This window comes from Rhinopithecus roxellana, chromosome 6 (assembly GCF_007565055.1).
Source record: "Rhinopithecus roxellana isolate Shanxi Qingling chromosome 6, ASM756505v1, whole genome shotgun sequence".
In the NCBI taxonomy this organism is placed as follows: domain Eukaryota; kingdom Metazoa; phylum Chordata; class Mammalia; order Primates; family Cercopithecidae; genus Rhinopithecus; species Rhinopithecus roxellana.
The window spans coordinates 133,230,548-133,374,726 of record NC_044554.1 but is presented as its reverse complement, the minus strand read 5'-3'; the positions used below and the strand labels follow the sequence as shown (position 1 = coordinate 133,374,726).

General features: G+C 36.5%; 1 protein-coding gene across 12 annotated transcripts; it reads left to right on the top strand.

The window, feature by feature from the left end:
- The first annotated feature begins 33,317 nt into the window (after nt 1–33,317).
- Nucleotides 33,318–137,472, top strand: MPP6 (membrane palmitoylated protein 6). Of its 12 annotated transcripts, none has more exons than XM_030933112.1 (14): nt 33,430–33,651; nt 34,158–34,341; nt 82,916–83,034; nt 96,423–96,575; nt 101,608–101,760; nt 102,466–102,693; nt 113,803–113,844; nt 115,407–115,538; nt 117,418–117,517; nt 117,848–117,916; nt 120,310–120,471; nt 128,652–128,854; nt 129,914–130,042; nt 137,028–137,472. In XM_030933112.1, the coding sequence occupies exons 3-14, from the start codon at nt 82,918–82,920 to the stop codon at nt 137,202–137,204; spliced, it is 1,665 nt and encodes a 554-aa protein (XP_030788972.1). In that variant the 5' UTR covers nt 33,430–33,651; nt 34,158–34,341; nt 82,916–82,917; the 3' UTR covers nt 137,205–137,472. The 12 variants fall into 12 exon arrangements, with proteins under 12 accessions (XP_030788974.1, XP_030788972.1, XP_030788968.1 ...); XM_030933108.1 differs by having other exon boundaries at nt 33,975–34,341; nt 82,913–83,034; XM_030933116.1 differs by having other exon boundaries at nt 33,509–33,651; nt 82,913–83,034.
- Nucleotides 137,473–144,179: the final 6,707 nt, after the last annotated feature.

The following is a 144,179-nucleotide window of genomic DNA, read 5'->3' as shown; positions in this document are numbered from 1 at the left end:
ATGCTCTGGTTGAAAACCACTATTCTCATATATAAGAGCTACTTCAGCACTATGTTCTTTGTAGCCAAAGGGAAATCTTAAAAAAGAGAAAGATAAGCCTTGGGTACAGTTAATTTGCACACTAGAAAATTTATTTTCTGGCCGGGCACGGTGGCTCACACCTGTAATCCCAGCACTTTGGGAGGCCAACGTGGGTTGATTACGAGGTCAGGAGTTCAAGACCAGCCTGGCCACGTTGGTGAAACCCTGTCTCTACTAAAAATACAAAAAAAAAAAAAAAATTAGCCGGGCACGGTGGTGGGTGCCTGTAGTCCCAGCTACTTGGGAGGCTGAGGCAGGAGAATTGCTCGAACCCAGGAGGTGGAGTTGCAGTGAGCCGAGACCGCGCCACTGCACTCCAGCCTGGCAACAGAGCTAGACTCTGTCTCAAAAAAAAAAAGAAAGAAAGAAAGAAAATCTATTTTCTAACTCTACATCCCCAATTTCAAAGCTGGTGTTTGCAGCCCTAGGTCCAGTGGTTTTTTTCACTTTGCTCACCAGTTGATAATGAACAAAGTGCTCAGGTGAACACAGTATAGGTGGTACAAATTGTTTGAAACAAAAAAAAACTATATTTTTAACAATACGTGTGGAAGAATTTGACTTAACCATTGAATAACACTGTGTAGATGTAAGCCCTGTTCAAACAGCTCCCGTTCTGTAGGAGAATGCGTGAAAAGACAGACCTTGGGAGCTTCTGTACAAACAACTAAGTATACAGAGGGTCTTTCTGAAATATTTGCCTGGGATTTCAGAATATTTTCTCATCATATTTCAGCATACGCTGCTGTGTTGTATAACGTGTTGTGACCCAGGTGATATTTTGGGATACTAATGCTGATATGAAATCCTATAAGTAGCACCAATTAGGCACAGAATTATTTTGAAACAGATGCCCTACATATCGTTCTGCTAGCAAAACCAGTCCTTTGGTAACAGAGATATTTTAAAATAAAATCAGTCAGGGTAAGAATTAATGTGTGGATACATTCATTTTTGCAACCAGTCTTTATTAAGAAATGACTGCACATCAGGCTCTCTTGTTGTTGTCAGAGACACACTAGGTAAAGGCAAAGATTTAATGGCTAGGGCTATGAACATGACAGGCTCATTGTCTAATGGGAGAGACAAAAGAGTAAATGGATAAATAGGTGAAGTAAGTACTATGATAGGCCACGCACAAGGCACTGTAGGAGCTGATAGAGAAAGCACCTAACTCGGCATGGAGACCAGTGGCGCTTCCCATAAAAAGTGAAGGATTTGTTTGTTATCAGTCAAGTGAAGAAGGTGGAGAAGTTGTGTGCCAAACAGAAAGACTAACAGAAACCTGATTCAGGTAAGAATGAAGAAGAGACCAGGTGTATCCAAGTAGGAAGGAAATGAGGCTGGGTGGGCTGGAGGGGCCAAGAGATAATGATAATGCCTTTTATGACATTCTCAAAATGTTTAAGTGCATCCTGAAGGTGACGGGCACCACTCTGGATTTCATGCAGGGCTGTAACATGACTGAATTTGCATTTCTGGAAGAGCTGACCTCTATATGGAGGATGGACTGGGCCCAGGCAAATCCTGAGGCAGGAAGGCTGTTAGGAGAGTGAGGCTCAAGTAGCGCAGAAGATATTCATCAAAGCAGGAATGGAGAGGAGAGGACCAAAAGTTTCAGCAAGCTCTCACCTCCTCAGTGCTGGTCTGTAGAAGCAACAGAGAGGAATGAGTTCCTTTTCAGAGACCTTTATTTTTTGGGAAAAGAACGGGGTGGGTAAGTGCTTCACTGGCAGGACTCTGTGTCCCATAAAAAGAACCATTTAGATACGGACAAGCCACTGACACAGACCTTCAGAGCCTTCCTCTCCTGAAAACAGAAGAAAGGCAGAAAGAATTAACCTACTTGAATTCTGGAGGAAGGAAATACAACTTCCTAAATGTCTTATATAATTACTTTTATTATAGAGAAAAATACATTTACTCCCCCTGTAAGAAAAGATGTTGTTTGGAACACATATTAATTAAAAAGGAACTATCATATTGTACTTTACAAAGTCAATCTGTCTACTATTGTCAAATAATGCCCTTAGTATCTCTGAGGAAAATCACCAATATAGCTATGCATGTAAACCACATGTCTTTTTTCTCTCTTAGGCCTAGTCTGTAGACATCACTCAGTGTAGCAAATAATAAGTAATCTATTTTATACATTTGTGCTGAAGAAAAACTGCTGGATTCAATTATATTTCAAGTGGCAGAGCAATAACCCATAAACACGGAAAGTAGCAAGATGTTCAAACTAGGTACTTAAACAGTTTTGGGGCATGTATTTATTGTGGATGTCAAGGTGCTTTTCTGCTATAATAAGAATTTTTAGGTGTATCATATTGCTGACTTGGCACCTGTTTGTAATTTTAAGCAAAGACTTATTCTTCACCCATTCCAGACCTAACAAATGGGCTAATTTTAAAATGATGGGAAGCAGAGATAGAATGTGATAAACTTACTTATATAAATATAGCCCTGAAAGATTCAAGAATTTACAGTTGATTTGTCCAGAAACCACTAGACCTATACTAACCATTGCCTACATCATTTAAAATGGAATGCACTCTAGATCAAACCTGGACTGGCAGAACTGCTCCAATTGTTTCTATTTTCAAGTTATCTAGGCTGATCTAAAGTTTAAATACATTTTGAAGCTTAATTAAATGAAACACTTAAATTATACAAGCATTTAATACTTAGTTGGAAATTGAAAAACAGATACCATGAAATCCCTAGGTAAAAAGAAAAATCCAGCAACATCTGCTAGTTCCATTTCTCTATCACATGGGATGGATGTGTTTATAAAGACTCAAATCTTTAAATAACCAAATGCCTCTGAAATGATTAAAAAAAAAAAAAGAAAAAGAAAACCTGGGGGGCGGAGCAAGATGGCCGAATAGGAGCAGCTCCAGTCTCCAACTCCCAGCGCGAGCGACACAGAAGACCAGTGATTTCTGCATTTTCAACTGAGGTACTGGGGTCATCTCACTAGGGAGTGCCGGACAATCGGTGCTGGTCAGCTGCTGCAGCCTGACCAGCGAGAGCTGAAGCAGGGCGAGGCTTCGCCTCACCTGGAAGAGCAAGGGGGAAGGGGATCCGTTTTCCTAGCCAGGGGAACTGAGACACACAACACCTGGAAAATCGGGTAACTCCCACCCCAATACTGCGCTGTAAGCATACAGGCACACCAGGAGAATATATCCCAATCCTGGCCGGGAGGGTCCCACGCCCACGAAGCCTCCCTCACTGCTAACACAGCAGTCTGCCGCGATCTATCCGCAAGGCAGCAGCGAGGCTGGGGGAGGGGCGCCCGCCATTGCTGAGGCTTAAGTAGGTAAACAAAGCCGCTGGGAAGCTCGAACTGGGTGGAGCTCACAGCAGCTCAAGGAAGCCTGCCTGTCTCTGTAGTCTCCACCTCTGGGGACAGCGCATAGCTGAAGACCAACAGGGGAAGTAGCGGGAGCCGGTGCAGACGCGAACGACTCTGTCTGACAGCTTTGGGGAGAGCCGTGGATCTCCCAACGCGGAGGTTGAGATCTGAGAACGGACAGACTGCCTGCTCAGGTGTGTCCCTGACCCCTGAGTAGCCTAGCTGGGAGAAATCGCCCACTAGGGGCAGTCTGACACCCCACACCTCACAGGGTGGAGTACACCCCTGAGAGGAAACTTCCAAAGGAAGAATCAGACAGGTACACTCGCTGTTCAGCAATATTCTATCTTCGGCAACCTCTGCTGCTGATACCCAGGCAAACAGGGTCTGAAGTGGACCTCAAGCAATCTCCAACAGACAAACAGACAGTCCTTCTTACTGTCAGAAGGAAAACTATCAAACAGGAAGGACACCTATACCAAAACCCCATCAGTACGTCACCACCATCAAAGACCAGAGACAGATAAAACCACAAAGATGGGGAAGAAGCAGGGCAGAAAAGCTGGAAATTCAAAAAATAAGAGCGCATCTCCCCCTGCGAAGGAGCGCAGCCCATCGCCAGCAACGGATCAAAGCTGGTCAGAGAATGACTTGGACGAGAGGAGAGAAGAAGGCTTCAGTCCATCAAACTTATCAGAGCTAAAGGAGGAATTACGTACCCAGCGCAAAGAAACTAAAAATCTTGAAAAAAGAGTGGAAGAATTGACAGCTAGACTAATTAATGCAGAGAAGATCATAAACGAAATGACAGAGATGAAAACCATGACACGAGAAATACGTGACAAATGCACAAGCTTCAGTAACCGACTCGATCAACTGGAAGAAAGAGTATCAGCGATTGAAGATCAAATGAATGAAATGAAGCGAGAAGAGAAACCAAAAGAAAAAAGAAGAAAAAGAAATGAGCAAAGCCTGCAAGAAGTATGGGATTACGTAAAAAGACCAAATCTACGTCTGATTGGGGTGCCTGAAAGTGAGGGCGAAAATGGAACCAAGTTGGAAAACACTCTTCAGGATATCATCCAGGAGAACTTCCCCAACCTAGTAGGGCAGGACAACATTCAAATTCAGGAAATACAGAGAACGCCACAAAGATACTCCTCCAGAAGAGCAACTCCAAGACACATCATTGCCAGATTCACCAAAGTTGAAATGAAGGAAAAAATCTTAAGGGCAGCCAGAGAGAAAGGTCGGGTAACCCACAAAGGGAAGCCCATCAGACTAACAGCAGATCTCTCGGCAGAAACTCTACAAGCCAGAAGAGAGTGGGGGCCAATATTCAACGTTCTTAAAGAAAAGAATTTTAAACCCAGAATTTCATATCCAGCCAAACTAAGTTTCATAAGTGAAGGAGAAATAAAATCCTTTACAGATAAGCAAATGCTTAGAGATTTTGTCACCACCAGGCCTGCCTTACAAGAGACCCTGAAGGAAGCCCTGAACATGGAAAGGAACAACCGGTACCAGCCATCACAAAAACATGCCAAAATGTAAAGACCATCGAGGCTAGGAAGAAACTGCATTGACTAACGAGCAAAATAACCAGTTAATATCATAATGGCAGGATCAAGTTCACACATAACAATATTAACCTTAAATGTTAATGGACTAAATGCTCCAATTAAAAGACACAGACTGGCAAACTGGATAAAGAGTCAAGACCCATCAGTCTGCTGTATTCAGGAGACCCATCTCACATGCAGAGACATACATAGGCTCAAAATAAAGGGATGGAGGAAGATCTACCAAGCAAATGGAGAACAAAAAAAAGCAGGGGTTGCAATCCTTGTCTCTGATAAAACAGACTTTAAACCATCAAAGATCAAAAGAGACAAAGAAGGCCATTACATAATGGTAAAGGGATCAATTCAACAGGAAGAGCTAACTCTCCTAAATATATATGCACCCAATACAGGAGCACCCAGATTCATAAAGCAAGTCCTTAGAGACTTACAAAGAGACTTAGACTCCCATACAATAATAATGGGAGACTTCAACACTCCGCTATCAACATTAGACAGATCAACGAGACAGAAAGTTAACAAGGATATCCAGGAATTGAACTCATCTCTGCACCAAGCGGACCTAATAGACATCTATAGAACTCTCCACCCCAAATCAACAGAATATACATTCTTCTCAGCACCACATCGCACTTATTCCAAAATTGACCACATAATTGGAAGTAAAGCACTCCTCAGCAAATGTAAAAGAACAGAAATTATAACAAACTGTCTCTCAGACCACAGTGCAATCAAACTAGAACTCAGGACTAAGAAACTCAATCAAAACCGCTCAACTACATGGAAACTGAACAACCTGCTCCTGAATGACTACTGGGTACATAACGAAATGAAAGCGGAAATAAAGATGTTCTTTGAAACCAATGAGAACAAAGATACAACATACCAGAATCTCTGGGACACATTTAAAGCAGTGTGTAGAGGGAAATTTATAGCACTAAATGCCCACAAGAGAAAGCAGGAAAGATCTAAAATTGACACTCTAACATCACAATTAAAAGAACTAGAGAGGCAAGAGCAAACACATTCAAAAGCTAGCAGAAGGCAAGAAATAACTAAGATCAGAGCCGAACTGAAGGAGATAGAGACACAAAAAACCCTCCAAAAAATCAATGAATCCAGGAGTTGGTTTTTTGAAAAGATCAACAAAATTGACAGACCGCTAGCAAGGCTAATAAAGAAGAAAAGAGAGAGGAATCAAATAGATGCAATAAAAAATGATAAAGGGGATATCACCACTGACCCCACAGAAATACAAACTACCATCAGAGAATACTATAAACGCCTCTATGCAAATCAACTAGAAAATCTAGAAGAAATGGATAAATTCCTGGACACTTACACTCTCCCAAGGCTAAACCAGGAAGAAGTTGAATCCCTGAATAGACCAATAGCAGGCTCTGAAATTGAGGCAACAATTAATAGCCTACCCACCAAAAAAAGTCCAGGACCAGATGGATTCACAGCTGAATTCTACCAGAGGTACAAGGAGGAGCTGGTACCATTCCTTCTGAAACTATTCCAATCAATAGAAAAAGAGGGAATCCTCCCTAACTCATTTTATGAGGCCAACATCATCCTGATACCAAAGCCTGGCAGAGACACATCAAAAAAAGAGAATTTTAGACCAATATCCCTGATGAACATTGATGCAAAAATTCTCAATAAAATACTGGCAAACCGGATTCAGCAGCACATCAAAAAGCTTATCCACCATGATCAAGTGGGCTTCATCCCTGGGATGCAAGGCTGGTTCAACATTCGCAAATCAATAAACATAATCCAGCATATAAACAGAACCAAAGACAAGAACCACATGATTGTCTCAATAGATGCAGAAAAGGCTTTTGACAAAATTCAACAGCCCTTCATGCTAAAAACGCTCAATAAATTCGGTATTGATGGAACGTACCTCAAAATAATAAGAGCTATTTATGACAAACCCACAGCTAATATCATACTGAATGGGCAAAAACTGGAAAAATTCCCTTTGAAAACTGGCACAAGACAGGGATGCCCTCTCTCACCACTCCTATTCAACATAGTGTTGGAAGTTCTGGCTAGGGCAATCAGGCAAGAGAAAGAAATCAAGGGTATTCAGTTAGGAAAGGAAGAAGTCAAATTGTCCCTGTTTGCAGATGACATGATTGTATATTTAGAAAACCCCATCGTCTCAGCCCAAAATCTCCTTAAGCTGATAAGCAACTTCAGCAAAGTCTCAGGATACAAAATTAATGTGCAAAAATCACAAGCATTCTTATACACCAGTAACAGACAAGCAGAGAGCCAAATCAGGAATGAACTTCCATTCACAATTGCTTCAAAGAGAATAAAATACCTAGGAATCCAGCTTACAAGGGATGTAAAGGACCTCTTCAAGGAGAACTACAAACCACTGCTCAGTGAAATCAAAGAGGACACAAACAAATGGAAGAACATACCATGCTCATGGATAGGAAGAATCAATATCGTGAAAATGGCCATACTCCCTAAGGTTATTTATAGATTCAATGCCATCCCCATCAAGCTACCAATGAGTTTCTTCACAGAATTGGAAAAAACTGCTTTAAAGTTCATATGGAACCAAAAAAGGGCCCGCATTGCCAAGACAATCCTAAGTCAAAAGGACAAAGCTGGAGGCGTCACGCTACCTGACTTCAAACTATACTACAAGGCTACAGTCACCAAAACAGCATGGTACTGGTACCAAAACAGAGATATAGATCAATGGAACAGAACAGAGTCCTCAGAAATAATACCACACATCTACAGCCATCTGATCTTTGACACACCTGAGAGAAACAAGAAATGGGGAAAGGATTCCCTATTTAATAAATGGTGCTGGGAAAATTGGCTAGCCATAAGTAGAAAGCTGAAACTGGATCCTTTCCTTACCCCTTATACGAAGATTAATTCAAGATGGATTAGAGACTTAAATGTTAGACCTAATACCATAAAAACCCTAGAAGAAAATCTAGGTAGTACCATTCAGGACATAGGCATGGGCAAGGACTTCATGTCTAAAACACCAAAAGCAACGGCAGCAAAAGCAGACATTGACAAATGGGATCTAATTAAACTAAAGAGCTTTTGCACAGCAAAAGAAACTACCATCAGAGTGAACAGGCAACCTACAGAATGGGAGAAAATTTTTGCAACCTACTCATCTGACAAAGGGCTAATATCCAGAATCTACAAAGAACTCAAACAAATATACGAGAAAAAAACAAACAACCCCATCAAAAAGTGGGGAAAGGATATGAACAGACATTTCTCAAAAGAAGATATTCATACAGCCAACAGACACATGAAAAAATGCTCATCATCACTCGCCATCAGAGAAATGCAAATCAAAACCACAATGAGATACCATCTCACACCAGTTAGAATGGCAATCATTAAGAAGTCAGGAAACAACAGGTGTTGGAGAGGATGTGGAGAAATAGGAACACTTTTACACTGTTGGTGGGATTGTAAACTAGTTCAACCATTATGGAAAACAGTATGGCAATTCCTCAAGGATCTAGAACTAGATGTACCTTATGACCCAGCCATCCCACTACTGGGTATATACCCAAAGGATTATAAATTATTCTACTACAAAGACACATGCACACGTATGTTTATTGCGGCACTATTCACAATAGCAAAGACTTGGAATCAACCCAAATGTCCATCTGTGACAGACTGGATTAAGAAAATGTGGCACATATACACCATGGAATACTATGCAGCCATAAAAAAGGATGAGTTTGCGTCCTTTGTAGGGACATGGATGCAGCTGGAAACCATCATTCTTAGCAAACTATCACAAGAACAGAAAACCAAACACCGCATGTTCTCACTCATAGGTGGGAACTGAACAATGAGATCACTTGGACTCGGGAAGGGGAACATCACGCACTGGGGCCTATCATGGGGAGGGGGGAGGGGGGAGGAGGGAGGGCTTGCATTGGGGAGTTATACAAGATATAAATGATGAATTGATGGGTGCTGACGAGTTGATGGGTGCAGCACACCAACATGGCATAAGTATACATATGTAACAAACCTGCACGTTATGCACATGTACCCTAGAACTTAAAGTATAATAAAAAAAAAAAAAAAAAAAAAAAAAAAAAGAAAAAGAGTGAAACTCCATCTCAAAAAAAAAAAAAAAAAAAAAAAAAAAAAAAAAAAAAAAAAAAGAAAACCTTTTTGCTCACTAGTGCTGGTCGAAGGAAAGGCCTGGAGATCCTTACAGAGCTGTTCCCCGGGGATGTTTTAGAAGGCATCAGGATGAGACAGCACCCACCACAGGTGTCTGATCATCACTTCTTGAAACTTAGAAACTCTGGAAAAGGTAGGAAAGAACCTAACTCCTGGTCAAGGCTGTGCCAGAAATCAAAGAGTGCTTACAATTTTGGTATGGATTTTACAGTGATCCACTTATGGAGGTTTTCTACCTGACATTTAGCAGTACTTTTTTATAGTGGTGAAAAGGGAAAGTGATTTAATAAGTTACGGGGCAATTACAGGACAGTGCCATACACATACTCAATAACCATTGCTTTAATGAGTTAATAAACAATCAGCAAGAGCACCACTTCTTACAAAATAAAGCATGAGAAACAATTTGAAAACTGTAAGAAGCTTTGGCATCTATCTTGGCATCTTGTGGCACCACACACATCCAATTTTAGAGATGCATAAACCAAGACCCGGGGAGGTTAAATAATTTGCCCAATATCCTGCAGTTAGTAGTGAGAACTAGACATGCAACACAAAGGAGAGGAAATTATTCATTTATTTACTCACTCCCTAGTGAATCAGCTGACTTCTTTATGTGTAATAGGACCTCCCTTTAAAAGCCTGTAATGTGAGTGAAATTAATTATCTGGCATGTTATTCATTTACTCATTTATTCACTCATTTATTCACTCATTCATTCAGATCATCCGTATCTAAATATCTTGCCTTTGCCAGGTATCAATTATATCATCATTTGGATCTTTTTCTCCTTCCAAATAAAATATACTAAACCAAATACATATGTTCATTTCTTGAACAAGAATTAAAATTCCTATTTGAAATCATGTCATTAGCCTGTCTAGTACTATATACTCTGCCTCCAACACAATTCTCTAGCTGGGATCTTGTGGGAAAGTTGAATCTCCCCATCCCAAAGCCCACGTAGCCTTTTATGCAATGCTTTGCATTACCACGGGGTCCTCAACTGAATGACTACCTCAGGCTGTCAGTTAATGCTCTGCTTCATGAGATTTGACTGCCCTTCTTATGGTGGTTTACATAACGGCAAATGTTCCCTGGTAACTGCAAAAGAATTCAGCTCTTTCAAAATAGCTCTGTCAACCCCATGAACGACTCGCTGAATTCCATGGTAAGCATAATATAGAATGCTTCTGTTTGCCTTTATGTTGTTTATGGCATGTGTCCTTTAACTTTATTAATTTTTAAAAGTAATAATCTACCTTAACTTTTTAACCTGTAAGTTTTCAGCCCAGTCTAGTTTTGACCTTTCAAAAATCAGATGAGCCGAGCTTAGCACATTATCATACATATTCTTGCTTAATTGAACAGTTTTTCTTTTAAACATTACTAAATATTTTTTGTCATTGTAGCATTCCATACTACATCCTTGTGTGCTTACTATAAGCAAAAAGGTATTCTATTTCATCCTGGGTCATATGCATTATACAGATTAGCTTGCTGTGTCAAATATAATTTAACACATTCTGAAAAGAAATCTAGATCGGTCAAAATTACAATCACTACACTTTCATCTTCTATTAACCAGGAGTTCTCAAACTTAAATGTATATGAGGATCACCTGAAGGATTTGTTAAACCACAGATTGGCAGGTGGAAGCAATCCAATATCCACTGATGGGTGAATGGATAAACAAAATGTGGTGAATATAGACAACAGAACATTCATCAGCCTTAAAAATGAAGGAAATTTGGCCAGGTGTGGTGGCTCATGCCTGTAATCCCAGTACTTTGGGAGGCCAAGACGGGTGGATCACCTGAGGTCGGGAGTTCGAGACTAGCCTGACCAACATGGAGAAACTCCATCTCTACTAAAAATACAAAATTATCTGGGCGTGGTGATGCATGCCTGTAATCCCAGCTACTCTGGAGGCTGAGGCAACAGAAAGTGGCAGTGAGCTGAGATTGCGCCATTGCACTCCAACCTGGGCAACAAGAGCGAAACTCCATCTGAAAAAGAAAAAAAAGAAGGAAATTCAACATATGCTAAATGGATAAACCTTGAGTACATTATATTAAGTGAAATAAGCCAACCACAAAAAAGATAAATGTTGTATGATTCCACTTATATGAGGTACCTTGAGCAGTCAAATTCATAGAAACAAAAAATAGAATGGTGGCTGCCAGGCACTGGGGGAAGTACAGAATGGGAAATTACTGTTTAATAAGTACAGTTTCAGTTTTGTAAGATGAGAAGAATTCTAGAGACTGGTTGTGCAGCAATGTGAATGTACCTAACACTACAGAACTGTACACTTAGAAACAGTTAAGATTCTCACCATAAAAAAAAAAAAAATTAAAAGTGGCTGGGTGCCATGGCTCATGCCTGTAATCCCAACACTTTGGGAGGTTAAGGCAGGTGGATCGCTTGGGTCCAGGAGTTTGAGAGCAACCTGGGCAACATGGTGAAACCCCATCTCTACAAAAATATACAAAAACTAGCCAGGTGTGGTGGTGCGTGCCTGTAGTCCCAGCTACTGGGGAGGGTGAGGTGCGAGAATCGCTTGAGCCTGGGAGGCAGAGATTGCAGTGAGCTGAGATTGCGCCACTGCACTCCAGCTTGGGTGACAGAGTGAGACCCCATCTCAAACTGAAAAAAAAAAAAAGTATGTGAAATGAATGTGAGGTGATACCTATGTTCATTAGCTTGATTTAGCCATTCCACAATGCACATACTATTTCAAAACAACATGTTGCACATGATAAATATTTATAATTTTTATTTGCCCATTAAAAATAAATTTTAACGTGATTAAGATGGAAAATGTTATGTTCTGTGTATTTTACCACAATTACACGCACACACTGATTGCCAGGTCCCACACCCAGAGTTATTGACATAGTAGGTCTGTGGTAGGGCCTGAGAATTTGCATTCTGGGCCCATAGTCTGAGAACCACTGTGATACAGTTTGGCTGATACAATCTTGAACTGCAGCTCCCATAATTCTCGTGTTGTGAGAGGGAGCCAGTGGGAGATAATTGAATCATGGGGGCGGTTCCCCCATACTGTTCTCATGGTAGTGAATACATCTCATGAGATCTGATGTTTTTATAAGAGGTTTCCCCTTTTGCTTGGCTCTCATTCTGTCTTGCCTGCTGCCATGTAAGACATGCTTTTTGCCCTCCACCATGATAGTGAGGCCTCCCCAGCCATGCGGAACTGTGAGTCCATTAAACCTCTTTTTATTTATAAATTTTTCAATCTCGGGTATGTCTTTATTAGTAGTGTGAGAACAGACTAATACATGCTGCAGTGAACAAAGTTAGTGATGACTCCAGAATTTCTGTTCTAAAGGAGTTTATAAGTAACAACCTCGTTGGAAGAAAGACGAGGGGATTTGCCTTGCCAGTTAGCATAGCAAGCACAGTGTCTTCAGAATGTACGTTTATTTGCAGAAGCTTTCATGGGAGAACTGAAGAAATGATGACCAGCTGCACACACCTGCAAGTTGCTTCTTGGTGACACAGCTGTACCTTGCTAATTGCTCAAGGCATATCATAAATCTTAAGTATAATGGAGAAAATATAAGAACTTGACATTTTTGCACTTAACAGATGTATTCTCCTTTCTTTTATTTCACAATTTTTCTTTTAAACTGGAAGAAGAGTAAGTAGGCATTGGAAAAAGAAGATAGGAAAATATGAAACATTAATCGAATGAAGAGCTAAGTATCAAATACCAAGTATAAACAGAAGAGATATTTATTCTTTTGTGAAAATCAAGCACGAAGCAATGTGATAACCCTATCAAATTAAAATTCCTAATGCTCCCTGGCGAGTGGTAGAACAGCAGTCTCATCAATGCTGCTGAGAGTGCATATTACTACAAGCGCCCTGGAAGGATTTGACCATATATGTGAAATATCCATATCCTCTCACTTAGTAATTCCACTTATAGAGATCTATCTTAAAGAAATAAAGTGTAGAATATAAGAATATTTAGATGATATAATGTATACTAGCAAAACATGGAAACACCCTAAATGTTAAGGCGGACACCAGAGAGAGGCTAGATTAATTTCAGTGTATCCAGACAACAGAATTTGCAGCTATAAAAGACATCTGTTGTTTTAGAGTAGCCCACAACCTTTTGGCAGGGAAGGTGGACCTCAGCTTCCTTTATTCTGCTTGTTTCAATCGAGAGAACTCCCTATCATCTTCTCTGACACAGAGGAGGTGTTCACAGTTCAGTGAAAGTCAGAGTCCTTTTGTAGGGACAGATGTGGATGCTTGACAAGAGAAGACCTCTTGCCTTGTGAGACTGCAAGCTGGAAAGGCAATGAAAACCTGGCTAACACTGAGGAAAGCAGAGGCCATAGATGGGGAGAAAGAAAGATTCCCATCAATATTGTTTGAGTCCCTGGATCTCATCATACCTGACTAGCGAGGCTGCCTTTGACTTCCCAGTTATATGAATCAATGAATGCCTCACTTTTTCCCTCTTAAACTCACAAGTAAAACATTCTTAGCTAATACATTGTTATTAAAAACCACATTTTATATGAATACATATGAATACACATTACGTTACTAACTCAATTTTTATATATACACATCTTAAAATGTGTATATGTAAAATTTAAGGACCATTAAAATGCTTTACGAGGTTGTAGTTTTATCGATAATCAAATATTTTTACTTTTAAAGATTATTCACTTAGGCCAGGTGCAGTGGCTCATGCCTGTAATTCCAGCACTCTGGGAGGCCGAGGTAGGTGGATCACGAGGTCAGGAGTTCGAGAACAGCCTGACCAACATGGTGAAACCCCGTCTCTACTAAAAATACAAAAATTAGCCAAGCATGGTGGTGCACACCTGTAATGCCAGCTATTCAGGAGGCTGAGGCAGAAGAATCGCTTGAACCTAGGAGGCGGAGGTTGCAGTGAGCCAAGATCACACCACTGCACTCCAGTCTGGGCAAAAGAGCAAGACTTTGTCTCAAAAAAAAGATTATTTGCTTAAAAAATTTGCCAATGTCTTAATTCCCTGGCTATTGAGTATTCTAAGAGAAAAGGTTTATTGCATAAAATATAACCACATATCTTACTGGTCACTTGTAGAAATAAAAAATGGTACAATGCCTATGGAGGGAAATCTGGCAACACCTAACAAAATTGCATATGCATTTGTCTTTGACCCAGCAATGCCAGTTCTAAGAATCTCCCCCAAAGATACAGCAGCAAAAATATGAAAAGACGTGTGCACAAGCCTATTAATTGCAGCAAATTTATAATAGAAAATGTTTGGAAACAACCTAAATTTTCATTGATAGGGAACTGATTGAATAAACTCAGGCACATCTATGCAATTGAATACTATGTAGCTGTAGGAAAAAATAAGATCTTACTACACTGTATTATACAGATATCTCTTGGATATACTAAGTGAAAAAAAATCAGTGTGCATAACCGAAACAGTATATGGAGAGAGTTATCTTTTGTCTAATAAAAGGGCAAAACTAAATAGTAGAAGAATAAATCAAAAACTAATATACATGCTTATTATAAAGGAAAAACAAAACGGAAGCATGGTGAGACACCTACCAGAATGGCTAAAATTAATAAGACATAAATTATCAAGTGTTGTCAAATATGAGGAACAAACGGAACTCTTATACACTGCTGTAAGAAGTATGCATTGGAACATTCACTTTTGGAAACTCTTTGGCAGTATCTACTAAAGCCTGAACATACATATAACCCATGACCCAGCAATTCTACTCCTGGGAGTATACCTACCAGAAATGTATATGTGTATCAGAAGACATGTACAAGAAGGTATTAAGAAGCACTATTGGTCAAGCCAAAAATTAGAAACTTATTTCTCCATCAACAGCAAAAGTCATAAACAAATTATGATATACTGTGTGTTCAATATGATAGATTATGGTAACAGGAATAAAAAAGACAGAACATTTCTACTACAAACAACATGGATGGATGTCATAAATATATTGTCAAGTGAAAGAAACCAAGCACAAAAGAACGCATACTGTATTATTCCACTTACAGTTCAACACCTGGCAAAGCTAATTCATAGTGTTTTAGGAGAGCAGTTGTCTCTGGGAAGAATGGGGAGCAGCAAGCAGGAAGGGCACAAGAGCAGTTTCTAGGTTGCTAGTAATATTCTGTTTCTGCACCTTGCTGGTGGATACACAGGTATGCTCAGTCTATGAGAATTCATCAAACTCCATATTTATGATACGATTCCATCATTGTATGTATATTAAACTTTTAAGATGTTTAAAAACATGTAAGTAATTACATCTGAAGAGAAGGAGGGGAAAGGTGGAGGGGATGGGCTGGGAAACAAGACTTCTTTGATTCTGTCTTGTTATATAGTTTTGGTTTTAGAATCATGTGCATGTTTTACATATGCAAAGAAATAAATTATGTAAAAAGAAGAAAAATTTATAGATGCATATATTAAGTGGAGGTAATTAGAACTATGTTTGACCAGGTGTTAAATTCCAAAAGGGGTGTGTGTGTGTGTGTGTGTGTGTGTGTGTGTGTGTATTTTGGGGTTTAAGTAAGTTTGAGAATGGTTGAGGCCAAGTCATATGAAATTTAGAAAGATAATTCTGGATTTGGCCTAACAGCTTGAAAATAAATCATGGATACTAAAAGCTCAAGCCCTAGGGAAACAAAGAAGGAAGGTAGAAAAACAAACAGCTGGAAAAGCGCTCGTTATTATCCAAAACAAACAGATGTACTGTAGTTAGGCACGTACTAACCTAATGGCCTTTTTGGAACTGACAAAAATGTGTTTGAGAAGCCATAACATCAAGCCAGGCAGCTCTATGAGCTGAGCATTAAACTCAATGCCCAGACAGAGCCCGCCCCCAATTGTTTGGCTTTGGGCTGAGTCAGTTATTCAGTATGTTTAATAATACTGACTGCTGCAGAATGTGCAAAATGGAGAGTGAAAAAGATAGTCAAATGGTTCACAATTTTTTTTTAATCAGGAACTCTAGCTTCTTCTGCCAACTACTTGATGCCCAAAGATTTCCCAAATGGTCCTAACTAATAGAGAGTGGAGGATAATGGGAAGAAGGCTAGAATTTTCATCTTTGGGAAAGTCAAGGAATGTAATTATACAGGTGTATCAGATGAGCAATTGGAATCTAATCTGTAGAGAATTCTGACACCCAATGGATCCTATGCCACAAATGGGGTCAGAAGTTTGAACAGCCTTCTAGTTTGGGGGTTCAGTTCAAATCTAGCTCTGTAAATTCAAGTTTTGTGACTTTGGTCATGCATCTTAATCTCCTTGGGCCTCAGCTTTCATCATCTGTAAAATGATAAGGAACACTGTTGAGCTGTTCTAGGATTAGATCAATCAAGGCACAGGAAGAACTTAGTACTGTCTTAGTGTTTAAGACAGGCTAACACTATCCCTTTACCAAACTGTGTCTTATTTTTATGCATTACTAACTAGAAAAAGGTGAATGGAATGGATGAACATTTATTTACCACCATTATTCACCCATTATTATGTGCTGGGTGTTTTATTAAGAATTTAAATACTATAAATATTTATTTCCTTTAATCTTTACAGAATCCTTATGAGGTAACAAGTGAAGAAGTGACACTCAATGTCACACAGCAGATAAGTGGCAGAGCAAGGATTTGAGCCCAGAAAAAAATATTTTTCTTTGTCTGTAAGACAGCAATCATCAGGAGGAAAGAAGAACCATATCAGGATGGTAGCCTGTGACTGCCAAAAAAGCATTCATTGGCCATTCATAAATTAGCCCCTACATGTATATCAAGAACTAAGCAAAAGGACTGTCTCCTTCTAAGAGTGGACAGAGACAGTTCTATTTGGAAGATGGAGGCGGCTGGAATGAACAAAGTGTGGGTAAGTTGGAATTGGGCCTGGAGAACAGAGTGCCTGACACAATAAGCATCTGTTGAATGAACGAAGATATTTAATATAGGAAGAAAAGGGTCCCCAGTCACTATCAGTCCCTGGGTTAAGCTGAGGTCAGAATTTAGTGGACCAGGACAAAAAGAGGACTTAGGCCAAAAGAACATAAACTACACCAAAGCCAGGAATCATAGAATGTAAAATTAAAATTGCCCTGAAAAATCCAGGAAAGATGAATGGCTGCTGTAGTTATAACCAACAGGTGGGCTTATGTTGATGTTCGGAGCTCAAGTTTAGCCAGGGGTCATAAGTAGAGAAGAATATATATATAAGGCATGAACCAATGCAGTTCAGGCTGGTCAGTAAAATAAACAGAAAGGGAAGAAAATATAGACTAAGCAGGAAGGCATAACCAGCTTTCATCTGTGGATCACAGGAGTGATGTTTGTCCACTGTTCTGGTCTTAGATAATAGTCATAAGAGTAAGTACTGCTTCATGAAACTTCCAAAGTGTGTTCTGGATCACACTGTAGAATGTATTTTATTTATTTATTTATTTTACTATGGACTGTGGCCAAAATATTTGGAAACCTTCTGTTGTAGGGACTATGCTACCTACTAGAAAATTACATCCTTGTCATTGGTAGTTAGGTAAATTAGCTACAGTAGTTGATTAGGAAAGAATTATGGCCCAGATATGCCTCAAGGGGCAGCGTTACTTTGATAAACTCACCATGTTCCAAGGTCTATTTTCACAGCTCCATGGGTAGGGAAATTTGACTATGCAGCCCATGAAGAGATGATCAGTATTCCAGGACTGACTCATTTATTAATCTCCAAAGAGAAATACGGATGCACAAAGCCATTTTGATAATTTGCTCCCTGTGGGAAAAATCTGCCTGAGATATCGTATAAGAATGTGGCTTGGTGCACATTGAATCAGAGTAACAGGAATTAGTTTAATATTGTAAGTAGTGGTGACATTTGGGTAGGAAGCCTCTCTGTGGTAAGAGTAGTAACAGCTAACATTTGCTGAGCGCTTACTGCAGGTCAGGCGTTGTACTCATTTTATACCTCATTTCATCCTCACCCTATGAGATTTTTCACTGCAGAGATATACCTGCCAAGCAGGTGACATATTGATGTCAATTAGTCAGCCTACCCCTCTTCTGAACACATGCTAACAAACTCTCTTTGACTCTATTTTCCCTAACTCTGTTAATCCTGCTTGCTAATGCTGTATTCCCACCCTCGCCTAAGCATTCTCCTAAAGGTACCCAAGGAGTGCCAGCAGGCACACCAGCCACAGAATAGCATGGAAAATATTCAGAGAATCGATCTTACGTGATGTTAAACAATATAAAATATTTATATATGAAATAAATTGGATTCGTTAGAAAGTATAATGCAAAATTTTCCAGGTGCAGTAGCTCACGTCTGTAATCTCAGCACTTTGGGTGATTGAGGCAAGTGGATCATCTGAGGTCAGGAGTTCAAGACCAGCCTAGCCAACATGGTGAAACCTCATCTCTACTAAAAATACAAAAATTGGCCGGGCGTGGAGCCACACACCTGTAATCTCAACTACTCGGGAGGTTGAGGCAGGAGAATCGCTTGAACCCAGGAGGCGGAGGTTGCAGTGAGCCACGCCATTACACTCCAGCCTGGGTAACTGAGTGAGACTCTGTCTCAAAAACACCAAAAAAGCACAATGCAAAATGTGAATGAATGTTTAAGGATAAGTCTAGAAGAAATTTTACACTTGAAATTAAAATCTTGAGCTCTCTCTTTTTTGGTATTTAGTGCAAATTTTTGAAAATCCTGATACTACACACATGGGCAACACAAAACAGCTGAATACGCTTAAGTTTCCTAAATTATAATCACATATTTGTCAATCTCACTACAACACTGCCCAGTTCTCTTTGATTGAATGTGGTGTTTTAAATTTTATGAGTCCTATATTGACAATTAGCTCTTAGGTTCTATCTATAACTAGTTTTATCCATTAATATTTTTTGAAAATTAGAATTTATTATCTTTCTCTGACAAAAAAAAAGGAGTACAAACTTACTGTGGAAAGTTTAGAAAATCTAGAGAAACATAAATTTAAAAATTGGAAATGTCTTAAATTCATCAATTAGAAATAAGATTATTAACCTGCTATGTGCCTGTGCTACACTATTAACTAACTACATAGTCAAAATCCTTGCCTTAAAGATATTCTTCTTCTTTATTCTTGTAGATATGAGTATTATAGACATAGATATACAAATACACACACATACATTTTTGTAAGATTGGGATACTACTAAACGTATTCTTTTATGGGTGAATTTATTTAATATTATATTATAACCATTATTGTGTTTTATTTTATTATATTTTTACCCACGCCATAGTTGTTAAAAACTGCACGGTAATTTATTTTGGAGACATGATATATTGTCTAATAAACCTCCAACTTATTGTTCGTTGTTTTCAATTTTTTATTCTTATCAACATACAGTGAATTTTTATAGACAAATTTTTCTGCAGATCTATAATGATTCCCTTTGGATGAACTCATTTCAGAGCAACATGATCCTCTTTTGGAGTCAAAGATTAAGGATATTTTCAAGGCTTTTGACCCATTGCTAAGTTGTATCCCAGAAAGATTTATACCAGCTTATATTTCCAAATCCAGCTTATGATGTCTATTTTCCCTTACCCTCAACAACATTAGGTATTTATTAAAAATTTTAAACCAATTTGTAGGTGAAAATTGGTTTCTTGTTTTAATATGCTTTTTTGATCTCTTATGAGGTCAAACATTTATTGGCCTCTGTAGTTCATCTTTTGTGAATTACCTTTTCTTTTCTGCCCCCTGGCCATATTTCTGTTGGGGTGGTTAGCTTTTTCTTTTCTATTTGTATGGGTTCTTTTTTCTTAAGTATATAATGACTTTTTGCCTGACACGATAAAGCTATTTTTCCTAGCTTTTAACTTGCTTTCTCATTTATTTACTGAGGGTTTTTTCTTTGAATTTTTGAATTTTATGTAGACACATTTATCAATCATTTTATAACTTCAGTTTCATAGCTTAGAAATTCCTCTACCACCTCTGCATCTATTATCTTTTTATTTCTTTCTAACTGAAGAATAACATCACCAAATGTGTTGGACACATTTTGAGTATCTTCCAAGTTTGGGAGAAGCCACATGATCCTTCAGCTTTTAGAAGAAGGAATTAAGCGGTCTTGGGTAGGTGATGTGCAGGACTAGAGACAGAGATAGAGAGATAAATGGTAGATAGTGCTTTGAGGCATGCATATTTACTGGCTTTTCTTCCTAGAAAGGCACAAGGCTCTAATCCAGTGGTTTTAGATAGGGCCCAAGAACTTGTATTTCTAACAAGTTCTAAATTGGGGCTTGAAGTTTCTCTAGGTGAAAACACTGGAATTAATGTAACAACCAATTTGAATTCATTTATTTCATCATTTTCTAATCTAATGACTTTCTCTAATTTGATATATTAAAATAAGCTTACATAGCCTGAGCAAATATTTTCTGATCTCTGACCCCACTCAATAGTGACCACTCAAGGCTCATCCAAGTAGGAAAACCCTTGTGTAGACACTCAGTTTCCAGCAGGGCTCCATGGTTCCCTGAACACCTGTGATGCTCCTGTGTTGTCAGTGGCCTTGTCTGTTTCTGACTGAGTACTGGAAGAGGGTAATCTTACTTTGCTGCCTTAGCAATCATTGTGTAGATAACCTCTGTGGTGAATGTTGATTCACAGTTTCCTCTGAGCTAGAAAGTGGTTCTTTTCTTTTGAAGTAGCAAACCAAATTTCCACTTCTGAGACCTGTATTTCTTTTTTAAGAAATAGAAGATGATGGCAAGTCCAACCTCAAAGCCAGTTAATACCACCCTGCCTCTCATCCCCATCCTCCGTGTCTAAAAGGCAAGCCCCTCGGCCTTAATCTTCAATTCATGCTGTTCTGGGTGTCCTCCTCAAAGACTGCTTTGCTTTGTTTGCACTGTGCCTTCTGAAATCCCTTGTTCTACTTCACATGAGTCCCTCTATATTTTCTCCTACTTTCCTCTCATCTGAGAGTCATTCCAGACCCCTTCCTCATTCCTCACATCCAGACACCAAATCTGGGAGACTATGTCATCTCAGTGTCTGTCAAACTGGTCCAGGCTTTGGTTCATCATCATTATTGCCTTAATTCCAGCCCTCATAGTCTGTCCCCTGGAAAGCCAGTATGGTGCAGAAATAAATACACACATGATTTGGTATCACAGAGACCTGTGTTTGGATCTCACATCCATTGCTTATTAACTGTCTGATACTGGGAACAATGACTTGACTTTTTTGAGGTGGCTTCCTGTTTAAAATGGAAGTCATATCTATTTCATGAGCATGCTGTGAGGGTTAATAAGATACCACGAGTGAAAGCACTTCACATACTGCCTCCATAGGGTGCATTTTCAACAAATATTGGTTTCCTTCCCCCAGCCATTTGTTTGTTCTTTGGTTTCCATCAATGTTTCCTAACAGGTCCTCTCATCTCCAAACAAAAATCCACACGACCACCAGAGCAGCCTTTCCAAATCAGATATCTAATTTTTTGAAAAAGTAATTTGATCTTACCATTGCTCATAGGACAAAGCCACTCCACAAGGTGCTCCCTCTACTCACTGTCTTTCATCTGCATTTCATCTTCTATGCCTCCCTACTAGGTGCTTCCCAAACTGTACACATCAAGTTGTTTCATACCTTCCTGATTTCCCAGTTCTCACCACTATCTCAAATATCTTTCCCTTTTCCTAACCTTATCCAACAACTCCTTGCTACTCATTCCTTAAGTACCACCTTGGCTGGGCACAGTGGCTCACACCTGTAATCCCAGCACTTTGGGAGGCCAAGGCAGAAGGATTGCTTGAGGCCAGGAGTTCTAGACCAGCCTGAGCAACATGGCGACTCCCTGTCTCTATGAAAAATTTAAAAACTAGCGGGGTTTGGTGTGTGGTGGTGCATGAACCTGGTTGGGGGCAGGTGGGTGTTGCGAGGAGATCACTTGAGTCCAGGAGTTTGAGGTTACAGTGAGCTATGATCATGCCACTGTACCTATCCTGGGTGACAGAGCAAGGCCCTATCTGTTTGAAAAAAAAAAAAAAAACTCCCACCTTAAGCATCTCCAACTCTAAGAAATTTTCTCTGAATTATTTACATAACTCATCTTACCTCCTTTTTTGTTTCTATTATACTTTGTATAAAACATAAGTACATCCTTTAAAACACTGTAGTGTAACAATTATTTGTGTGTCCATTTATCTATCAGACTGCATTACTTGAAGATTAAGAGGACATGTTAAATAGCCTTAAATAGCCAATACCTAAAAAAGAGGAACATTTTAACTCTAACCCATCTAGACTGCATCACGGTTTATACAAAATTAAAATGAACTCACATTTCACAAGTAATATAACTCTTGCTATATTTTGAAAAAATTTTATAATTGTGCTTTGAAAATTATTTAGCTACAAGCAACTGGTTTAATTCTAAGGGCTATGATTTCAAGGCAGTTCTTAAGCAGACCCAAAATTATTGTTAAATATAATGAAATAGTAACTTAACAATAACATTTTTGTAGATATTTGACAAAATACTTCTTCTCTTAAAGTTGCCATTTTTCTAAAATTTGTTTTAGAATCAATAAAAAGGTTTTTCAAGTCTCAAATATTTTCATACCCTTGAAAAGCTCATGGACCATAGGACTGTTCTTATGGTGTACAATTGGCCACAACAGTCATTCTACTGATACATACTAGGTACTACATAAATAAGTGTTTTCATGAATTAACAAATAGCTATGGCTCTTTTATATTTTTAATATTTTGTTACCATTTATTTTGCCTCTGCCAGGTGCCTTGTACTGTACTAATCAGTTTTTATATGTTTTAACTTAATGCTCACTATTATCTCCATCTTTACAGATGGAAAAACTGGATGCTCAGGAATATCAGGAAACTTGTTCACTCAGTTAATTGATGGCAGGGCCAAAATTCACCAGGCTGCCTGACTCTCAGGCCAGGTCTTAACCACATATAATCTTTAGTAGACCCATCAAACAATCTGACTTACAGCTTCCTCACTTATAAACTGGAAATAATTACATATTTCTCAAAATATGTATATTTTGAACAAGAAGTGAAAGGAGTCTAGCATAGTACATGGAACATAGTTGGTATTCAATAAATAATTTTAGTTTGTTAGGGGTTGAAAATAATTCCCCTGTGCAGGGACAGTGAGTGAGTTTGGCACTCCTATTATCTGCTCCCTCAGCAGCCTGAACTTTCCCTATTATAGCACCAGTATGGAATCTAATACACTTGTTTGTTTCATTGTATTCCCATCTAGACCATGAGCTCTGTGAGGACAAGAATTATGTCTGTCTCTGTCATCTTTGTAACCTAGTTCCCAGCCCGTTATCTCCCATAGGTATTAGATGCTTGAAATCAGTATTAGTTGAATTGTTAATTTAGAAAGCACTTACCTAGTGGTATGATTCCTTTCCTTTCGAAGAAAGGAATCGAAGTCAAGTCTTATGCTCATAAGTAGCCCACATTTTAGTTGGGATGAAAAAGTCATAGGATGGTATTTCTAAAGCAACACATAGTCAAATCAGTTATACAATAACATCTCACAAAACCTTACCAGTTTTTCTCTCTGTAGAATCTCATTAAGAATACAATATGAAAAAAATTGCCGTAATTTTACTAATGTTCTTTAAGCATACTAAGATATGCTTAAGATGTAAGAAGAAAATGAAAAACATCAAACCCATAATGATATGTAAATGATATTGATCTAATCAGTCATGTTTGCTGTCATAAAGAAGTCCACATGATTACAAAATATTTCACATATTGTGTGAGCATTATTATAGTGTACATCATCATCATTAAACATCCATCTGTGTAAGGCACCCTGGTAAGTACCATGAAAAAGACTTTAATTAAAACAAGTTAAATCCCTACACTTTAGGAATCAAATTTACTCAAATAATCCTCTCTGCTCAAAAAAAGAAGTTCCCTAATACTTTAAGTTTTAAATTTAAAGAAGAATAATTTGAGCAGCTGGATCCTATCCTATTGACACTTTCATTAACCTTCATAAATCATCGAGTGTAAAAAGATGAATCCTAAAGAACACTGATTCAACCAAGCTTACATGTGTCATTTATTAATGTAAACTGGATTTATTTACTTATGTTTATACTAACTTTTAGATATTCTTTGTATACGAAGACTCTGAACACTTTGCCATGACTCAACTTTGTTTCTAAACTTATTATTTCATTTTCAATTTTAATTATAGTATCTTTTTTCCAAAAAAAGTCATCTAGTCACAGTTTTTAGTCTTTTAATTATAGTTTCTATCTTGGTATAATGGTGTATTTTCTCCTTTGGATTTAAATCTTTAGTTCATCTGGAATTTATTTTCTGAATGGTAACTTTAACATGTTTTGCTAATTATCTTCACACTATTTATTAAGTGATCCAAACTTTTTCTACCAATTAAAAATATTCACTTTTGCATTCCTAAATTTCCATATACACATGGATCTATTTCATCACTACTTTATTTCATTAATCTATCTATTCTTTCTCTAGTACTGTATGTTTAAATTGCTTTGGCCTTATATTCCAATTTCTGGTATGGCTCATTTTTGTTTCAATTGTGAATGGGATATTTTCTTTTTCAGTCTAGTTTTCTATCTAGCTATCATATATACAAAAAACCAACTGCATTTCATAAATTTTGATTAGATCTACCAAATCTTTCTTTTTATTATTTAGCTCTTTTACTTGATTATCTTGGATCATCTAGAGAGACAATTTCATCATCAGTAAATAATGATAACTTTATCTCTCCCTTCCAATATTAACACCATATCTCTTACTTATCTCTTTTCTTTCTTATCTTATTGCACTGGCTAGAACTTCCAGATCAAGGCTTAGCAATAGTAGATAAAATGGAAACTTTGTCCTTTTTGGGATGAAAGATAATTTAATTAAGAGCATTCTTAGCTTATAATTATGCACCAAAGTAAATTAGCAAATGACTATTTGCTGTCCTACAACTACACTTTTGTGAAAATAATAATAGTAATTACACTTTTATCTGAAAAAGCAACTATATCAGGCATTTGATAGGTTTAATTAATAATTCTTAAAACACCCTGCAAGGTAGGTCTATTATACTTATTTTGCATTTGAGAAAAGAAAGATTCTTATACACTGAAAAACATTCCTAAGGTTACTCAGCTTATAAGTGGTAAATCTAGAAGTAGAACCTAGACTTCTCTGATTCTATCTTTTGTACCATATTAACTGCACTCTATAAATACTATTAGGATTTAATTCTGATATGTACAAATGGATCTGTCTCATTGGTCAATCGATATAGGGTTGCAATGATATACTTAATATATCTTAGGTATTCAACTTGTGAGAATTATAATACTGACTTTGAATGACAGAAATTATAATCATTACTCTTAATTTAAAAAAGAGAATTAATCAAATAAATGTTAAGTACCTACAATATGTCAGTGTCTTCATAATTATTTACCTAACTACATCATTTAATAACATACAGGTTAAGCATCTCTAATCTGAAAATCTGAAACTTCCTCAATGCCAACATGATGCTACAAGTGAAAAATTCCACATATAAGTACTCAACACAAACATTATTTTATGCATAAAATTTTTTAAAATATTATATAAAATTACCTCAGACTATGCATATAAGGTATATGTGAAACATAAATAAATTTCATGTTTAGACTTGGGTCCCATCCCCAAGATACCTCATTATGTATTTGCAAATATTCTCAAATCCTAAAAAATCTGAAATCTGAAACACTTTTGGTCCCAAGCATTTCAGATAACGGATTGTCAACTTGTATTGATCAGACTGTGACTTAGCATTTCATAAAGGTATAACTTCTGCAACAAATAAATCGTCTGTAAGTCAGAACGCTATTGGTGACAAGTGATGGAAACTCAACTCAAATTATCTTGAATTTAAAAAGGTCTCATGAATTTATGTAACCAGAAAAGTCCAGAAGTAAGGCTGGCCTCAGGCATGACTAAATCTTCCCTTTTTTGAGATTTTCAAAGTGTTGATTTGAAAAGAGGAAAAAAAACAAATTTATCTTTCTTCCTACTGCAGTACAGAAAAATCCAAAATTTTCTTTATTTAGGTAACATGTCTACGTCTTGCACTAATTCCTGTGGCTGAAGGGATGAGGCGCTCTGATTGGCCAGGCCTGGGTCACATGGCCACTCTTGTAATTTAAGAGTATGGGGAGGATATGGTGATTAGTAGTCCTACCAGAATCTAATGCAAAATAGATAGCCTTTCCACAAATTCTACATTGTTAAAATACATACAGTAAGTCTGCAGATTGTGGTGGTGAATCTGAGTTAAATAACATGCTACAGAGAACCTCTAATTGTGGTGACTCGTACTATAATTCATTCCAGTTGAATTGACCTGAGAGTTGCAAAGCACTCTGTGTATGAAGTGTGGGAATGAGCAGGAGCTTTGCAGGAGAGCTTCTTTAAACACTTCCTGATTCTGGAGCCTGAGCCGTTAACTCCTCTTCACTTGTTTTCTCATTTGTAAAATGGGACTAATAGTAATGATCCCCATGGGATGCTCCATATGAAGGGTATACACCAGTGTCTGCCACACAGGCATGAGCTCAATAGACAGTTGTTACTCACTATTATTACCAAAGCAGGATTTTTTTTAAAAAAGGCCTGGTCTTTCATATTTATAAATAGCTGATATTTTAAGGAAAAATGAAATGCCCTGTATTTCCTAGCATGAAGATGGCATCACTTTAAAATGGGTCATTAACTTCCCGGAGTGTTAACAGCCAAAACAGCTTGCCATGGCTGCCCCAACTCATACACATATACCCCAACTTCCATCGTTGTTTCCAGGTCCCTTATCCTATCCATCTTTCATTCATTTATTTACCAAAAATATCTTAAGAGCCTACTATGCATCTTCATGACTTGATTTTACCCTCATGACTTCTCCTCAGTCCTTTGGAGGAGCATCAGCCCCACAGTTTGACCTTTTGCTTTTATGTTCAATCACCATTGACATCCTTTTTGTTTGTCATGCCAGAAGACTCTTCCAGAAGACCTCCACTGCCCTCCAGGACTTCGTGTCTCTCTGTGTTTTCAATGGGGAAAGGTATACGCTATATATGTTTACAATTTTTTAAAAAAGTTTTTCCTGTTTTCCTATTTCTTTTACATCTTCTTTTTGATACTTGAGTAGGATTTTTTTTTCAGTTCATATATAATGGGAGAGGTAGAATTTAGAAGCCAATTTTAAATGAGGATCTAAAAGGGTTAATTACATATAGATGCCGGCTCCTGGTGAGATAAAGTCAAGCTGCTCAATTAAGGTCCCCGCTTGAAATCTGACTGTCTTTCTAAGAGCTCTTCATCTGTAACTTGCATATTCTGGAACAAGTGTTCAACTGTAATCAGCAACATTTTTCACTTAATTTTCTTTAATTTTAGAAGTCTACCAACTAACAGGTTTATCTGTTTCAATAAATGAGCAGGTACTATGCCAAGTGCTACAGGCATTCCTGTACACAGCACCCTGGATTTTACCAGCAAGCAAGAAGGGGATGGGACTGAGTGGTCGTAAAAAGAATGCAAAGATAAATAATTGAAAACATAAATGATGCTTTTATGAAGCAGAATAGGAAAGGAGCTATAAGATGCAATTAAAGTGCTACAGGAGTTCAAAGGAGAGCAATTACAGTAGTCCCTTCTTATCCAAGGGTGCAACCATTCCAAGCCCCCCAGTGAATACCTGAAACCATGGCTAGTACTGCACTATGCATATTATTTATGTATATAATGTGTGTATATATATATATAGTACTATGGGTTTTTGGTAGACATAAATACCTATGATAAAGTTTTTAACTTATACATTAGGCACATTAAGAGATTAACAATAATAACTAAAAATAAAATAGATAATTATAACAATATACCGTCATAAAAGTTATGTGAACATAGTGTCTCTCTCAAAATATCTTATTGTACTGAACTGAGGAAAACTGAAACCTTGAAAAGTGCAACCATGAATAAGGGAGGATTGGGGGACTACTGTATCTCTGTTTGAGGTGAGGCAGAAAGGGTTTCATGGAAAAGGAGGGTGTGAGATGAGCACACACGCTTGGATTTTAGCTAGCAGAGATGGCAGAAGGCAAAAAAAGGGGTGGAAACATAAAGATACAAGATATGACTAACTAGAATATCCAAACAGGGAAGTTTTGACTGTCATTGTGAATGACCTAGTGAATGGAGTCCCATAGGCAGTGAGGAGACAGGGATAAAATGACTGGCACCTGGCAGTCAGGTACAGATGAGATTAGGGCAAGGAGGCCCTGAGGCAGGGAGATGAGTTAGGAGACTCTGTAGGACTAAAGGAAATAAATAAGAGAATCCATTCCTATAATTTTGAGAAGGTGGGCTGCAAGGGATTTGAATATGTATTTGTTCAGGAGACAGTAAAAGGAGGTAAAGGAAAGGAAGTTGCCAGAAAAACCAGCAGGAGCGACCCACAAGTAGCTTATCTAGATGGAGATTTTCAACAGTGAGTTGAAAATATGCCTCAAGGGAGAATAGATACAGATGTGGAAGCATTGGTGCTAGAGTCCTAAGGATCCCTGGGATTCTCAAGATAAACAGTGCTATCTGCTCTTTTTACAGTTTCTCCTCAAACATTTATTGCATTCTAGGGGAATATTTTTCTTTAGGAAGTAGGAGGAGATAATGCAACAAGGTAAGGGTCAGAGATGGAACAGTCAGAGAGATCAAAAGAGCTCCCAGGTGGTATGATATCAGGGAAGTTAAAGGAAAGGAGAGGTTTAGAGAGTGAGGGTATGATAGATTAACCGCCTCAAATACTGCAGAGAAGTTCAATGGCATGAACACTAAGCAAAGCCTCTCCCCACTAATTCTGTCATATACTATTAAGACACCTGGCATAGCACTTATTATGTAATATTTTGCTTATTATTCTTCACCATTAGGTAGGGACTACTTGATATTGCTAATTTTTTTTTTATTTTCAGTATGCTTCACTAGTAAATGAGTGAATGACTGAATGAACACATGAATGAAAATGTTAATTGTGATGGAAACAGTAGTTTCAGTGGAGAAGTGGGTGTGGAAACCCAATTCCAATGTCTAAAATAAACAAACAATGGTAAGAAAAGTCAAGGTGATATGCTGAGATGTATAGTTTTCTTTTTTAAGGAAAAACCAAACAACCCCAAAACTCAAGTTCTTACAATGCTTGGCTGTAACTGTGATGATTAAAAAATAAAAAAAAAAAAAGAACTGCCATTGTATCAGGAAATGTTTTTTCAGACAGCTAGTTTAGAGGAGAAAGTTCTGCTAAGACATTTCTGTTTGAGATAGTTGACCCAGTGGGACTTTTGGAAAGATTTAGATGATTATAAGAAAAGCCTCTGACAGATATCTGTGAAAGTAAGATTAAAACAATGATGCACACAATCAACTGAGGTCCAAGGGTTTGTAAACCAGTGCCACTCAGGATGCTCAGAGCTGGGAACGGTGATCTTCAAGCAGCCAGGTGAGACTAATCTGGAGAAGCTTTAGAAAGGAGATAAATTTAAGCTGTTTTGAAAGGGGACTATTCTAGTCAATTGGCAAAGAGTCTTAAAGCATGGGATTAGGAATTTTAATTTGATTACTCGAGGTAATTTGGAGCTACCCCAGTGTTTTGAGAAGACTTGGTATAAATGTTGTTTGGAAGATGATTCATTTCCATAGTTCTTAACCCTGTCTGCATATTAGAATTACCTGGAGAGCTCTGAAAACTCCTGGCGCCCAGGCTGTGCTCCAGAGTAATTAAGTCTGGGGTGGTACCAAAGCATCAGTGCTTTGTTTTGTTTCTTAAAGTTCTCTGGGTGATTTCAATAAAGAGCCAAAAATTAAGAAGCACTGCTCTGAGTATGGGATAAATAGCAAGGAAGCAAGAGAAAGGCTAGAATTAGAAAGGTTAGCCAGGAGGCTGGAAATTGGAATCTGACCTAGCTTTGTGAGCAGAGATAAAAGGGGTGAAGCTAAATAAAGTATTCCGGAGGAAAACTTGGTTGAACTTTGTGATGAATGCCAGTTGCATTTTTAAATAAAGCTATCCTCCAGGAGTGTCACTGCTTTGCTATAATAGATTAGTTGAAAAACAAGCACACAGGATTTGCTTTTGCTAAAATTTGGGGCTATTAGCAAAATTCCCAATTTCTGTAGGAGCAAAGCAGGTCAGCAGAGAAAAGAAAATGTAATCACATTAAAAGTACATGTTGTTTATATTTGAAGGGGGAAACAAAATTGAGTGATGGATGCTCCTGAATTAAGAATCTAAATTCAGATTTTAAATTGAATTACCATTGGGAGATACCGGGCTGTGGTAAAATTACGATCCCTTTAGAGTAACCTTGAAGGAAATGAAAAGTCAGACTATTAATGAACTGAAGAGAAAGATCCACCATCATTCTCAATCATATTATTCCCCTTTCTTGGAATGAAGAATTTGTAATGGGTATGGGAAATGGATGGTGGTGTCTCAGTTTGATGACCTCTCAGAAAGCTGAGTTAGGAAGCAATGATGGGAGTTCCAATGTTTAATTGAGAACACTTTAAATTTATCCTGGCATGTCCCACCTTTAAAGTTTAGAGGAAGGGCAGAATGTTATAAACTGGGACTATTATTTGTAAAAGGAAATAGTGTTTCCTTATTTAACTGTGTATGAGTATTTGATGAAATAGAGACACTAAGAGAGGAACTTCACCAGCAAGAGCTTCCTGAGGGAAGCAATCGAAGATAGTTATTGGAGCAAAATCATTTTTCTGACTCTAAGAATGAAGCTGAGTCTTACAGCGGTGATAAGCCTCCATCTGATAGCTGCTGTCATTACTTAGAGCACAGACTTGGAACTGTAAATGTAAGATAATTATTCCTGTATTCCTGCTCCCAAATGGTGGGTCTCTGGTAGATGCAGAGATAAAGCAGTTGGCCAGGAATGGTACCAGCTTTAAGTCAGGTACGTCTGCATGTAATTTGAGAGTCAGAGCCTCCCCTAACCCTCCCTCCCTAAAACTTCCTCAGTTAACATCATTCTACTTGCAGGGAGCAGGGGTAGAGTAGGTTAGGACATTGTTTCCAGAAGACCCTTGAGGAAATACAAGTGCAGTATTAAGGATCAGTAACACATCTGGAAATGACATTCATACCCCAACTCCCACCCCAACCCCAGAGGAGCTTAGGGCAAGTAACTAAATAGCTGGGTCCAAGGGGATGTGTTAAGGTAAGGATCAGAAGGGAAGAGTTCACAAGCCTGGGTAGGGTACAGCAGGGAGGACCCATGGGTGTCCTGTGGGAAGCAAGTGGGCCTGGGGCAGCAAGAAGGACCTGAAAGGTCTTGCTGACACCTGAGAGGACAAACCCCATCCTTCCACTTTGTCGCTGCCTTGGGCTCCGAGCCCACTCCACTTCATTTCATCCAGCCACCCTGACTACAGGAGGCCCAAAGCTACTCTGTGCCCTGGGCACGTTTGAGTCTCCTTAAATGCTTCCAATTACCTTTGCCTGGGTTTGTGATTCCAGGAAAGAAGGTTCTAAAGTAACGCTGTACAAGGCCCCCCTGCATGTTGGTTTGCAAAATTAATGATCCTAATGGAAAAGCAAATTAATCTTTGATGCTTGGTTGAGGATAAACACAAAAATCTCTGTTTTGGACACTGGACCTTCTTAATACATCTCATCAATAGTATTTTCTCTCTCCCTTCCATGCCTGCCACATTCATAAAGAGAGGAGACAATATAACTTATAACTCCATCTCTGAATCCAAAGGGCTACGATGCACGCATTTATTCTGCAAACATTTATCAATGGTCTGGTTTGTGCAAGTTGCCCAAAAGAAGCCAGGAAAGGCTGCACAGAGGAGGCCACCTGATGACATCCCTCACACGTAAAGTTTGACTTGCACTTTCTACATTCATGGTTTGAAAAGACTGCAGTAAGCATTTTGTAACATGTAAATTACATTCTTCAATTTTAGGAAGAGTACAATAGTTTTTCCAAAAGCCGCCTGTCACAGTTCTGAGGGTTTACAGAGCTCTTTTAAGGGGATCGGAAGTTCTCTGGCTGCCTTGCTGTGTTTTTCTAGCCAGAAGTCTCTGCTGCAGTACATTGCTCAGTTCCTTTCAACTGAAAAATTAAATCTGCACTCCTGTCAAAATGTCATCTACACACCCGGACACTCATCACAGTTCACCAGGCTCTACGCAGAGTCCAGCCTGAAAGGATGGCATGCCCTCCCCAACCCCACCCTTTTGAGGTCTGGGAAGCCCAGGTGCTGGGGAGGAGCTGAACAACTGTGTCCAGGGAGTGTCTGGCAAAGCCGGCCCAGGGAGTTCCACGGGAGCCTCGGTGCTATGAAAAGAGCCAGTGTCCATCCATTTCCTCGGTTGTGAATCACACTGCCCGGTCGGGCCTTTGGGAGAAAATTAATGAAGGACACACAGTCAGCGCCGTAGAACCTGCCAAATACACATCAGATCCAGGGGAGTCTGTGAAGGGGGAGGGGGAGATTTTTCCAGAGGCTTTTCTTCTCGTTCCATTTCTCTTTTGTGCCCCACGACCGGGTTCTTGAATGTAAAACTCTCAGAAAGGTCAGGGCGGAGCCTCTTTTATGCCCCGCGGAGTATCTTGCCCACCGGTAAACGCTGAGTGACAGCGGCGATTTCGGCCCAGGAGACCCGGCGGGGACTGGGTCCAACCAGCCCCCTTTCGCGGGCGCGGCAGCGGCCCCAGGGCGTGCGCAGGGCCGGGGGCCCTGAAGCTAGGCGGCCGGACGCAGAGCTCAGTCAGCCCAGACGTTCGGAGGCGGGGAGGGGGCTCCACCTGGGCGCCGCACCGCGGCGGGAGGGGCGGGGCCGGGCTTCCCGGAGGCGGTGGCGCCTCCTCGCGCACGAGCGCGCGCTCCCCGGCGTCCGGCGCACGCGCAAGGCCGGCTGGAAGCGCGCCCCAGCGGCGGCGGCGGCGGCGACGGGAGGCGGAGTGGGGAAGGAGGAGGAGGAGGAGGAGGAGGAGGGCGGCTGAGGGGAGGCTGGCCGCGCGCGCGGAGGCAGCGGCGGGGGCGACCGGAGCTGGGGTAGAGTGGGGAGCGAGGGAGCGGGAGGAGAGAGAGGGAGGCGGAGGGCAGTGAGAGACGCATTTCCAATTCCCAACTACGAGCCACGAGTTTGCAGATGGGGTTGCTCGGCGGCGCCTGTGGCTGAGGGAGAGCAGCCGCGGCGGGGAGCGACTGGGAACGGCGGCAGCGGCGGCGCGGAGGCGGCTGAGGTGCGAGCCGGTGAGTTGTCGGGGCCCACACGCCGCTCGGGTAACGGTCGCGCCGCGCGCTGAGCCGGCCGGGGGCGCCCTGTTGCTCGCCGCGGCGAGCCACGCGGGGACCCTGGCCCGCCCCGCCCCTCGGCACCTGGGCTTCGGCGGGCGCGGGGAAGAGGGGCCGGGGAGGCGGAGGCGGCGGCGGCGGCGCGGGCGGGGAAGCTGCTGGCCGCCCCCAACCCGGCCCGCGCGGAAGGGGTGCTCTGCCGGGCTCCTGGCTCTCTGGCTGCCGGCGAGCGTCCGGCCGGGCCCGAGCTCGGCAACGTGTCTGGCCCATACTGCTGGCAGTCGTTCCCCACGCGCTCCCCGGCGCGGCCCCGGCTGGGGCTAGGGCCGCAGACGCGCGGGGCCCCATCGGGTGCGGAACTCGGGTGCCGACACCTCTCCGGCGGGAGTCGCGGTGGAGCCTGGATGGAGAGCTGGCCCGGGGGCGGCGTTGCTGTGACTGACACCTCCGGGGTCTGTCCCAAGAGGGGGCGATTCTCCCGGCTCCCGCTTCTCTCCCGAGCTCTGAGTTCCTGGGGGAGGAAGCTTCTGCAACTACCGCCGCTACTTCCGAGGTACGAGACTCCAGTTGTTTGGCCAAAGTGGCTTTGGGCCGAGCACACGCTGCCCCGGGGACGTTCGCTGCTGAGATCGTGCTCGCGGATCCTGGGTATGTTTGTCGGAAACCACATAGGTGCCGGGGCTTTTTTTATTTTGGCTGGGTGGAGGGTCAGCAGGGGAGTCGATTGAGGTATCCGATCGTGTGGTGACAGGATGTAGATTGGTTGGTAGATGTTTTTTGCAGAAGGAGTTTTTAATACTTTTTTGGGAGTTTATTCTCAATCCTACCAGTTTCTGGGATTGCAGCTCGAGATTACATTTATTAAACTTCCATCAGTTGGGTGTGCATCTGTGTAGGGGGAGGGGGTGAAGCGAGGAAGAGAATTGAAGACTGACGGGGAAGCTCAGAAAATTCTCCGCATTACTTACAAACAGCCGGGTAAGGTCAGGCTAGCCACGTTTCTTTCCTACGCCTTTGGAGAGTGTTGGAATTTTACTTTGTGCTTCAAGTATATTACAAGTGGTCTTGTAATGTTACTGAGAACGTTTGGGGTGCTTTAAAATGCTCTGCAATTGGGGTATGATTTAGCAGCCATTTCTTCCCGTGAAATCCTGCAAATCATTTGTAAACTTATGTTGGTCGGATATACCAGGCGAAGTAACATTGTTAGTAATGCGGTATATAGTTTCCGTATATAGGTATAGCAACGAACCTCAAGTAATATTGCTTATTGTAGTCTTCTACTGTGCAATGATGATAGGGTAGTCGGCCTGGTTATAGTTATGTCTTCAGAGGCCTTATTAACAGTAAACAAAGAACTTTTGTGGGTTGTGTCATTTTGAGGTCATCTGTACCTTAAATCTGTCATATATTTAAGTAGGTGTTTGCATGTGTGTTCGCACGATGTGTTACTCTTTAAGGTCCATGTTTCTTTTATTCTAGACTACGGTTACATAATACACAAATGGTAACACTTTTAATTGTTCAATTTCGTCCTATGGAGACTGCACACCATCTTTATGAAAGAGGTGTGTATGTGCCCTTACTGATGCCACTGAATTCTTTTCCATCTGAAATGTAAAAATGAATTATTTTACATTCTAGGTTAAATCAACACTGGAAAAATTAAGGTGCTTAAGCAAGTCTAGTAGCTCTATATAAGACAGAATCTTTTTTTTCCTTTAGGCCAACTGCTGAATTTTTTTAAATGAATCATATTTTTAAACATTTGAGGGAGCAGTTTGCTTCTGAGTCTCATTTTAGGCTGAAATTGTTCCAGAACACTACATAGCCTGCTTCTCTCTTTCTCTCCCGACTCCCCCTCTTTTTAGCTTGAGATAACCAAGAAGACATAATTGTGACTCTGTGTTATCTTTTTTTAAAGTTGTTTTAAAATTGAAGTTGCTTGTTTGAATATTTACTATCCCTTTACATGCTTTACTACTTAATAATGGATTAGCAGAAGACAACAGATGTTTTAATTAAATGCCTTTCATATTTTTGACATCTGAACTTTGTTAAAATTGAGTAGCATCATATTATTGCTGAGAGAGTTACACATAATACAGGGTTGGTGCTAGTCAAAGGCTAATTGTAAAAAAACAGCAAGAAAATAAAATTAGAAGAGGTAAGAGGACCCATTTATACTTTTGACATCACTTACTCTAATATAAATTACCTATTGCTAGGTGGTTTTTGAAAAAGAGTATCTTGTAAAATTCACATTAGGTATATAATAGTTAATAGTTTTTCTTTCCAGAGTGATTCATTTGATGAGTGATTAGATTTTTTTTTTTTTTTAATCAGAACTCTACTGCAGGTAAGTATAGTTAACCATGTAAGTGATGTGCTGTTTATTTCAGGAAGAATGAACACTTACCCGTTTGATAAATATTGAACTAATTGGGAATATGTCAATTATTCCTTAAAACTTATGCAGAGAAAAATTATGCTACTTTTGTTTTAACTGTAGGTTCTTTCTTTAGAAAAGTAGTCTTCACATTTATAAATATAAGAGCAGATAAGCACAAGAGATCTCTTCCTTGATATGGTGCTAGTATTGAATTAAAGATTTTATTTTTTTGTTGTAGGAACCAGTTTTGCTTAGTCTTCCTGTTCAGTCTCACAGAAGCTGCAATGATTTTCCTCCTTTTCTGTTACTTGTATCTGACCACTGGGGGGAGACTTTACAATTGGGCTTGACCATATTCCTCCTTTACATACATTGGCTGCTAATCATCCTGGGCACTTTGCCAAACTGCTCCTAAGTGTGCTGAGGAGGGTGCACTCAGAAGCAAGTCTCAAGGTGTTTAATGACTTTTCTTTCTTTAACTCACACCATGCTTACAAAGTATCATTCTTTATATACTGTATTATTAACAGTCTACTGTTAAGTGGTCTAAGTATGCCTCTAACATAACGAAAGATAAGATTCCTGAATACATTATAGCTTTCAAAGATCCGACTTTACCTGCATTAATCTTAGAGGCAGTGTAGGTTTAATTACTTGCTTAGTGTACACAGATATTAGTTGTCTGGAAGGATCTGGAAAGATCATCACTCTTCTGTGAAGTATATCTATATCCAAACCTCTTTAAACAAATTGGTCTCCTCTTATAAAAAGCTTTTGGAGGAGAAGGTATTGAAGCTAAATTTTAGTGTTCATTTCACCACAGAGGGGAGGTTCTTCCTTCATCATAGTCATAGAGATAAGATTAAAGCCCACAACTTTGTTGACCATTAAGCTGTGACCATTATTACCAGGTGTGATAAGTCAAAAGCCTGGTTTCTGCTTTTTCTTTTCTGACAGTATTTAACCTTGTTAATGTCCAATTCAATAATAATGAATTCAGTAAACAGAGGCTGCTACATTTACAGTAGTTTAGAAAGAACTTAAGTTTTATGATCTTCCTTAATTATGATAGACTAATTCAAAGACCTTTCTATAATCTTTATCATAGTAAATATATTCACAGAGTAACGAACAGAACAAAGTTAGTTTCTATTGTTCTTTAATCCTAGGTCATTTTCTTTCCTTTAAGATGACTTTACTCTCCGCCGGGCCAGGTGGCTCAAGCCTGTAATCCCAGCACTTTGGGAGGCTGAGACGGGCGGATCACGAGGTCAGGAGATCAAGACCATCCTGGCTGACACGGTGAAACCCCGTCTCTACTAAAAAAATACAAAAATCTAGCCGGGCGAGGTGGCGGGCGCCTGTAGTCCCAGCTACTCAGGAGGCTGAGGCAGGAGAATGGCGTAAACCCGGGAGGCGGAGCTTGCAGTGAGTTGAGATCCGGGCCACTGCACTCCAGCCTGGGCGACAGAGCGAGATTCCATCTCAAAAAAAAAAAAAAAAAAAAAAAAAGAGTTTACTCTCATCCAAAAATTCTTTTTTCCCTCTTTACTTTATTTTATTTTATTTTTTTAAATGAAGTGTACTAGGAGAGATACTTTCTGCTTAGGAATATTTTCATTTCTGGCTAACTTTAGGATTGTGTTAAGTACTTGGAAATGTAAGTTTCTAAAAGCCTGTCAGAGTTATCTCTGATTCAAGGCAGAATGAGAATTAAAGACAATATAATGAGTATTTCATAAAGCTCAAGTTATTTTCAAATCCTTTCTACTGCTTGCTAGTTTTGTACATGATTTAATCCCTCCTTCACCAGTTTACATCTTTTCCTCTTAAATCCATCATTTCTTTACCTTCTTCTTCCACTTTTTGCTATATTTCATCTTCGTTGCCCTTCATTTTGTTCCTCATCAATGCTGTGACTTGCTCCTAACTTAGGGCTTTTACACTCTGTTCACTCTTTTGGGAACTCTTTTCCTAAATCATTACATGAGTGACTACTTTTCATCATTTCATGTTGTAGTTCAAATATCACCTTTTCAGACAAGCGTTGCTACCTAACCATCCTTCCAGAATGACACTAGCCTCATCCCCCTCTATCCCTTTACCTTTTTTACTTAAAAATTTCTGCAAACTATTTATCACTATCTGAAATTATATTTTTGTATTATTTTATAATCTCCGTACTCACTAGAATATAAGCCCCATGATATCAATGATCTTGTCTCTCTTTGTTTTTCTTTTTGAGATAGAATCTCACTCTGTCACCCAGGCTGGAGTGCAGTGGTGTGATCATGGCTCACTGCAGCCTGGAACTCCTAGTCTCAAGTGATCCTCCCACCTCAGCCTCCTGGTAGCTAGGACTACAGGCAACAACCACCATGCCCAGCTAATTGGAAAAAAAAAAAAAATTGTGGAGAGAGAGTCTTGCTGTGTGTGTTGCCCAGGCTGCTCTCAAACTCCTGACCTCAAGGGATTCTCTCTCCTCAGTGCCTCAAATACTGGGATCATAAGCATGAACCACCATACCCTGCTGATCTTGTCTCTTTTGATTAACACTGTGTTTCAAGGACTTAGACCTGTTCCTGGCACATAGCTGTCATTAAATAAATCATCCTTTAAAAAAATCTGAGGTCATGTTCTGCCTGAGGTTTCGGTGTTAAAATGCTCCTTTATAAAATGATAGTACTATAGTAAACAGGCCTCTTTTGGCCATAAGTAATAGAAATCCATTCTAGTTATTATAAAGGGGATTTATCGTTAAGATGCAGCCAGTGTCCGATGGAATGCAAGGACTGGGACTCCAGTGCCTGCAGGGCACATTATATCTTTTCTCTGTTCTTCTCTGTACATTTGCTTCATTCCTTCTCTTGTTGCAGAGGACCACTTCTAGTCCTCTTAGTGGAAAATATGGCCACCAGCAGCTTCTGAGTTTTCATAGTACCAGCCCAGGAAACTGGAGAAAGGTTCATCTAGTTCTTCCCTGTTCAATAAACTATATCTCATTATTAGAACTTGGTTGTACTTGCTGTAACCACATGTAATGGGATTAAACAGACAATCCAAGTAGGTGCCCCTGTGATAATTAATGTTCATACTTGTTCGTCTGCTGCAAAACATTCATCTCTCCTCTTCTTAAATTTGATCTTGAAATCTGAAGTATCTGAAAAGCACTCTCCTGGAAATATAGAAAAGAAATGTGATATCTTTCATGGGGGTGATTTGCGGTTTGATTGAGGAAGATAAAGTATATACAAAAAGGAAATAAAATAAAAATAGCATGATGATAATGGAGGAACTGGTAGAAATATTTGCAATTTGTATGATAAACAAGAGTCTAACTTCCTTAATATTTAAAGTGCCTACTAACCAATTAGGAAAAGACCAACCATCAAGTGGGCAGAGATCATGAGTTGAGTAATTCTCGGAAAAGGAAATGCAAGTGTTTTGTAAGCATCTGAAAAGGTATTCAACCTCACACATAGTACAAATATTATAAATAAAAACTATGAGATACTGTTTCACCTACTGACAGATGGAAAATGATAATACTTTTGAAGAGGGTAGAGGTTAACAGGGGCTTTCACGTTGGTGGTGGAAGCACAAATCAATAAAATCTGATGTGGTTGAAATTTCTGAAGAGCATTAAGGTAAATAGAAAAGGCTGGAAATATGCATTAATTGATATAGATGTTTGTGAGAAGGTAAAAAGTTAATACACAACTTATTTGAACACTAACTTGCATTGCTTTGTTTTTGGCTAAAGTCATAAACAAACTGAAACAGCAGGCCTCCTCCCCCAAAAAGAGAGATCTTTGGGTGGTATTTAGTTACCCCTTTCCATCTTCTCCATTCCCCTTTCTTCTATCCCAGTACTGGTAAAGTTGTTTATAAATCTCTTGAGATTTTCAGATACTTTGTATCCTTCACACAGCCCAGCACTTTGTTCACTACTTAGTAGCACTAAGTAAAGATTTAATTGAAGGAGCTTAGCTTACTACATTTTTATAGACCCAGTTCATAATTTTTATGCTTTTGAAAGAAATCTTTTATAAAAAGTGATTTTGAATTTCATTTGATAAATATACTTAGAATATTTATTAGAATAGGCAATAGAGCAATTTTTTATAAATCTTGGTTTATTGTATAGCATATTAATAGAACTTTACTTTTTCATAGTTCCTTTGTTCTGTAGGATATTATTAGATATTAGTTGGGTAGGGTTAATGTTTTTAAAAGGTAGAATAGGGCAGCTGGACATATGTGGGACTTTTAAAGAAAAGTTTATGAGAAAGTGTGGGGAAAGTGATTCTCTGAGCAGACTGGGGGTCATATGCTTAGAAAAGGAAAAGTGAAGGGTGAGGGCTTCATTTACAGAAATTCTGTGGTGGAACTCAGAGGGGTACATCTTGGGAGAAGTTTTAACTTAGGAAAATACTAAGCTGATTTACTTAAATGCATGCTTCAAGGATAAATATATACTTTCTATTTTGTTCTGTAGGTCATTTTTACCATGAAGTGACTCTGGCAGGGATTCTTTACCTAAATGGGCATCAAAATCCTTTGGAGGTATCCTACACTAAAGGATTCTAGTTTAGTAGGTCTGGTATGGGGCAGGAGCATGTTTATATTGTTAAAATCCCCAAGAGCCAGTATTTTAGTGTAAAATAGTACTTCCTGTGGAATATTCCGTTTTAATAATGAAATCATTCAACAAAGCTTTTGAGGTTGTATATCATTTAGGTAACTCTAATGCTGGAACTTGGTCTCACCAGGTCAATACGTTTGCGGATATCTCGTTGATCCCCATTGCTTTACTCTCTTGCGTACTCTTCCCTCCTCTGCCTTCTTCTTTCTTTTCTACTAATGAATATTCAGGCATGGTTCTCCAAGGAAGCCATCATTAGATGGCCTCATCCATAATTTATCTTTTCAGTACAGAACAAAGTATAACACAGCGCTTATACAATGGGCAAATACACTCATCACATGAGAAGATGATTTGTGTGTTTTCATTCATACCCAGTTTTACTATTTGAGCTTCCTTGTTTTTATCTTCTTGCTATCGGGAGGTTGGCATTTAGTCATAGTTAATGCTGATGTAAGCATTTGGTAATATTATTGATACCACCATGTTTCAAGGTCTGTGTTAAGTGCTCTCCACACATTATCTCATTTGCTTGTTGCAGATTTAAAAATTATATTTTTAAGTCACTAAAATCTTTTTATGATTGTATTAGTTTTTTGTGACTGTTGTGACAAATTGCCACACACTTAGTGACTTATAAATAAATTTATTTTCTTACAATTCTGAAGGCCAGACATCTGAAATCAGTATAATTGGGCCAAAATGAAGGTGTCAACAGGGACAATTTTCCTCCAAAGAATCTAAGGGAGAACTTACTTGTCACCTTTTCCAGTTTCTGGTGGCTTCTGGCATTCCTTGGCTTGTGGCTACACACTGCAGTCTTCAAGGCCAGCATTTCAAATCTCTCTCAACTCTGTGTTTTTCATTTCCCCACGTGTGTGTATGTGTGTCAGAGAGAGAAATCTCCCTCTGCGAAGGACACTTGTGAGGGCATTTAGTGCACTCTGGAATAACCTCCCATCACAAGATCTTTAATCACACCTGTGAAACTTTCCAAATACGGTGACATTCACAGGTGTCAGGAATTAAGACATAGATAGCATGTGGAGGGGGAGACTATTATTCAGCCTACCATAATGGTAATTTAAATGGTTCAAAGAAGGGAGGAGGAGCTGATAAGTCTTTTTGTCCCATCTTCATCACTTTCTAAGTCAGTATTTCTCAACAGGGATGATTTTGCTGAACCCTCTTCAGGAATATTTGTCACAACTGAGAAGGTGTTGCTACTACTATGTATAAGGTATAGGTCAGGGATGCTGCAAACAGTGCACAGGGCAGCCCGTCTCAACAAGGAATCATCCAGCCCAAAATGTCAGAAGTGATGAATCTGAGAAACGTTATTCTAAAGGCAGCTATTGCCAATAGCTTTTTTGGGGTATCCAGAAAAAATTTTGATGCCTCTATTATGAGTAAAAGCATTTAATCTGATATGATCAGAACTTGTGATAGTTTTGGCTGATTGAAAGTGATTTAAGTGAAGAGTCATAAAAAACGATTCACACATATCTTAAATAATATATTACTTAAAAATCTACATTCATGTGTCAGTCTTGTCTTTGAGTATGTGTCTTTTGCCAGGAGCTCTGGGTCATCATTCTTATATAAGTCAATGCATTATCACTGGTTACCAGCTTTCGAGTGAGAACTTAAAAGTTTGTGAAGCAGTCTGCATATAAGATCTAGATTTCTAATGTTTTATGACTCCTCAATTGTTTATACTTGTTTTACCCTTAATTTACAGCAGTTTATCATTTTGTTTTGTTGTTTTGTCACTTGCTTTTTTGGGGGGGGGGGTTTCTTTCCAAAGCATCAGCTGATTTTCATATAAACAATATAACGCCCATCATCTTGTATCAGATACAACATGTGATGCATATAAAGAAAATGAAATCCTATTTTGTAACAATTGCTTACTAAGGAATTGGAAGTACTAATTCTAGTCGCAGTTCATTTGAACAGCATCCAATCTGGTGATATAGTGAGGGCTAATGTCAGTTGTTTACAAATTCTTGAATGTTTCAGAACGTTCTGTTCTAGTTCTGTAATGGCAGAGTTTGTAAATAATCTATAGAATATTACTATAAATACTTTATTGGTATTACCAGCTTAGTGCTTGAGTTACTTTTCTAAAAGAAACATTGATTTTTTTCATTAACTATAATAAATATTATTTGAAGTTTGAATGTGGCTATCTTCGAGTGGATTTGTCTTTTTATTTACTAGAATATGTATGTCTATGTGCACATAATAAATTGTTATATGGAAAATCTAACTTTAGTTACATAAATAAAAAATTATTTGCCTTTAGTTCCTATTTTAATATCCTTCTAGCTCCAAGCTAGAAGGTATAAGAAACTCAGATAATTGGGTTTCTTATAGAGAGCTTTGATATAAGAAACTCAGATAATTGAGTAAAGAAGTTTATTAAAGTTGCTTTTTTTTGAAATGATAATCATGCTTTTTTTTTTTTTTTTTGAGACGGAGTCTTGCTGTGTCGCCCAGGCTGCTGGAGTGCAGTGGCACGATCTCGGCTCCCTGCAACCTCTGCCTCCCGGGTTCAAATGATTTTCCTGCCTCAGCCTCCTGAGTAGCTGGGATTACAGATGTGTGCCACCATGCCCAGCTAATTTTTGTATTTTTAGTAGAGATGGGGTTTCACCGTGTTGGCCAGGATGGTCCTGAACTCCTGACCTCGTGATCTGCCTGCCTTGGCCTCCCAAAGTGCTGGGATTACAAGCGTGAGCCACGATGCCCGGAAATCATGCATATTTTTATACAAATCAATTTAAATGTTTTTTATTTTTTAACTAGTAATCTTTTGGAATGGAGCTTCATAAAAAAACTGTAAGCCCCATTTTTAAAGGGTTGGAATATCTTGTGAGACAAAGTAGTCTCGGTTTGCCATCACCAACCCTTAGCATTAAGCTCTTGAAAACCAGTAGGTGGAGAAATTTTCCATGAAGGAATTTAATAATCTTTATAAAGTTTTACTATTCACCCAAATGTTAGATTATCATTTTATGCTACTCAATTTGGAAATACCAGATACTATACAATTAGTTTCCATTCACCATTACTTTCTTGAAAGAAACTTTTCAGGACTTCCAGTAAGGCCCCCCGCCCCCAAATAAAGTGCTTATAAATCCTAGGAGGCATTTTTGAGGGCATTTTATTCAGATCCTTTCTTATGTTCACTTAAAAGTTATTGATTCCAACTTCTGTCCTAGAGATAGCATAACTTGGATGTTTGAGATTAAAAAAAAATAAGCTTTTAGTAACCTTTATTTAACTCGCTCAGCTTGCTATAGCCAAGTTGGTATTTATAGTTTGTTTCCACCCTTGATAATTTCATGCCAGTACTCATCAGAATGTAACCATGGAACACTGACTTGGCTCTGTCTGTCCTTATGAATATCTCCATCCCCTCCTTCCCAACACACTGCAATTCTAGGCTGCAAATTTATTTTATCTCTGCCTCTGTTATCTCTTCTAAGAGTGTGCACTGCTAATATCTTCTACTCCTACTCTGCCATCAATCTAGTTCCCTTCTCTTTTATCATCCAAACCTGGAGTTCCTTCTTTCGCAAATTATCTCCAAAAAGAGCAACTTAGAATTACTCTCCAGTAGAAATTTTCACTAAAAGCGAATCTGTTTATATATGTATATACTGGTATTACACAAATAAAAAGATTATATAGTTTATTTGAGGGAAGAAGCAGTTTCTTTGTATTCCCCCAGTCAGGCATCATCCATTAACATAGGCTTTGCTATTTTTGTTCTTTTTAATTGAAGATGTTAGGCGAAAACACAGTTTAGCCATATAAGTAGTGTTTTATCATGTGTGGCAGACTGTAAGTTCTGAAAGAATTCAGAAGAAGAAATGTTCACCTTTGGGGAGAGACTTGCTACTTGATTGAGTTAATTTTGAGATGAGTTCAGGGACTCATTTTAGCTCTAAAATTTTATTCTACAAAAGCAAGAGATAGGTCATAAACTGGGTAAGTGTGGAATAACCAAGGAAAAAAGTAGTCCTTAGATGGGATGAGTAACAAAAGTGAAGGCATTTAGGTGAGAATTAGATATGTGGTTGTGCATATAGGAAGTAAAATGATCGTTGTGGTTAGAACAGAGAGTTTATATTAAGGCATAAGAGTGCATTAGGTTGAATAGACGGAAAGCTAGATATTAAGAAGAGAAAGTTAAACATCCCCAGAAAATCATGTTTTTCTAATGCAATCTGGTCATTAAAATGGTTTTTTAACATGTTTGGTGTGATAGTCTTACATCGAGTGGATTACAGTGAAGAAGAGAATGGTAGGAAGAGGCTTGTGGTGGTAATTTAAAGGTGAATTAAGGAGAGCCTGAAAGACATTGGTGGCAGAGGGAAGGGAGAGTAAAAGATAAATATAAGGACGTTGCAAATTCACCATGACAAGCCAAATGACATAGGGTATCTTGAGGCTTTCAAGGAATTCCTAGGTGAAGGCAGTCTCTGGATTTTCAGGGTTTGGAAATTCCCCGCACCCACCCCCCAAGATTCTAGTGTTTTCCCCAGAATAAACCCTGGTCTTGTTTTAAAGGTTTTTGTTTTTGTTTTGGGGTTGTTTTTTTTTTTTTTTTTGGTTATTTTATTTTTAAATAAGTTGTTATGGCCCCTAGATTTGAGCAGGTTGTTCTCATGTTTGACTCATTTATTACTAAAGGATGGAAAAGTTCTTTAGAAACTACCTACCTGGGTATTAATTAGTTGGTCAAATATCTTTTATCCCCGCATTATATACTGTTAAAAACAATGGAAGGACGTTAACTGGAATGACGATGGATGAGTGTGGGTACTGTCATATGGGGAGGGAAAGAGCAGAGGAACTTTTAAATTATTAAATTATTATTATTAAATTAGAAGAACTGAGAAGGATACTGATAGGAATATATAATTTTTTATTTTATTTTATTTTGTTTTATTTTATATTTTTTATTTTATTTTATCTTATTTTTGAGACGGAGTCTCGCTCTGTCGCCCAGGCTGGGTGCAGTGGCGCATTCTCAGCTCACTGCAAGCTCCGCCTCCCGGGTTCACCCCATTCTTCTGCCTCAGCCTCCCAAGTAGCTGGGACTACAGGCGCCTACCACCACGCCCGGCTAATTTTCTGTATTTTTTGTTAGAGACGGGGTTTCACTGTATTAGCCAGGATGGTCTCGATTTCCTCACCTCGTGATCTGTCCCCCAAAGTGCTGGGATTACAGGCGTGAGCCACTGCGCCCAGGTATTTTTCACTTTTTTAAGATAGCGTCTCCCTCTGTCACCCAGTTGAGTGCAGTGGCCTGATTGTAGCTCACTGCAACCTTGAATTTCTGGGCCCTAATGATCCCTCCCAAGTAACTGGGACTACAGGTCCACACCACTATGTGCAGCTATTTTTTTTTTTTTTTAAATTTTTGTAGGGTCCAGGTCTCACTGTGTTGTTGCCTATCCTGGTCTCAGAACTACTGGTCTCAAGCCATCCTCCCTTCTTGGCCTTGCATAGTACTGGGATTACAGGCATGAGCCCACCATGCTAAGTTTTGTGGGGAAGTGTGGAAAGTATGTGGCTTGATTCTTACCAGAAAGTTTCACTTTACTTTTGGTCTGAGCCTTCCTCTTTGACATCTTCTTTTCAATTTCGTAAAAGAACACTATAGCAAATACATCTTAGAACCATGACCATACTGTCTCTAGAAAGCCAGAATATTATGAAGCATTTAGTAGGTGAGCAAGAAAAGTGGAGTGATCCTGATGCCAGAAATAGCACAGAGCTAATACAGTTAGATCTATTTGTTATTTAGAATATACCAGTGATTCTCTAAGGGGGCAGTTTTGCCCCAAAGGGACATTTGGTAATATTTGAAGCCATCTTTGGTTGTCACACCTAAGGGTGGGATGTAACTGACATCTAGCGGGTAGAGGCCAGGGTTGTTACTGAGCAATTCATTGGGACAGACCCCACAACAAAGAATTAATCTGGCTCCAAATGACAGCAGTGCAAAGATTGAAAAAAACATGGAATATGGAGTAGGCAGGTTCTTCCCTGGACACGTTTGGAGACACAGGTCAATTTTTTTACTTCCTTTTCTTCTAGGCTTGACCAGATATCCTACCAACAGCTTACAATACCATATAGATTCTTACTCTTTGTTTCATTGTGTTCTTATCTTAAGGGTGTATCTTAGACACTTCAATTAAATATTTCTCAATATTTCTACTCATCTTCATTTAGGGTTGCTTTTTTCTGCTAAGTTTATTTTTCTGTTTTATCAATTTATCTCTTGAGGGATCACTCTATTTTTAAATAATTGAGGGCCTCGTGATGATGTCTTAGGTATTTTCTTTTACGTTTTCATGTACTTCAAGTCCCAGGTCTGGGTTGAGCTAGTTCTCGAGTCCAGATTTTTCTCATTATAGTGTTTGAACCTGTTCTGATTTTTTAGTATATAAAAAGTTTAAACAACAAGGCCCTTAAGGGAAAAACTATCTTGGAGTTCTTTTAGAATAATTTTATTCTTGCTTACAGATAAAGATTGCCATACATTTAACAGCTACATACAGAAAGGCTGTATAATGGTTTATAGCACTGAATGGAAAACACTGAAATTCTAGAATGAAACAAGGTTTGCAAGAACTTCTGTTTGGCTTTATTGTTTTTGTTAAGCAGAGCAAAATAATTCATAGTATGAAGATAAAAGTTGAATGACTGTATCATAATTGAGAAAGGGGTATGTTTTTAGAAAAACAGTTTATTTTGTCCTTATCCCACCTCCATTTAATGTTGATGTAAACATATTGACCATTTAATATAAAATATAATTCCAGTCTGCCTATGTATAACAACTACACTGTACAATAAAAAGAGATGGAAAGCAAAAGTATTTCTATACTGTAGTGGTCAGGATGTGATTTGTAGATCCAGATTTTGTGTGTGTGTGTATTTGGAAAATTTGGGAGGCAAAGTTCTCGAGTAAGTGCAGATCTTCTTTTAGTAGACACTTCCTGTCTGCTTCGTATACACATCAATTATATCGTCATCTTCCATTTTCACCTGTACAGATGTTTCATTAATTGGCCTCCCATCACATCTAAAACCAAGTTGCCTCACTGATAGATCAGTTGTTAACAATAGGCTCTCATTAGTTTGCTACGTGATGCACTCTTGAGCTGTACCACTGAGCCATTCCACCCCACCACTACAACTCTGTATGGTTATTTTTTTTGAGTCTTGACTCCTTTCTTGGGCTTTTTGTCAGCCGTGGAAAGCATTACTGTTGCAGTTGCTGCCTCTCAAAAGAAGTTTTAGGTACCTCATGCATGTGCACACAACCAGCATTAGTAAGTAAGCCTGTTTTAATTCTGGAGATATTTTAACTAAGAAATATTTAAGTGTATGAAGAGACTACTTTTCTGAGCATAGAAATTTCAGGGCAGTCACATGCTTTTCTGTATTCTTCATGCTCTGAACAAGCTAGTATACCTGGAGGGAGGAATTTATGTTGGCTAATGAGTGACATAGTTCTCCCATTGCGTTACTTATTTATGATCAATTTATTTTTAAGTAAGCTTTTAAAATGATTAATGCTACATGACATGCAAAGTTAAATCAGCATGGAAGAATGAATGTACCATGAAAGTTAAAGGTTTCTATCCCTACTCTTACTTCATAGAGTTAATCATGGTTAGTAGTTTCAGATTCAGTTATATTAGTAAAGTGGTTCTCAATTCATGACTGGCATTTTTGGCAGTACTATACTTTGCAATGCAGGATTGTCCTGACCTGAACACTACTCAGTGTTTAGTGTCCCTTAATATTTAGTTTTCTACCATAGTTACTGAGACAATAAAAAATGGCATAGTACATTTACAAATGCTCACTAGGGAGAGGTGGTATGGTAATTTTTAAAAATATACATCTTAGCATATGTTTCTGTTTTCAATTTTACACACTAACTATTGACTCTAGTATGAGTCATTTTAAGTGTGCACAGACTTCTTGAGGGAGGTGCAGAGAAAGTCCACTTGGGAGGAACTGTGCTTACTTCTAAAGTCTTAGATTTTAAGATTTTTCAATCTTACCTGCTTTCTTTCCTGCTAGTATTACTTTCTTGTGTTTTCAGCTACCTGTCTTTTTGTGTTTTATGATTTTTGAATTGTGTGCTCTTGCTTCGCTTGGTTTTATTGAAGGAAATTCTGTGCACCTCGGTTAGAGGACACATTCTTTTCAAGGCTTGCCAAGGCTTTTCTTTGGCATCTTGGGAAGCCACTGACCCAAGATCACTTTGTAGTTTCTCTCCTTGGGGTGTTCTGAACTAGGTAGGTATATTTGGAACCCTGAATCCTTGAGAGTAGGCTGTGATTACTAATTCTCAGGTGATATTCTTTCTGCTAATATGGAGTCCAATCTGAGACCGGCCGACTTCCTTATTGTCTTCCTTTGCCAACAGGCATGTTTTTATTAGACTACTCTTACAAAGTAGGGGTTAGTCCTGTAAGGTCTTAGCTTCATGTGGGGAGGTCTAAGTTGCATTCTTCGTCTTGAACAGGCCAGGGCCTAAATGGCAGCTTCTGAACTCCTGGGTACTGAAATCCTAAACACCCCAGGGCAGTCATAACTTCAATACCTACTTACTAGTTTGTTTTCTCCCCTTCTTGTTGGTCCACAGGGATATTCTTGGGGACTTTTTTTTTTTTTTTAGAGGATGTTTTCAGTGTTTTATTTAGCATTTTTAAATGTTTTGTGAGAGAATTATCTTCAATTTTTCAAGTGTACCTTCTTTGCCAAAACAGCAAACTTTTCTTATCTGTTTTCTAACTTCTAAACAGTTCCTAAAACTTCTGGTTTGCTAATCTCTTTCTCTTTTATTTCTGTCTCACCTCCCTTCCAGTATTATTGCTGTTTTATTCTTTTTTAAAATTATAGACCTGCTTTGTCATTTTAGTGGGTCCTCAGGAGGGAGGGAACGTAGGCATATGTGTTCAGTCTTCAGTCTTCCACTTTAATTGGAAGTGTGTCTAATAGTTTTGAGGTCTACTATGCCTATTAGGGCCAACTGACCTGAGGAAAAGTCAATGTAAATGCCTTTTGATTTAACTGTCATTTTAAGTTTGAACTTAAAAAGCATAGTCTTTGGCTATAAAAGAGGGACAGGATCGAGAATGAAGGATGACATTCAGACCATTATGCAATTGAGCAAGGCCTCACTGAAATGGGGGGCCAGTGTGCAGCTTGACCTACGTGGGCTCTTACCATAAAGTATAACTATATAGAGCAAATCACATTACAATGATGAGAAACCAGAATTTTAAAATTTCATTCAATTAGTATTTATTACATGTGGTGTGTCTGGAGTAATACTAAGAATTAGAGTACAAAAATAAATAAAATGCCATATCCACAGTGAGCCCACTAATTTTCTGTAGGAGATAGACATGTAAATTAAAATACAGTTAGTTATCATTATTCAAGATAGTTATGGTGTATAAAGTCTCTGCAACTGCAGAATTATCAAATACTGAGCTGTTGCTTCTAGGGAAAATGCGGGGTTAGGTTCCTGCAAGTCTTTAATCACAATATTTCATCAACTGGTCAATATATAGCCTTTTTTATGTGTATTTCTCTATAAAGATACTTTATTATATATTATTGATTCATTAACATTGTACTCATAGCCAAGCTCACTATAACTCATGCCTCAACGAAGCTTGTCTAATATGTACATTTTTCTGTAAGGCACACCAGAATCTTGTCATGATAAACACTAGATAGCATTTCAGTGCTATGACTGGGGACCATTTTGTGAAATCAAAAACAACAGAAAAATGCAAAAAAAAAAAAAAAAAAAAAAAAAGTGGCACAAAATAAACTATAAAAAGGATACTTGCTTTTAGTATGAGAGCCGAAACAAGAAAGCAGAGTGTTGCTTTGTTCCACCTCAGCTGGGACTGTGCAATGTTGGGTGATTCAAATTTTTCACCAGTCCGTGCATATCCACTAATGACCACAAAAGCTCTATAAGTATCGATTATTGGATTATAAGTAAATTTTAGCAAGTAGGCAAATTCGCAAACACAGAATAATGAAGATCAACTGTACTCTATAATGTGGTAAGTGCTCTATATTGTAAATCTGCTAGGACGGGTCAGGGAAGTCTTCATTTGAGACAATTAAGATGAAGTTACAGCAGTATGAAGCAATGGGAATGGCAAATGGTCCAGTGTGGTTGGAATAAAAGGGCCCCTGTAAGGAGAGGCAAGTAGGGATGTTTGGAGTGGTCAGCTAGCAGAGGAGAATGTGAAGGCCCTTATGCTATATTAAGGAATTTTGATTCTGTAGGTGATGGGAAACTATTGAATGATTTTAGCCAGGGGAGAAACATGGTCATATTTGTATTTCAGAAAGCACACACTGCTAGTGGTATTGGGTATAGATGAAGTAAGGAAAATAAATACAGGCATACCTCAGAGATATCATGGGTTCAGTTCTGGACCGCTACAATAAAACACATATCACAATGAAGCAAATCACACAAATTTTTTTGTTTCCCAGTGCATGTAAAAGTATGATTACACTATACTGTAGATTATTAAGTGTATAATAGCATTATGACTAAAAAATGTACATACCTTGATTTAAAAATACTTTAAAGCTTAAAAATGCTAACAATCATCAGAGCCTTCAGAGAGTTGAAATCTTTTGCTGGTGGAGGGTCTTGCCTTGATGCTGATGGCTACTGACTGATCAGGGTGGTGGTTGTTGAAGGTTGGAGTGGCTGTGGTAGTTTCTTAAAATAAGACAAAAATAAAGTTTGCCACATTGATAGACTCTTTTTTCATGAAAGATTTGCTGGTAATATGTGCTGCTGTTTGAGAACATTTTATCTACAGTAGAACTTCATTAAAAATTGGAGTCAATCCTCTCAAACCCTGGTGCTTTACCAGCTAAACTTATGTAATATTCTAAATTCTTTGTTGTCATTTCAACAATATTTACAGCATCTTCACTAGGAGTAGATTCCATCTCAAGAAACCACTTTTTTTGCCCACTTGTAAAGACCAACTCCTCTTCTGTTAACGTTTTATCATGAGATTGTAGCAATTCAGCCTACATCTTCAGGCTCCACTTCTAATTCTCATTCCCTTACTTTTTCCACCACATCCGTAGTGACTTATCCACTAAAGTCTTGAATCCCTCAAAGTCATTGATGAGAGTTGGACTCAACTTCTTCCAGACTCCTGTGAATCAACATTTTAAAGGATGTTTTGACCTTCTCCCATGAATCACAAGTGTTCTTAATGACATAAATGGTGAATCTTTTCCAAAAGGTTTTCAATTTGCCCGCATCCATCAGAGGAATCATTATCTATGGCAGTATTGTCTTATGAGATATATTTCTTAAATAAGATTTGAAAGTCAGAATTACTCCTTAATCCATGGGCTGCAGAACAAATGTTTTGTTAGCAAGCATGAAAATAACATTCATCTCCTGTACATGTCTGTCAGAGCTCTTGGGTGATAAGGTGAGTTGTCAATGAGCAGTAATATTTTGAAAGGAATCTTTTTTTCTGAACAGTAGGTCTCAACAGTGGACTTAATAAATTCAGTAAACCTTGTTGTAAACCGATGTGCTGTCATTAAGGTTTTGTTCCATTTATAGTGCACAGTTAGAGTAGTTTAGCATAGTTTTTATGGGACATAGGATTTTTCAGAATAGTAAATGAGGATTGGCTTCAGCTTAAAGTCACTACCTGTATTTGCCTCTAACTAGAGTCAAACTGTCCTTGCAAGGTTTGAGGCCAAGCATTGACTTTTCACTAGCTGTGAAATCCTATATAGCTAATACAAAGCTATTTTGTCTGCACTGAAAATCTATCTGTTGTGTAGCATAGTCACCACCTTCATCAATGATCTTAGCTAGATCTTTTGGGTAACTTGTTGCAGCTTCTACATCGGCACTTGCTGCTTCACCTTACACTTTTATGTTATGAGATGACGTCTTTCCGTAAACCTCATGAACAACCTGTGCTAGCTTCAGACTTTTTTCCAGCAGCTCTTCGCCTCTCTCAGGCTTCATAGAATTGAAGGGAGTTAGGGCCTTACTCTGGATTAGACTTTGGTTTAAGAGAATGCTGTGACTGGTTTGATCTCTGGACCACTCAAACTTTCCCCATATCATCAATAATGCTGTTTTGCTTTCTTTTCATCACAGTACTCATCTGAAACACTCCTGTGTTCACTGGAGTAGCACTTTTAATTTCCTTCAGGAACTTTTCCTTTGCATTCGCAACTTGGCTGTTTAGCTCAAGAGGCCTTTCAGCCTCTTTGCTTTCAACTTCCCTTCCTTATTAAATGTAATCATTTCTAGCTTTTGATTTAAAGTGAGAGACTTGCTACTCTTCCTTTCACTTGAACTCTTAGAGATAATTGTAGAATTATTAATTAGCCTCGTTTCAATATCGTTATGTCTCAGGGATTAAGGAGGTCTGAGGAGAGGGAGACGAGGAATGGCCGGTTGGTAGACCAGTCAGAACACACACATTTATCGGCTGTCTTATATGGGGATGATTCATGGTGCCCAAAAGAGTTAACAGTAGTAACATCAGAGAGCACTGATGTGATGGATATGGTAATTACCTTGACCCGATCACCATACGTTATATGTATTGAAATATCACCCCATGAATGTGTGCATTTATTGTCAATTTTAACAAGATTACTGATCATAGATCATCATAACTAGCATAATAATAATGAAAAAGTTTGAAATATTGTGAAAATTACAAAAATGTGACACAAAGACATGAAGTGAGCACATGCTGTTGGAAAAATGGCTTCAGTAGACTTGATCAGTGCGGGGTTGCCACATTCAGTTTTTTAAAAACCACAATATCTGTGAAGCACAATAAAACGAAGTGCAGTAAAATGAAGTATGCCTGTAGAAGGTTTTAGATATTCAGGTGAGAGATGATGAGAGAGTGAACTAAGGCAGTGACAGTGGAGATAGAGAAAACGGGATATTATTTGAGAAATATGCAAGATTTAAATTAAAAATTCTTCATGACAGGTTAGATAGAATAAAGGAGATCGAACAGCTATTCATGGTTGCTATGAAGATAGGCAATACAGGAGGAAGACCAAATTTAGGAAGTAACATGATAATTTCTGGATATACTCATTTTTGTGGTGCCCATGGGAGATTTTCTGTGGAGATGTAGGCAAGGAAATATGAATCTGAAGCTTGGGTGATACAGCTTTGAGAGACATCAGCTATATGTCTACTGTGTGTCAAGCACTGTCCTAGTGCCAGAGGAGACGGAACAATGAGTGAATTTTTAGTGAGGGGAAACATAAACAAAAAATAATTTCAGATGAGTACTGTGATGAAAATGAAACTAATAGGATGGTGAGTGACTATATAGTAAGGGTGGTAGCATAGTTTAGAATGGATGTTTGGGTTTACTTTCTGGGTAGGTAATAGTTACACTGTGACAAAATGAAGAGAATATTGGTATGTGTGCGGATCTCTGGAAGGAGCATTTCAAGGAGAGAGAACAGAAGATGGTAAAGATGGGAAATGAGAGATGGGAGATGAACTGGTCTAGTTTGAAAACAGAAAGGAGCCCAGTGTGACTGGAGACAGCAGACAAAGGGAAAGAGTTGGAGAAGTTGAACACAGAGAGGTAAAATGGGTGCCAAATCCTGAAGGCTCTAAGCGGCCATGGTCAAGAGTGTGGCTAGTTTTCTAAGTACAGTGGGGAAACCTTTGAATAGTTTTAGCAGGAGAGTAACAAAATCTGTTTTATGTTTCGAAATGATGGCTCTAGCCACTCTGGGGAGAATATTGTTGAGAACTAGAGTGAAAGTAAGGGAACTGGTCAAGTGACTACTACGGCAGACAGGCAAGAGATGATGGTAGCTTAGAGTAGGGAGATAGCAGTGAATGGGCAAGGGAGTCAGATGACTTTTCTTCAGTCACCTCCTTTGTGACTGAATTGAAGAACCAGTTTATCATTGGATCTGTTATGAATTCTAGGTATTTTTGTAAGTACATATATAAAGTATTATTTTGAAAACAGACCCTATCAGTGAAATTTATTCTAAAATTACATAGTTTTGAGATTCAAATTAGAATACTTAATAAACTATCTCAGTGATTCTATAATCATATTTCACATTTATGAATGTTTATTAGGTGTGTACAACATTTTCAAACAATTTTGATTATACTACATATTTTCTTGTAAAATAATGAAGTTTTGACTTGCTTTGTTAATTGGTGGTTAGGTAAATAAAAATTTGTTCAAAGCAGGACTACTACATTATGAGAGTAAATTGGCAACAGTGCTATTTTTTTGAGTTCTAAAAAGAAAAAAAAGGACTCTCCGTATATCTAGCTTTCTCCTATGTGAGCTAAATATCCTATTTAACAAGGATATTTCCGGACATAGTAGGAAGCTTGGACTATGGTAGGGAGAGATTGGGGATTAGTAAACCAGTTAAGAGACTTTTAGAGTAGTCTAGGCAAGAGAAGATTAGAAACTCTAAACCAAACAGTGAAATTTTTAGAGTGAAATTGTGATGATTAGAAACTCTAAACCAGACAGTGAAATGTTTAGAGTAAAATTGTGATGAAGATTACTTTGAGACTTTTATGAAGTAGAATGAAAATATTTGAAGAAGAATTAGATGTCTGGGGGTTAGGGAGAAGAAAAACATTGGGTGATTCTGAGATTATAAGCATCAGAGAATGGGTAGTTGGTGATGTCATAATATAAGTGAGAGGTAGAATCTATAGTCGTGGTAGACTTGGTTAAAGTCAATGAGTAGTTTTGAAAATGGTAAATTAAAGGCACCATCTTTGGGACTCCCAGGGAAAAACGTGAAGAAGGCAGTTGAAGAAAGGTGAGTGCTGTAACTAATACTTGGAAATTATCATCATATGGAAACTAGATGAAGCCTCAGAAATAAATGAGATCACTCAAGAAAAGAATGAAAACCTGAGAGATAGCATCAGCAGTGATAGTCTGTCCTTAAGTAGAATGAAGACGGAGTGTGTGATTGGTTTGTCAGTTGTCATTCCTGATCTTTTCCAAGAAGTTTAAGGAGAGCTGTGGCTGAGATGGCACGGGTGGAGAACTAGAAAGATAATGCACAGCACAGACTACTCTTTGAAAAGTGTGGTGGGGAAAAGGAGAGAGATAAGGCTGTGACTTAGAAGTGAGGTTTCATATAGGGATTTTTAAAAGTTATTATTTAAGGATGGAGAAGATGTCAGCGTATTTGTAGATGCAGAAATATCAAATGAAAAAATATTGAAGTTTTAGAGGAATAACCCATGGATCATGGTCCCACAGTGAGTAGGAGGAGTTGATTGATTGACAGGTAGTAGCCTTGTAGAGGAGGAAGGGCATACCTTCTCCTGAGATACAAGGAATAAAGAGTGGTGGTAATGTGTTTGATTCTGCAAGTGAAAGGGAATTTCAATAAATCGTAGGTGATAGACTCTTTTTTTACTTTTTCTTCTGACAGAATAATCTTTTAACAATTTAGTGTGGTAAATGTTTGAAATAGAGAATATGAGAGAACTTGAGAAGGGGCAAGTAATAGAACTGTGCAGCAGTATTTGGGAGATTCTTTTTGTAGGACCAGGGCAATTTGAGAATATTGCAATATTTGGGGATAAGAATAGGAAGGCAGGCCCTGGAATGGAGGAAAGAGCTGTGGAAAACAAGAGGTGAGGGGAGATGATTACTTCATGATTTGCCTAGGGCTACCTATATTAAAATATGTGCGGGCAAGCTATTTCTAGGCCAATGGGCAGATCTTTTCACTGAGTCCAAATGTGAACTACATCATTAATGCTGTTTTATCAAACCAAAGTATATAAAGGAAGTTCTGTTAAAGCAGAAAATTATCATTATGGAAAAGGACTTGTGAAAAGTTCTACAACATTTGAGACAGGTATTTTCATGTAAAGTAAATTTACGAAGGACAAGTTATTGTCTTTTTAGTTCATATTTTTAGTTCATTTTGTTACCAGTATTTTCAAAATGTACCCAGCTCAATCTTTAATTGTTAGAAGTGAAGGGCTAGCAAGGATATCCAGTTGTCTATAGTGTTGATGCTTGCCATAGAGAAATTTGCAGTGAGAAAAGTAATTTCATCTATTTAAAGTGTTCTTTCACTGTATTGAACAAATTATCAGATTGCCTAAGTTTCTTATAAGCAGAAGTCTTTCATATAAGAAATGTGAGGTTAAAACTTAAAATAACCTGTTCATTATAGATTGTATAATCTGCTGTTTCACTGAGTTAGGACCTCTTTGGACTTTGCGAATTTCTGAAACTGTGCTAAATAAATAAGGCTATTATGAGCAAGGTTTTATCTGGACACACAGAATCAAAGTTTTCTAGTATTTGAACTGTGTTTTTATATTCCATCCTAGGATTCTGTGTATGGTGTGTCTGTGTTTCACTGTCTTGTTAATGTGAGCATTCACGTCCAGAAGGGATGACTGGGAGGCATTATACCTTTGAAGAAGATAATTTGTTTCCAACTTATTTTTACTGTCAAAAATATTTTTTGTGCTTATTTTTAATGCAGTGCTTTGTATATACTTTTGTGAAATATTTCACCCAGTACTTTAAAGGGTGATATAAGCAAAAGTAAAAAACACACTGAGTGTTGAACGAGGCAGGAATAAAATACAGTCGTGCATCACTTAACAAAGGGGATACATTCTGAGAAATGCATCATTGGGTGATTTCATGATCGTGCAAACATAGAGTGTACTAACACAAACATAGATTGTACTACCACACACATAGATGGTATAGTCTGTTTTACATGTAGGCTGTTTGGCCTGTCATTCATAGGCTACAAACCTGTGTAACATTTTACACCTGTGGCTTACCATGAATGCAGCTTGCAGAACTGGAAGTTGCTCTGGGTGAGTCTACTATATGTAGGCTATTATGGCCTGTTGTTCCTAGGCTACAAACTGTACTCTGTGACATTGTATACTTGTGGCTTACCATGAATGGAGCTTGCAGAACTGGCAGTTGCTCTGGGTGAGTGAGTGGTGAGTGAATGTGAAGGCCTAGGATATTATTGTATGCTACTTTAGACTATAAGTAATTTATTTTTAAAAATTTTTTCTTCAGTATTAAATTAACCTTATCTTACTATAACTTTTTTACTTTATAAACTCCAACTCTTGTGTAATAATACTTAACTTAAAATACAAATGCATTGTACAGCTGTACAAAAATATTTTCTTTTTTAATGTCTTTATTCTATAAGCTTTTTTTTTTTTTTTTTTTTTAAAGATGGAGTCTTGCTCTGTCACCCAAGCTGGAGTAGAGTGGCTCAAGTGATTCTCCTGTCTCAGCCTCCCAAGTAGCTGGACTTATAGGTGTGCACCACCACACCTGGCTATTTTTTGTATTTTTAGTAGTCGAGGTTTCACCATGTTGGCCAGGCTGGTCTTGAACTCCTGACCTCAAGTGGTCCATCTGCCTCAGCCTCCCAAAGTGCTGGGATTATGGTCATGAGCCACTGCACCCAGTCCTATAAGCTTTTTTCTATTAATTTTGTTTTAACCTTTTAATCTTTTTTGTTAACGAAGATGGAAACACATTAGCCTTGGCCTACACAGGGTCAGGATCATCAATATCAGTGTCTTCTACCTTCACATCCTGTCCCACTGGAAGGTCTTCAGGGGCAATAACACCCATGGAGCTATCATTTCCTATGATAACAGTGCCTTCTTTTGGAATCTCCTGAAGAACCTGCCTGAGGATCTTCTTGAGGGGGTATCGCTCTTTTCAGAAATCTGTTCATGGTGGTTTCCTTGGGTTTGTTTCTTTTTTTCATCATAGATTTGCTTATAAGCAGATCTATGAACATTCCTGTCTAGTAATGAAAACCTTTCATTGTCGGGGTTCATGTTTTCAAACTTTTTAAGGAGCTTGTTGAAGTCAGCAAAAACTTCTAAACCCTTCACTGTACATTTTCTTGAGATAATTTTTCTTTCTTTCTTTTTTTTTTTTTTTTTTTTTTGAGACGGAGTCTCGCTCTGTCGCCTGGGCTGGAGTGCAGTGGCCGGATCTCAGCTCACTGCAAGCTCCGCCTCCCGGGTTTACGCCATTCTCCTGCCTCAGCCTCCTGAGTAGCTGGGACTACAGGCGCCCACCACCTCGCCCGGCTAGTTTTTTTTTTGTATTTTTTTTAGTAGAGACGGGGTTTCACCATGTTAGCCAGGATGGTCTCGATCTCCTGACCTCGTGATCCGCCCGTCTCGGCCTCCCAAAGTGCTGGGATTATAGGCTTGAGCCACCGCGCCTGGCCGAGATAATTTTTCAACTGCATTATAATTTTTTGGAACCACTGTTGTATATGTGGTCTGTGGTCGACTGAAATAATGTTATGTGGCACATGACTGTATCCAAATTGATGAGGTAATTCTAGTAGCTTATAAAATATCTTACGTATCAAGATCCATGTCATTTCCCCCTGAATCAAGGGCGAAGAAGAAAAAAGATCTGTTATTTTAAGTATAACATATTCAAATATAAATTATGTTTGATTATAGGTCAATAATTTTTGAGCCCCAGTTTCTTATGAGAATGGAATTGGTAGTGTGCCAGTTAAGGAAAGTTTAGAGTGACACTAGATAAACATGGCAGTAAGTAGAAGCAGTTCATTTTGTATAAGTTAAATCATTACGTTTATAAATGTAAAGAATAGCTGTTTAACTATTTTTATAGGTTTTTAATTATAGTTTTTATATCTTAGGTTGTAGTTGAATGTTCTATTGAAATATATTTCATGTCATAGTATATAGAAAAAATAATTTAACAAACCATGTCATCTAAGGATAACTTTGTGTTCTCCAGGTTTCTGTCCTCAAGCGAAAAAATCTTGCCTGTTTTTAACTCTAGAAAAGTGGTTATAATTATTTGATTTTTCAGCATGCAAACTAGTACTATTTACACATTTTATATATACATATATATTTTTTAGGTTTTTATATTTTATTAAAACTATTAATGCACATATGGATGAAAGACCAGAGGTGCTCCCCAATTCTATTTCTGTTTCTTCCTCCCAGGAGGCTACTACATTTAACATTTTTAGCTGATTCTTTTGGTATGTCAGTAAATGGTGTGCAAATGTTGCTGATTCTTGATTTTTTTGTTTTAACCATTATGGAGGATGAGGATTTAGCTCTTTTCATTTTCCTTCACCACATATACATATCATATACTCTTCCAATCCCTCAGTTCTTTCACCTAATTATATTCGTAATTTTGATTAGATTAGTATTTGTTAGCAGATCCATTAGTAAATTGTAGTTGGTATTCTCTATTCCTGTATTTTCATTTTCTCAGACTTAATTTATTTGCTTCGTTTTTTGTATATACTACTTGGCTATAATTCAACCCCCAAATCTGTGCTTGTTTTCAAAATCAACTCTCAGTGTGTTGATTCAGATTTGTCAACTTCATTTTCTTGAAGATGTCACTCCTGGAGCCTTCTAAGCTGAAGACAGATTCATTTTCTGTAGCTGGTGTACACATGTCATCAATCTTCTCGGAAATCATCTTTGTCTTTTTCATGAGTTGGGCCTTCTAGATCCGGTATTCTCTATCTCCCTCTTTATGTTTTGCTTGTTTCATGCTTAGAGAGCAGCATGTCTTTTGTTTTTGTTTTTGTTTTTAATCTTTCTGAGGAATAGTGTTTGTGGTAGGTTAATTTTGTGAAACCTTATGAGCAAGACTGAAAATTGTTTTTAACTGTCCTCACACTTGATTGATAGTTTGGCAGGGTAAAGAATTCCTGGGGGAAAATGTTTTTAAAGGCATCATTGCATCATCTTCTATCTTTAGATGTCATCACTGAGCAGTTCAAAATCATTCCTGATTCTTGACATGTTATTTTTTTCTTTTTTCTCAGTATTCTGATATTTCACAACAAAATATCTTAATATGAGTCTGTTTTCATCTGTTTTGCTGGGTGCTCAGTGTACCATTTATTCCAGCAACTTACATCTTTCATTTCTGGAAAATGTTAAATATTGTTTTTCTCCCCTCCATTTTCTCTCTCCTTTCTTTCCAAAACCCATCTGGTTTAGATGCCCTCTAATCGGGTTCTCTAATTTTCTTCTATTTTTCTACTCCTCTGCTTTTCTACATTTTGTGGTATTTCCCCATATTTACCTTCCATGATTTCCGTTGAATTTTTTCTTTCTGCTTTTGTATTTTTATTTTCTAAGAGCTCTTTTGTTTCCTCTATAACTATCTTATTCTAGTTTCATGAGTACAATATTCTTCTTTTTCTTTGATAATTTTTATGACTGTTGCTTTTTTCAGCCTGAGTAATTTTTACCTATTTATTTTAATCTCTTCCATTTACTAGGCTTTTCTCAGCTGTTCAGTATCCCAAGATTCTTAGCTCATTAAGAGTCAGGGGCTAAAAACTTGATGCTCTGATTTCATGTTGAATGTCACTGTAGCTAGTTTGTAGCTGGGTTATTTGGGGGTAATACCTGATCTTCATGTCTGTGTCTTTCTTGTTGACTGGTCATATTCTGTAGAGTATGAAGAAGACTTCACATCTGCCTTGAAGGTAAAGACCAAGCTGAAGGCTTCAGATAGTCGAGGGAGAATCAGGTGGAGGGGTTTGCATCAGCATTTAATAATCCTGTCTTCCATATTATTTCATTGTCTTTGGTTGAGAGGTACCTCTTATCTTACTCTCTCCAGAAAATTCCTGTGTAGTGGAGGAAGGTAGGTGATATAGTTTGGCTTTGTGTCCCACTTATATCTCATCTTGAATTGTAATCCCATACTACATGACGTGGGAGGGACCTGGTAGGAGGTAGTTGAATCATGAGGGTGGTTTCCTGTTCTCGTGATAGTAGGTGAGTTCTCACAAGATCTGATGGTTATATAAGCATCTGGTATTTTCCCTGCTGGCACTCATTCTCTCTCCTGCTGCCCTGTGAAGAGGTGTCTTCCACCACCATTGTAAATTTCCTGAGGCTGGGGAGCCATGTGGAACTGTGAGTCAATTAAACCTCTTTTCTTCATGAATTACCCCGTCTTGGGTCATAGCAGCATGAGAACAGACTAATACACTAAGAAGGCATCCCTCTGCAAACTAGGAAGTGAGCCAGCACCTTGATCTTGGACTTCCCAACCTTCAGACCTGTGAGAAATAAATTTCTGTCATTTAAGCTACCCAGGCTATGATATTTTTGTCATAGCAGCCTGAATTAACTGAGACAGTGAGATTAGGACTAGCTGAGAAAACCAGCAGCTTTGCTGCCCAAGAGTTGTGGAGTGACTTGATTCAGGCTAGGAAGGAAAGAGAAGACACACAAACTAAACCTGCGACTTTGCTGGTGAAAAGTGGTGGATTTGGTTGGAAACAAATAGAGAAAACCTGCTGCTGTGCTAATTTGACATTGTGGCCCAGGAGAAATTTAGTAGGGAAATCCTAGAAATGAGAGAGCCATGGAAGGGTTAAGATGAGCTCTCCACATAGGGAGACCCAAGAGAACCTGGAAAAAAGTGAAAGCGATGGGGACTTGAGAACTGGTTGCAACTTTGAATGCATTTATTTCCCAGTCCATCACAGCTCAACTCACTGAGAGTGAAGTCTTATAAACTTGAGGTTTTTGAACATAACCTTTGCTGATTTGGCCACAACATTGACTCAAATTGCTGTTGGAGTACAAGATTGGTCCGTCATTAAGCTTTACAGACATAGGTACAACCCCAGGAGAGAGAGACTAAAATGTAAAAATAAGAATTAAAATGTTAAACCGATGTCCTGACAGCATACCTTGGAGGGAAACCGATTCTGCAGTTTAAGTCCAGAACAATTATTTAAAAACTCAATAACTCTGAAAAAAAAAAAAAAAAAAAAATCTAGAGTTACTGTTAAGGGTTCCGTATTCAACCCCAAACTGCTAGACATGGCAAAGAAAAGAAATACCAGGAAAACGTGACTCATCATCAGGAAAAATAGTCAATAAAACTGACTCTGACTGGGCTCAGTGTTGGATTTATTCAAGACTTCAAATTGGCTATTTAAAATATGTTGAAAGAATTAAAGGAAAATATAGTCTGGGCATGGTGACATGTGCCTGTAGCCCTAGCTACACAGGAGGCTGAGGCGGGAGGATTACTTGAGCCCAGTAGTTCAAGGCTGTGATCACACCTGTGAATAGCCACATCAGTCTAGCCTGGGCAGTAAAGATACTGTTTCTTTCAAAAAAAAAAGAAAAGAAAAATACGTGAACAAGATGCTAACAGGACACAATAAATAGAGAACCTCAGTAAAGAAGCAAACTCGAAAAGAACCAAGTAGAGATTTTAGATTTGAAAAGCACAGTGTTTGAAATGAAAATTTCATTGGATAGACTCAACAGATTTAAGATGGCAGAGAAAATATGAAGATCAATAAAAAGTATTTGTTCCAACAAGAGAAAGAAAAGAGATTTGTAAGAATAGGGAACAAAGCCTTGGAGACCTGTGGGACAATGTCAAACATTCCAACATACATGTAATGGGAGTTTCAGACAGAAAGGAAAGAGAGAGAGAGGAAAAAAATATTTGAAGTAATAGTGGTCCCAAACCATCTCAAAGTTTTACTAAATTTTGTTCGAAAATAAAACCTAAAAAGAATTTCAGTAAGATGAAGTAAGCACACTATACCCTAACATGGTGGAGAGAGTGAGCTCTGGTCCTTTCAGCTTCTGAAAAGGGCATTCCTGCCAAGATGGGGGCTCCACCCTCATGACCTTTTCTAACCCTAATCACCTCCCCCAAAGACTCCACCTGCAAATACCATCCCACTGGGAATCGGGGTTTTAGCATATGAATTTGGGAGGGACACAAATGCCTAGGCCATAGCATTGATAAAGCTTCAGTTACCACCAACTGAGCTGGGACCCTGGGGAGGTACATGGGGACAGCCCTAGGCAAGAAGGCCACAGAGTCACACTGTTACCTCAAGCTCTAGCAGTTTTGCAAGAATAAATGTGCCTCATTTTTCTAACGGTCTGGGCAATTTTCAGCACCCTTAAAAGGCTGTCTTTGATGATGATGTCCAGTTTTATATTTGCTTTTTGCAGAGGGGAACTGTCGATCTCTTCATGCCAGTATTATCAGAATTTGAGTAATGTTTTTAATAAAAGATTTTCAATGTTTTAATATTACTGAACTTTCATAGTCACAACTTAATTATCAAGTGAAAGAAATTGTGATATGGGCAATATTGTTTCTAATGATGCAATTCATTAGGATGTTCACTGCAGCATTTCTTGAAGACATGGGAAAAATAGAAACAACTGCCATGTTTCTCAGAAGCTAAATAAACTACACTCATCCTATGAATCTGCAACAGCTAAAAGAATAACATGGTTTCATATGTACTAACCTGAAAAGTTCTCCAAAATACATTTTTCTGTGGGAAAATAAGCAAGTTTCATATATCACTAATATAGTAAGATATTACTTGTATAAATATAGTAGCATATTATGTTTTAGATATATTTAAGTATTTATAGAAATGAAGCATACATAACAATACTTCATATTTTCTACAGGTACAAATATGTAAATATATAGGAATAGGTCTGTAGAGACATAAAAACAAAGTGTAACAGGCATTATCCCTAGGGAAAGAGCAGAGATGGAAAGCTGGCCGAGTTAAAAAGACTCTTGTCTCTATCCAGTAATACCTGAAATTTTTTACAAAATTAATTTATGTACACCTGTGTAATGAAACAATAATTTAACAAATGGATTGCCCAAGATATCAGATATGTATATGCAAAGTCGATATCATGAGGATTTCTAGAAGTTTCTATACAAATTCAAAGGGAATAAAGAAAACCATTTTACCAAATAAAATTAAGCACCCTTATATAAAAGATTTTATTAGGCAAAACATGCTTGACATCATTTCTGAAGTCATGGATTTGTCAACCCAAAGATAATCTCCTTATATAGAACATTTCATCTTTTAAAATCCCATGCCTTATATGTTAGTTTGTACTTTGTATCATGGATTTCTTTCCTAATAAGCCATTTCAGTCTGTGTCACATTAAACAATATCTTTTTATAACTTTAACACGTACATTTCAAGTTACAAGATTTCTTTAATGGGTACAGTTAAGAATTACTATGAGTGAAACTTATTAGCAAATTACTCTTAATTCTTTAAATCATCTTATGAATCAAATATTTTCTGCTAGAAATACTTTAATTACAACCTTCATAGATTTTAAAAGGAAACAGACTCCAAGACACTGTGGCAATAAATGGAAATAATTTATCTTCCACAGTTCTTTTAAGAACAGAATGATTTTATAGGTGATAGGAGAGGCCTTGAGATACTATGTCAAAGTGAATTTAAGTACTATCTTCATATTTTGAGCTCTGGTTTTTCATATTCTAGCATTTGTTGTTGAGATTAGTTTTTCACTGACACTTTGAAAAATTAGTATAGTCACAAAGAGATGGTTGATGAGGTGCAGAATATAGATAAAACAGAATAGCATTTATGTTTTTTGTAAAGTAGCCATTTAATTAGGTTTTTTGTTTTGTTTTGTTTTTTGAGATGGGGTCTTGCTCTGTTGCCCAGACTGGTCTTGAATTTGGGCTTAAGCAGTCCTCCTGCCTCAGCCTCCCAAAGTTCTGGGATTATAGGAATGAGCCACTGCTCCTGGCCTGTTTACTTTTATTATACAGGTTGAGTATCCCTAATCTGAAATGCTTGAGACCAGAAGTGTTTCAGATTTGGGATTTTTCTGGATTTTGGAATATTTGCAAATACATAATAAGTTGTCTGGGGAGAGGACCCAAGTCTAAACAAAATTCATTTATGCTTCATGTACACCCTGTGTACATAGCATGAAAGTACTTTGATATCGTATTTTTAATTTTGTGCATGAAACAAAGTTTTGACTGTGATCTGTCACGTGAGGTCAGGTGTGGAATTTTCCACTTGTGGTGTCATGTTGGTGTTCAAGAAATTTTGGAGTTTGGAGCATTTCAGATTTTTGGATTAGAGATGTTCAACCTGTATAACCTTATGAGTTCTATCAATGTCGTTTATATTTTTCAAGTAAGGAGATAAATGTGTGGTTAGATTTTTTAAAAATACTACGTTGGGGAAAATGAGATCAGAATTCAGAATTTCGTTTTTACTCTATTTTAATCACTCCTTTTGCCACACATGTCCTCAGCATTTATACTGGAGTGTTTTATGAGGCAATTCATTATTATTATTTTAACATATAATGAAATGAAGCCCTCTTAATGAAAATGTCATTGCTACAACGTGTTTAAAGGATAGTATGACAATATCTGACAATTGAAAAATCACGTATCCTTTGATCTAGCAATTCTACTTTTAGCTCTTAGTGTTTACTTGCTAATGTGTGTGTGTGTGTATATATATATATGTTCAGAGAGAAATATATATATATATATATATATATATATATATATATATCTCTTGTGTGTGTATATGTATTTGTTTTTGGATGCTGATTGCCACACTAATTACAACTGCAAAAATGGAAGCAGCCTGTATGTCTTTCAGTAGAGGACAGACTAGATAAATTTTTATGCATGCATACAATGAAGTACTAGGTGTCTCTAAAAGAATGAGCTTCAATATGGAAAAATCACTAAGATTTTATTAAATAAAACAATTGCATTCATGTAAATAAAGATTGATGTATTCAATTTTGTCTGAAAATCTTGTGTAAATTTGTCTAAAACGCTAGAAAGAGACTTCTTTAGGGGAGAAGATCGTTTTTGTTTTTTGATTTTTAAATATTTCAGTATAATTAGACTACATCTTTTATCACATACACGTGTGTTTATATACACATACATACACATGTTTATATACATATGTGTGAACCTATAATGGATTTTTTTAAATGTTATATGTAAAGATTTTTTTACTCGCTTTTCATCAGAACTTTGGCATCTACTCCATTATCTCCGGGTATTCAGTACTATCAGTAATAAATGTCATGCAGGTTTGATTATTGTTCCTTTAACATTAACACCTTTTTTTCTGGAAATCCCCACTTTTTGTGTTTTAAATATTCTGCAGTTTCACTTAGTGTTTCTAGATTTGGGCCATTTTCATTCCATCTGCTCTGCACGTGGTAGACCCCTTCATTCTAAAGTTTTCTATGTCATTTAAACTCAAATACATTTTCTTCTGTTACTTCTTCAACTATTTCCTCACACTTATTCTCTTCTTGTCTTATGAAACTCTTAATAGGTAGTGTTGGATTTGCTTCTGGGTTCTAACTTCACTCTCATATTTTTCATCTTTGTTCTACATTTGGAAGATTAACTTGACTTGATTTTCTGGATTAGCAGTTTCAACTTTATTCCATCATTAGTCTGCTGTTACATTTTAATTTTAATTTTTTTTTTTTTTTTATAGAAACCCGGTAGCACAATCACAGCTCACTATAACCTTGAACTCTTCAGTTCAAGTGATTCTGCTGTCTCAGCCTCCCAAGTATCTGGGACTACAGGCACGTGCCACCATGCCCAGCTAATTAATTTATTTATATTTTCTTTTTGTAGAGACGAGATCTTGCTCTGTTGCCCAGGCTGGTCTCAAATTCCTGGCCTTAAGCCGTTCTCCCACCTCAGCCTCCTGAAGTGCTGGCATTACAGGTGTGAGGCAGCATGGCCAACCTTAGATTTAAATTTGACAATAATGTTTTTAAGTGCCAGGAACTTTCTTATTTTTTGGTTGCTCCTTTGCTCCCTTTTAGTGACTTTTTCTTTTATGAATGCAGTAGTGTCTCACATGTCTCTCAGAATGCTAACAAAAATAAAATGTTAAAATTCTCTTCTATTCTCAGCACCATCTGTTTTTCCCCCAGTTTAGTTTGTTTAGTTTTACCCACTATCACTGATGTTTTCTTCAAATGCCTGGTGATACAATTGCTAGGTTTTATTTATAAATGAAGGACTAGGGTGACGATTCAGAATATGTATCTGAGGAGGATTTCCTCTGTATTTGTGGAGGGTGCTCCTCCCCTCCTCCCACCAGCCTTCTACCTGGAATGGGAGGCCATGGTCAGGCACTGAGTAAGTGGTGGATTTGTCCTCAGGCAGACTGCTGCTTCAGATTTATAGGCAGAGAGCAGGTGGGAGCCCTGAAAATAACTAAATTAAGAAGGAAGAATACTCTGGATATTGGACTTATTAGGGTAAGGCTACAATGGGAGGACGGAAGAGAAGAAAGTGGCACCACCCCTAGAGTTATTGGGAAATGTAGTAAGGGGAACTTTTGGTTGTTATAACACCTGTGGAAGACAACAGGCATTTGATGAATAAAGGAATTTTTTTTCTCCCTAAATGGCTGTGGTTTCCTGTTTGAAAAACCCTGCTTTAGTGCATTCACTCCTAGGCAATCTCCCTTCCTCCATCCCGTCTCCTCTAGTATCCTTTACAAAGAACCAGATCTACCTCAGCCTCTCCTCTCTTTTTTTCAGGTTCCTTCATCCCCATTCAGAGCCCTCCCCAAAGAGAATAAACCCTCACTGTCTTTGGAAAGAAGTTTGTGGTATTTAGTCAGGCCAAAATGGGTGTTCTTCTATATGGGATTCCTTCATGGCCCGGAATGACTGCCCCTCCACTGTGCCTGCACTTTGTTGTTGTTGACTCCAAGCTCGGATTTTCTCTAGGAATGCTTTAGGAAATTCAGCTCTACATTTGTTTTAAGGCTTTAAATACTGTCATAAATTCAGTGTTTTTAAGATGAATTCGGTTTGCTTTTTTCCACTAAGATACTTGCAGTGGTGTCTCCCCATGTGTCTCATCTTAACACCCTGCCCAACCCATCAAATAAAGAGTTAACTGCTTTCCCGTATTTCCACAATACTTATAATGCAGTAGGAAGTATTGTTCTAGGAGTTTTCCATGTATTATTTAGCAATAACAACCCTGTGAGTTAGATACCATTGTCATTCCCCCATTTAACAGGTGAAAGAAACCCGCTTTAAGAGGGTAAGTAATTTACCCAGGTTTTCAGGACTAGGTAAGTGATAGAATGCAGGTTCTTTACCACTGTGCTGTATCACCTTTTTCTGTGATTACTTCATGATGATCTTATCACCAGTTTCATAACATGTGTTTGTACATTTTGGTCTACTCTAATAAATTGAGTTTTTGGAGAACAAATAGTTTGTCCATATATTTTCTTCAACATCTAACAACACGTCTGCCTAGCGTCTACCTCTGAGTAAATACCTATGGAATTATCTGTGCACAGAGTCCTACTTTTCTTCTTTGATTCAATATAATAATACTAAATTACAGTTTCAAGATAGTAGTTTGAGAGGGAAGGTTTGGACAGCATATTGTCATTTTATAGAAAAGTATTTTAATTGATTTAACTAATGTTTTAAATGAACTCTGGTTATAGTCAAATCAGTATGTGAAAATAGTTGCATCAAAATTTAATCTTAAGAAAATGAAATTTCAATCAGTTCTTTTTCTATATCATCTCTTGGAAATGTACTTTACAAAAGAATGTTGCTGCTCTATTGCAAAAACATTAGAAATAGTGCAGGTGACTTTTAAGTGCTTCCTTTAAGAATATGCTTAAATCTTTCCAAATAATGCATAGAATGAGATTTTGTTTTTCATTTCATAGATACTGTAAGTTATGCAACATGGATCTGGTAAAATAATTATTTTATCTGTAAAATGTAAGAGCAGAAGTAATTTTTAACGTCTTATGAATGCTTAATTTAGCTGTCATATTTTCAATGGAAATTCAGTTTGTGGAATTAATTGGGTGTGAACCTATCACCTAATGTGGTTACAAAAGGATTTTTAATATTAAAATAGGCACGGCCTAGTATATTAAGAATAGCTCATTTACTTACAGTTCTAAACCTGGGTAGAAATGCTTTTGTAAACCAGTTGTTACAGAAAAATTCTGGGACAGAATATAGGCAAATAAATACCACTTTTATTACAATTGCTTTACATAATGGACTGTATTGTAAAGAGCTAGAAATACATTTATAGGCAGGAATTATTACCATAAAAGCTTGCCATTTTAGTAGACTAAAGATACCACTTCTATCTTTATGCCTTATTACGCAATTCATGGGAAGTTGAGAGCTTTAAGAGTACTACTCTGTAAACAATATCACCTTTTACTGCTTCCAAGTATTACACAATTTTATTTATAAATAGTAATATATACATTGAAAACTATTCTTGATTTTAGTAACAGAAAAATGTAACATTTTTGTGACTGTGAAGCTATGCCACCAAGAAGTAATGATGTCCCAGATGTGGCCTAGTTGTTGGGGATGCAAAGATGATTTCTGCACTCACAAGACTTAGAGTTTAGAAAAGAAGTTGTGCATTAAATACCAAAAAATTTATATAGGTTTATCAGAATTGTGAAGTATAGAGTACTATGAAAGTATGTATTAGGAGAAGTTATCCTAATTAGGGCAGTTAGGGACATTGATATTTTGCCCTTAAAGGATGAGTGTGAATTAGGTATGCAAAGGTGGTTGTGTATAGATGGTGGTAAGTGCAGGGAGGATTTTGCATCAGGGCTGGGATAATACTGGTATGTCTGACGCTGTGGGGTGGAGCAAATTGAATCTAGCAGTATATTAAAATGCTTATAAGCCATAAAATCAAATTTTAATTAATTCCTCATGGGTTATATGTAGATACTAGGCAGTTGGTGTAGTCTGGGTACGATATGATAATGGCAAGGACTCATTAGGGGGTGATGGAAAGAAACTGATAGATTCTAGATTCTAGAAATATTTACGAGGTAGAATTTACTGCTTCCTTTGCTGTGTTTGTTTCTACTCCTACCATTTTTAAGCTTTGAAATACTTTTGAATATTTTTGTCCAGTGTTTCTCTTTAGCTATTCCCTTTGTTCATGTGGTTTTTTGCCTTCATTAATACTTTGCTGCTGTTTTAATATAGATTGTGAAGAGAAAGAATATAAACTCAGGTAGTCAGTCTAACATATTTTACTGAACCCTAGCCCACTGATTTGAAATGTCACCTTTATTGTATGTTGTTTCATTTGACTACTCTGAAGATTTGTCTGTTCCTAGGACAATACTGCACTATTTGAATATACAGTGTTTTTACAGTTGATAGCAGGTACCTCCTTTACATTTATGCTTTCCTAAAAATCATGTTGGCTAGTTTTACATACTTTCCCTTTCAGGTAAATTTTAGGATAAATTTACCCAAAATACTTTTGGGATTTCTATTAGGATTTATTCATTTTTTTAAAAGAATAATTTGGAGAGAATTGGCATTTTGACAGTATTGAATCTTATTACCTCAGAATGTGTTTCTCTCCATTTAATTAATTTAATTTAAATGTCTCAGCATAATTTTAATGACTTTCATACCTGTCTGAACATTTTAGCCTTATTTGGTTATTACTGTTATTTAGGAAAACTGTTGATTTTTTCTGTGTTGCTCTTATGTGTAGTAAGCCAAACTCTCATAAATAACTTCACTAATTTTTTCACTGATTTCTTCAGACCTTTCGCAATTCCTTGAGAATGCACTTATATCATCTGCATTTCTTAAAATGCTATGTCTTACTACATTACTTAAAACTTAAACTAAAAGTTTGAAAAGTAGTCATTGTAGTGGGCATTCTTGTCTAGTCCCTGACTTCAGTAGTAAAGCTTCTGACATTTCTCCATTAAATGTGATGCTTCATATAGAACCTGGTATAAAATGACTCTTATTTCCTTCTAATTTTACTAAGGTGAGATTTTTTCCATCGGAATTGGGATTTGAATTCTGATATATCTTAAGCATTGAGATAAGTTTGGGTTTTTTCCTTATTCTATGATATTATATTAAATCACATTATAATTTTTTAACTGAGTTTTGAAGTCTGTGTAGAAATTGGAAAGCTTTCAGTCTTTTCTGTTTTGTTTTAAAAATGTGAGTTACCTCTATCTTAAAGCTTTGATAGGCCGGGCGCGGTGGCTCAAGCCTGTAATCCCAGCACTTTGGGAGGCCGAGACGCGCGGATCACGAGGTCAGGAGATTGAGACCATCCTGGCTAACACAGTGAAACCCCGTCTCTACTAAAAATACAAAAAAACGTAGCCGGGTGAGGTGGCGGGCGCCTGTAGTCCCAGCTACTCGGGAGGCTGAGGCAGGAGAATGGCGTAAACCCGGGAGGCGGAGCTTGCAGTGAGCTGAGATCCAGCCACTGCACTCCAGTCTGGGCGACAGAGCGAGACTCCGCCTCAAAAAAAAAAAAAAAAAAAAAAGCTTTGATAGAATTTATTCTTAAATCTATCCAGATCTCATGCCTTTTTTTAAAGAGAGGACCCTTGAAAACCTTTCAGTTTCTTCTATTTGATCTATTTTCATTTTTTACTTCTTTCTTTGATAATTGACTTTTTTTTAGAAAATCATCTACTTGACTAGATTTTTAAAATAAAGTGTTCATTATATTCTTAAAAGAGATTTAAAAATCTGTACCTACAGTTATTTTCTCATCTCATTTCTAGTGTTACTTGTGTCTTGCCTTTTTTTTTATTGACACATAATCATTGTACATATTTATCAGGTACTTAGTGATGTTTCAGTACTTAAACTGTTTAGTGATCAGATCAGGATAATTAGCATATCCACTATCTCAAACATTTTTCATTTATTTGTGTTGGGAGCATTCGAACATCCTCTCTTCAGCCATTTGAAAATGTAAAATATTGTCAACTACAGTCACCTTATGGTCCTATAAAACACTAGAACTTATTCCTCATATCTAGCTGTAATTTTGTGTCCTTTATCACATCTTTCTACCCCTTCTTTCCCCCATTCTTCCCTGCCTCTAGTAACCTCTGTTCTACTTTCTACTTCTGTAAGATCATCTTTTTTAGCTTCCACATAAGAGTGTGAACATGTGATGTTTAACTTTCTGTTCCTGATTTATTTCACTTAATGTCCTCCAGTTCCATCCAGGTGGCTGCACATGACAGGATTTTATTCCTTTTTATGGCTGAATAGTATTCCATTATGTATATATACCACATTTGCTTTATCCATTTATCTGTTATTGGACACTTTGATTCTGTATGTTGACTATTATGAATAGTGCTGCAGTAAACATGGGGGTGGTACAGATATCATTAATATACTGATTTCCTGTACTTTGAATAAATGCCCAGTAGTGGCATTACTGGATCATGTGGTAGTTCTGTTTGTGGATTTTAAGGGATCTCCCTACTGTCCTCCTTTGTGACTGTACTAGTTTACATTTCCACCAATAGTATAAAAGAGTTCCCTTTTCTCCACATCCTAGGTTGAATTTATTCTTAGGGTTTTTGTTTTTTGTTTTTTTTTTAGTTATTATAAATATAATGGCTTTCTTGATTTTTAATATGTGGTGTTTGTGTAAAGAAATACTAATGATTTTTGTGTGTTGGTTTTGTATTCTGAAAACTTACTGAATTTATCAGTTCTAAGAGTCGTTTTGGTAGAGTCTTTTAGGCTTTTCTATATTGTAAGATTATGTCATATGTAAACAGTAACAATTTGACTTCTCCCTTTCCAATTTGGATGCCCTTTATTTCTTTCTCTTTTCTGTCACTCTTGCTGGAATTACCAGTACTATGTTGAATAAGACTGGTGAGAGTGGATACTCTTGTCTTGTTCCAGTCCTTAGAGGGAAAGCTGAAAGCCTTTCAGCTTTCAGTGGGATATTATTAGCTGTGGATTTGCCATATATGGCCATTATTTTGTTAAGGTACATTTCTTCTCTATCTAATTTATTGAGTTTTTATCAGGAAGGAATGTTGAATTTTGTGAAATGCTTTTTCTGCATCTATTGAGATGATTATGTGGTTTTTATTTTTCATTGTGTTCGTGTGTCACATTTACTGATTTGTGTATATTGAACCATCGTTGCATCCCTGTAATCCCACTTGATCATGTTGTTTGATCTTTTTGACGTATTGTTGGATTTGGTTTGATGATAATGTTGAGGATTTTTGCATTTATGTTCAGTAGGGATACTGGTCTGTAGTTTTCTTTTTGTGTGATGTCCTTGTCTTGTATTGGTATCAAGGTTATTTTGGCCTTGTAGAATGAGTTTAAAAGAATTCCCTCCCCTTCAATTTTTGGAGCAGTTTGAGAAGATAATTTAGTGGTGAAGTCATCCAGTCCTGGACTTTCCTTTGTTGGGAGAGTTTTTTGTTAGTGATTCAGTTGTATTATACATTGTTGGTCTGTTCAGGTTTTCTGTTTCTTCTTGACTCAATCTTGATAGGTTTTATATGTCCAGGAATTTATTATCTATTTTTTCTAGATTTTCAAATGTATTGGCATATAGTTGTTCATAATAGTCTTCAATGATCCTTTGTATTTCTGTAATATCAGTTGTGACATGTTTTGTTTCTGATTTTATTTGGATTTGCTCTCTTTTTTCTTGTTGATTTTATTTTTTCAAAAAACCAACTTGTTTTGTGTACTTTGTATTATTTTAGTCTTTAATTTCTGCTCTGATCCTTATTTTCTTCCTTTTACTACCTTTGAGGTTGGTTTGTTCTTTGTTTTTCTAGTTTCTTCAGATGCATCATTAGGTTATTTGAAATCTTTCTCCTTTTTTTTTTTTTTGAGACGGAGTCTCGCTCTGTCACCCAGGCTGGAGCGCAGTGGCGCGATCTCTGCTCACTGCAAGCTCCACCGCCTCCCGGGTTCACGCCATTCTCCTGCCTCAGCCTCCCGAGAAGCTGGGACTACAGGCGCCCGCCACCACGCCCGGCTTACTTTTTTGTATTTTTTAGTAGAGACGGGGTTTCACCGCGTTTGCCAGGATGGTCTCGATGTCCTGACCTCGTGATCCGCCTGCCTCGGCCTCCCAAAGTGCTGGGATTACAGACATGAGCCACCGCGCCTGGCCAATCTTTCTCCTTTTTTGATGCAGGAATTTACTGCTATAAACTAGTCTCTTACTACTGCTTTTGCTGTATCTCACAGGTTTTGGTATATTGTGTTTCTATTTTTATTTGTTTCAAGGAATTTTTTTAATTTCCTTTTAAATTTATTTACTCATTGGTCATTCAGGATCATGTGGTTGAAATTCCATGTTTTCTTACAGTTTTATATGTTTCTCTTGTTCTTGGTTTCTAGTTTTATTTCGTTGTGGTCAGATAAGATACTTGATATTATTTTGATTAAAAAAAAAAATTTTGTGACTTTTGTGCCCTAACTATATGGTCATAAATGTGGTTCGCAGTACTTCTCATTACTTACTTTTCTTTCCTTTGACATTGTACATTTGTCTTTATTTTTCCTAGAAAATGTTTCATGTGCTGATGAAAAAAATGTGTATTCTGCAGCTGTTGGGTGAAATGTTCTGTAAATGTCTGTTAGGTCTGTTTGGCCTATGGTGCAGTTTAAATCTGATACCTCGTTGATTTTCTGACTAGGTGATCTGTCCAATGCAGAGAGTGGGATGCTGAGGTTTCCAGCTGTTATTGTATTAGGGTCTATCTCTCATTTTAGATGTAATAATATCTGCTTTATATATCTGGTGCTCCAGGGTTGTGTGCATTTATAATTGTTTTAGCCTGTTGCTTAATTTACACTTTTACTACAATGTCCTTATTTGTCTCTTATCACAGCTTTTAAAGTCTGTTTTATCTGAAATGAAATAAGTGTAGCTATTTGCATGGAATATCTTTTTTCATCTCTTTGCTTTCCCTCTGTGTGTCTTCACAGTTGAAGTGAGTTTCTCGTAGGCAACATGTAGTTGACTCTTGTTTTTTTAAATCCATTCAGCCAGTTTATTTTTTTTAATTGAGGAATCCAATCCATTTACAGCCAAGGGTGGTGTTGATGCGTGAGGACTTACTCCTGTCATTTTGTTATTTTCTTTTCTCTTGAAAAAATATCCCTTGTTTCTTACATTCTCTTATTGTTTATTTTTGTGGATGAGTGGTTCTCTGTAGTGATGTTTTGATTTCCTCGTCTATGACTTGATACTTTTCTTTTGCTGTTTTTAGAACTCTTTGTCTTTGACTTTTGACAGTTTGAGTATAATGTGCCCCAGAGAGGACTGTTTGGATTTTTATCAATTCGAGGACTTTTGTGCTTCCTGGATCTGGATGTCCATTATCTCCCAAGACTTGGGAAGTTTTTTACAACTAGCTCATTAAATATTTCCTATGATGTTTCCCTTCTCTTCTTCTTCTGGAACTCTCATAATGTGAATATTTGTTCACTTAATGGTGTTCCTTAAATTATTCTTTTTTTCTTTTTGTCTGCCTTAGTTATTTCAACAGACCTATCCTAAGTTCAGAAATTAATTCTGCCTGGTCTAGTCTTTTGTTGATGCTCTTCGTTGTATTTTCTTTTAATTTCATTCATTGAATTCTTCAGTTCTAAGATTTCTGTTTGTTTTCTAGTATCTCTCTCTTTGTTGAATTTCTCATTCAAATAATGAATCATTTTTCCTAATTTTGTTGAATTATGTATCTGTATTTTGTTTCTCACTGAGTTTCCTTAAGATTGTTTTGAATTCTTTTTCTGATATTTTGTATATTTCCTAATAATTGGGATCTGTTATTGGAGAATTACTGTATTCCTTTGGAAGTGTCACGTTTCCTTGTATTTGCATGTTCGATGTAGCTCTACATTGATTTATTTCTACACATATGGTAAAAAAGTTGCCTTTTCCAGTTCTATGGAGGTGTTGAAAAAACTTGGAGTATTGGTTGCTGGGGTGCATTCACTGTTTTTAGGTAGACCCAGTAGTGCAGTCTCTGCAGATTCTTCAGCAGTAATCAATTTTAGTGATGTTTGTAAGTGTTTCAGTGGCCTAGGCTGCAAGAGTTTGTGGCGGCGATGGTGCAGCTCTGCCAGGGGTGGGCTCACTGGGCTGTTTCTCAGGTGCATGAGTGAATAATGTGATGAGGCAACCAACTTGGTGTCTGGCTTGCCGGGATTATGGCCATGGGGCTGTTACTCTGGCTGGTGGCATGGGCACATGCCTGCTTGGCTGGCTTGGAGACACAACACCTGGGTTGGAGCCACTGGGCTATTTCTCAAGTTCTGAGGGATGGTGTGTAGCCACTTGGCCAGTCTAGGGGCATGTCTGCCAGAGGAGAACCCACTAGTCTGTTGTTTAGGTTCTGGATTGGGTGCACAACTGCTCAGCCAGTCTGTGGGCATGTTTGTTGAGTTCAGGCCTCCTGGAGTATCTTAGGGCCTAGGTGCCAATATGCAGCCAGTCCAAGGACATCTTCACCAGAGGCTAGCCTGCCAGGCTCTTTTTCAGGCTCAGGACATGGATGTGCAACCATCTAGCCACCATGGGGACATGTCAGCTGCTCAGTTGCTCAGGGACCTCTGCTGCTCAGGGGAGGGCATACAATGGTGTGACTGGCTCAAGGGTGGGTTCTCCCTGGGTGTGTCCACCAGATTGTTTGGCCGGAAGTGCTGGCAGCAGGGATTGGTTTCCTTGCTCTGCAGGACCAGAGTCACAGCAGATCCTGGGCTCAGGCTCTATGCAGCTGGGGTTGTGGCATTCAGACACCTGTGTGGACGTAGTGGAATGAAAACAACTCCTAGGCTGGAAAAGTGGATGGTGTACTTCAGAAATGGTTCTGGTCTCAAGATGATGGGTGACATGCTGCAGCAGCTTGGCTCACAGGGAGTATAGTGGTGGGTGAGGAGTGCAGATCTTGTGCTCCCAGTCTAGGGGAATACAACTGTGTAAATTCACAGCAGCTCCCCAAACTGGGCTCAGGGCTTGCAAGGACTGTGGATTCTCTTAGTAAGGATTGCGTGTGTTTGCAGTGGGAGTGGAGGCTGCTGAGGTTCCTCTGATTACCTTCCTCCCCTACCCAAGCCCCCAACCCCGCAAGAAGTCCCTCCTGACTCTGGGCCATTCCAGGTTTGGGGGATGGGATGGCAGAGGCAGGATGCCTCCGCACTGGCCTTGTGGGCTTCCAATCATCACAGGTATCTCTCCACTTCCCTACTGTACTTCAGCACTCTCCCTTAAACACTACAGTCAAATCTTAGCTGTTTATTTATTGCCTTGGTCCTTTCTTGAAGCGGAAGAATGTGTACCAGACACTTATAGTCAGCCATCTTACTGACGTCACTCTTCATGTCTTGTCGTTTCTTGATTAAACTAGCCGAGTATTTGTCTATTTTAATTGGTCATTCGAAAAAGCCAGCTGTTTATTGACTTACTGATTGAATATATCTCTTTTGATTGAATGACTTTTGCTTTTCCTTTTATTAATTCATTTCTGGATTTGATTACCTTGTAAATTTTGGTCTTTCATGATCCATGACAGTTTACTCATACTTTCCCACTCTTCGCCCTTTTTTAGTGGGAGTATTCTTCAGCTTGATCTTTCTGCGTATCACAATTTAATCTTGTTTTTGTTTTTCCGTCTTTTTGTTTCCTGGTAATTCTGTTTCTCTGGAGGTTCATGCTTTTGTTTGTTGAATTTGGTTAGTCTAATGCATGCTGCTAGTTTTCATAAGTGATTGGTGATTCATGGTTTTATTCATATTTGTAACTAAAGAGTCTAGATTAAATCTGTTAATTTTTCTCTAGCCCATGTGAGAATCCCATTTATGGCCGGGCGCGGTGGCTCACGCCCATAATCCCAGCACTTTGGGAGGCCGAGGCGAGCGGATCAGGAGGTCAGGAGATGGAGACCATGCTGGCTAACACGGTGAAACCCCGTCTCTACTAAAAATAGAAAAAAAAAAAAAAGCTGGGTGTGGTGGCGGGCACCTGTAGTCCAGGAGAATGGCGTGAACCCAGGAAGTGGAGCTTGCGGTGAGCCGAGATCGCACCACTGCACTCCAGCCTGGGCGACAGAGCGAGACTCTCTCTCAACAACAAAAAAAGAATCCCATTTATGTGTTATTGAATCTAGGGTCTGATTAAAATATTTATCTCCGGCCGGGCACGGTGGCTCACGCCTGTAATCCCAGCACTTTGGTAGGCCGAGGCAGACGGATCACGAGGTCAGGAGATCGAGACCATCCTGGCGAACATGGTGAAACCCCGTCTCTACTAAAAATACAAAAAAATTAGCCAGGCGTGGTGGCGGGCACCTGTAGCCCCAGCTCCTGGGGAGGCTGAGGCAGGAGAATGACGTGAACCTGGGAGGTGGAGCTTGCAGTGAGCCGAGATCGTGCCACTGCACTCCAGCCTGGGCGACAGAGCGAGACTCCGTCTCAAAAAAAAAAAGAAAGAAAAAAGAAAAAATTTATCTCCTCTAGAGATTATTAAGAAGGAGTGGAACTTGTAGGTGACTTACCTGTTGAGTTTAGAGTCTCCTTTCTTCCTGCAATCTCTAAGTAAATTGGAAAAACTTCCCTGTTTTTCTGGCTCCTGTCTTAACTTTGTAACCCTCCCCTTCCAGAGAGCCTCTTATTTTATATATTAAGTATTAACATATGCTAGAGTTGTCTAGTGTTTATCGATATGTGAATAATCATTATAGATTTATGTTTTAATATTTTATAGGACTAAATCATTTTGCTACTTTAAAAAAATCATGAAGGTACATTATTTGAAGTTTGAGGAAGAAAGGACTTTGGTAACAAAGGACAGCTATTTTAAGCAGAGAAACAGCAGGAGAGATTTCTGTAAGAAGGTACCAGCTCAGATTCCACTGTTCATAATTTTGGTGAGGGACTCTGCAGAATCACGTTTACTAAGTTGGGTTAGGCCCATCTCTCATTATTTGTTATAATTTTCTCACATGATTTTTCTTTATTGTTTCATATGCTTTTAGGATAATGTAGTTAAAAAGAACTATGTATTGTATTTTGACTATAAATCTACCAAATATACAAACTTAATTTGAGAATGATTGACAGCATTATAATATTGGAGATTTCCAGGACAAGGGATGTTGTCAAGTTTATCCATTTCTAGATTAAATTCTATATGATTAAGAATCAGTAACAACTTAGGAAGATCTTTAAAATAACCAAAGATCTATTTCACAATTTCCATCACTTTTCTACTGACTTAAACACCAATTTAAAAAAAAAAAAAAAGGCAAGCACCTCAAGAATCAATATAGAAGGTACATTTAAAAAACATCTTCAGTACAACTGGAGTTATGAACACTGACTAAACATTTGATAACATTAAGGAATTACTGTTAATTTGTTAGGTATTGCTAATTTGATACTACTGCTAACAGTATTTAGGTTATGTTGTTTAAAAAGAGTACTGATCTTTGAGACATATACATTGAAATAGGATTTCTGGAATTTGCTTCAAAGTTATATAAGGTAGAAAGTATATAGGAGTATGAAACAAGATTGACCATGAGTTGCTAATTGTTGATCATTGTGTGGTTTATTATATTATTCTGTTTTCTTCATAGATGTTTGAAGTTTTCCATAATAAAAGTTAAAAATAAAGACAAATGTGCAATATCAAAAGGAAGAAAAATAAGTAATGAGAAGTACTGCTAACCACATTTATAGCCACAAGACCAAAGTACTTTTAAAATTTGATTCTATTGTTCCCTGCCCACTTAAAGGTAACCTGTTGACCTTAAGCAAAATTACAAAGTAGGTGTAGTTTATATTCTTTATTTCTTATGTCATCTTTCTTCATCTTAGTCCAATACTTGTTTTCCTTCTCCTTTGTCAAGTGCACATTGTCCTCTTGTTCACCTCTTTACCTTCAAAAATTGTCAGTAATCCATGAAACTCCCATAGATGAACCTGTCCAAGTTAACATACAAGAGAAGAATGCTTTGTGAGGGAGATCAGGGATAGAAGACAGGAAATAGGTCTGATAGAGTATTAGAAAAAGATTTGAACATTTAGAAAAATACTGGTAAAAATGGGAGAAGCTTGTTGGAACATTTGGAAAAAACAAGAGTTCCGTATGAAAAACACTATTGATTTTATTTTTAAAAATTGAGAATCTGAAGATAGAGAAGGTAAAAGCTGAAACCTCTAGTATTCTAACAGAAAATAGATAATGTCCAAAATGAGTCGATCACAAAGTAGCAATATTAGCATATTATCCAGAAAGAAGAGAAACTACGAACAGATCTGATTAGAAGGAACAATTAAGTTCCTAGTAATTAATTATGGGAGTAGGATAAGTTGGGAGAAGGGTAAGTATCATGGAACAGAAAACTGTATTTGTAAGCCATTTAGTAGTACAATCTGACGTTTAACAGTGTTTGCATTTTATTTTAATAAAAATAAAAATATTAAAAACGACTTCTGTATTTATTGTTGATTTATTCTAAGAAACATCAACAAGAGATAAAACTAATAAAATTAAGATTATAATAGGAGGGGTCTAGCATCACTCTCTTACGTGTATATATGTTGTCCCAGCATCAGTTGTTGAAAAGACTGTTTTTTCTTTATTGCATTGTCTTGGCACATTGTCAGAATCAATTGACCATAAATTTATGGATTTGTTTCTAGCCTCTTGTTTAGTTGTGTGTCTGTCTATATGCTAGTTCCACGCAGTCTTGATTACTGTAGCTTTTTAGTAAGTTTTGAAATTGAGAAGTGTGGGGTCTCCAACTTTGTTGTTCTTTTTGAAGACTCTTTTGGGTATTCTGGGTTTTTTCGAGTTTCCATATGAATGGAATGAGCTTGTCAATTTCTACAAAAAAAAAGAAAAGGCAGTTGAGATTTTGATAGGGAGTATATTAAACCTGTAGGTTAATTTGGGAACTGTTGCCATTTTAATAATAAGTCCTCTGATCCATGAACATGGGATGTCATTCCCTTTATTTAGGTCTTCTTTCAATGATGTTTTATAGTTTCATTGTACAAATTTTGTACTACTTCTTTTACATCTATTTCTCAGTATTTTATTGTTTTTGATGCTACTATAAAAGGAATGGTTTTCTTCATTTTTGGATGGTTTGTCACTAGTGTATAGAAATACACTGTATGTAACAACATATTGATTGTTTCGTATTAATCTTGTATACTGAAACCTTGGCGAACGCACTTATTAATGATAATAAATTTTTGTATATTAGGATTTTCCATATACAAAATAATATGATCTGCAAATATAAATTGTTTTACTTATTGCTTTCCAGTCTGAATGCCTTTTCTTTATTTTCTTTTTCTTTTCTTTTTTTGCTTAACAGCCCTGTCTAGAACCTCCAATACAAAGTTGAATAAAAATGCCAAAAGTGTACAGCCTTATTTTATTCCTTATTAGGAGTAAAAGCACCATTAAGTATGATGCTAGCTGTGGGTTTTTCATAGAGAAGCCTTTTATCAGTGAAGAATTTCCCTTCTATTTTTAGTTTGGTGAATGTTTTTATTATGAAAGGGTTTTGGGTTTTGTCTAATGATTTTCTTTGTCTGAAATGTCATTTGGTTTTGTTCTTTGTTCTATTAATAGAGTATATTGATTGAGTTTTTCTATGTTGAACCACTCTTGCATTTCTGGGATAAAATGAACTTGGCCATTATGTACAGTTGTTTGTATATGTCACTGGATTCAGTTTGCCAGTATTTTGTTTAAGATTTTTGCATTTGTATTTCTAGGAGAGATTGGCGGTAATTTTTTTGTGTGTGATGTTGTTGGGTTTAGTATCAGGGTAATTGGTCTCATAGAATGAGTTGAAAGGTGTTTCTTTTTCTTCTCTTTTTTTTTTTGAAGGAGTTTGTGAAGTATTGGTTTTAATTCTTTTTTAATTAATTGATAGAATTCAGCGAAGGCTGGTTCTGAGCTTGCAGGAAGTTTCTGATTCCTAAATTAGACTTTTTCCTTCTTATAAGTCTATTTGAATTTTCTATTTTTTTCCTCGAGTAACGTTTTTAAATTTGAAAAATATAAAGCAAGTGCAAAGTTGTAGGTGTATATAAGGTAGTCTGATAAAGTCCAAATTGCATATAAAAATCTATCCTGCTTTTAATTCCTGGGAAGTCAATTTGAAACTCATACTGTTTAACAGTTTCATTTTTTAAAATATTATTTTTCAAGAGTATTCTTAATGTCTATTTGCATTATTAAAATAATTTTACTTCACAACGGCTTGAAATTTACATTTTTTGTTGTTTTTTATGTTACTTTTATCTCAGCAGCAATGCAGCAAGTCTTGGAAAACCTTACAGAGCTGCCCTCATCTACTGGAGCAGAAGAAATAGACCTAATTTTCCTCAAGGGAATTATGGAGAATCCTATTGTAAAATCACTTGCTAAGGTATATAGATTTATTCATAGGATTACTGAATTATTTTGGACATAGTTTTTACAGAGATATTTTCAGATATTACTGTTTTAGAAGTTGGTTGATATACATTAGGTTTAGTTAGCAAATAAAAACACTTAGCACATAATGAATTCTTAGTATATGCAAAAATTAGGCCACTTTTCTCTTTTCTATTCTGACTTTAAATACAGGATGAAATGACTCTTAGTTTTGCCATAATGCCTTTAAGGTTTAGAGAAATCATACCTGCACAGTTGTGTTTTAACAGGACCTGTGAAAAAGATCCTGATCCTATTTCCATTTTCAACAATGGCAAGGTACTGATTTTCTTTTTTTGCATTACACCGTGTACCTACTTTTCATTTAAGTTATTGACTTCCTTTATCTAGTGCTGTTTTGAAATTTTGTTATTTGTTGCATAAGCCTGTTATTTTAAGCCTGTTTCCCTAGTCAACTGTGGCGTAATCTCTTTAACTCATTGATAAATATACTTTACAAGCATTTTTATTAAATAATTATTATATACTAAAGCTTAATGTATTATCTGTTTTACAAACCTGCTATACACTTCTTTAGAGCCCCCCCAAATGACTCTTGCTTTCAAGAATCTATGCCACATGCCTTCTTTGACCTTTTCTTCGTAGAGCCATCTTGTGCCTTTTAGTTTTTGCACTACGAGAATGTTGATTTCACTCTCTTCTGTGATTTTTTCTTAGCCACAGTTTATTATTTGTTTTCTTCCAAGATCTCTGAAAAATACCTTTTACCGGGTTTTCTACTAGTGAGAGTGAGTTAATGATGCAGATTCTTTTTTTTTTTTTTTTTTTTTTGAGAGGAAGTCTCACTTTGTCGCCCAGGCTAGAGTGCACTGGCACAATCTTGGCTTACTGAAACCTCTGCCTTCTGAGTTCAAGTGATTCTTCTGCCTCAGCCTCCCAAGTAGCTGGGACTACAGGCATGTGCCACCACTCCTGGCTATTTTTGTATTTTTAGCAGAGGAGGGGGTTTCATCCTGTTGGCCAGGCTGGTCTCGAACTCCTGACCTCAAATGAGCCACCAGGCCCGGACAATGATACAGATTCTTCATTTTACTTACATATTTACTCATGCTAAAATCACATGGTATAAAGGTCCTTAGGCAGAAACGAATCCTCTTGCAGATCATCCAACTGGAATTTTTATTTTAGTCATTTTTTACTATATTTTCCAATGTTCATTAGATATTTTTATATTTTAATAATAATATACAGGGTATTATTTCAGATTCAAACTTGTCATAAACATTAATTCCTGCTGTGTTAAAGTAATAGCTCCAGGGTCTGTTGAAATTAGTAGGAACTGTTTAAGTTTATGTTAAGTAGTTTACCTGGGTTCTTACTGTACTTTTAAAATAGTTTTTTACTCTTTTCTTGATGTTATTCTGTTGATTGTCAGTTTATTGTCCATGTATCTGTTACACTGTTATGTCCATGTTTGATTTATAGCTTTTGATCTATAAATTTAAAAACTATATAATAAGGCACTTATAACATGCTTACAGTTTACAAAGGTCTTTAAAATACACTGTTTTGTCTTAACAACTTTATGAATTTAAAATATACTGTTTTATCTTTCAACAGCTTTTGAATCAAAAAGTAAGACTCAGAGTAAATAAGTGTTGTATCTAAGGTCTCTCTGCTAGCAAATGACAGATGAGGTTTTAGGCCATGTGTTCTATCGTCAAATTCTGTGTTCTAACTGCTACAACACAGGGTAATGGGGTATGTGTGTGTATGTGTATACTTATCTTAAAAACTGGTGTGAGTAAAAATTTGCTGGTTTTGTGCCATTAATGTTGGCATTTCAGAGGATCATCTTGTTCATTATTCTTAACAGTTGCAATGGTTGGATGACTTTTGAGCAGGTAAGGTGCTACTGTACTCTTTTGAGGATAAAAATGAAATAAAGCAAAGAATTACCCAATAATATGCAACATCCAAGCAGACTCTTAATAAGGAAAAACAATGGTAGTTCAATATTCCTATAATATAGGTTAAAAAGAATCCCAGAAATAGGGGAGGAATTCCGCTTCCAAGAAAGAAATAGTAAGTCACAGCAGGTTAGCACTCTCATTTAACAAGTAAAGGGATAAAAGAGGCACACATTGCTAGATATACAGAGAGGCAGGAATATCTGGCCACTAATCATGAGAAAAACAACAGAGGCAGTCCCAAAAATGGTTCTTTTATTAGCATTTATACACTAGGATTTGAAAATAACTTATTAATGTATTTTTAATAGAAGAAAAGGGAGAAAAGGCATGTAAAATAGTATTAGAAAATCAATAAAAAAAATCAAATGAACAATTTAGGATCAAGAATACAGTATCTGAAATTAGTTCACGGATAGAAGACTAGACACAACAAGAGGGAATAAGTGAGTTTAAAGATAGGTTATTAGAAAATATTCAAACAAAAGCTAATAGAAAAGAAAGAATGAAAAAAAGGTAACAGAATATGTGAAATATACTGAAAATGTTTAATATATATGTAGTTTGTAATTCCAGAAAGAAAGGAGAGAGGGAAGAAGAAATATAGTCAAACCCTATACTTTTGCATTTTACTTTATTCCCCTGTGGAGATACTGCCTTTTTAATAAATAATCAGCTAATGGGCAAAATAACCAGCTAGCACTATAATGATGGGATCAGATTTACACATAACAATATTAACCTTAGATGTAAATGGCTAAATATCCCAATTAAAAGACATAGACCAGCAAATTGGATAAAGAATCAAGACCCACCAGTCTGCTGTATTCAGGAGACACATCTCATGTGCAGTGACACACATAGGCTCAAAATAAAGGGATGGAGGAAGATTTACCATACAAATGTAAAGCAAAAAAAAGCAGGTATTGCAATCCCAATCTCTGATAAAACAGACGTTAAATCAACAAAGATCAAAAAAGACAAAGAAGGGCATTACATAATGGTAAAGGGATCAGTGCAACAGGAAGAGCTAACTATCCTAAATATATATGCAGCCAATACAGGAGTACCCAGATTCATAAAGCAAGTTCTTAGAGACCTACAGAAACTTAGACTCCCACACAATAATAATGGGAGACTTTTACACTCCACCGTCAATATTAGACAGATCAACAAGACAGAAAATTAACAAGGATATTCAGGACTTGAACTCAGTTTTGGACCAAGTGGACCTAATAGACATCTACAGAACTCTCCACCCCAAATCAGCAGAATATACGTTCTTCTCGGCATTGCATAGCACTTATTCTAAACTCAACCACATAATTGGAAGTAAAACACTCCTCAGCAAATGCAAAAGAACGGAAATCATAACAAAGAGTCTCTCAGACCACGGTGCAATCAAATTAGAACTTAAGATTGAGAAACTCAAAACCATACAACTACATGGAAATTGAACATCCTACTCCTAAATGACTACTGAGTAAATAAGAAAATTAAGGCAGAAATAAATAAGTTCTTTGAAACCAATGAGAACAAAGACACAGTGTACCAGAATCTCTGGGACACAGCTAAAGCAGTGTTTGGAGGGAAATTTATAGCACTAAATACCCACAGGAGAAAGCAGGAAAGATGTAAAATCAACACCCTCCAATTTTGCAAGAAGTTTTGCTTAGATAAAATGCTCGCAAACAACATTACATGCTATGGAGAAATCTTTCATGAAAGGAGAGTCCATCAATTTGGCAAACCTTATTATTGTCTTATTTTAAGAAATTGCCACAGCCACCCAAGCCTTCAGCAACCACCACCTTGATCGGTCGGCAGCCATCAGCATCAAGGCACGACCTTACGCTAGCAAAAAGATTTCGACTTTCTGAAGGCTCTGATCATTAGCATTTTAACCTTTCAAGTATTTTTAAATTAAGATATGTACATCGTCTTTTAGACATATTGCAGTTGCACACTTAATAGACCGCCTTGTCATGTAAACATAATTTTTATATGCACAGGGAAACAAAAAAAAGTTGTGTGACTTACTTTGTTGCAGTATTTGCTTTATTGTGGTTATCTGGAACAGAACCTGCAGTATCTCTGAGCTATGCCTATACTGCTAGTAGAATGTTGAAACCTTCGACTATAATAGTAGATTAACCTATCTCTTTTTGCAGTTCTGTCATTTTACCTCCCATATTTTAATGCTCTTTTGTTAAACACACATTCACTAAGATTGTTATATCATCTCAGAAAATTAACTCTTATCATTATGTAATTCTTCTCTTTGTTCCCAATAATTTTTCTTGCTCTGAAGTCTGCCCTGTCTGAAATTAATATAGCTACTCCAGTTTTCTTTTAGTTAATGTTAGCATGATGTGTCTTTCTCCATACCTTTAGTTTTAATCTCTCTGTATCTTTGTATTTAAAGTAAGTTTCTGGTAGAAAACATGTAATTCCATCTTTTTTTATTCACTCTGACAGTCTGGTTTTTTTTGTTTGTTTTTTTTTTATTTTAGATGGAGTCTCACTCTGTTGCCAGGCTTGAGAATGCAGTGGCGCCATCTTGGCTCCCTACAACCTCAGACTCCCTGGTTCAAGCAATTCTCCTGCCTCAGCCTCCCAAGTAGCTGGGATTACAGGCACGCCCAGCTAATTTTTGTATTTTTAGTAGTGATGGTTTTCACCACGTTGGCCAGAGTGGTCTCGATATCTTGCCCTTGTGATCCGCCCACCTCAGCCTCCCGAAATGCTGGGATTAAGGCGCGAGCCACCGCACCCAGCTGACAGTCTCTTTTAAGTGCTTTAGATCATTGATGTTTACATGTTTATTGGTGTAATTTGATTAATATCTTTCATACTATTACTGTTTTGTATTTGTTGCCTGCTTGCCTGCCTGCCTTCCTTTTTTCCTTGTGTCTCTCACTCATTTTGTGTTTTCTGTTTTAACTAAACATTGTATGTGATTTCAACTTTTTCTCCTCTCTTAGCATGTTGATTAGACTTTTAAAAAAACCTTTTAGCAGTTCTTGATTTCGAAGACGTTTGCAGTCTAATGTACTTTCAAATAACACCATACCACTTCATGGGTAGTGCAACTACCTTATAAATAACAGTGTTTCCAGTTTCTCTCTCCTGTCCCATATAATATTGCTATCATTCATTTCATTTACTCATAAGCTATAATAATCAAATACCTTGTTGTGAATAAAACTATTATCTATTAAATCAATTAGGAATAAGAAAAGTAAAAGATTTTATTTTACCTTTTTTTCCTCTCTCTCTAGCACTCTTCTTTATATAGACCCAAGTTTTGCACTTACATCATTTTCCTTCTTTCTGATGAATGTCTTTTAACATTTCTTGCAAGACAGGTATACTAGTAACAAATATTCTCAATTTTTGTTTGAAAAAGTCCTTTTTGTTCTGTCTTGTTTTGTTTTTTACTTTTGAATGATAACTTTACTGGATAGATAATTCCAGGTTGGTGGAGTTTTTTTTTTTTTTCTTTCAACATTTTAAAGATTTCACTCTATTCTCTGCATGTTTCCTGAAGAGTTCAGTATAATTCTTTTGCTGGCTTCTCTACAGGTAAGGTTCCCCCCAACACCTGTTCTTTCAATATTTTGTTTTGAATTTTCTGCAGTTTGAATATAATACACCTACACTTAGAATTCTGGGTTTTTATCTTGCACAATGTTCTGTGAGCCTCCTGGATCTGTGGTTTGGTGTCCATCATTAATTTAGGAAAATTCTCAGTTTCAGATTTTGTAACATTTTGGATTTTAGATTTTTGGATTAGAGATACTCAACCTATATTATGAATAGTGCTGCCATAAATGTTGTTGGATACACTTTTATGTAGACATAGTTTTTATTTCTCCTGGGTTTATAACTAGGTAACTCTGTCTCATTGAGGAACTGCCGGACTGTTATCTATAGTAGCTGTACCATTTTTTATTCCCACCAGGAGTGTACAAGAATTCTAATATCTCTGTATCATCTTCAACACTTGTTATTTGATTTTTTGGTTCTTAATTGTCCTAGTGGGTATGAAGTGGTATTTTATTAGGTTTTGATATGTGTTTCCCTGGAGACTTAATAATGTTGAGCATCTTTTCATGTGCTTATTGACCATTTGTACATATTTTTTGGAGAAATATCTATTTAGATTCTTTGCCCATTTTTAAATTGAGTCATATTTATTATTATGAAGTTTTAAGAGTCTTTTATGTATTCTAGGTACAAGTCTTTTATCAGATATATGATTTGCAAATATTTCTCCCATTATATAGATTGTCTTTTTACTTTTCATCATAGTGCCTTTTGAAGCACAGAAGTAGTTGTTTTTTTGTTTTTTTTTTTTTTTTTTTGAGATGGAGTCTCGCTCTGTCGCCTAGGCTGTAGTGTAGTGGCACGATATCGGCCCACTGCAAACTCTGCCTCCCAGGTTCATGCCATTCTCCTGCCTCAGCCTCCTGAGTAGCTGGGACTACAGGCACCCGCCACCATGCCCTGCTAATTTTTTGTATTTTTAGTAGAGATAGGGTTTCACCATGTTAGCCAGGATGGTCTCGATCTCCTGACCTCATGATCTATCCACCTCGGCCTTCCAAAATGCTGGGATTACACTTGTGAGCCACCATGCCCGGCCAAAGCACAGAAGCTTTTAATTTGATGAAGTCCAAGTTGTCTTTTTGTCTTTTGTTGCCTTGTGATTTTGATCTCGTATGTAAGAATCCTTTGCTAAATCCATGGTCATGAAGATTTACCCATGTTTCGCAAGAGTTTTATAGTTTTAGCTCTTACATTTAGGTGTTGGATCTATTTTAAGTTAGTTTTTTGTATATGATATGTTAGGCACCAACTCTGTCTTTTACATATGCATCTCTAGTCCATTTGTTGAAGAGACTATCGTTTCAAATGGTGTTTCAGCACCATTTGTTGAAAGGAATATTTTTCCCCATTGAGTGGTTGTGGGCACCTTTGTCTAACATGCAACAGTTGGCCACTGACATGTTTTTTTTTTTTTTTACTTCCAGTTCTATTCCGTTGATCTATTGATCTTTCCTTGTGTCAACATCATGTTTTGATAACTCTTGTGTAGTATACGTTTTGAAATCAGGAAATGTAAGTACTCCTACTTTGTTCTTTTTCAGGATTGTTTTCACTGTTCTGGATCCCTTTGCAACTCTGTAAGAATTTTAGAATCAGTTTGTCCATTTCTATAAACGTGTCACTGAGGATTCCAATAGGCCTTGCATTGAATCCGTAGTTCATTCTGGGGAGTATTGCCATCTTAACAGTGATAAGTCTTCTGATCCATGAACATTTATTTAAATCTTTAATTTCTTTCAACAATGTTTTGTAATTTTCAGAGCGTAAGTCTTGCACTTATTTCGTTAATTATACTCCTAGGTATTTATTCTTTTGAATGCTGTTATGAATGGACTTGTTTTTTAAATTTCATTTTCAGATTTTTCATTGCTAGTATATAGAAATATAATTGAGTTTTGTAATTTGATCTTATATATCTTGCAACCTTGCTGAACTTAATTTTTTATTCAAATAGTCTTTTAGTGAATTCCTTCGGATTTTCTAAATACAAGGTCATGTCATCTGAATATAGACAGTTTTATTTCTTTTCAACCTGAATGACTCTTTTATTTTTCTTGCCTAATTGTCCTGGCTGTAACCTCCAGTACAGATGTTAAATAGAAGTGATGAGAGTGGACATCTTTGTCTTGTTTCTGCTCTTAAGGGGAAGTACCTAATCTTTAACTAGTAAATATAATGGAAGCTGTGGGTTTATACTGCTATCCTAAACCTTGACTTTTTACATAAAATTTTGTATCAGTACCTGTGTAACAACTTTATTCTTTGTAAATGTGACATAGTATTTTATTGTGTGGATATGTCAGGTCTTTTGAGTCAGCCTTCTGATATTTAGATGGCCTTTTTCTTACAAGTTATGCTGTAATGTGTAATCTTACTACATGTTATTTTGTACATACACATGCACACACACACACACACACCCCTTTTTATGATAGATCTGAAAAGAATCAGTGTAAGGCTGGGCATGGTGGCTCACACCTGTAATCCTAGCACTTTGGGAGGCTGAGGTGGGTGGATCTCCTGAGGTCAGGAGTTCGAGTCCAGGCTGACCAACATGGAGAAACCCCGTCTCTACTAAAGATACAAAAATTAGCCAAGCGTGGTGGCGCATGCCTGTAATCCCAGCTACTCGGGAGGCTGAGGCAGGAGAATCGCTTGAACCCAGGAGGCAAAGATTGCAGTGAGCCACGATTGTGCCATTGCACTCCAGCCTGGGCAACAAGAGTGAAACTCCATCTCAAAAAAAAAAAAAAAAGAATCTCTGTAATTTTGGTGGATATGGTCAATTTGCTTACCAGTGTATGTTCCCACTAGAAAAAATACGTCAAAATGTCTGTCTTCTCCCACATTCTCACTGATCAGAATTTTTATCTCTGCCAATCTGATAAAGAGAAAAGGTATTTCATTATAGTTTTAGTTTGCACTTCTCTTATGAGTGAAGTTGTGTGTCTTTTCATATGTTTGAGATATTTGATACACAGTAGGTGACTATTGCAAATAACAGTGTAATACATATTTCAAAATAGCTAGAAGAGAAGATTTTGAATGTTGTCATCCCCCAAAAAAAATATTTAAAATAGTGGATATGGTAATTACACCATTTGATCATTATACTATGTATATACATGTATTGAAACATCACATTGTACACCATAAATATGTACAATATGTGTCAATTAGAAATATAAAATTAAATTTTTAAAGACAGGTTCCTGAATTTTTTTTCTGTGAATTTTTTGCTCAAACTCTTCACCCAGTTCTCTTAATGAGTCATTGATCCTTTTCTTATTGATTTGTAGAAGTCCTTCATAAGTAGTGATATTAGCTTTCTGTCTTGAATATGATTTGTGTTTTGACATTAGTTTGTCATTTGTATTTTGACTTTGTCGATTTTTGATGAGAAATTTATGCTGTTCATGAAGTTAATTTTATTGGGCCTTTTTTGAAATAATGTATGTATCTTTCAGATTTTGTGTTCTAGTTAGAAAGATCTTTCCCACTCAGAGGTTATAAAAAGGTTATTTTGTATTTCCTCTGAATACTATTAAAGCCAAGCTTTTAAAATGTTCTTTTTCTTTTAAAAATTTAACAGATTCCCTTTTCTAGTTGTTTGACATGTGTGGCTCTCCTAATTCTACAGATGTATCTAAGAGAAACTCAACAGTGCTATTTAGAAGTTTCCTGAGTACCTTGATATGTAACTTATCTAATCTCTGAGTTTGTGTTTTGGTTAACTAGGTGATTTCTGCTATATTCTTTACTCACTAGAGAATTACATTCTGATTTACTTATGCTTACTCTTTTTTTTTCCAGAGCAACAGAGCTCATTCTTTTTGATATAATGTATGCAGAAACAAAGTAGAAATTGAGTTCTCCATTCTCTCTGTCCCATTTCTACTCTCTGCTCAAAAATTCTTCTTTATTTTTGAATATTTGTGGACCTATGTTGATCTTGAGTTTTAGGTCTCTAGAATAAAAGAAGAGGGTGGTGCTTGATCACAGCCAAACTTATTTCCCATTTACTTAGCTTTTTCAAGATATCATAAGTAACTACTACATACATAACTCTTTTCTCAAAATATAGAAACAAAATTTATGTTATTGCCCTTGTGTTTTGGAAAGACCAGTTTTCTACACATAATAATAATAATATGATTATTATTTCAAAATGGTATTTGTCACTTTAGATATAGCCCACAACTTTTGTTTGCAAGCATGGTTGGATTGTCCTTGAGTGAAATGCCCAGAAGTTCTGAAAGAACATTTTCTTCTCTGAAGTTCATTTCTCAAAGGTGCAATGGTGAATAAAATCCTCAGAACAGGATATTTAAGAAGGCTAGGCCATATTTGTATCAGCTGCAGATATTCAATGCCAGTCATAGAATGTTCTTCCAACCACTTGTGGCAAGTGAAATATATTTTTATTGAGTTAAGCTAGTGTTGCAATAGTGGTCTTTAATTAAAAAAAAAAAAAAAAAAAGGAAACAAGAAGTATTTATTTAAATAGCATATGGCTCACTTGCTCCTCTGATTATTTTTTTGTGTTTTCTTTGTCTTTTTTAGTTTAATTAGTTAAAGTTGGTACTTGCCTCTTGGCAGCTAATTAAAAAAAATCTGACCTTAAAGTGAATTAGAGGTTCCAAGTTTCTGACAACATCTCAGAGCTTAAAAAGCTATATGTTAATAAATGTGGACCTGCATTTGCTTTCTTAGAAAAAGTAAAATTGATCCCAGTTGAACCCAAGTATGTTGGTTTTCCATGTTAATATATTTATACCTGCAGTTTCAAAAAAAAACTTTTTTCTCCCTTCAAGTTTTGTATTTTCTAGTGAGATTCTCTTCTTCCGTAGAACCAAACTGTGAGGCTGATATGAAGAAATCTTCAGATATTTTGGGGTTCTCTTCTAACATGATTCTGCCCTCTCACATGACTCTCCCGCCCGACCCCCAACCTCTTACCATCGGTCTTTCCACATTCCTACTTCTCCTCACCCAATTTGGGAGCATCGGGTTAATACACATACTAAGGAATGGAGTTTTCAAGTCATTGATCATTTCTGTTCCTTAACTTGTCCCAAAGTCCTGAATTAAACCAAGGACTGCTGATGTCTAAAGTACCGTTGCTGATCATATAACATTTTCCTGAAGAAAATAAACGGTCTTTTTTTTTTTTTTTTTTTTTTTTTTTTTTTTTTTTTTTTTGAGACGGAGTCTCGCTCTGTCGCCCAGGCTGGAGTGCAGTGGCCGGATCTCAGCTCACTGCAAGCTCCGCCTCCCGGGTTTACGCCATTCTCCTGCCTCAGCCTCCTGAGTAGCTGGGCCTACAGGCGCCCGCCACCCTCGCCCGGCTAGTTTTTTGTATTTTTTAGTAGAGACGGGGTTTCACTGTATTAGCCAGGATGGTCTCGATCTCCTGACCTTGTGATCCACCCGTCTCGGCCTCCCAAATGAATGGTCTTTATAGCTCTTACTTAGGGCAAAGGAGTGAAAGTCTAAGGGACAAGTAGTATTCTGAACCATAGAAGTATAAAATAACTATGAGGATAGATACGGTGTAATGGAATTAACACATCTAGACTGGAACAGTCATGCTAATAAGCAACAACTAAATTAAACTGACTGAGATATGTGTCATACATTTAAGTGAATGAGAATAATGCATCATTTATTGGATTGAATAATTAACTGCAATTTAATGTTAGAGTGGCTCTCTATATAAAGATGAAGTCAAGTAAGCTTTAGTAGATAGGAGTTCAAGTCTTGGTATTAGAGTACCTGACTCTGCCATTCACCAGTAATGTGAACTCATACAAATCACTTCACCTTTTTTTGCATCAGTTTCTTCGTCCATAATGTGAGTATAATATACCTACCTTTGCTGAATACACACACGCACACACACACTACTTAGAATATAGTATCCAACACAGAAAAAAAGTCCTTCAGTAGATGTTAAGGTTCTTCCCTTCCTTTTTTTTTTTCTTTGAAGCTTTCTTTTTATACTACGTTAAAATAATTCGAGTATTACAAGGTTAAAGATGCTAAATCAGGTAGTGGCTGTTTATTCCAGCAAATATTTCTATCTGAATAATTGGCGATTCTAGCTTATTTCATAAGAGTTAACTAATTCTGTAGATTATTTTCTGTTTTTTTCCAATGGTGATAATCTTTTTATGATAAATATTGAGTGTCCTCATCTTCTCATCCTTATCTGGCTTGTATTATATGTTCAGAAAATTGCAAATTTACCCATTTTCATTTTTTGTGGCATTTTCTAGTCTAATTTTTTTTTTTTTTTTTTTTTTTTTTGAGACAGAGTCTCTGTCGCCCAGGCTGTTGTGCAGTGGCATGATCTCGGCTCACTGCAACCTCTGCCTCCTGGGTTCAAGCAGTTCTCCTGCCTCAGCCTCCTGAGTAGCTGGGTAGCTGGGATTATAGGTGCCTGCCACCACGCCTGGCTAATTTTTGTATTCTTAGTAGAGATGGGGTTTCACCATGTTGGCCACGCTGATCTTGAACTTCTGAGCTCAAGTGATCCTCCCGTCTTGGTCTCCCAAAGTGCTGGGATTACAGGCATGAGCCACCATAGTTTAATTTGTTTTAATCTAAATCTCATAAAACTTCTTCTATTTAAATTACATTTGGTCTTTTGATACTTTTCTGTTTAGTAAGAGTTTTTTCTTCTTTCTCAGTATTTCATATGACTTTTAGAATTTCTTCTTTTAAGGTCTTTCTTTAAAATCTTAATATGTAGCTCTCTTTTCCACTTAAGAACTTATTTTACTCCTGTGAATTACCTAGAAAAAATAGATTTAAACAAGAAAAATTGTCTTTTAAAAATTAGAATGTTTTATTTGGACTCTGAAGGATCTACTCTGTATGAAAAAAAAAACCATCTGAAGTATTATAGTTTAGGTATCTGAAAAAGTTTAGTTGATACTGTTACCATTTGAAATGTGGATTTTTCTTTAGCAATCCTGGAAATGAATCCTAAGATACAAGATTTGCCATCCACATGGTTTTATTTATGAATTAAATTTTAATAATTATGCTTTTCCTGTCTTCAAAATTGTATAGCAACCATTTATCAGAAAAGCAAGGAATGCTTAAAAGATGGAGCCTGCTTAGTGTTCATTCTCAGTTTGAACTTAAAACTCGGCTTTACTCCTACTATGAAAGGATGATTAGAATTACTTACTTTCTGTAACAGTGTGGTTCGTGGTCTATTTTCTGTGAAAAAAGATTGTGAGATTAAGAAAAAAACAACTTTACTTGTAAAGACAGGAGAGGATCATTTTCCTAATTATGTAGTCTTTCAAAATCCAATTTAAGGACCACCTGCTCTAAACTGACTTTTTTTTCCCGCTGATTTTCAACATTGGAAGATACAAGCTTCTGGATTCTGGGGTTTCCAAAATTATTTTTATCATTTAAAAAAATATTAGCATATATAATTATCACATTCCTATTCCTTGTTTTTATTATGCATTCTCTTGGTGGTAAGGGACTGTAATAGGTTTTGTAAATAGTCAGCTGACCTGTCCGGTTTTTTCATGGTTTAGTTATAAAAATGAGTTTTTCATGACTTTCAGGATAGAACTAGAGGCCAAGATTTATTATATTTCTTGATATACTTACTGTAAAATCTATATATTGCCTCTGGTTGAAATACTAAATTTGGTTTATATGAATTAAACCTCCAAGTAATATATTTTAAAACTTTATGGAAAAGAAATAAACCATGGTCTGGTGCAAAACAAATAAGTATTATTACTTTAATACACTGTTATTTTTTCAGGCTCATGAGAGGCTAGAAGATTCCAAACTAGAAGCTGTCAGTGACAATAACTTGGAATTAGTCAATGAAATTCTTGAAGACATCACTCCTCTAATAAATGTGGATGAAAATGTGGCAGAACTGGTTGGTATACTCAAAGAGCCTCACTTCCAGGTGACTTTCCCTATCACTCAACTCTCAAGTTCCCTATATTCCCAAAGTATTCTCCTTTACTTTCCACTTTAAGGTGATGTTTTCTTCCAAGACTATTTAGGGCTATAATAGGTAAGTATGTAAATTCCAACCTTGGTATTTTAATGTCCTGATATACTGAGGATATATAAACAGACGTATATAACTACAATGCTACATAAATGTACACTGTTGCAGAAATACATCACAATGGATTTTCCTTTGTGCCGTTAAAGAAAACAACCTTAATTCACCATCAGACCACATGCTGGAGCCATTTTCCTCACTATGATAATGGATTTTTTTCTTCCTCACTACCATTCTGTTTCTTAGTCAATACTTTTTAGTATTGCTTCTCAAGATTGTTGTGCAGTCAGTGACCATGGAACATAAGAGAGCTGTGACAGTATAGAAACCATTATATAACATAATCTCCACAGGTACAGAAGTAAGTATGATTTTAGTAATGGCCTGTACCAGTGACGAGTTCATCAGTTTTACAAAGAAGAATGCATTTCAGAAGAGAAAAGGCAGGCAAGATTTCTTGTAACATATAATAATTAAGACAGTGTGGTATTGGGGAAGGTGTTAGAAAAATTAACTCACTGAAAAGAAGGAAATCCCCGATAAATACATCCCAGCCATATATGGTAACTTGATTTATGACTGGGACATTGCATTTTAGTGGAAAAAGAGTGGTGCTGGGATAGAATAAAGTAAACATCACCTGCTCTCTGCAAATCTTGGCACTGAAAATCAAATGGTAACAGCCTTTTGCTCTTTCTCAGCCAAAGATTTTATGTGACTCTTCAACAATGTTACTGCAAAATATGAAGGTTTATAGTGAGATGGTTCCGACATAAATTAGTATCTTAGGTACAAAAGAAATATGGACACATGTCTCAGAGACATCTCCTGTGCTGGTCCCAGTTGACTGAGTCCTTATGAAGACAAACTGAGTTATTTGGACTTTATCCTAAGGGCAATGGGAAACTTTAGGTATGGGTTGGATATTAACCAGGGAAAGGTCAGGTTTGTGAAATGAGATGGTTAAGTTCCAAAGCAAGAAATTACGATGGCAGTACATATAGATAGTAAGAAATTTAAACATTTTCAAGCTTTAATCAGTAAAATCAACAGGGTTTAGTGATTGATTGCATATGACAGTTGTGGAAGAGAGATGGGAAGTTGATAACACTATTTATGACTTAAACAATTGATGGCGGTTCAATGAGATAAGGAACACTAGAAGAGAATGTTTTGGACATATTTATGTTAAGGAAACTGGCCATCTTAGGTTTGTGATACATTGGAAGGATCTAGGTTTTCAGGAATGCCGCATATTAGTAATAAATATTTATAATTTAATAAATATATAAGCACATACATTTTATGAAGTGTAACATATAAAAATTTTAGAATACCAGCAAATAAAAACACAAAAATGAAAACATCGCCTTTCTTCTACCCAGATCACTACTCTACTGTCTTAGTGCATATTTGTCCATATTTTTCTATGCACAAATGTACGTATATAATTTTTTTACTAATTTGAGATCATTTTGTACAAACGTGTTTTACTCTTTTTTTAGTTATTTCTAATTTTCTATTTCAGTGAACTTCCATCTCATATAATACACATACCACATTTAGACTTCTCCATTTGATACCACAGTATTATTTACAGGTGCCCATTCAGTATAATGTTGGCTGTGGGTTTATCATAGATGGCTCTTATTATTTTGAGGTATGTTCCTTTAATACTTAGTTAATTGATAATTTTTAACATGAAGGGTTGTTGAATTTTATTGAAAGCCTTTTCTACTCTATTGAGGTAATTATGTAGTGTTTGTCTTTAGTTCTGTTTATGTGATGAGTCACATTTATTGATTTGCAAATGTTGAACAGACCTTGCATTCTGGGGATGAAGCCTACTTGATCATGGTGCATTAGCTTTTTGATGTGCTGATTGATTTGGTTTGCAGGTATTTTGTTGAGGATTTTGGCATTAATGTTTGTCAAGGATATTGGCCTAAAGTTTTCTTTTTTTGTTGGGTCCCTGCCAGGTTTTGATATAAAGATGAGGCTGGCCTCATAGAATTAGTTGGGGAGGAGTTCCTCCTCAGTTTTTTGGAATAGCTTTTCTATGGGAATGGTACCAGCTCTTATTTGTACATCTGGTAGAATTCAGCTGTGAATCCATTAGGTCCCAGGCTTTTTTTGGTTGATAGACTATTTATTACTGATTCAATTTCGGAGGTTGTTACTGGTCTATTCAGGGAATCAGTTTATTCCAGGCTCAGTCTTTGGAGGTTGTATATGTCTAGGAATTTATCTGCCTCTTTTAGGTTTTCTGGTTTGTGTGCATGGAAGTGTTCATAGTAGTTTCTCATGGTTGTTTTTATTTATGTGGGTTCATTAGTAACATTCCCTTCATCATTTCTAATTATGTTTATTTGGCTCTCCTCTCTTCTTTATTAGTCTAGCTAGTGACTTGTCTATTAATTTTTTCAAAAAACCAACTCCTGGATTCGTTGATTTTTTAAAAAAAATTTTATTTATGTATTTATTTATTTTTTGAAATAGAGTCACTGTGTTACCTAGGCTGGAGCACAGTGGCACGATCTCGGTTCTCTGCAACCTCCACCTCCCAGGTTTAAGTGATTTTTCTGCCCCAGCCTCCTGAGTAGCTGGGACTACAGGCGCGTGCCACGATGCCCAGCTAATTTTTGTATTTTTAGTAGAGATGGTGTTTCACTCTGTTGGCCAGGCTGGTCTCGAACTCCTGACCTCAGGTGATCTGCCCGCCTCGGCCTCCCAAAGTGCTGGGATTACAGGTGTGACCCATCATGCCCAGCCTCGTTGATCTTTTGAAAGGTTTTTTGTGTCTCAGTTTTCTTCAGCTCAGCTCTAATTTTTGTTATTTCTCATCTTCTTCTAGCTTTTGGGTTGTAAATCAGCATTTTCATCAGAGGTTGCAAAATGATGTTTTTCTATTCTACATTATTTGCTAGTATTCTTCCATAATGTTGAGCTTCTCATCAACTGGGCTGCTTAGTGCATTTCCTACTGAAGAGGCAGGAATGTACTTGATCCTTCCTTTTACTAAGTTTCAAAGTGAAGAGCTGTTTAAAATTGTGGTTTCAAGTGGTAACAAATGAGTTTTTTCAGTCTTTTTTTTTTAATAGAATTGTGGATCTTTGGATTTTTTATTCAATGTTTTAATCTTTTACAGTCCCTTTTTTAAATTTTCAAATTGCCATGACTTTGACAAGTTGTGGGCAAATTTTTACTATAAAAATCTGAAGCACATGAGAGTTCTGAACTAGAGATAGAAATTTAAGAGTTGTCAATGCGTAAGTAGTGGCTCAAGTCATGGGAGAAAATAATACTGCCTAAGGAGGATATAGGGTGGAAAACTAAGCAGCCCAGGTTAGCAATTTCCAGCATTTATAGGAAGAATCCTTACATATGTATTTGTGAGTTGTTTTTATTGAATTTTTTTCTCCACTGTTTTGCGAATTGTTTTATGAAATGACCAGAAATTACCAATTATCCTGATTGCTTTTATCCCGAACCTGTTAATGTTTTCTGCTTTTATTTTGATTTATTGTTTTTGAACTTGAATTCTATCCAGCCCCTCAAGAATGTTTAAACTTAGTTTTATGTTGAATATGCACAGTTGCAGTAAAAATTATCCTTTTTTTTTTTTTTTTTTTTTTGAGACAGAGTTTCACTCTTGTTGCCCAGGCTGGAGTACAATGGTGCAGTCTCAGCTCACTGCAACCTCCGCCTCCCAGGTTCAAGCAATTCTGCCTCAGCCTTCAGAGTAGCTGGGATTACAGGCACATGCCACCATGTCCAGCTAATTTTTTGTGTTTTTAGTAGAGACAGAGTTTCGCCATGTTGGCCAGGCTGGTCTTGAACTCCTGACCTCACATGATCCACCTGCCTCGGCCTCCCAAACTGCTGGGATTACGCCTGGCCTAAAAAGTATTCTTTTAGGATAAGAAATGAAAAAAAAAAAATAACATTTTAGTATTAATTAAGAAATTCCTTGGGAGGCCAAGATGGGTGGATCGCGAGGTCAGGAGATCGAAACCATCCTGGCTAACGTGGTGAAACCCCCATCTCTACTAAAAATACAAAAAATTAGCTGGGCATGGTAGCACACACCTGTAGTCACAGCTACTTGGGAGGCTGAGGCAGGAGAATCACTTGAACCTGGGAAGTGGGGATTGCAATGAGCTGAGATTGTATCACTGTACTCCACCCTAGGTGACAGAGTAAGACTCTGTCTCAAAAAAAAAAAAAAAAAAAAAGCAATTCCTAGAAAGCTGGATCAAAACTACCCATACTGATAGCACATGCATAGTAAATTTGGGAGTTAAAAAAATACATTGTATTCAGGACTATTACTGACTTGTTTTTTCCTCAAAAAATATTCTTTTTATAAACTAAAACCTTTATTGGTAATATAAAATTTTCTGTCACTGATATAAAATGCTAATATTTGTCCATTTTCTATTGAACATCTTTTAACAGACATTTTGTACATATAAAAAGTATATCGTATTACTAACATACCAATATTAGGTAAAAATGTCATTTGAATTTGAATTTTTATGATATTTTAATAAATACGATTGATGGTAAATATTGAATGATATGATGACAATGGTGGCAATGAAATCCAGTACCTTCCTTACACCAGACTGGAAACCTAGGTTCAGTTTCCAGTAAACTTGCCAGTTTTTAAAAAGCATCACTAAACTCTGTCAATCTCTTCACGTCTCAAGGAAGGAATATGATATTGTTTGATAATAAAACTGGATATTTTTATATCTCTTAAAAATTATGTATTTATTTGATCAACCTGATATTTCGAAATTTAATACTATGTGCCTTGGAAATTTTTAGTAAGCCCTTGGAATAATGAACTAACAAAGTACTTTTAGTAACATATTTCATCAACATATTGTAAATAACCACAGGCTATTTTGACTCCTCATAGTCACTGTTGGAGGCCCATGATATTGTGGCATCAAAATGTTATGATTCGCCTCCATCAAGCCCAGAAATGAATAATTCTTCTATCAATAATCAGTTATTACCAGTAGATGCCATTCGTATTCTTGGTATTCACAAAAGAGCTGGGGAACCTTTGGTGAGTATAGATAAATCAGTGCCCTATTAAATCTGAAATATGACATAATTTGTGGTTCAGTCACTATTTCATTTTTTTTCCTTTTCATAATGTTATGAAAGCTGTATTCTTATTTGGCCTGTGTATAAAGACACAGCTGATGCTGTCTCAATTTGGTTTAGTCTGCAAAATTAAACCAAAATGAAAAGTTAAACTGAGCTAGAAGTAGAAATATGGCAAGGGGTAGCAAAAAATTTCAGAAGATGACTACTATGTTTCTTCCTACCCTTAGAAGGCATGAACTGCCCTTGGAAGAAATGGTGACAGTATCAAAATATAGAAGGAAGTTGTTATTAAAAATCGAAGCCGTACTAGGACTAAGTAGTGAAGTTTACTATTCCTTGGTAAAATTTTTACTTCTGGATCTGACTATAAGAACAGTGAGTGCAAAAAAGGAAAAGCCAGGAATAAGTCCATCAGAATGCACAAAATACCTTTTTTTGCTCTGAGTTTCCATTTAGACTGTAAGATGCATCCTATCCACTAGTGTAGTAAACTATACTAGTACACAGTTTAATGGGAGTGAAATACTGAAACAGGAGAGAACATAGGAAAAGTAAGAATGATTCCTTTTACCTAGTTTTAGAATTATTTTCTTACATATGTTCATTAATATTTAAGCATTTCTCCCTAATAAATGAGAAATCTCTTTCTTATTTCTCATAGGGTGTGACATTTAGGGTTGAGAATAATGATCTGGTAATCGCCCGAATCCTCCATGGGGGAATGATAGATCGACAAGGTCTACTTCATGTGGGAGATATAATTAAAGAAGTCAATGGCCATGAGGTTGGAAACAATCCAAAGGAATTACAAGAATTACTGAAAAATATTAGTGGAAGTGTCACCCTAAAAATTTTGCCAAGTTATAGAGATACCATTACTCCTCAACAGGTGAGTAATAAAATTTTTGGTAGTATTAAAAATACTTTCATGTTCTTAATCACAGTGTTGGAAATAGCTATCAGTTGCTACTATTTTGCTAAAGAAAAGAGAAAAACAATCGATTTGAGTGTTCTGAAATGCCTTATTTTGTCATGGGTGAATTTTTGAATGTGTAAACAATGCTATTTTACTATTATAAAGGAAGTAGTAAGATTTCTTTGTGAACACCAGGAACCCTGGCATAGCAGTAACCTACAGCCAGGTATCAGAAGAACCATAAAGTCTTTGAATTATTAATGTAGCAAACATTTCTGACAGCTGTTATGTTCAGGCATTGTATTAGGCCCTGGGAGAGGATAAAAATGCAGTCCAGATCACCTCCAGCTTAGTGTTTGTGTGATGGATGAAATGACTGATGAGGCCAGAAAAGAGAATGGGTATAAAGAAAATCTTGGACCCCTGGTTTGCACACATTTGGTCTGTATTTTAAAACTAATTTTAGGTAAACTAGATAATTGAATGGGAAAATGTTTTAGTTATAGAGATTGTCTAGGCTTGGTATGTTAAGTGAATTCAAAAAGAAGAGAGATGAGATTATGTAACCAGGTGGCAGATATTTGAAGGTGTGAGGTGATTTGCGAACAATAGCTCTAATGAATGGTTAAAATGACCACTTAGGTTGAAATACTATTGCTGCCAATTATCAGCTTACCTTCTCTGTGCTTCATTTTTCTCATCTATATAGTTAGGAAAAAATTTTTCTCAGAAGTTTTTTATGAGGATTAAATGAGTTAATTCATGGAGTGCTGTCACAGCAACACCTGGCACACAGTGAGTGCTCAAGAAGTGGCTGCACTTCTGTGGTGATGAGGCAGTAGTGGTAAAATGGAACCGTAAAGAAAGAGTAAGAAAGTAATTGCAGAGGAAGAATTGAAAAGTATGATAGTGTTGGAACCAAAGAGAGGGTTTTCAAGCCTAAGTAATGTAGAAGTAGATACCTCTGATGTTCAGGTTTATTCCAGAAATGTATTGTTTGATGTATGAATGAAATTATAAGTTTTCTTACATAAGATACTGCCAGTGTATCTTATTTCATATTGTTAAAATGAGAGCTTAAAAGTCTAGTTCTTACATTTCCGTACAGTTATTTGAAATAACATTTCATTGTCTATTTTAAACTGTTCTTTCAAAGGTAAGGATAGATTATTTAGTCATGAATATTAGCATGTAAATTGAACTTCTGAAAATAGATAGGCTTGTAATTAACTTCGGTTGAAATGAAGGTAGTTTCGTGGTCCTCAAGGAAAAGAATTGTGAAAAATAAATGATATTAGTACTTAGACATTTCGTATCAGTAGTACCTCTCAGACTACCTTTATTCCTCAGTTGGCAAATTTTGATTTGTGACACCTGAGGCCTTATCTTGGACTTGCGTAGGTTGGAAGAGTAAGATCTAGAATTTACATATTTTATTTATTATTATGTGTTAGTTGTAGTAGGAAGATTTTATTTTCCCTCTGTAGTCCAAACTCCAGACTTCCTCTAGCTCACCATGGCTGTAATAGACTTTTATAGGCAAAATAAAATTTTATAGTATTAATAACTAGGACTTTGGCCCAAATTCCTACATAGATTTTGCATCTGGTAAACTAACTGAATACGATGAAATGCAAGGATATTTAGCCTTGGTTTAAACATAAGTTTTCCCTGTTCCATACCCTCTCAAACTCTGCTTTTCACTTAGCATTTAGAGCTGGGGGAATGAATTCACGTAGGAGAGGAGGAGTCTTACAAGCCTGAGGCAACCTGAGGCCTGTCTTGCCATAAAGAAGAAGAGAAACTATAACATGAAGGCTTCCAAAAGAACATCCAAATTGAGACTTTTTTTTTTTTTTTACATGAAAAAGGGAACATTACTCATATGCTGGAATCATAGACATAAACCAGGGCATCTGCAAACCGTGGGCATCCTATTAAGATGCTATAGGGAAGCAAGGGCATTTTGCCTCTTCAACTCTTTCACTAAAATCTCCACTGTGTAGTACTGTGGAGATTGTCTCAGGTCTGGATTGCTGCAAGAGCAAATGAAAGCCAAGAACTCTTCCGTACCATGGTAATGTTTTTCAAAAGCATAGTCAGTAGATTATCTTTATCAGAATCATTTCAGGTGCTTGGTAAAAGTCCAGAATCTGCTATGGGACATAAGTATCTATATTTAAATTTTGAAGACCAGAGTGAGTTAGAAGTAGCCAATTCTGAAGTTCTTCAACTTATATATAGCTTAGATTCCCAGAGGCTATTCATAATTCCATTTGTTTTATTAAGGCCAACTGATAGGAATTCTTTCTTATTCTTTGGAACCAACATGACCTGGACAACTAGAAACAATATAACAAAATATATCACAGGACTATTTCACTCAAGGATATTCATTAAAAATTCTCAACAAAGTATTAGCAAATCAGATTTGATTGTGTATATAACAAAGATAATACAACATATCCAAGTTAGATTTATTATCCCAGGTATGCTAGGAGAGTTTCATATTAGAAAATCCATATGTAACTAAGCACATTAACAGACGAAAAGAGAATAACCTCAATGGAGAATTTGATAAAATTCAATGATTTTTAAAAATGATTAGTAAATTAGAAATAGAAGGGAAAAGCCTTAATTTTATTACAAAAGAAAAAAAACGAGAACAAACGTTATTGTGAATTAACTAATGTTAGAAGCTTTCCCTTTAAAGTCAGAAACTGGCCTTTCATCTGGTCTGCCTGAGACCTCTAGTGCCAACCCCAATACCACATGAAGTTTTATTTCCACTCACGAAATTCCACTTTCGTTTTCATTATAAAATGAAAAAGCCTTCACAAACCGAGAAGAACTTGCCAAATTTCAAGCACAATTGTACATTGGTAAAAAGGAACTGCCCTCAGATGATACAGCAGACATTATCTATTGCAACAGATGATTAAAAAAATCTTTAGTTCTCCTGAAAGAAAGTAGAAATAAGCAATATCTCTGATATTAAAGAGGTATGTTTACAAACCAAGGAATGGTGATCTACACTAACAATCGCAATGTTCAGACATCTCTAGCAGCAAACACTTTGACCATTATACCAGCCATGCTGAGACAAAGCAGCTAACAGAAATGCCACCCAGTGTCTTAAACCAGCTTGGTGTCAACAAGCTTAACGAAACTGGCAGAAGCTGGATGGGGAAGTACCACTCACTTTTGGGGAAGTGGTGATCTTGTTCAGAATTTTGATGAAGCTTCCAACAATGAGGCAAACTGAATTGATTCAACTTCTAAAAAATAATAAAATTTCAAGAATTTTAACTGCTTTTAAAATGTTTTATATACGATAAAATGTAAACCTATGATATTTTAAATTCCAAGGCCCTTGGACACTGGGACAATGCTACTTTTTAATTATTGATTATACACAGTTATTTATTTGCAATTAGCCAGAAAATAGTTTAAAACAAAGATAAAGGCTTTGCCTAGTTAAAAAAAAGAGAAAGAAACTAGAGAAGGGTGCTCACTAGCACCACTTCTATTTAATATTTTCTTGAAGGATCCATAAGTACAGTCTGACAAAAATAAATTATAGAAGCAAAATGTTTGGAAAGGAGGCAATAAAACTTTTTATTTACAAATATGAGTTTTTGCATAGAAACCCCTCAAAACTACAACTTATTAGAAATAATAAAGTTTACCAAGGTACCTGAAAATAAGATTAAGACACAAAACTCAATTGCATTTCTGTATGTCATCAACAAACGTCTAGAAATGTAACTATGACATCATTTATAGTACAGTCAGAGAATGTCACATTTATGTCTGGGAATAAATCTAACCTAAAAAATTCAAGACCTCTACACAAAGGAATTATGAAGAGGATCTAAATAAGCAGGTATATCATATCATGGACAGGAAGACAATATTGTGAAGATGTTGATTTTTCACGCATTGACTTGCAGATTTAATGGAATTCCAGTCAAAACAGGGTTTTCCATGGAATTTGATAAGATGAATAGCCAAGACACTTTTGAACCAGAAAAGCAGGAATGGGGTCTGATTATTAATGTTTAGGAATTAAGATACTGTGATGTTGGCATAGGAAGAGACAGCATGATCAGTGGACTTTTAGGGAGCTCAGAAAGAGACTTACACATACATATTACTTTGATATGTGACAGAGATAATGTCTTTCAATGTGGAAAGGAGAGATGATCCAATGAATGGGGGGAACTGGTTATTCTAGGGATACTGTTTGAAATTGTGTTTCATTCTGCATAGAAAAATCAAGTAAAAGGGGACATATGTTCAGTAAACATGTAAAGATGTATTAAAAATCATAATGTGATATACCATTAAGTTGGTAAAAATTGTAGCTGTGAATCAACAGCATCTTTTCTACATTGTTGGTGGCAGTGTGTATTGTTATAAACACATTAGGAAGAAAAGTTTAATAATGTCTCTTAGAGTTCAATATTCACGTATATCCAGCTGCAATAATTCCCTAGAGCAATTCTTATGTATGTACAGCTGGAAACATGTTAATAAGCATGTAAACCCCAGAAGATTACATGTATATAGCATGATACTTTTTTTAAGTTTAAAATAACTAAATATATAATTTTAAAGAGTACATATAGATGCAATAGAACTATATACAAAATGAAAAGTAAGGAGTTTGTGAACCCAAGATTCAGGGTGAAGTGTGCCTTGGTTGGGGAAATCAGAATGATGGGATGGGATGGAATGAGGGCAGGAGAATCAAGTAGGATTTTAATGTTAGTTTTAGGTGGCAAGTGCGTTGCTGTCTATTATATTATTAAAACTAATTAAATCAACAAAAGCAGTCCTTGCATGAACCAGTGATATAAACATAATAATTGTGATTGGTATAATTTTGGCTTAGGTTAGTAGTTAGTAGATTTTTTTTTTTTTTTTTTTTTTTTTGACGGAATCTAGCTCTGTCACCCAGGCTGGAGTGCAGTGGCGTGATCTTGGCTCACTGCATTCTCCACTGCCCGGGTTCAAGCAATTTTCCTGCCTCAGCCTCCCAAGTAGCTGGGACTACAGGTGTGTGCCATCATGCCCAGCTAATTTTTGTATGATTTTTAAAATAAAATTTTCTATATGGCTGAGGCTTGAATTTGTGGCCCTCAGATATTTATCAGAGAGGAACATGGATTGCCCTTCAAAACTTTTTTAACCAAACGTATATTCTTGTTACCTTACTGTTCTCAAAAATGTGTGTGTACATCTGTATGTAAAACCAAGTTCATACACTGAAAATTTGTAGAAAAAGCATCCTTCCTTGACCATCTCAGCTAGTGTTGTGGAAAATCTCTTAGCAATGATAATCACTTTGTTCACCATCTTGTTACTCACTCTGAAGTGCAGATTCAGATGGACCTGGAACTATGATTTAAGAACTAGGTTCTATAAGCAACATGTGCACCATGTTTAGCCAGCACATTCTCAAATGAATTACTAGCCGCCTTCTGATTTAACATCAGGGTCAAGGTGGAACTGGTTTTCTAGCCATTTCATCCATTTAATTTTTTTTCCCACTAATTATTGTCATTTGCATAAGCATAGTGTATTCCTGTGCCATATTTTCTCAATACTTCTACTGTTTTTATCTTTACTTTTAAAAATATCCTTGAGATAAAGTTTATATAAATAAAGTGTACAATTTGATACATGTGGACATACATAATGTACCCGTGAAATCAACACAGTTGAGATGGTGAACACTCCCAGAAATGTATTTGTGTCCATTTCTTTTTCTTTCTTCCTTTTTTGAGACAGGGCCTCACTCCTTCACCCAGGCTGGAGTGCAGTGACATGATCACAGCTCACTGCAGCCTCAGCCTCCCAGGGCTCAAATAATCCTTCCACCTCAGCCTTCTGAGGAGCTGGGACCACAGACATGCACCACCACACCTGGCTAGTTTTTTTTTTTTTTTTTTTTTTTTTTTTGTAGACACAGGGTTTCGCCACGTTGTCCAGGCTGTCTTGAACTCCTGTGCTCAAGCAATCTGCCTGCCTCAGCCTCCTAAAGTGCTAGGTTTACCGGCATGAGTCATTGCTCCTGGCCTCCCAGCTTCTTTGTGTCCACTTCTCATCCTTCCCTCCTGCTCCTTTTTTCTCTCCCACCACTGACTCCAGGCAGCTACTGCTCTGCTTTTTGTCACTTTAAATTATTTTGCATTTTCCATATTTTTATATAAATGGAATACATGTATTCTTTTTTGAATATTGTTTGATTCATTTGTTTAGCTTCCCTCAGCATAGTTGTTTGGGGATTCATTCATGTTATGTGTATTGATAGTTCATTTATTTTTATTGACAAGTAATATTCCATTGCATGGCTGTACCACAGTTTGTTTATCCATTACCTGGCTGATGAATATTTTTTTGTTGCCAGTTTGGGGCTTTTACAAATAAAGCTGCTATGGACATTTACATATAAGTCTCTTGAGTATATACCAGGAGTTGAAGGATTGAGTCATATGGTAGGTATATGTTGAACTTCTGAAGAAGTTAGTATACCAACTTAAATTTCCACCAACATTGTATGAAAGTTCCAATTACTCTGCAGTTTGGACAACATGTGGTATGGCCAGTCTTTAAAGTTTTAGCCATTCTAATAGTGTGTAGTGGTATCTCATTGTGATTTTAATTTCCATTTTCCTAATAACTAATAATATTGAACATATTTTTATGTGTTTATTTGCCATACTTATGTGCACTTTGGTGAAGTGTCTTCAAATCTTTTGTCCATTTTTTGTTGAATTGTTTTTCTTAGTTTTGAGTATTCTTTATGTATTCATGATACAAGTGCTTCATCAGAATTGGGATTTGCCAAGACTTTCTTCCAGTCTCTATCTTGTCTTTTCATTCTCTTAACAATGTCATTCAAAGAGCAGAAGTTCTGAATTTTTATGAAATCCAATTTATCATTTTTTTTCTTTGAGTCATCCTTTTGTGGCTTTATTTAAGAAGTCTTTGTATAACCTAAGGTCATGAAGATTTTCTCCAATTTTTTTTCCCACAAGTTTTACAGTTCTATCTATGCTATACATCTGAGTCTATGATACATGTACTGTATGTTAATTTTTATATAGGATGTGAGGAAAGGATCAAAGTTTATATTTTGCATATGAATATTCAATTTTTCCAGCTCAGTTTTTTGAAAAGACTATTTCTTTCATCAAATTTGGAAAAACTTTGACAGTAGTTTCTTCAGACATTTTTTCTATTTTTCTGTTTCTCCTGTCCTCCGGTGACTTTAGTTACACGAATATTAGGCCTCTTGAAGTTGTCCCGTGGCTCACTGATTAGTTCATTTATTTCAGCCTTTTTTCTCTGTATTTTTCATGTTGGATATTTTCTATTGTTTTGTCTTCAAGTTAACTGATCTTTTCTTTTGCAACTTCTAATCTGCTGTTAATCACACCTAGTGGGTATTTTTCATCTCAGATATTTTGGCTTTCATTTCTAGAAGTTCAGATTGCCTCTTTTTTATATCTGCATGTGTTTAATAGACTTAATCCTTCCTATAGTTTCTTGAACCATGAATATAATATGTAAAGTTAAAACAATTACTGTAACGTCCTTGTCTACTAATTCTAGCATATTTGTCATTTCTGGGTCACTTGATTTTTCTCCTTGTTGTAGGTTATATTTTCCTCCCTTTTTGCATGCTTGGTCATTTTTGATTGGCTGCCAGGCATGAATTTCACCTTGTTGGGTACTGGATATTTTTGTATTAGTAAATACTCTATTTATTTTTTCTTCCAACTCTTTTTTTTTTTTTTTTTTTTTTTGGAGTCTCTGTCACCAGGCTGGAGTACAGTGGCGCAATCTCGGCTCACTGCAACCTCTACCTCCTGGGTACAAGCGATTCTCCTGCCTCAGCCTCCCAAGTAGCTGGGACTACAGGCACGTGCCACCAGGCCTAGCTAATTTTTTTATTTTTAGTAGAGACAGGGTTTCATCATGTTGGCCAGGATGGTCTCGATCTCTTGACCTCATGATCCATCTGCTTCAGCCTCCCAAAGTGCTAGGATTACAGGCATGAGCCACTGCTCCCGGCCCTTCCAACTTTTAGGCTCAAGAGGTGTGTGTACAGGTATGTTACATGGATAAATTGCATGTTTCTGGAGTGTAGTGTACAAATGATTTTGTCACCCAGGTAGTGAGCATGATACCTGATAGGTAGTTTTTCATTCCTCACCCTCCTCTTATCATCTGGCTTCAAGTAAGCCTCAGAGTCTGTTGTTCCTCTCTTTGTGTCGATATGTACTCAATGTTTAGCACCCACTTACAAGTGAGAACATGTAGTAATCTGGTTTTCTGTTCCTGCATTAATTGGCTTAAGATAATGGCCTCCAGCTATGTACATGATGCTCAAAGGACATGATTTTATTCTGTTTATGGCTGCATAGTACTCCATGATGTATATATGCCAAAATTTCTTTATCCAGTCCACCATTATTGGGCATCTTGGTTGATTCTATATCTTTGCTGTTGTGAAAAGTGCTATGTTGAACATATGTGTACATGTGTCTTTATGGTAGAACGATATATATTCCTTTGGGTATATACCCGCTAATGGGATTGCTGGGTCAAATAGTAGTTCTGTTTTAAGTTCTTTGAGAAATCTCCAAAATGCTTTCCACAGTGGCTGAACTAATTTACATTTCCACTAGCAGTTCCCTTTTCTCTGCAACTTTGCCAACATCTGTTATTTTTTGACATTTTAGTAATAACCATTCTTAAACTTTGTTCTAGGATACAGATGATTCTTTTAAATCTTCCTTTTTAAGATTTATTAGATATGATTGCAGGATGTAGTTTAGCTCATAACCCTTCTAAGTATTCACGGCCTGTGAATTATAAAGGTTTTTCCACCTGTCCTGGTGAGAACAGAAACTTCTTGACTGTATACAACTTCCCTATATTGTTCCCTGTAATGCTTTCAAATGATTCTTTACCATCATTGAGGAAAGAGTTACACAGAGAGAGGGTGCAGGTAGCTTCCTCATACACATGCATTGATTAAGTACTCAGCTGAAAACAGAAGGAGTCCCTCACAATTCTCTCTGCAGTCCTTCCTCACTGATACTGTGTTCCATGCACTGTAACCACCTTGATCTCCCAGGTCTCCCAGTGCATCTCATGAACTTGGAGACCATCAGGCTTCACCTTTCTCCCTTTCTGAGTTGCAGCCTGGAAACTCTCTGTCCTGTTAGCTGGGGCAATTGTGTAGCTCATCTTGTTTCTTCCCATCTTTTGGGATCACTGTCTTCATTGCCTGATCTCTGACATCTTGAAAGACATTGTTTCACATATTTTATCAACGTAGTTTTTAGTTATTTCAAGTTGGAGGGTCCTTGTTACTTCATCTGAATCCAAATGGGAGTCATTTATCTTTATTACCTTAAAAATTTAATTTTTGTATAGGTGAATCATTCCCATGGTTCGGAAATCAAAAAGTGTAAATATGTATTCAGTTGAGATCTCCCTCTGAATCCTTCCCACTACCAACCTAGTCCTCATCCCCCCACCAGTACAAACTATGCTATTAGTTTATCTTTCCAGAATTTCTTCATTCATATGCGAGTAAATAAAAATTACATATCCTTTTTCACCTTCCACCTCCTTTTTCATAGAAAGGTTGCATAGTATACATGCTATCCTGAACCTTATTTTTTTTACTTAACCATCTGTCTTGAGGATATTTCCTTATTGCTGCGTACACTTCCTGTTGACACACACCACCTACATACACACACTTTTTTAACGACTAAATATAGTGCCACATCATGTAGACATACCGTCATTTGTTTAACCAGTTCCTTTTTTGTTAAACAATTAGGTTGCTTCCAATCTTTTGCTGTTAGGAATAATGTAGTCTTATGCATAAGTCATTCTGGATGTATCTGCATAACATAGCTGTTGAATACATTCCCAGACATGGATTACTAGGTCAGAGGGTTTATGCATTTGTAATCTTGATAGCTATTGCCAAATTGGCCTCCCAAGAGGTTGAACCATTCTTCTACAAGCCATTTAGAAAGAAAATGCCTATTAACCCACAGTTCTTTTATAGAATGTTTATAAAATACAAGGATTTCTGCTAATCTGATAGGAAAAAGGTGTTATAAGGTAGTTTTAATTTGTATTTCTACTCTGAATGAGGTTGTTGAACATCTCTTATGCTTAAAAGCCATTTGTACTTCCTTTTCCTTGTACTTTAAATTGTTTTGGTCATGCAGTTTTTAGTAATAAGAATATGAAATAGAAATATTTTAGTAGGTGGTGTTTAGTCATTTCTTAATGATGAATGAGCAGTTAACATCCATAGCCTATAAGTGCAACACTTTAAATTGCATTTAATAAAATATAATTATACTAAGTCTAGTCGTATCTTTAATGGTTTTAGAGTCATTACAAAATGGTTAGATCAAAGGTTGGGTTAATTGATTTTTCAGAAAAATTTTCAAAGTTCAAAGTAAAATCAGGTTAATCTGAGTTTTTGACCCTAAGAGTAATGTTCTAAAACTACTTTGATAAATGAAAAAAAAAAATAGAAATTGTTCTAGAAATCTTTTACCTTTGAGAGATGTGGTTTGTATTCCACAAATAATGGCATGTCCGTAACAATTCCATGGATGTTGGAGGAATGAATATTTGAAATTTGGACTATCTTGTAAAGTCTGAGCTTTATGGTTACAATATATATTCTGTTCCACACAAAAGAATGGTAATCACATTCATGGTTAGATGACAGGATTCTCTTGCTATTCTTCAATCATTGCATCTTTCTTGAGAAGTAAGGAGTATGCAGGTATTTTTATAACTTTGCATACCAATCCTTTCTTTCTGCTTGATCTCAAATACCTTTAACTTTTTGTTCTATCATTTATAACTTGCAGGTATTGTACTTTGTGGACAATTAATTAGGGAGGTAGTTGTCTTACCAAATGAGTGAAGTAATAAAATGGTCTAGTAGTTTGTTTATATTTTCTTAATTTATTATAAATTAAAAGTCTGGCTTTATTTATGCAATTACAAATATATTTTTAGAGTTGCATCAATATGGAGAGGCATCCAGCACACATCCATCAGGTATGCTGTCATTCCAGAACATTCTCTGGTACTTCATTTTTCTGTCTTATCAGCCAACTAAATTTTCTTTGATTAAATTTAATTATTTTGGTTTTTTCCCGTTGTCAAAACATGGAGCTGCATGACATTATCAAGTTAGCCAATTGTCACACTTTAGCAATCTTAATGTTTGTATGCTTGCTTTTTAGATCTAAAATTATATATCAGGAAAAAAAATTATTGACTTACTGATTTAAGGATTAATATTTAGCTTTTCTAGAGTAGTTGAAAATGTTCTGAATGCTTTCTGTGAAAATCATCTAATTATAAATAAGATTTTATTACATGTTCCCAGATTTAGTTATTTTAAAATTATTTTGTATGCATTGATCACAATACTTTTACCACACTAATAATATAATATGTCTACTTGTGTTATTTGAATTGTTTGATTACAGAAATATGATAAACAAATAGAAAAAGAACATTGTTATTTTGACTAATTGTGTGCTTTCTTGCTTATTAAAGTTTACATGCTGATTAATGCTAAGGCGATTCTTTAGAAGATAACATTTGAATTTCTATAAATATGTATAAAACAAGTCTGTTTTAAGAATCAATTGGGCTGGGCACAGTGGCTTATGCCTGTAATCCCCATACTTTGGGAGGCCGAGGAGGGCAGATCGCTTGAGATCAGGAGTTTGAGACCATCCTGGCCAACATGGTGAAATCTGATCTCTACTAAAAATACAAAAATTAGCCAGGCGTGGTAGCACATACCTGTAATTTCAGCTATTTGGGAGGCTGAGGCAGGAGAATCACTTGAACCTGGGAGGCAGAGGTTGCAGTGAGCAGAGATCACGCCACTGCACTCCAGCCTGGGTAAAAGAGTGAGACTCCATCTGAAAAAAAAAAAAGAAAGCAATTGGTCTGAACTTTCCATCAAATACCAAAAATGCATAATTTAATTAGAATTTAAATTAAAGCAAATAAGCCAAATAGTCCCAGTTTTGGAAATCATAACTAACAGTGTTAACTGACATACTTTTATTAATAAAGCAAATGTGAAAGAAATATATGTACACAAATGAATTTAAAATGGAAAATAGTTTCAAGACTTTTTCAGTATTTGTCTTACAATGAATTTAATGTTGATCATTTAAATTTAAGATGAGCATATAAATCAGAGCAAGGTGATTCGAGAAAAGTATTTAAGACTACCAAATATATTTCATATCTGACTTCGACATGAACTTTTATTAATTTTGGTTTCAGGGCCTTTTCACAGAGTTCTAATACATCTGAAATATATACCTTAAATCAACTACCTATATTATTTCAGGATGTTAATTGGATCATAGCATTTGCTTGCTTTAAAAATTATGCGGTGCTGGTTGGAAAATTAAGTGAAAAGATTGAAGGAAAGTGGAAGAATGGTGGGATAGAATGATTATCAAACTCTTATTGATTTAAAGTTAGATATTAGAGATGAAGTTTTATTATCTTTGATACCAAAATCTGTTAAATTAAATTCAGTGGAAGTGATACAACTATAGTATTTTTAATTGTGCTGTGTGTTTTAGGTATTTGTGAAGTGTCATTTTGATTATAATCCATACAATGATAACCTAATACCTTGCAAAGAAGCAGGATTGAAGTTTTCCAAAGGAGAAATTCTTCAGATTGTAAATAGAGAAGATCCAAATTGGTGGCAGGTTAGTATGCTTCTCAGAAGTTCCTCAACTACTTTTCTAATTTTAATCTTAGATCTGGTTAATGTCTGAATATTCAGGAAGAATATTAGCATTTGTTACAATGATTTTTCCCACATGAACAGCTCCTGCTTCATGGCTACTAATTTTGTGGACATAAGATCAAATTGGGAGGAGATTTGCAAGTAGCTCTTAATAAGTGCAGAATTAACCAGCCTGTGGCACTAACCAGTTGGTTTAGGGAATAGACCAATTGGTTTTTTTCACATGGGTAATTGCATTAAAATATGCTATTGACCAAGAAGAACTCACTTAGGTCATCCCTTTTAAAAAGATATTTGGGTTTTGTTTATTTTAATAGGAGTCTTTTACTATGAAGTAAGTCTTTCTCTTGTCTCCTCTCCCTCATGTTCGTTCATAGCAAGTAAAGCATAATTTCTTAAGGTCTTAATGTCTATTTGCTCACCTCTTCTCAGATACTGGGAAATGGAGGTTCACTCTATCGGTTTTGTTTGGTTTTGGATTAAAATCTGTGTATATGGAAAGAGATGTGTATTATCACTGCATTTTTCCCTCCTTTTTTCAGAAGATCTGTTTAATGGTATTCTTTTTTCTTCTCCTAATGTAGCTTTCAGAAACCCCTAGCAGCAGTAATAAGTCTGTTTTTGTAATTATTTATATTAGCTAACAACCACAGTATTCAGAACTGGAGAAACTGACAAGTCAGGAAGTCTGAAATGCCTTAAACTATCAAAGCAAATGAGAGTTTTACTAAAGAACAAGGAGTAAGAGGAAAGGATCCAGGACTTAGCACCAAATTCTAAAATTAACTGAAATATTGGTAACTCACATTAGCTCTAAAATATAGATCTACTTCTAAGGAGAAACAAATCACAGAATGACAGCAGTCTTACTAACGTGTCCTTAAATTTAAATTAAGACATTATTACGTATAGGTGCACTGTGTGTTGAGACAGCTAAGAAATGGGTAAATTAAACAGAATCCATGATTTCAAGAGGTTTCCCCTGAACTTTTTAGATCCCTCATTTAAAAAATCTCTCTGTGGCTGTGTCCTTTATTGAATTATTCTAGTTTTCCTTCTTTGTTCTTTTTCCTATGAATGCGATCTCTTAGTTTTCTCTTCTAACCTCAATTCTTCTCTCAGTTTCTCCCTGCATTTTGATGGTTGGTTACTTTAATTCTGTTTTTCAGGATTTTAATTGCTAAAAGTTATACTAGATTTTCTATGCTAGTTGTAAGGTTAGAAATACTAACTTTGTGAGATAAATCACTAACAGCCAGTTCTCCAGCCACTATTTTAAAATATTTCTCTTTGGAGCTTATTTTAAAAGTTAGCTATTTTACATTAGGTAGAGTTTTGCCTAGTTTAAATTTACAAGCTCTTGGGATATTCATACTCCTGGTAGCATAAATTAAAATCTACACTTTATATTCCAAATAGTATCTCCTTTTCATTTGATTTGGCTTGAAATACCAGCATAGTAGGATTAAGGTTGACAGTAAATGTCTTTTAAAGGGTGCTAGATAAAATGTCGTGTTGATACATCTTATTATAGAATAGTGTTTATTTTCCTTTTCCAACTTAGTATTATAAATAAGAAGTTTGAGCAATTTAACTTGTATTTTGGTCCCCAAATTTCACTACCAGATATCAGATATGAAGAATTTTAGGTGCCAATTGATTCCTCAGTGCTGAATTGTTTAAATATCTTAACTGACAATGCTATGGATGTAAATCTCAAGGTTGTTTTTAAGAGTAAATATGACTTTTTTTTTAACTGACCACTGCTTGTCCTACTTAATAGAATATGGTCTCAAATTTTGGTCACTGAGATATACAATTCGTTAATTTGATTCTAGGCTAGCCATGTAAAAGAGGGAGGAAGCGCTGGTCTCATTCCAAGCCAGTTCCTGGAAGAGAAGAGAAAGGCATTTGTTAGAAGAGACTGGGACAATTCAGGTGATGAGCTCGACACAATAAGTAACAAGGAGTCCTTTGTGACCACCTTTCTTTGTCTCTTTTGTCTAAATAAGCAAATGCATTTATTTAAAATATGTCTAGAATGAATCCCTCCCTCTGCTTTAGCTCTCATAAGTAATCTTTTTGTTCCCGTTCTGCCACCTCCTGGTAGAGTATCAAAATTCAGTGGCTTAACTCACCCCCACCCTCTTTTGCTTCCTAGGATGCAACATTGGGAAGATAATTCTCCCACCCCTATAAAATACTACAGGGCAATTTTTTCATGTTCTGACATACTGCTTAAGTTATATTTGTTTTATCATCCTTCAGGACCTTTTTGTGGAACTATAAGTAGCAAAAAGAAGAAGAAGATGATGTATCTCACAACCAGAAATGCAGGTAGGTTTTAAATACTTTTTGAGAAGTCCAAGTGAAGTAGCTATATGTCATTTAGCGTGGTATAAACTCTGAATATACAGCTTTAAGTGAATGTAATTCAGATTAGTACCTAGTTGCAAGGGGCTGGCATATGAACACATGGTGCAATACAATATAAATTATTTAAATCCTGATATATACTACCATGTGCTTTATTTTGTGAGTATAGTTTACAACAAAACAAATTGGTTAGGATTTTTACTTGTCTTAATGAAGAAGCAGTATTATAATTGAAACTATTTGTCCAGAGAATTTTGAAATAGTAATTTATGTGCCATTTCTAAAGGGTAGAATGCCTTTGTCAAGATGTTAAAAGAGTTATGTTTAAGGGCAACTGTATCCTGCTATAACACTGACCATGGTACTTTTAGAAAAATAGCACTGGACCAAATAAATATTGGTCTGATATAATAGAATTCCTTCTTAAATCTTTTAGTCATGCAGAAAGAAATACTTTTAAAAAGAAAGATATGGTAACTGTGTGAGATGATGGATATGTTTAATAGCTTGATTGAAGTAATCATTCACAGTGTACACATTCATGAAAACATCAAGTTGTACACTTCATATACAATTCCTATTTGTCAGTTATACCTCAGTAAAGCTGAAAGGATTTTTAAAAACAATTTAGAATAAAACCCCAGACCTGTATTGGCTACTCATTTGATGTTAAAAATAAATAAATAAAAAGGAAGGAAGGGAAAGAATGGAAACTACTATATTTATTCTTCCCAGTTGCAGAGGATGACAGGAGTAAAAAGCAGCTCTATGAATCAGAAATTTCTGGAGGCTTAAAAGCAGTTGGCAATTTTAAAAGTACTTTCTTGAATTCAGAGCTACCTCTATACTGGTAATAAACTAAACAGCACACCCTAAAAGAAAATAATATAGAAGGCAGAAGTAGGCTTGTTTTCTCTTAATATTGGTTTAATCTACTGTGGAGAAATTGTGCAAAGAAAGAATTGCTATTAGCATAATAAGCTAAGGAAGGAGTGTTATTACTACAGATTGAGAGTTACAGTAACAACAGGTAATATAATATTTCAGATCATCACTTTGGCCCTATTATTCATAAAATATATGCCCATAAGGCTTTTTTGCAAAATAGAAAATTCATAATTTTCCCACTAAGATTATACTTTTGGATTATGTTTCTAGTGAAAACAGTGGATCTAAAATTTGTTTTATATGTAAATTTCAAAATCTTAATATTTAAATGTATGTTGTCAGTAAATGTCAGTATGTTGAATTTTCTAATCAAACTGATAATTGTAGATTTGCCATACAATATTCATTTATATAATTGGAAGGTCACTCGTTCCGTGGAACTTAAGCAACCACACTAGGTTTGCTCCTGTCCTCTGTATTTGATACATACTTTCTATATAAACTGGTCTGTAATTTGATTATTTATATTATGGGATTTCTACTGACAAATTGATAATAGATTTCAGTGGATAGAATCTCTGATAAATAAGGATAAAACATAGAATTTTTCTAGCTTGATTAATCAGACTAATTTTTTCTTTTTTTTTTTTTTTTTGAGACGGAGTCTCACTCTGTCACCAGGCTGGAGTGCACTGGCACAATCTCAGCTTACTGCAGTCTCCACTTCCTGGATTCAAGTGATTCTCCTACCTCAGCCTCCCGAGTAGCTGGGACTACAGGTGCGCACCACCATGCCCGGCTAATTTTTTGTATTTTTTTAGTAGAGACGGGGTTTCACCATGTTGGCCAGGATGGTCTCGATCTCTTGACTTCATGATCCCCCCACCTCGACCTCCAGAAGTGCTGGTATTACAGACATGAGCCACGATGCCCAGCCCGATTAGACAAATTTTTAAGGGCAAATGGATGGACCAGATGTTTAAAGCAAGATATAAAATAATTTACTGGGTGAGGCACAGTGGCTCATGCCTATAATCCCAGCACTTTGAGAGGCTGAGGCAGGAGGATCACTTGAGGCCAGTAGTTTGAGACTAGCCTGGGCAACATAGCAAGATCCCATCTCTACAAAAAAAAATTAAAAATTAGCTGGGTATGGTGGCCCATGCCTGTGGTTTCATCTACTTGGGAGACTTCCTTGAGCCCAGGAGTTCAAGGGTACGGTGAGCTAAGATTGCAACACTATACCCTGGGTGACAGTGAGCCCTGGTCTTAAAAACAATAATAAAATAATTATTGTTTATTATACTTTACCAAATTTGTAAAAACAAATCTATGCTAAGTGGGTACAAGTCAAGTGATATTTAACTATCAAGACAGCTAAGCCATTACTGGACAGAATTGCAGAGATTCCTTTCATGTATATAAAAGATGACTAAATATATATTCCTATTTCCTTTTTCATTTAGAATTTGATCGTCACGAAATCCAGATATATGAGGAGGTAGCCAAAATGCCTCCCTTCCAGAGAAAAACATTAGTATTGATAGGAGCTCAAGGTGTAGGCCGAAGAAGCTTGAAAAACAGGTTTATAGTATTGAATCCCACTAGATTTGGAACTACGGTGCCATGTAAGTTTTCTGTTTTCCTTGCTATGCATTTGGCAGGAAAGAGTATGGGCATATGGAGGAGAGGGGGATTATTATCATTAATTATTGCTATTCCCAAATAAGTTTTCTTTATTGCAGTGAAAATGAACAAGTAAAAGACATTGAAAAATTTAGTAATTCTATAGCTGTTATGAAATAGTGCTGCAGTGCTGTTGGCTTGCTGTCTGGTGGCAAGTGCTTCTCTAAACTATTCAGTTCAGAAATCTTAGAATTAAATGCCTGTATTTAAGAATTGTGGCAAGATAGGCATTTAGAATTTTCTTGTACTGATGTGTATCTAAAAAGTTGGATTTTTCAACCATTTTAGTGTAAAGAAAAGGAGAAAGTTTCTGACCCTCAGACATAGCCAATGTGGCAACAGCTGTATGAATTTACATGGCCTGGCTTGTAGCTCTCAGTCGTGCAAGATCGTAAACCTGATTTTTGATAGCACATCAAGAGTGATTTATCTTTTACTGCAGGCAGCATTAATTAAGGTTACAAAGTCTGATGTATAGAATAAAATAATATTGATGAGAAGTATAACCATTAATTAATGCAAAGACCACTCATTTTATGGTCTTTGCATTCATTTCTCTATTTGCATATTTACATAGAAAGTTTAATAATCATGTCAGAAGTATGCTTGATGAGAATGGAGTTAGGTCAAGGAATTGGATGATGTTAGTGACTTACTGTAGTGACTAATACACATTTGTCTATAACTGTGGGGACTATTATACATTTGTCTTTGTTTTTGAAATACATGAATCTTTACTTGTGAACTTAGATGTTCTGTCCCTTGAAGAAAGCAGGAGATACGCTAACGTTGCTTTCTTAATTTCCTTTGCTATGCTTCTATTTCTGACCAAGCCCCCTTTTAATACGGCATTCCTTTAGGTATATTAATGCCTTCAAGCTATTTTGAGTCAAATCCTAGCCTAACTTTAACCTCATCTCTTTTAATTGAATTTTAGAGTTTCTCTGGTTTTGTCCAGTATATTTTGGGTTTAATTCTCAGTGAGTACTCCTATTGCTAAAATTCTTAAAAGTTAGGGAAATAGCCTTGTCATTGCCCCCATGTGCTGCTTGTAATCCCTTCACAGTAAGTCTTCTGATTCTACTGTAGGCATTGTAAAACACTAAATTTAGACAAATCCTAGTAAAGTGATTAACAAAACAAAAACTTCACTGTAATCAAAGTATGTTAAAGCTGCAATTGTGAAATAAAGAAAAAGTTTTTCGCTTTTATCAAATGAATATGTGCCCAATATTTTTGGCAAGTAGTTCTTAAAGACATATAATGAGGGAAAAAATAACCCCTTCTCTTCCCCTGCCTCACCACTGGTTCACTTATGAAAAACAGTCACTTTTCATTGTTTTTGCTATTTCTTTTGGTAGTGTTCCATATTTCTTAATAATGTCTTTAGTCTGCTCTTTCCTGGTTTATCCAGTTTAGACTTTATCTGTTCACTTCCTGACTGTCTTTCCAATATAAAGATAGCTGTATTTTCAGTTAGTTCAATTTTACTTTCTTGAATAAGCCTTTCCCCTTCTGTGACCCAGGAATCTCTGGAGTTCTGTTTTTCCTTATACTATCTGATTTTATGTGTATATGTATACAATTTTTTGTTTTTTAAACTAAAGACTTGTTTATCCAGTAAGTTGTATTTGTTTTTTTTTCCTGGAGACCTCTGTCTCAGAACCCTCTGTCTTTCTGCTTCAATGAAGACTACATGCTGTCTCTCTGGCTGCCCACCTGTTAACACTGGAGTAGTTCCCTTTGTTGTTATCCTGGATTGAAGCTGTTGTTCCTCCATCCCATTCTTTCTCTTTCTTGGTTTATCACCTTGTTTTTGCTGGAGTACATCCTCTTGTATGTGGAATGTAATGTCTGCATCTTTGTGTTGTAAAATATGTATTTTCTGCCCTTTATTTGACTATTTAGCTGAGAATAGAATTCTGGATTGTAAAATTCAAAAGCTATTACAATGTCTTCATCATCGCCAAAAGAATCTCTGTACCCATTTCCCACCAACCTCCTCACCCCCTGCTGCCATGAACAATCATGAATCTTTCTGTAAAAATAGATTTGCTTATTTTGGACATTTTATATACTGGAGTTATACAATATGTGGTATTTTGTGACTGGCTTCTTAACATGTCAGATCTCATATGTGTTGTAGCATGTATCAGTACTTATTTTCTTTCCCTTGCTAAGTGATTGTTACATGGCTGTACCACATTTTATTGATATATTCATTAGTTGATGGACATTTGGATTATTTTATTTTTAGCTATTGTGAATAATGCCACAGTCAGCATTTGTATACAGGTATTTTTGTGGACATATGCCTATTTCTCTTGGGTATATACCTAGGAATGGAATTTGTAGGTTATATGGTGACTATATGTTGAGCCTTTAGAAGAACTTCCACACTGTCTTCCACAGCAGCTGTATATGTACCCTTTCACAATCCCAGCAGCGTATGAAGTTTCCAGTTTCTCTACATCCTCACCAACATTTGTCATCTGACTTTTTGATTATAGTCATCCTAGTGGGTGTGAAGTTGTATCTTATTTTGGTTCTCATTTGCATTTCCCTAATGGCTGATAATGTCAAACAACTTTTCATGTACATATTTGCCATTTATGCATTTTCTTTGGAGGAATGTCTGTTTAAACTGGTTGCCCATTTTTCAGTTAGGTTATTTGTCTTTTTCTTAAGCTGTAAGAGAAGGTCATATTATATTCTGGATACAAGTTCCTTATTAGATATATGATTTGCACATATTAATATTTTCTCTCATTCTTTGGTGACTTCTTATGTTTTTGATGGTGTCCTTTGATATACAAAAGTTTTTCATTTTGATGAAATCCAATTTTGTATATCTTTTGTTGCCCATCATGCTTTTCATATCTTACCAAATATGATACCATATCAAGGCTTTCCCTAACCTGAGGCCACAAAATTTTACCCTCCTGTATTTTATTTTAAGAGTTTATACTACTAACTCTTATATGCAGATTATATGATCCATTTTGTGTTCATTTTTGTGTTGAGTGTGAGGAGGAGATTTCAACTTTATTCTTCTGCTTGCACTTTTCCAGTTGTCACAACACAATTTGTCAAAAAGAATAGTTCTTTCCTCCAGTGAATTGTCTTGCCACCCTTTTTGAAAATTGATTGTAAATGTGAAGATGGATTTATAAACCCTCAATTCTATTCCATTAATCTAGATGTCTGTCCTTATGCCAGTCCCACATTGTCTCGATTACTGTATATTTGTATTAAATTTCAAAACCAGGAATTGTGAACCTTCCCAACTTGTTCTTTCTTTTGAAGTTTGTTTTGGCTCTTCTGGGTTCCTGACATTTCTATATAAATTATAAGATAAGCTTCCAGTTTCTGCAGAAAAGGTAGCTAGAATTTTAAGAGGGATTATATTGAATTCTAGCTACCTTTTCTGCAGCAACTGGAAGTTTATCTTATAATTTGTATAGAAATGCCAGTAAGTTGACTTGAGGACTACTGCCATCTGTTTTGTTTTGTTTTGTTTTGTTTTGTTTTGTTTTGTTTTGTTTTGTTTTGTTTGAGATAGAGTCTTGCTCTGTCGCCCAGGCTGGAGTGCAGTGGTGTGGTCTTGGCTCACTGCAGCCTCCGCCTCCTGGATTCAAGCCATTCTCCTGCCTCAGCCTCCTGAGTATCTGGGATTACAGGCACCCACCATCCTGCCTGGCTAATTTTTTTTGTATATTTAGTAGAGACTTACTTTCACCATGCTGGCCAGGCTGGTTTCGAACTCCTGACCTCAGGTGATCTACCCGCCTCAGACTCCCAAAGTGCTGGGATTACAGGTGCTATCTTAACAGTATTAATTCTTCCAGTCTGTGAGCATAGATGTCTTTCCATTTGTTTAGGTCTTCATTTTAATGCTGTTTATGGTTTTCATTGTACAAATGTTATGCTTCTTTTGTCACATTTATTCCTGAGTATTTTGTTCTTTTTTATTCTATAGCAAAAAGTATTTTCTTAATTTCCTTTTTGGATTGTTCCTTGCTAGTGTATAGAAATAAACTGATTTTTGTGTGTTGGCTTTGTCTTTTAGCCTTACTGACCTCATTGATTCTAATGATGATTTTTTTGTGTGGGTTCCTCAGGGTTTTCTATATACAAAATCATGTCATTTGCAAATAGAGATCGTTTTACTTGTTTCTTTCTAGTCTGGGTGCTGTTTATGTCTTTGTCTTATCTAATTGCCTCAACTAGAACCTGCAGTGTAATGTGTAATAGTGTAATAGAAGTGGCAAAAGTGAACATCCTTGTCTTGTTCATGATCTTAAGGAGAAAGGAGAAAGCATTCCATCTTTCCATTTTAGCTGTGGGGGGTTTTTCACAGATGCCTTTCATCAGATTGGAGAAGTTCCCTTGTGTTCCTACTTTGTTGGCTTTTTACCGAGAAAGGGTACTGGATCTTGCCAAATACTTTTTCTTTGTTGATAGTTCATATGATTTTTGTTTTTTATTGTCTTCTATTGATATGATGTATTACATTCCTTGATTTTTATATATTGAACCAACCTTGTCTTTTTATGGTAAATTCCATTTGGTTATGATGTGCCGTCTTTTTTATATACTTCTAGATTCAGTTGTTTGTAATTTGTAAGGATTTTTGTATCTATATTTATAAGGGATATTGGTGTATAGTTTTCATTGTTATGATGTCATTATCTAGCTTTGATATGGTAATACAGGACTCATAGAATGAGTTGTGAAGTATTCTTTCCTCTTTCATTGTTTGGGAAGAGTGTGTAAAGAATTAATTATAATTCGTTCAATGTTTGATGAAATTCACCCATGAAGCCATTTGACCCTGGGCTTTACTTTGTGGGAAGTTTTGATTATTAATTCAGTCTCTTTACTTGTTATAGGTCAGCTTGGATTTTTTTTTTTAATCAGTTTCAGGATTTCTGCAGTGTTCATAGTAATATTTTTTCTTTCATTTCTGATTTTAGATATTTGAGTCTTTCCTCTTTTATTCTTAGTCTATGTAAAGATTTGTCAATTTTGTTGATCTTTTCAGACAATCAAATTTTGCCTTTGCTGATTTTCTGTATTTTTTCTACTTTCTAATTTTTGCTATAATCTTTATTATTTTCTTTCTACTTGTACTTTGGGTTTATTTTACTCTCTTTCTGTTTTTTTAGATAGAAAATTAGATTATTGATTTGAGATCTTTTTTAACATAGGCTTTCACAGCTATAGATTTCCCTCTAAGCACTTAGTTGCATCTTAAAGTTTTTGATATGCTGCGTTTTTGTTTACATTCATCTCAAAATACTTTTGTTTTGAGTGGGCGATATATATGTGTGTGTGTGTATATATATATATATGTTCAATGATACTTGTCTCTGTAGATGGCTACAGAGACTTTAAAACCATAATCCTGAATATACAACTATGCAACACAGACCAGTTAGCCAGATCTAAAATAATAAGCTGGCTTCTTATGACAACTATTCTGTTCCAACCCTTCTTTCCTCCACAATGACCCTAAATCTTACATGAATACAGTTACTCTGGCAGAACGGAAACCCATCTTTGTGACCAAAAGTAAAAACCAAAGAAGAAATAGCAATTCATCCGTTAGTTGGTGAAAGCAAGAAACGTAGTGCCCTTCACTGTGCTGCTTAGTCTTAACTCATTTTGTCCCTGTTATTCAGCCCATCCGTTTAGCTCTTAATATGTTTGAATTAGCCATATGATTCAGCTCTTTAGTGCTCATCACAGTGCTGATCTTTTTCCCATCAGTAGCTTTTAAGACAGTTATCAAGGGCTTAAAGCCCTCCACAGAACCTTTTCTTAGCATGAATGGGTTTCGTTCAACCATCATATATCTTCAAGGTAATGAACATGCTGCTGGACAACTGGCACTCTGGAAGCGCCTGGTCAGCTCTATCTGTAACTGTGCTCTTCAACAGCACCATCTCCTCTCAGAGTATTTTCTTTCACTTGTGATTGCTTATTTGATCCATTGGTTATTTGGGAGTATATTGCTTATTTTCCATATATTTTTGAATTTCTAAAATTTTCTCTGTTATAAAATTAAGGTGATTTAACTTTCTTTATATATTACAAAATTATCCTAAAATAAAATAGAAAAACATTGTTATTTTAGGGAGATAGGCTATGTTATGAATCCTGTTTTCTCTTTAACACTGACATCCTGAGCTTAGTTAACAAATTAAGTATTACTTTGTTGATTGTTTCTTCATTATTTGAATAGCAGCTAAAATTAATAGTTTTGCCTGTCATAAAAAATTACTTCTAAAAAATCACGTTATGTAGTTGCTCAGTATAGAAGTCTAAGGAATCAGTTGTAGTCAAACCATGTTCTAATTTCTCTGTTCTAGACATGGAAAGCAGTTTAAATATGTGACAACGTGGATTGTTTTTTGGAGTGTTAGTAGAGAATAGGATTGTAGTTAAAGTTCACTTGTAAACTGAAGAACATTTCTCTAAGAATTAAGATTCCCTCAGCATGGGGTGGGGGTAGTACATGTACATATACGTATTTATTTCAAGCAATGCATTCCCTTGTATGGTTTCACTGTAGTACTTCACAAAAAAAACAAAACAAAACTATTTTTTAAAATTAATGTTCACAATGTTGAAGCAAGTCCTATTATGCATTTATTTGGAGCATTAAAAGTTGCCTTTGAAGTTTTATTATACACCTTTGGTGACTAATTCCAGAAACCTTAAAGATCACACAATTTTATATATGAGAAGCCATCATAGCGTCTTGAAGATTCTTGAAGATACTTTATAAACACTCTTTACAGTAGTCTAAGATGACCACTCCCAAGGTTGAGCCAGAAAACAAGGGAAAAGTGGGAGTCCTATTATACATAATGATCTCATTTGACCCTTATGTTTGAGCATGAGTTTGAAGTTAATTTTGTTCTTATAAAAGTTTTCTATGTCTTATGCCTACTAGAATTAGTCAAAACACTGTCATCTTTTTATTTGGATTACTTTCTTAGTTTAGTTTGGTGTACTTAATAATTCCATCAGTTATTCTGCAACTACTTAGCTAATAGAAACAATACTTCTTGTCTCTGATCCAGCAAAGCCCAGGGTAAGGCTAAGCTTGAAATAACACACTCAAAAATTACTTTTCTTCTTCAAAGTTATTGTTAACAAAGTTGTCAGAGAGTACACATTTGCAACAGTTTAGAAAGTGGTAATAACCGTTCCTAGCACAGACCAACTTGCAGAGGATTGTATGTCTCTGAAAGTATTCAAAGCTATAAAATATCAGACAAAAGGATCTCCTACTTCTAAATTTTGACTTGAGCTATTCAATCTCATTTTCCCAGAAATAATATGTCGGGTCAGAGGAGAGGAGTTTAATAGACCATAATAATAATGAGGTGGCTAGCTCTACCACTGAAGTGTAAAATAGAACAATTAACATTTGGGAGTATCAATAAACAGGAAGCTAAAAGAAAGGGTTGGTTTTGAGGTAAGATAAAGGATAGATAATTTGTGGGTAAACTGCACTTTACAAAATTGGTATTACAACTAAGAATAGGTGAACTTTGCTTACTCACCTTTTGGGACACTTAGGAAGTGTTAATGTGGAAAGAAAGGATGTGATGGATTCCTGAGGAGAAGGAGAGTGCTCGTCAGTTGAAAAGACTCACTCACAACATGCCTCACACTTATTAACACTTACCATAATTAAGAATGTCATTGAAGGCTCTGCTGCTAGGTAAAATTTTGAGTTTCAAAGTGATTTTAAGAAGCCTGTTTTTGGATGCGAATTTTGTTTAGGGGACTACCTCTTAAAATATTCCTCTAAGGTATCAAGAAACTTTTTCTATTAAAGGGCCACATGGTAAAGTTTTAGGCTTTGCAGTCCACACAGTCTGTCACAACTACTACCACCGTTTTAATGGGAAAGAAACCATGTATGATACATAAACAAATGAGTATGGCTGTAGTCCAATAAAACTTAAAGAAGCAGATCAGATTTGGTCATAGGCTGTAGTTTGCTGCACCAAGTGGAAAAATGTTAAGCCACCCTATGTATTTTAGTCTATTTTTTATGCGCTACAATTTCTTTGTACAAAAACCTCAACACTATTTTATTTAGTTACTTCACGGAAACCAAGGGAAGATGAAAAAGATGGCCAGGCATATAAGTTTGTGTCACGATCTGAGATGGAAGCAGATATTAAAGCTGGAAAGTATTTGGAACATGGGGAATATGAAGGAAATCTCTATGGAACCAAAATTGATTCTATTCTTGAGGTTGTCCAGACTGGACGGACTTGCATTCTGGATGTCAACCCACAAGTAAGCTGCTTGGATTCCAAAGCTGTTTTTCATATTTTATTTTCTGTGGAGTTTTTTTCATGTATGTCGGGGATGCTGGGTTGGGGTTTGTTTTGTCAGGGTAGAAAGGTGACTCTTTCCCTCCATTACCTTTAGGTGATAGAGAATGTTATTATGTATACATAGCTAGTTAAATAAATCTCTGAACAATTAGCCAACAGCGGCTTGGGTGGCAATAGAAACTGTGATTAGATCTACGGTAGAAGTTTAGGATATATTTTACCTGTTCAAGTAATGCATAAATGCATATGTTAAGAAATGTTAATTTTAAAACTCAAGTCTGCAATATAAAGAATAAAAAGTTAAAGTCACTCCCCCTCGTACCTGACACACATGCACACCTCTTATTCTCACTCTGTGTTTCTCTCTCACCTACCTCTTCCCACTCCACTACACTCAGCCCAACCTCACCTCCCTACTCAGAGATAAGAGTTGTTAATAGTTTCTTATGTCTCTTCTAGTCATTTCACTATGCCTTAAATACAAATATATATAAGGTAATGGGTTTTCTGTTTTTGTTGTCTCTTTTTGCAAAAATGGAAAAATTCTACATAGAATTTTCAGGGGTTTTATGAAATAGTACTGTTTCTTGAAGATCTTTTTATGGTTACTGTAGAGCTTTTTTTTCTTTGTAATTGCTATATAGTACTTTATAGTATGAATATATATTCATTTAACCACTCTCCAATAAATCAACATTGAGGTTATTTCTACTTTTTCGGTATTAACAGAATTCTACAATTAACATAAAAAGAGTTTACATCACTCTTGATGATTTTTTGATCATTGTTTTATACTTTCGTTTCTTCAAGAGGAACAGACTGAATTTAGAACAAAATAAATGGATCAATATTTTAAGAAAGTACTATGTGGAATGAGAATGACAAAACGGAGATAGGTATTAAATTATGTCCTTTACTCCATAGAACAAGTGCAAACAGCCTTTGATTTATACTAAAGGGTAGCAGAATTCTAGTTCTAATATTGTATAAATTGGCTTATAATTATTCTTTTACACAGGCACTGAAAATATTGAGGACGTCAGAGTTTATGCCCTATGTGGTATTTATTGCGGCTCCAGAGCTAGAGACGTTGCGTGCCATGCACAAGGCTGTGGTGGATGCAGGAATCACTACCAAGCTTCTGACCGTGAGCTAACCATATGATTTTCCTTCTAAAATCTTTCCTTTTCTTTTGAGCATGTTTAACTCTTATCTAACTTATTTTTATTTATTTATTTTTGAGTCAGAGTCTTGCCTTCTTGTCCAGGCTGGAATGCGTTGACACGATCTAAGCTCACTGCAACCTCACCCTCCCAGGTTCAAGCGATTCTCCTGCCTCAGCCTCCCAAGTAGCTGGGATTACAGGCGTGCGCCACCAGGCCCAGCTAATTTTTGTATTTTTAGTAGAGACAGGGTTTCCCCATGTTGGCCAGACTGGTCTTGAACTCCTGACTTCGAACTCCTGATCTGCCCACCTTGGCCTCCCAAAGTGCTGGGATTACAGGCGGGAGCCACCATGCCTGGCCAACTCTTAGCTAATTATGCTATGAAACAAACTTGCTATATAAGGTGACACAGAATAAAAATTAATTTGATGTAGTTAGGATCTGGAACAGTGTTCTTTTACTTGAAAATCATTGTACACTTTATTTTAAATCAAAAGTTTAGTTCCCCTTTGTAAAATGAAATGGACCAATATTAAAATATGCATATTAATTGAATACCTTCATTTTACTAGTGGGGTGACTGGGCTCCAAGATCATTAACAGACATGTTTATTATATGGTTTATCATTGGTAAAGTTAGGTGTTCTGATGTTTAGTTTCTATTACATGTTTTTTCCTTTTTTTCCTCTCTCCTTTTTCACTTATGGAAATTCAAAAATATATGCAAAAGAGGGGAAAAATGAGCCCTTATGCCCATCGCCTAGCTTCAATAACCATGGCAATTTCTTGTTTTAATTAGACTCCTCCCCACTTCCTCCTCTCCTTGAATTATTTTGAAGCAAATCTTTGATATCATGTCATCCATAAATATCTCAATATTTATATCTAAAAGATAAAGACATTTAAAACATACCATTAGTACAACAAAAAATAATAAGCAGTATCTTACTGTCATCTACATGCAGTCTATATTTGAGTTTCTCCAAGGTTTTTGTTGTTGTTGTTGTTGTTGTTGTTCAAATCAGTATTTGAACAAGATCAACACATTGAATTTACTTGTTGTCACCTAAATCTTTTTCCCAGCTTAAAATTGATACACAGTAAGCTGTGCGTACCTAACGTGTCCCACTTGATCAATTTGGCCATATATTTGTACTCGTGAAAGCCATTACAACCAAAATAATGAACGTGTCCATCATCTCCACACATTTCCCTGTGCTCCTTTGTAACCTGCTCCCTGCACCCTTCCTCCCACCACTCTCACCGTTTCCCCCCACTGTACTTGGTTATATGCCATGAAATCAGGTAGTAGTAGTTTTCTTTGTTCTTTTTCAAGTTGATCCATGTCTCTGCTTTCTGAATGTATGAAACATAGTAAGTGTTTAATGTCTTTGCAGATTCTAACATGTGAGTCAGTTCTGGATTGGTTTTGATTGAATGATTTTTCTCTTTATTATGGGTATATCTTCCTGCTTCTTTGCAATCCTGGTAACTTTTTTGGATGCCAGACATTGTGAGCTTTGTTCTAGGATGCAGTTATTTGGAAATAGTTTGGGTTTTTCAGGTCTCACTTTTTAAATTTGTTAGGTAAGACCCAAGCATTTCTTATTTTAGGGCCAGTTATTCCCCCACAAATAAGGCAAGACCTATTTGGTACTCCTACCACAGGGCCTGTGAGTCATGAGGTTTTCTATTCTGGCTAAGGGGGAATAGGTGCCATCCTTGGGTACCTCTAATCCTATCTGGTGGTTCTTTCTCAGCTTCAGGTCATACTTGTGTGTGGGTTGGTACTCAGCTGAATGCTGGACAAGGACCTTCTACAAATCAAAGTCTGTCTCTGCTGCTCTTCCCCTCCGGTGTTCCGTTCTGCAAACTCTTGCCACCTGGGTCTCCCTGGGCTCAGCTCTGTCTTCAACTCAGAGTCCTGTAGGCTCCTCTGGGCTCACTCTCTCTATCCTACTAACCATAAATTCTTTCAAGCCAGTAAACTGGAGTAATCGTAGGACTCACTTCATTTGTTTTCTATCTTTCTGTGATCTGTTTTTAATATCTTGATGTATAGTATCTTAAAAACTATTTCATACATTTTGTCCATAAATTAATTGTTAGGTGGGAGAGGTAGTCTGGTGCCTGTTATTCCACCTTGGCTAGAAGCAGATGTCCCTTTAGCACCTTTTAATCTGTAAATTCTCACTGCCACCCTCCCTCCCCTCTCTTTTCACATTGTTTTAGTTGTTTAAAAAAAAAAAAAAAAAGTAGATCATTTATCCTATAGCATGTTCCATAATCTGGATTTTACCCATTCTGCCCCCATTGTATCATATTCCTGTATCCCTTCTATTTCCTGTAAACTGATAGGTCGATCTAGAGGGTTGGTCAGACACAGATTCAGGTTATTCACGGTTTTGGTTGGTGGTTGGTTGGTTTTTGCAAGAATAATTCACAGGTGGTACTTGTTTTATTACATCATGAGGCATACGTCAGACTTTTTGTCATAAGATTAATCAGTGGGGTCAGAAGTTGTTAGTCTGATCTATAAAGTTTCTCAGTAACTCTTTACCTAATGGTTTTAGCAAACTTTATTAATCTTTGCCTTGGATAAGTTTTTTTTTTAGGGATGGCAAAGTGGTAGTATTCTAAGTTTGTCATTCCTTCTACGTTTATAAAATAGAATTCTTAAAAAGAACTTTTCCTCATCAAGTAGTTGATTATTCTGAGGTACAGTTGATACAGGAAAGGCAGGATACATCTTTGATACTGTCCTTTGTAGGTCAGCTTTCAGAATAATGAGTTTATTCCCCAGGAGCCTCTAGAGGTTACAGGTGACCAGCTGAGATTGGCTTTGTTTTTTCAATTTCTTGAGCACATGTGTTCAAACTTATTTGATGTGCTTTATTCTGTTGCAGTGATTATTCTTGTTGGTGCTAAGATTGTCCCATCATTGACCAATAGGAGCTTTTTCTAGTTGGCCCTTGAGACCTTTTTTTTTTCATGACCCTGATAGTCTTGGATAGCTTCCTTGCTACAAATGTTCCAGGCTCATCTTGTACATTTTCTGTTCTAGGCCAGGAACCAGCCATTTTTCCAAGATACTCTGATTTCTTTTAGAGTAAATGGTGTTTTAAGACCATAATATTAACAGTGCCCATTGTCACAGAGTTGATCACTGCTTCTTGCTGACCTTTTTATGTGGACAGTGCTAGCATATATGCTTTTCTGTTTGTATGTTTGAAGGAAAATATATCATGAATTTATTCTGATATTTTCCAATCAAATTCAAGATCATAGGATTTTTATTTAACTTATTTTATCTTATATGCCTAATTCCTTTCTCTTATGCTGAACATCCCAGTTCTCATAAACACTGGAAATGTTAGAATTAGAATATCATATAATTCATACCGTCGTTCTCATCGGAACTGAGGTCCAGCACATTTGTCTAAAAAAAAAAAAAAAGAATATCATATAATTGCTCATTTGCTTTATTCCACAGTACAAATACAACATTCTGGGAATAAGTATATCAACACAACCACCACTAGTATCATTACTGTGAACAGTCCCCCCAGCTCCCCACCAAGTATATACAGTCAGATCAGTATGGGTTTTGTTTTTTTGTTTTTTTCTGTCACCAGGCTGGAGTGCAGTGGTGCAATCTCGGCTCATTGCAACCTCTGCCTCCCGAGTTCAAGCGATTCTCCTGCCTCAGCCTCCCGGGTAGCTGGGACTACAGGCACGTGCTACCACACCCAGCTAACTTTTGTATTTTTAGTAGAAATGGGGTTTCACCCTGTTGGCCAGGAAGATCACTATGTTTTAAAGTCACTTGAAGTACCTTCTCTCTGTGTATTTAGGTCGGTTGTTCTTTTTAATGTTTAAATTATTGTGTCTTCAGCTAGTAGGAGCCTATTCAACTTGGCTTCTGAGTCTTTTTAACACGATTCTAGTAGTGTTTGATAATTTCTTGCTTTCTGATATGACAAGATGCTCCAGATTATTCTACATTTCCTGGCCCAGACCTGGAACCAGCCATCCAGAAGCCCTTGTTTCTTTTAGTGGGAGATAGCATTTAAAGATAATTCAGACAGTAAGAGTCTACATTAAACTCAGTTGGGCATTGTTTTTAGACCTTTTCAGTAACCAGAGGTAGGAAATAAGTTTTTTGTTTTTAGAAAACATACATCGTTCGTTCAATTTGAAAGCTTCAAATGAAATTTTACATTACTCTTCTTCAGCTTTATATTTGCCTGTTTTTCCTCTTATCCTGAAAACCTTGGTTTGTGATTATATTAACATCATTTCTTTTCTTACATGTATATAAATATAATTTAAGTACATGCACATATGTAATTTCTGAGTAATATCTGTATTAACAATATGATTAGTGAAAAGATTTAAGTTTCAGTCTTTTATTAATTGTTCTTAAGATATATCCCACTAGATTTTTTTTTTTCCTTCAACTTTTGTTTTGAGTTCCAGGGTACATGTACAGGATGTGCAGGTTTGTTACATAGGTGAACGTGTGCCATGGTGGTTGGCTGCACAGATCAACCCATCACCTACGTATTAAGCCCAGCATCCATTGGCTGTTCTTCCTGATGCTGTCTCTCCCCTGTGCTCCTACCCTGACAGGCCCCGGTGTGTGTTATTCTCACCATGTGTCCATGTGTTCTCATTGTACACCTCCCACTTATAACCCACTAGATACTATCTTCTTTTAAAGCCACTGAAATAATTCCTTGTGGCGTGGTTAAACCACCAACTTGGAACACAGGTTTATTTGTTTTATTTTGCTTCTGATTTTTAAGAATGGCTTTTATTTGAATTTAAATTTTGTTGTATAATTCTGTACAGCATTTTCATTGCTCCAACATAAATCTTAAAACAAATCTAGCTTTTCTGTGCCCTCTCCCTTTGTTTCCTCCCACCCTCATTGGCTACCATTATTGCTAGCCATTTTACCATATTAGTTTCCAATATAAGCAAGTGTGCCTGTGTATCCCCCCCATTTTATACATAAATCGTACTTTATGTACAAAATGTACCTGCATTTTTCCCTTATCATTATATCCTGGAGACCACTCTATAGCCAGAGAGAGAATCTTTATTTCCTGTTCCATCTGTATGGCATACTCCATTATTGTTAACAGGTTGTTTTTTTTTTTTTAAACAAATCAAATTGCTAATGGCTGTAATAGGCAAGAATTGCTTTCAAGTTGAATTGTGGCATGTTTACATATCTATGATCAGAGGTATTTTAGTTGTTTCAAACTCATTTAGAAATCTCAGTATTAGCTGAAATGTAAGTATTAGGGTCCTTCAGGCCTGGCAGTGAATCCACTTCTCTCTCTACACTTTCTACACAAATGACATTGTTGGGTGCTTCCATCAACATCATTTATATTCGTGCCATTGTTATGCTAATGATTTATATACAGCTAGCTCAGACCTCAGAGCTCTGATTTGCATAACCAGTAGCCTGCTGTACATCTCCACTTGGATGTCTCACAAACATCTTAAGCTTACCATATTACAAAGTAGCACACTTCGTTTCCCCCAGAAATTGTACTCTCCCCACCCCTCCACTCTGTATCTCCCACAGCTACCCATTTACCTTAGTTAGAAACCTAAGAGCAATTCATGACTCATTCATTTTCCTCCCTTTTCAAATCCTAGATGATGTAAAAAACTAATCCTGATTATTTTATCACCAAAATAAATTTCCAGTCTCGTGTCATTTTCATCTCCTCTGTCACCATCATAATCTAGGCAACCCTTTTCTCTGACCTGGATTCCTGCCATCAGTCTCCCTGCTTCTACTCGTGTCATACCACATTTTCATTTGAGGCCCACAGAGGTCTTTCGATCACATAGGGGTCCTCCATGACCTACCTGGTTCCCCAGCCCTTCACCCATTCCGGTCTTCTTTCAGTATCTTGAACGTGCCAGGATCGTTTCCTTCCTCTGGGTTTTGCCCTGCTGTTTCCTCTGCCTGGATGCTGACCTCCTTATTTTCATTTAGTTCTCAGCTTAACTGTCATTTACTACTCAGTCTCTTTCTAATCACTTTATCTAAAGTAGATCTCTTAAAATTCTTTGTGCCTGTTTTGTTTCTTTCATGATAGTTATCACAACTTGGAATTTTTTATATTTATTTCTTCTTTATCTCCTCCACTAAAGGATAGGAACCCTCTCTGTTATTCATTGTTATACCCACTGATTCTGAAATGTAGTAGACACCTTAATAGGAACTCAATAAATATTTGTAGAATATATAGAAGTATAGTGAAATTCAAAACACCATCTTACAAAAAGCTTTACTTACGTAGAACCCGTTGCTTATGTACTCCCCACATCATTCCACAATGACTAAAACTACTTTATGAAATATGAACAGTGCCTGGACAAAAACATAAATAAACGTATGTGAGTATGTGTTTTGGTGGAGGATGGGCAGCATGTAAGGTTAATCTTCAAAAAACACTTCTAAGATTCTCTGATCTTATCTTAGAGAAAGGTAGCAAATCTGGCTTTGAGCTTAACAGCCACTACAAATTGGGTTCCATGATGTACATAGGCCATAAGATAAAAATCTTTTGAAAAGGATGATATAGTGGAGCTAGAAACCAGTCATCTACAGTAATTCTTTTGTTACTGTAGATTCACTGCAGTATTATTCACTCCAAGATTATTGTCAGCAGTCTTTTAATTAGGAATTTTATCTTAATATCAGTCAAACAGAAGATGCAGAATACTCATAAATGTAAACATGAGTATTGTTGGAAAGAATAAGACATGAACAGATGGCAGCATTGTCTTTAACACTATATGGATTGGATTTTGAGGATTAATACCAGAATTACCAGAAATAGATCTAACCTATTTATTATATTCACTTCTAGTTGGAGTTTGAGCAAGTAAATATGCATTGTAATACAAACATTTCCTTTTAAAACTCTTCAACAGGATTCTGACTTGAAGAAAACAGTGGATGAAAGTGCACGGATTCAGAGAGCATACAACCACTATTTTGATTTGATCATCGTAAATGACAATCTAGACAAAGCCTTTGAAAAACTACAAACTGCCATAGAGAAACTGAGAATGGAACCGCAGTGGGTCCCAATCAGCTGGGTTTACTGATGATTCAGTAAGGTTAACAATGAAAATTAAACTTTTAAAAAGTGACTGCAACAATTAAACCTTCTACTGAGAAAATACATCACAGTTAGAAGATCATCTGCCAAGTCCGGGCGTTTTTATGGTGTAGATTGAAATAACAGTACACTGTTCTGAATTTTTATATAAATTGTGGTTGGGAAGGTGTACTAATATATAATTTATCTTAATTTTTCTAACTTTGTATGGATAATCTTTCTATTCATATCACATAAAGAAATGCGTTGAAGCATTTTGTATATGTTTTGATTTAGTACCCTTGCCTTTTTCATCAAAGGAGTTTTCAAATCATTCACTCTTAAGATTGGTCTCATATTTTCACTGTGATAATGAATATTACTTGAAATAGTTTTGTAAAGCTGTCATTTAGTTCAGTATTGAAATAGTGAAAGGTTAGTCTTAATAGAAGAAAATACAGTTATTGACCTTCCTTCTTATAAATTTCTTACAAAAGCAGAATTTTAATGTCAGTGTTACAGCTAGTCTACTACCATCTAAATCTGACATCAAAAGTCTGATCAGTTTACGTATTTTCATTATTTCAGAGATGTATGGCTATCCATTCTAATTTATGCAGTTGTTTTAGTTTTGTCTCTTCATTTCTATCTTTACTGAAAAATTGAAGAGCAATACCTTGCACTCTCTTATGAGGTTATTCTTTTTATTTGTTGCAATGTTATGATACTAATTTAATGTGTACACGGTAAGCTCTGAGGCTGGAAGCAAGGTCATGCAGACTGAGAGAGTGCCTTATCCTGTAAAACCTTACAGCAAAATGACACTTGAAGAAAGCTTATTTTCACATGTAAAATTTTAACTAACAAAAGGAACCTACTACTTTAAACAATGTTTTTATTAGAACATGGTCAGCAAATGTATCATGCCTCTGCAAATTTTAGTGATGTTTAAAGATGCCTCTAAGTTTGCAGTTGTAGGTTTTTGTGAATAATCAATGTGCTTTTGGAAATGTGATGTGATCCTTAGGGTGCCTGTTCTGTCTGTTGTGTTGAGAACCAAATCCATTGAACAACTTAAAAAATTGGGAAATAATTGTCAGCTGTTTTGTATACATACACACAAAATATATACATTATATAATATGTATATTATGTATTATATAATATATATTAAATAATGTTTTGTATATTTTTTACATATCTGTTAAGAAATGTACTTTGTTTTTTGTTTGTTTGTTTGTTTGTTTTGAGATGGAGTCTGTCTCTGTCACCCATGCTGGAGTACAGTGGCACGATCTCAGCTCGCTGCAACCTCTGCCTCCTGGGTTCATGTGATTCTTGTGCCTCAGCCTCCCAAGTAGCTGGGATTACAGGTGCATGCCACCATGCCCGGCTGATTTTTGTATTTTTAGTAGAGACGAGGTTTCACCATGTTGGCCAGGCTGGTCTCGAACTCCTGACCTCAAGTGATCTGCCCACCTTGGCCCCCCAAAATGCTGGGATTACAGGCATGAGCCACCGCACCTAACCAAGAAATGTACTTTTTGTTTAATGATTACCAAAAGAAGTTGTCCTTTAGATGCATTGACGTATACAAATTCCCACATTCACCTCAGTTAATATCTTCGTTTAGGATTCTTGGATAATAGAAATTCTTCCTAAAACATATTCAGAGATGCAACTCATTATTAAATTAAGGTAACCACATTCTGTATTGTTGCCAGCTTTTCATATAAACATTATTCACACTTTAAAGGATTAGGTGCTTAAATATTGATGGTCATCTTTGTCTAGTGTTAGGTGCCAGACACCTGGCTGCTGAATTTGTTTTTTCCCTCACCAAGGTTGTCATATGGAATGCCAGCTGGGAGAACTTGGAGGGATCTTTTTCACAATAAAACAAAACACCCAAGTTGTCATATTGCTAAAGCTGGAAATCTATAGGTTTCTCTTTTTTTCTTTTTTTTTGATTCTAGCTTTCATTGCCAGAACACAAATTCACGTTTCTTGTCCCAGGACAGGGAATTGGTGACAAAATGGATTATACTATTTTAATAACTGTGGAAACTTTCAAACTACATGTATTTACACCAAATTCTTGGCTTCTCAAAGCAACATGAATTAAAGCACAGTATCAGGGTGATGCCCTATGACTTAATGTTTTAACACACACTTGAAATTTTAAGAGAAATTTCAGTTCTGCACTCAGGAAATGTGCTGTATTCTCTAATGTACTTTCATGCTGCAGCATGGAGCCTCTTTAAACAGCTTTGGGATAATCATAGCAGCACAAGAAGTTTATCTGCCAAATATTTCAATCATCTTGGTACAATAGATGACTTTTACATCATGTATATTGTTAGCCTTATGTGATATAAAATGTATTACTTAGAAAATATACTTAAAGGAATTATTTCTTATAAATGGTATTCATGATTGACTATCTAATTAATGCATATTAGATTTCTCCTAATATGAAATGATGCAGTTTAGTTCATTTCAGTCTAGATGCCAGTGCTAACAAGAATACATTTAGATAAGTTCATTGTATCTCAATGAAGAATCATTGAACTTGAAACCCAAGTCCCATATGAATCTGCAGGAATGAGCAGTGCTATGCTGGGGCAAGAAGCCCAGGGGTCCCAGGGTTCTTCCTAGGTAATGAGAGTATAGCTGTGATCAAGGAAATGTGAACTTCTCTTTTAGGAAGATCTGTGATAATTAGCTTTATGGAAGAGAAAATGGTTTAGAGTGATGTTGAGCAATTGTTAAGGGTTGAAATAGACACACACATGCATGTGCTTTTGGGAAACATGATGTGCCAGCACATTAATGTGCCTGAGGGCTCCTTGTGGATAGGTGAATGTCCACATTTCAGCACTCAAGCATGATTGTACACAACTGAAGACTATATATGTATATTTTTTCATTTTCAATTGTACAAATACCCATAGAGGTGATATCCCTGGATAAGTCATTTAACCGTAACTTAGTGAAATAAATGTGCTGGCCCTACAAAGTAGAATTTTCACCTTCATTACAGCCTTGCCTTTATTATGCAGTCTCCATTTCTGTGTGGTATTTGGTAATATCACATGTCAGATACATCAGGACTTTGTTTATTTTGGCTAACTCTAACTATACAATTGCTGAACATAGCTTTCTGAAATGGAAATTATATCAGAAACCCAGTATGCCTACAGCAGTAGTAGCCTAAACCCTAGATTCTAGAATCCAATAAATTTATAATAGTTTTTAAGAAGTTTCCTTTAAAGCAACAAATAGATTATTAAGGCAAATTTAGATAATAACCCAAGTTAGCGATAAAACCGTGTGACATTACAGATTATATCCAGATACTAACTGCTTTGACCATATCCCAATGACAATAAAAAATGATCCTTGCTTTAAAAATTATTTAATGGTACTTATTTTTCTGTATAACAAGTGTCATGATCCCAGTGATTGGAGTTGATTTTCAAGGTGGATAGCCATAGAGTTAGGTAAAATTATTTTGAATTGGCAAACTAAAGATAACAATTTTGAAAACTGCTCAAAATAATAATCTACTTACATTTTACTTTTGTAACCTCTGAAACAGTACTCCATTATCCAGAAATCACAGGCTAGAGAGCCAATAATTTTATAGTAATTAACCTTAACTAAACATGAAAAAGGCAATCCTGAAGTTTTATGTACATAGATAGCAGTTCAATTTTTAAATGTTTGAGTTGCCATATATTATGTATGTGTGTGTGTGTATATATATACAGCTATGTGTATAATATGTAAAATTATCCCAAAATATATGAATATAAAACTGAATGCATTCATGTAATTATAACTAGCATTCTAAAATTTTTAATTACTCCCATTTCTTTGACATTCTGAAACTTTTTTTAGATTGTTTTTAAAGGCTCTGGTTCCACCTTGAAGCTGAGAATCTTTCTGAAAAATATATGAGAAACTCAGAAAGTAGTCATTATTAAAATAAATTTAATTTTCTTAGGGAAAAAGGACAGGGTTCCGGATGGAAACCCCTTGGGAAATTCTTAAACTTTTGAATGAATCTATAATATGATTCAGGTTGAGATTATGGTACCTGCCCTTGTCTTATTTCAAGAGATTTGCTGTGAGAATTCATGTAATAACATCTGTAATGTATTTGGAATTCTTGGGAGAAATTCATTCTTTTGAATAATGGGATTATTGTATATAGTACAAATGAATACTCACAAAATTTAAGAATACATTTGACTAATAATTGAGCATCTTGTCAGTTTTTATGCCAGTATATATTGTATACCTGAGGAAGATGACAGTTCTATAATTTTTTTAAGGTAAGGTTATTTTTAAATTGCATATTTGTTCTAGCGTTTTGCAGTTTATATTGTTTTTAAAATATTTCCCATAATTCATCATGCTACCTTCTGTGTTCTTGGAATGGTTTTTGAAAAATGCACAGATTCAAACATGAGTCCTTAATGTACTAAACAGCGAAAGAATGATGATATATCATTTCTAAAGTAAGCATGGTTCAGACCACTTTGGCAAGACACTGCAGTACTTTTAAAAAAATATTCTCTACTGATAAAAGTAAAGACAGGGTAGATCCTAATTCTGACTTCTGACTGTGTGATCTTCGATGAAATTTATACTTCCCTTTATCATTACTATTCTACTTGTTAAGTAAGGCTAAGTTAATGTTTGTCTTCGCCTTAAATTCTAATTTGTAATTTGTAACTGTGATGTGGTAACTGATATGCTGAACTGAAAAATCCTTATTTAGTTATTTTAAAGTGTACCTCTTTCTGAAGTAATGTAGTGGATGGTGAATACTTTTCAGGAATTCTTCTTCCAGTTTTAAAATAGCCCCAAAGATAAAGTTTCAGCCGGAAGAAGGTCTGTTCTCTTAGTCCTAATCAGAAAGTCCCTTTTAGCTTATAAACCCGTACTAAATCCAAACCCTTAACAAATCCTTGCTGCCAGTCAGACCACTCACAAGTCAAAAAAATGTAAGCAAACATTCCAGTACTTGGTTACATCAGAAGACTGTGATCTTTGCCCCTCAAAACTGTCCTACTTTATCCTTATACCTGAAATCACTGTAGCCCTGTGGTTTTACCCATGCCATTAATTTAAAAAGGCGTCTATTTCTTTGTAGAAAGAAACATTCACAATGAGGTCTTAGTTTGTGAACCTCAAAATCCAGATATTAATCCACTTTAGTTACTACTTTCTAATTGCTTCTCAGTTATTGGCTGATAATGCAGTGGTGTGATAAATCTGACTTATCTCCACATACAAAAGTCGATCAGAAGGGATAGTTCTCTTCCTTTTTTCCCCTCCTACTGGCTCTGTTTTCTAATCTTCAATGTAAACAGAATGAACACATCTATAGTTAAGGTAAATGCCACCAATAAAATCAGAAGATTGAGTGATTTACTGCTTGTAAAACAACTGTCTTTGAATCTTATGAAATAGGTGGTGGTGCTACCACAGAAGCCAAAAAGGTCTTAAAATTGGAAATAGATGTCTTTATTGTACTTCAGCCAACAGCAAGCCGGGAGAAGAAACATCAATATGGCAGGCCATATATGAAATTTGGCTTTCCTCCTATCAAAGTAGCCTGGGAGCTTGGAGGAAGCCTAATTAATTAACTTAAACAGGAAAAAAGTATACTCATCTGATGTATGTAAAAACTCATCAGCTGTAAATTATCAACATTAAACCAGAAGTCATTACCATTTAAAATGTGTGGTTTTCATCTTATTCTTAAATAGGAGAGGTGGACAGTAGTGTAAGTAACATTGCTTTAAAGACACGAAACTTGTCCTGGTAAACATAGTCCAAATGAGAAATGCCTCCATCTTTTCAGGTAGAACCAGATTTCAGGCATAGCTTAGCTAATCTGTATTTGAAATACAATATAAATAGTGCTTATGTCTCTGTATCCTCTTAAAAAGAATTGCTGACTGGCTCCTGTTTCTTCAGTAACATTTTTTTTTTTTTTTTTTTAAAGAAGTGATATATTGGACTCTGTTGTAGAAGAATGAGCACTAGTATTCAGCAACAAGTGCAATTTCTCCATGTAATGTTGAGCTCTGTTAGAGCTTATGGTGAGTATTTGATGTGAAAACCTTGCTGTGGGAATTTTTTATTCTTCCTTTTCCCCCCATGCCAGTTCGTTTTGGTAAATCTTTTCTTTGAACACAGACGCATGCTTTTTTAAACCTCTAGTTTTCGAAGTAACTGTAGAAGAGAATCTTTAAAAAAAAAAAAAAAATGGAGGGCAGAATGCTTGTTAGCAATCTGAAAATCAAAGCTGAACAAGCTGCTTAAGTTTCTGATTAAGAAGTTTAAAAAGGAAAATTAATTGCTGCTGCTTTCCAGGTAATTGTATTATTAGTTTCTGTATAAAAGAAACATTATTGCTGTTGTTGTATAAATAAAATTTTCCTGCAGTACAATTAAGTATTGATTTTTCAGAAACTGTCCCTATAAAGCTTTTCACATATTTCCATGTGCTGTCCAAAACAAAAATTATTGAAATGTCTAATCTGTGAGATTACATACTCCTGGTAAGATATTTTTGTATATATAAAGAAATATTTACTATTGGAAAAAAGTGTTTCATTTATAGGTAGAACTAAGGTTTAGAGATAATAATGGAGGATATCTGATTAGCTTTGATAATTTTCTTTTAACTGTTTGCATTTTTTTTAACTTTCAGGTTTGGGGGTACATGTGAAGGTTTGTTACATAGGTAAACACGTGTCACAGGGGTGTATTGTACACATTATTTCATCGTCCAGATACTGAGCCCGGTACCCAATAGTTATCTCTTCTGCTTCTCTCCCTCCTCCCCCTCTCCCCACTCAAGTAGACCCCAGTGTCTGTTGTTTCCTTCTTTGTATTCATAAGATATTATCATTTAGCTCTAACTTAGAAGTGAGAACATGCAATATTTGGTTTTCTATTC

What these genes read in the sequence shown, in the direction of transcription:
- MPP6 (XM_030933108.1), top strand. Translation starts at nt 34,098, where the DNA reads ATGGAGAGCTGGCCCGGGGGCGGCGTTGCTGTGACTGACACCTCCGGG. An exon ending in TTGTAAAATCACTTGCTAAG is followed by an intron (nt 83,035 to 96,422) that starts GTATATAGATTT and finishes TTATTTTTTCAG; the next exon opens with GCTCATGAGAGGCTAGAAGA. An exon ending in AAGAGACTGGGACAATTCAG is followed by an intron (nt 117,518 to 117,847) that starts GTGATGAGCTCG and finishes ATCATCCTTCAG; the next exon opens with GACCTTTTTGTGGAACTATA.